Raw genomic sequence first — 113783 nt, 5'->3', positions numbered from 1 at the left:
GCGAAGACAAAGAGGCAGACAGGGAGAGAAAGTATGTATGTGTGCGCATGTGTGTGTGTGTGTGCGCGCGCGTGAGTGTGTGTGTGTGTGTGGGGGTTGAGCAGAGACAGACATACAGAGACCATAAGACAGACACACAAAGAGAGAGAGAGAGAGAGAGAGAGAGAGAGAGAGAGAGAGAGAGAAAGAGAGACAAAGAAAGAGAGACAAGGAGACAAATGCAAAGACAGAAACTGAGACACACAGAAGAGAGAACTAGCAAATGACCGGGTGTGGCTAGCACTGGATGCTTCTAGCTCACAAGGGGCCTGAGTTCCACTCCTAAAGCCATAAAAACAGAAAGAAATACACAAAGAGACAAAGAGGGAGGCAGATGGAAACAAAATAAAGACAGAACTAGGCAAAGAGATAAATCCGCAGACAGGAAGAAACAGCCAGAGACAGCAGGCCAAGCCGAGGAGGGTGATGGGGCAGCCCTGAGAAGTCTGAGTGATTCCTGGGCTACCTCACCATCACAGAGGGGCCGTGTCCGGATTGAGAGCAGCAGAGCTTCCAAGAGTAGAAAGCTGCTGACTGGGGGATGACCTCATTGAGAAGCTGCTGTCTGAGGCAGGCTGCTATTTATAGCTGAGCCTGAACCTTCCTGACAGGGAGACAAATCACAGCCTCTGTGTCACCAGGGAGGCAAAGCGTGCTTCCCAAGTCAGGGGCTAGAGACGCTGCCAATCTCTCTCTGATTGGCAAGCCACTCCTTTTCTCTGCCTGAGATGGTACCCAGGGGATGTAGTCATTACATGGTGATGAGAGACTACAGAACCCTCTGCATATCATCATAGCTACACACACACACACACACACACACACACACACACACACACACACACACAGCTCTAAGATGCACACCAACCTCGGTGCTCCTGTGTCAGACTGTGTCTTCTCCTTTAGAGATCACTTTCAACAACCTCCTATCCTCACTGAAACCAACCAAAACCATATCCACAGGAAAAGAGAAATTCTGAAGAGCCACTTGCAAATGTCAAAAGACAAGACCGAGCCTGATAGATGGTGCAGCCTCCGAGGGCTCTTGCAGGAAGCTTGACAACCTTAGTTCAATTGTAGGACCAACAAGGTTGAAGGGGAAAAGTAGCTCCCCTAAGTTGTCTTCTCACCTTAGCACCAGCATGTACAACATAGCACATACATGTTTACATAGCTGTGCGCACACAAGGGCACACAGTCATGCACATGCATGCACAGAAGCATACATGTACACCTATGTATGTGTATGCCCTTACACACCCACATAGCACATAAATGTGCATATGCATGTATTCTTACACATGTGCAAGCAAAGCTCTCATGCAAGAACATATGTGTACACACACATGTGCTCGCACATGAGCACTTGCACAAACGAGTGTGCACACACATGTACACATGCTACTACATACATACTGGCACATACATGTTTGCATATGTTCACACGCACACTCACACTCTTCCACACTCATGTACATTCATGCATGCACACAGCTAGCTTAGCACATTGAGCAGCACACACACCACCAGATTGTCTCCACTGCCTTTCCAAAGAAATCTCAGTTTTTTTAAGTTTTAAAGGTCTGATTTTCCCATCTGGGCATCCATCAACATGCTGCAGAATGCTAGCCAGCTTTGGCCCAGCATGGTGCCTGCCAGCCAGGCCCTGTCCTCCCTGCCTGGCGTCTCATGGGAATTTCTGTCACAATGGGACCTCAGGATCCAAAGGTCCCGCCAAAGGGTCACCAGTGCAGAGGAAAGAGCAGTGAGCAGGGGCTGCTGATCCTGGTGGGGAGACGGCAGCAGGTTCTGGTGAATGCCAAGAAGCCTGTCCCTTCTTTTATTCTTTGTGTCTTCTGTGAAGGTGTTCTTGGAGGATGGCTCTCTGGTATGAAACGTCCACCATTTCCCCCAGATCTGGGAGTCAGATGACCTGGCTGGGGACAGGAGTTTGGGAAATCATGTGATACTTTTAGCAACTTTATTTCTGTAGCAGTCCCCTCAGGATGAGGAAGAACCAGTGAGGAGTGGACCCATGTTTAGCTACAGCAAAGCAGTGTCCTTTGAAATTGTCCCAGGCTGGGGGTGTGGCTCCATGAAAGCCTGCCCGCCCACATGTTTGGAACCTTGGTTTTGATCTCTAGAACTGCACAAAAGTAAGCCACAGGGCTGGGGGTGGCTCCGTTGACAAAGAGCTTGTACGAGGGCACAAAGACCTGAGCGCAGCCCCTACTGATGAGGTACACTTGTTTTTTTTTTGTTTTTTTTGTTTTGTTTTGTTTTTCTTTTTTCTTTTTTTCAGAGCTGGGGACCAAACCCAGGGCCTAGTGCTTGCTAGGCAAGCACTCTACCACTGAGCTAAATCCCCAACCCCATGAGGTACACTTGTAATTCCAGCACGGAGAGGGATCATCCCAGGAGACAGGAGGGCCCCTGGGACTCCCAGACCATCCACTGTAATGCAATTGGCAAGTCCCAAGTCCTAGCAAAAGCCCCTGTGTGAACAGCTTGTGAGACATGAGTGAGAGAAGACATGAGCTTGATCTCCGGCTTCCACATGCATGTACACACACACACACACACACACACACACACACACACACACACAAGCATGCCCAGACAAAATAAAAATAAACTGACAAAAAAAATTCGTTGCTTTTCTATGCTATGTTACCTTTTTCACTATGAAGAGACGCCATGGCCACGGTCCCTTGGTATATGCTCCCAGCCCTTGAAATTTCCCGCAAAAGAAAATAAAAAACAAACAAATCTCATTATCGGCCACAGAGATGGCTCAGTGGTTAAGAGCACTGACAAGTCCTCTGGCTTTTGCCAGACTATCACTACTGGATCCTCACCAGAACTTCTCTTAGATATCTTGTTATTGCCCTGTGTCCTGTAGCTTTCACTTTTCAGGACCAGCCCCTTCATGTGTTCCAGCGGTCCATAAATGAGGTGAGCCAACTCAAAACCCTGGATCTGGGCCTGGGGTCTGCCAGCCAGCTTTCTCACATCCGCACAACCATGGAGGGCTCTCCAGCACTGCCCTGGCTAGCTCACCCAGTGCTGCAACCTGCAAGGGACAGGGCCAGCTCACACATGCCTTTGCCACCAGGGCAGGCTCTACTGTGCTACCCAGGTGATGTGCAGGACCTGTTCTCTCAAGTGCTGTCGCCAGTGAGGAGAACTGGGGCCACACTGGGGTCATCTCTCCTGCTCTCAGGACCCTGGGGTCATCTCTCCTGGCTGCTGTAGGCAGTGAGGGGGTGAGGGCATCTCTCTCTTGCTCACACCACCACCACACTGCAGACAAGGGGTGGGACCACCTCTCCCAAGCTCCTTCAGGGCTAGCTCACTCTCAACTTCAGCACCAGGGCCAGGTCTACTGGGCTGCCCAGGTGTAGCATAGAACCTGCTCTCCAGAGTGCTGCAGCCAGTGAGGGAAGGGGCCAGTTATGCACAGCCTTTGGACATCAACACCGTCCCAGGCAATAGCCCAGACCAGGGACGTCTTCATGGTCTAAGGTGGTAATATGAACATCGACACAGACCCCTACTGCTTCATGGCCACAGACCCAGACATAGCCCTCAGCAGCAGCACAGGTCAGGACCGCACCATGGCCCCGGGTAGCAAGGCCAGCTACTCACCACATCAGATATTCCTCTCAACCCCCATGTCTCCAGTCTGCCTCTCCACACAGTGCTCAAACCACTCTGCTTCTCTTCCTCTCCCATCTCTCTACCGGGCTCCCGCTGTGGGTGGGCCACGCTGGGGGCAGGCCTCTGGGTGTCTTCCTGGTGCGGACTTCTGAAACCTCCAAGCCCACTCCCAGTGACACACCTTCAAAATGGCCACACCTCCTAACCCTTCCCAACTGGGGACCAAGTATTTGAACACACGAGTTTATGGGGGCCCCTCTCATTCAAACCACCACAATGACACTGTCCTGTGTCATTGTCCTGTCTATAAGAGGATTTACTTAAGGCCCCTTTTCCGGGAGGTCACCGGGTATCTAGGCATTCTATTCCAGCTCTCTGGAGACACCCACATGTTCACCCGTAGAATGTGACTTAATTGCACCCCCCCTACAGGGAATCTGGGACTTTCTGAGCACTAGGCAAGTTCTCTACCACTGAACCCCACTGCAGCCTCTTTACCCTTTAAGAGTCACATTGAAAAAAAAATGAACTCCCTTTTGGGTCCAGGGAGATGCTCAGTGCTTAACAGTGTTTGCTGCTCTTGTAGAGGCTCGAGCTTGGTTCCCAGCACCCATGTTGCGTGGCTCTGACAGTCTGTAACTCTAGTTCCAAGGAAACCAATGGGGATAATTATCCCCCTGGTCATCCCTAAGTGCTACAGGTGATAGTTTTCAGAACTAAAAAATTAAGTATTTCCGACACTGTCTTACATTTGGAGGAAGCAGGGCAGAGAAGGACAAAAGCAAAGCCATAATGAGTTAACTCCTAGGTTCACAGAGCTACAGAGAGGACAGGATTCAACTGGCAGTCCCTACCCCTCCTCCCTCTCTGACTCTCTCTCTCTCTCTCTCTCTCTCTCTCTCTCTCTCTCTCTCTCTCTCACACACACACACACACACACACACACACACACACCATTCCTGCACACACTTGGACTTAACATGAAGCTCCTTTGCCATTCTAAATACCCCGGAGACACAGAGACACAGAGACATCTCAACCCCTCTCTCACTTTCCAAAGGAAAACCTTGGCTTTGCATCTGGGGACCCTGGGCTATGAATCTGTGGTGTGAGCACGGCAACCTCCTAAAATCCCAGCAGGGGGCGCCCACAAACACTCGCTTGAGCTCTAGGCAGCCAGCTGACCTCACTGAGTCCAACACAAAGATCGACCAACCTAAGGACCAACCTAAGGAAGGAGAAGCAAGGGCTTCCTCCATCTGACTAACTGCCAGCCACCCAGACTTCACGTGCATTGACCTGCAGACCTTGCCTGTCTGTTTCTCGCTGTGTGGCAGCAGCTGCTTTGCTCCTCTCCAGGGCCAATCTCCCTGGACTAAAGAAAACACCGCTGTCCAGCAGGGTGACTGGATACCCATCACAATCACCAGTGTCACTTTCAAATCCTAGAGGGAGAAGGGAGGGACGGAGCTAACCTCACTCTCCTGTGCCTGTGGGGCGTGTGGGGCTGCTTGGAAGATGCTTATGCCCAACTCTCTCTCCTACTGGCATGGACAAGTTTGCACTGTCCAGGGTCTTTCCTTGCTTGAGGCTCCTTCCACCCAGGGTGCTGAGGTCTCTGAACTCCCCACAGGTCTCTCCCTACTCTGTATAACCACTAAGTGCTGGGAAGCAGAGACAACAGCTGGTGTTTGGGAGAGCGCTGCCTGCCACGGTAAGTACAAAGTCCCAGAGGACTTGAGGGACTCAGTGCTTTTTTTTCTCCCATGTTGTGGAGTCTGGAGGTTGAATGTAGCTAGTGTTGCTTGGTGGCAAGTGCCTTTACCCACTGAGCAATCTCCAGGGAAAGGCTGGCTTCCTCACGCCCAGCAACAGAGGAGACTGAGCTGTGGTGTGGGTACAGCCATGGAGATGTTTGCAGAGAGCAATAATTGAGGTAGGAAGCTCCAGGTGTCATCGGGCTGGACTTCTGCAAGAGCAGCCATGGTCTTGTTCTCTGCACAGTAGCTGGCCAGGAGTCCTGTGGAGCTTGCCCTTTCATTTTGCACAGCCATTCCTCTGAGAGCTTGTGGCGGGCCATTCCTGGGAGCTTTTTGTCCACAACTGGTCCCTTTGCCTAGTTTCAATCCAAGCCCCCAAGAGTAGTGGTTCAGGAAATACTGGGAAAGGCCCACTGTAAGCAGAAGTTTGGTTCCAGCAGTCAGGTAAGGATGTTGGCCCAGATCAGAAGAGACAGATGGACCAGGGTTCTGGCTTGGTGGACAGTATGAACTGAAGTTCCCAGAAGAGAAAGGTAGGAAGGAGGGAGGGAAGGAAGGAGGGAGGGAGGAGAAGGAAAGGAGGGAGAGAGGGAGGAGGGCGGGAGGAGGAGAGAAGGAGGAAGAGCTGTACTCATGCCAAAGTTTCTATAAGGCCAAATGACTGAACTTAAGGATCCCAGGGATTAAAATGTTTCTAACCAGAGCCAAAACCTCTGGGGTTACTTTTAGTTCCTTTGAAAGCCATCGACTGCCCATCCCTGTGTCTGACTTAATATTGTTGTGCCTACTGTATTCATAACAGACCACAGCTCTCCAAAAATCCCAAGAAGGTGGCCACATAGAACCTGAAACCTAGAACAAGGCTGTCTTTGCTACTTTTCCATTACTGTGCTAAAGCACCAGGATGTGGGGGGGGGTGGAGGGGGCAGCTCCTAGAAGGAAGGGTTTATCTGGTCTTATGGCTCCCAGGGGATAAAAGTCCATCACCATCATAGCAGAGAAGCGGCAGGCAGGCTGGAAGCCAAAATGTCTGGATTATATAGGGAAGAGCCTCTGGGGGAAGGACAGCCTAGCCTCTGGGCTAGAAAGTTCAGGGATGGGGCAGGGTATGCCAGGTAGAGACTTAGGAGTGTTGGGAGAACCTGGAGGTCAGGTCTGCTTTGGTGTCTAAAATATGCACCAGGGGTCTGAAACCAGTCTGTTATCCTAGTATTCGGAAGGTGGAGGGCAGGAGGATCAGAAGTTCAAAGTCATTCTTGGCTACATAGTGAGTTTTGAGGCCAACCTGGGCTACCTGAGACCCCTATCAAAGGAAGAGGAAGAGAGAGTGAAGTGCCCCAGTGGCCAGAACCACAGAAAGATATACTTGACAAGTGTCCCTTGGTGGCCACCCCTTCCAGCATTCTTAGAATCTCAGGGCGCTGTATCAGTATGTGGGGACATTGGGTTAGTCAAGGGACAACATGCCAAGATTCTTTCTCACCAGGTCCAAGATGTTTTAGGGGCCCTATTTCTGGGCATGTGGAAATTAGCAGACAGAGCAGCAGGAAGCTGGGCTGGTGGCTTATTTCTCTGGATGGGAATGTTAAAATTGCCCAGAGGGAAAAGGAAGGGGGAAGGGGAGAAAGGGAGGAGATAGAAAAAGGAGAAAGAAAAATGAGTCCAAATTATGAACTATACAGAGGAGAAAATATGTTACATCCCAGACAACCACACCTGTGCAAGTCTTTTGAAATCAAAGCCCTGGGTTTTCCTCAAAAGACAGCAACAGTCAGAGCTCCTTCCGGCTTCCTAAAAGGCCTTAATCACACCAGTTGGAAGATGGACAGAGCCTTCTTTCAATAGAAACTGATTAGAGAAGCTGGATATTCCCTGCCTCCCCCCAGGCCAGGCAGACAAGGGAAGTATGTTGGCACTTGCCCACTGGCTACTTCATGCCCTCCCCTACTACTAGACACTGTTTATTTGAGTCTCAGACTCTGAGGTGACAGGTCGCCAAGCTTCCACTGAAGGAAATCCGAGAACTGGGGCAGGAGGAGAGGTGTACTGCAAACACAGCCACCTCTGTCCATGGCCTTTCCACAGATGACCACGCCTGCCTGCCCGTCCTTGAAGGCAGCTCTGTCTTTCTCCTGACCCAAGCAGTCACTTCCTGTGTCACAGAGGATGGAAGGCAGCCATCTCCAAGCTGGCTCCTCTTGAATAGATCACACTGTGAAAACATAGCCAGCTAGACCTCACCCCCACTCCAGCGGTTGGCTGGGATAGAATCCTTGTTACCTATTTTTCCTGTTACTGTTACCGAATAGTTGGCCGGAAGCAATGTAAGGGAAGAAAGGTTTGTATTTTTTCCAGCTCAGATTCTACCCGCACAATCCATCATGGCGGCTGAGGCATGAGACAGCTGGTTACATTATATCTTTAGTCAGGAAGGAGAGAGAGAGAGAGAGAGAGAGAGAGAGAGAGAGAGAGAGAGAGAGAGAGAGAGAGAGAGAGAAGCTGGGACTCAGCTCACTGTCTCCCTTTTATTCATTCAGAATAAATGGCTCAGGTCATGATGTTGCCTACATTCAGAATGCGTCTTCCCCAGCAAGCTTCTCTGGAGACACCCTGGCACACAGAGCCAGGAGGTTTGCTTCCGTGGTGATGCTTGCTGGTAGCACGCTCACTGTTTACACGGGGGTCTTCTCTCTGTAACATCCAAGTTCCTCTTCACAGAAGGACTCCAGTCCTAATGGATGATGTTCCCTTGGTGTGTACTTTCTTCATTTTGATAACCTCTTAGAAGATCCCGTCTCCAAACTGTTTTATGCTGAGGAGATGACGGATAACCGCAGCAAGGATTTGATGGGGGAGAAAGATTTCCAACCCTGACTTGAAAAACGTTTGAAATTTCTTTTGACCTTAGCCCTTTCTCTTTTTCCGGAGCTGAGGACTGAACCCAGGGCCTTGAGCTTGCTAGGCAAGCGCTCTACCACTGAGCTAAATCCCCAACCCTGACCTTAGCCCTTTCTAATGTGAAGAATGCCTTTAAGAGTTGAAATGGGGGCGGGGGGTTGGGAGGGGAACACCCATAAGGAAGAGGAGGGGGGAGGGGGATGTTTGCCCGGAAACCGGGAAAGGGAATAACACTCGAAATGTATATAAGAAATACTCAAGTTAAAAAAAAAAAAAAAAGAGTTGAAATCGGGGTTGGGGATTTAGCTCAGTGGTAGAGTGCTTGCCTAGGAAGCACAAGGCCCTGGGTTCGGTCCCCAGCTCCAAAAAAAAGAACCAAAAAAAAAAAAAAAAGAGTTGAAATCAAGGGCTGGAGGGATGGCTCAGCGGTTAACAGCACTGACTGCTCTTCCAGAGGTCCTGAGTTCAATTCCCAGCAACCACATGGTGGCTCACAACCATCTGTAAAGAGATCCGATGCCCTCTTCTGGCGTATCTGAAGACAGCTACAGTGTGCTTATATATAATAAATGAATAAGTCTTTTAAAAAAAAAGAGTTGAAATCAAAAGTCCATTTGAGCAGCTGAGGACCACCAGCTAGGGCGTCTTCCATCTGTTCGGTGGGAACCAGCTATCACAGGCATCAGATGAGTCCTGAGGAGACTGCTGAGAGACACGCTGTGAGTGTGGTTGGTAAAGTGCTTGCTTGGCAAATGTAAGAACTTGAATCCAAACCTCAGAATCTGTATAACAGGCTGGTCACGGCAGTGTGTATTCGAAATCCCTGTACAGGGAAACAGAGACAGGAGGAGGCCAGAGCTGTCCAGCCAGAGAGTTCAGGTTCAGAGAGGGGACCCGGAAGGTGGACAATGGCAGTAGAAGACAACTGACCTTGATCTCCACAGCGCGTTCGCGCGCGCGCGCGCACACACACACACACACACACACACACACACACACACACACACACACACACACACACTGCATGAGCCCTCTACCACGAAGCTGCATTCTGAGACTTCTTTTTGCACCAAGTTGGTAGTCCAGCCTTGAACTTGAAATTCTTTTCTCTCAGCCTCCCAAGCTTGCTGGGATGACAGGCCTTTACCCCAAGGTCAACTCTAATGTCCTTTTGTTGAGCAACCACAAATCCGGAATCTGTTTTGTTCTCAAAGATTTAAAGCTCCCTTCAGGGACTAGAACGATGGCTCAGGGGTTAAAAGCACTTGCTGTTCCTGCAGAGGACTTGGGTTCAGTTCCCAACGCCCACACCATGTGTAACTCCAGGTCCAGGGGATCCGGCATGCTCTCCTGACCTGTGAGAGACCAGACATGCATGTAGCACATGCCTTCAGGCAAGTATGTGTGTGTGTGTGTGTGTGTGTATGTGTGTGTGTATAAAATAAAAACATATAAATCTGAAACAAAACCAACCAACCAACCAACCAAACAAACAAACAAAAACCCTGTAATCTTCAGATCATTGCAAACCTTTAGCTCTGTGGACTCTCCTCCTCACTCACCACTAACAACTCCATGTTTTTTTGGCAAAATAAAGCTAAACAAAGCTATGTAGTTGGACTATCAGCTGAGCACAGGAGCTCGTGCCTACAACCCAGTGCTCAAAGGAACCCCTGAGTTAAAGGTCACCTGGGTTCCATGGTAAGACCCCATCTAAACTAAATGAATGAATGAATGAGTGAATGAATGAATGAGCCTGAACTAAGGTGAAGGAAGGTAACTCCAAAGGTCACAGGTTCAGAGACTCTGTTGCTGTGACAGGTCTAGGCAAAGGTAGAGGGATAGAGAGTGATTTGATGACCTGGGTTGAGGGAGGGGAGAGAAAGCACAGACGGATGAGAGACACAGCAATTGGAAGCCCACAGCCTATTAAAACCCACTCAGCTGTACCTACAATGGTGCACAGGCTATGCCCAATGTTATCCATTACCAAAGACCCAGTGGCTTCTGAATGGCAGAAAAGTGGTTCTTGTGGCTATAGGAAAAGAACCCTGACTCTAGCCTGCAGCTCCCTAAGAGGGCCCATCCAAGGTACAAGCTGGCAACATCTTGCTGTCTAGTCACGGGACAGTGAGAGAGTGGGGCTCTCTGCCATTTGCTCTTTGTGGCTCACTCTCTGCCCTCTTCTCCTAAAGGATCCAATCCAGCAGCGCTCAACCTTCCTAGCTCTGCAATCCTGTAATACAGTTCCTCACGTGTGGAGATCCCCAATCATAAAATTGTTTTACCTCTGGCTGGAGAGATGGCTCAGAGGTTAAGAGCACTGACTGCTCTTCCAGAGGTCCTGAGTCCAATTCCCAGAAACCACATGGTGGCTCACAACCATCTACAGGGAGATCTGGTGCCCTCTTCTGGCCTACAGGCATACGTGCAGTTTAGAACACTGTATATATAGTAAATAAGTAAATCTTTAAAAAATTTTTGTTGCCACTTTGTAACTGTAAATTTCCTGCTGTGATGAATCATAGTGCAAATATCTGTTTTCTTTTTTCTTTTTTTCGGAGCTGGGGACCGAACCCAGGGCCTTGCGTTTGCTAGGCAAGCGCTCTACCGCTGAGCTAAATCCCCAACCCCAAATATCTGTTTTCTGATGGCCTTAGGCAACCTGTGGTGAAAGGATCATAGGGCAACTGCCTCTGTTCCTTGAAACCCCTCATATGATTCATATTGCATTCTTATATTTTGCATAGTTGAGAAAAAATATATATATATACGCTTGAACTCATGCTTCCAGAGTTCTTTCCCACAGCCTTAAGGGCTGTCCTGAAGGTCACAGCATTTACCTTTTTGCTAAAACACACCCTTGCCTTCGTACTCTTGCTCCTTCTAATTATCGTGGGGTCATTCACCTTGGCAGATAGGGCATTCCCTGATAACCTCGGCAAAGAGAACGTCTCTCAAAGGAATAACAAAATAAATTACGTGCACAGTTATACAAACAAGCCTCACATCCAGCAATGGTCAGCACTCATGGAGGCCCACATCCTGCTGGCTCTGCCTCAGGGGCAGGGGCCAAGTCACACTTCCCTTCCGTGGCCAATCAGGATGGCAAGTCTGAGCCATCTCTCTAGTTCCACACGCCGAAATTCCTAAAGTAATGCTTTCGGCAGACAAGACTACTGGCGGTGGTTATGTATAAAGGTGTATTCACTAAGGGGTGAGAGAAAGGGCTCTCAACTTGTGGATCAAGACCCCTTGGGAATCAAATGACCCTTCCACAGGGGTTGCCCGAGACCATTGGAAAACGAATAATTACAATTCATAAAGGTAGCAAAATTACAAATATGAAGTAGCGAGATAATCTTATGGTTGGAGGTCACCTCAGCCTGGGGAACTATGTTAAAGGGACACAGTTTTAAGAAGGTCGCAAACTGCCGATCTAACGCTTCTGTTAAATCAGCAGCTAAAGAAAGACTAAAACCAGAAATTAAAAACCACACAACGAAAAATGCCCTTATCCATGGCCAGTTCCAAACCGTAACAAGAATTCCCATGGGCCAGCGATGGGGCTCACACCTGCAATCCCAGGGTTCCTTGGGAAGCAGAGGCATGCAGGCATACTTGTGTGTGTGTGTGTGTGTGGGTGTGTGTGTGTGTGTGTGTGTGTGACCACTTTTAATAAGGGTTCAAGCTCTCCTCTAGCCCACCACCCAGCAGAGGCAGTGGAGGAGAAAAGTTAGGATATGGGGGAAGTGGACCTGTTCCGCAATCATTCTTTGGGGGCAAGCTTGGTCTCCTCTGGCAGCAGTTCAGTCCCGTAGCAAACACCAAATACGACACAGCAGCTGCAGACCTGTCCTCTAGGCCGGCCAACACCACACATGAACCAGCAGCTGTAGTTCCGTCCTGAAGAAACCACAGGGCTCGCCAACTGGCCTTAGGCGAGGCCACTGAAACAGCAAGCGGCCGCAGGAACCTCATGAGCAGTTCTGGGGTGAGTTCCTCTCAAAGGCAGCGTTACCACAAGTTGAGCTCAACCATGCAATATAAGGCGAACCAATGCATGCATGTGGTTAGTGAAGAATACCAAGGTGGGGCAAGCCAAACCAAGGCTCAGTGCTGGTCGCCCACTGTCTGTGGGGTCATATTTATCCTTCTTCATCAAGCATTCTCTCACGTGCCTGCTATATGCAAACATGCTTTCACCTGTGTCTGCTTCAGCAAACCATCATTTGACATAACTGACTTTCCAAAGTTCAAAACCAGCCTGCCCTACAATAAATATCAAGGCAGAGAAATAAACCTACTTCCTGTATGTTGGCTCCAAGTGCTGTGCAATTGTGTTGCTTGATGGGAATTCATGGCAAGCATCGGCAAGCATCGGCAAGCATCGGCAAGCACTCTCTATCCCGTGGGAAGCTGTTGGTTCCTGCTCACACATGCCCTCCACCCTGTGACATCTTCTTGTTGTTTCAAGACAGGATTTCTCTGTGTCTTGGAACTCTGTAGACCAGGCTGACTTCAAACTCAGAGAACTTCCCACTTCTGCCTCCTGAGTGCTGGGATTAAAGGCATGGACGAACACTGCCTAGCAAGAAGGGGTGTGTGTGTGTGTGTGTGTGTGTGTGTGTGTATGCGCGCATGTGTAGCTGCATGAATGTATGCCATTCATTCAGTTGCACACGGAGGCCAGAACAGGGCATTTTAGACAAATGCTGGCAAACGGACTCTGGTACTTAACTACTGAACCGTTCTCCAGCTTCAAGGCTGTAGCCTCATCATTGCTTAAAGCCTAAAACATTTTCTCACTTTGTGAGGTAACACAGGCAGCCAGAGTAAGTCAAATTCACAAAAGCAGCAGAAGATTCAACTTTGGCTTCTCAGCAACCTTTTTTCAAATTTTCTGTCTCTTCTCCCCCTACCTCCATTTTTTTAAAAAGGCAAGGAACGATAAAAAAGCAATCTCATACCCAGGAGTTTTACATCAGGGCTGACTTCACGCATAAAGAGAGGCCTGTGGTGGAGAGTCAATGGGCTTCACGGTCTCCATGTTATCCCAAAGTCCTCTACCTCCCCTGTATGCTCACCGTTGTTAACCGGAGCTTCCGGACACGAGCTCTTCTCATTCCCAAAACCTTCTATAACCACAGACTAACCGGCATGCCTTCCACCCTTCCCACCATGTTAAACCTCACTCTGACTGAAGACAAAGCCCACCAATCACAGCCATTTTCAGTCTCGACTATGCTGTGTCAGGATTCAGGTAAATCTAAAGAGAAAGTAAATCTGTGACTGGGTAGCTTCCTGTTCTGGTCTTAAGACACAGCCTGCCATCAACAGGAGGACGTGTACACCCAGAAATATCTGTTCGTTGCATAGACAGTGTCTGGCTTGGGCTAGCCAGGGAGAGTTTAAGATACCACAGGCTATTCCAGGTGAGGCGGTCCATGCCTTTAATCCCAGCACTCAAGAGACAGAGGCAGGCAGATCTCTGAGTTTGAGGTCAGCCTAGTCTACAGAGCAAGTTCCAGGACAGCCAGGGCTACACAGAGAAACCTTGTCTTGAAGTAAATAAATTAACAAAAAGAAACAAATAAATCTTGTGTTGTTGTTACCCACATGCTGGGAAGGCATGTGATGTTCTGTGTTCCCCGTATTGTACACAAAGGTCATGAAGATCAAACTCCTACTTAAATACTGTTAAAAGAATGACTTGGAAAGCTTTAAAAAAAAACAGATTTGAGGACTGGAGAGGTTGCTCAGTGGTTAAGAGCACTGACTGCTCTTCCTAGAGGTCTGAATTCAAATCCCAACAACCACATGATGGCTCACAACCATCTGTAATGAAATCTGATGCCCTCTTCTGATGTGTCTGAAGACAGCTACAGTGTGTTTATGTATAATAAATAAATATATCTTTAAAAAAAAAAGGAAAGCAGATTTGAAAGCAGAAGTGAGACTGGGGAATAAAGGGACTAAGGGGGCAGGGGAGAAGGGGAGGGGAAGGGGGAGGGGGAGGGGATGGTAATGGAATGTGAGCGAATAGGCCCAGATTACATTACAGGGGCGCATGAAAATTGTTTTTAAGGTTTTTTTAAAATTTGAATTAGATTTCCAAAATTCATTTACATATCAGGAACCTTCTATCATTTAACTTGTTACAGCCCCCAAATTATCTCAGTGCGCTTTTGTGGGTGCTAGGGACCCAGCTCAGGGCTTCCTTGGTAGGCATTTTCCCCTGAGCTGCTACACCCAGGTCATCCTAGTGTAATTTTTAGGGTGTGGAGAGCCGTGATTTCTGCAGAAATCAGCTTTGTTGTGAGTGCTCTATAAGGTTCGTCATCCTCCAGCCTTTTTGGGCATCTCCCACACGGAATAGAGCGTCTCAGTCTCGGCTCGACTTGTAGAAAGATGGCTGCATCAGCTACCTTTGTATCATTGTGACCACAGCGCTTGACTGAAATAAGTTAATGGCGGGGACGTTGCTTCAGGCCCAGAACTTCGAGAGGCTTTAGTCTGTGGTCGAGGGGGTGGGATGGCACATCAGTTCAGTTCACAGTGTGGACCATGAGGGAGAGGTTAGTCACATCCTGGAGGATCGGGGCACAGAAAAATAGGCAGGAAGTGAGCAGGTCAGCCCTCCTCACTCACCTACCTCCGAGTCCAAGAGTTTCTACAACCTTCCCGAAAAGCACCATCAGCTGGAGACCAAGAATCAACACGAGCCTGTGGGTACATTTCCGACTCGAAGCCCAGCAGTGGCTCGCTGGCAATGCTCTCTCCTTCCTCGTTGTCCTGAGTTCTCGCTGAGCCCTTTAAGGCTTTCCTTGCTCTTCGTTAGGATGGAGAGGAGTTCTTGGCCTCTTTGTGCCTCGTGGGCGTGGCTAAATGAAGACAGTCTAGGCTACATTCCCCCCCCCCCCCCCCCGGGACTGTGCCTGCCAGAGGCTGGGAGCTTCTGTAGTCAGGGTGTCTGACCCCAGATCTGTTTTCCCAGCCATTAAATCTCGTGTCCTCAGACAGCCACAGAACTTCACTTACTGGATGTGGATAATAGCACGCTCTCCACCTTCTTAGTCATTACTGTGATTATTGGATGGGATAGCGTAGGGAAAGTGGCCCTTAGAGAGGGCATTGAGAAGGAGCCGCCATTTCCGTGCACACGGCGCCGGCCATGTTGGCTTTCATCTCTGTGCCCATCTATAATGGGCGCTTCGAAACGTTGTAATGTTTTAAAAATTTAAAATGGCATATATTTAAGAAGGAATGTATGTAATAACAATCACTTAGACACCATCTTAAAGAATCTTCTTCTAGCCGGGCATGGTGGCTCATACCTGTAATCTTGAGCAATAGAGACAGGAGAAAACTTCCACAAGGCTGAGGGCAGCCTGGTGCACATAGCAAGTTCTAGATCAGCCAGAGAAATATAGACCCTGTGAATGAATAAATAAATACATGTATGTATAAATGTTTTATTTTTATGTGAAGCCCAAATCTTATCAGTTTTTCTAACAAAATACAAAAAGATGCTAATTTTATATCTCTAGTTGATGTTGTCAGAATGTCTATCTGACCACAAAGAAAACAATCCATCTAGAGGCCGGGGATACAGCTCAATTGGTCAAGTGCTTGCCTAGCATGTAGGAAGCCTGGCTTCCACCCCTAGCATGATGCTCACCTGTAATCCCAACACTGGGAAGACAGTCTGGAAGATCAGAAGTTCAAAGTCATCTTTTGCTGTATAGTGAATACAATGCCATCCAGGACACAGGATACCTTTCAGGGGAGGAAAAAAAAGCAAGAAAAAAAATAGGAAGGGGAAGGGTGCTGCCACACTGTGAGCTCAGAGACAGGGAACATGGAATGGGGACTTGGTGTGGACGTAGAAAACAAGAAACTTCCTGGAAGCTTAGTTCACTTTTTGCAGCACAGGTCTTTAACAGGACCAGCCAGGGCCAGCTAAGTAGTGAGCCTGACTTCTACCAAGGTTCAGGGAGCATTTGCCCAGGTCTCCCCTTCTTCTATGTAAGATGGGAACAGTGCGGGCTGGAGAGATGGCTCAGCGGTTAAGAGCACCGACTGTTCTTCCAGAGGTCCTGAGTTCGATTCCCAGCAACCACATGGTGGCTCGCAACCATCTGTAAAGAGATCCGATGCCCTCTTCCCGTGTGTCTGAAGACAGAGATAAGTAAATAAATCTTAATTTAAAAAAAAAAAAGATGGGAACAGTGCTTACCCTGAGAGCTTTGGCAGCCCCTCAGCCATTCCTTGCCTGACACCCAGTGTGGGTCACATGGGTATCTGACTTCCCATGCTCTTCCAGGCCCTGGCTGGCAGCCCAGCAGATGACACTCTAAGCTTGTGCCACAAAGATCTCTGGATTCTGGGGGCGTCAGTGAGAAACCGTCAGCATAGATGGTGGGGTGGACTTTATCTGTTCTTATCCTGTCAGGAGTCCTAGCCACTTGTGATTTTTATCTCCCACAGGAAGGCTTTCATTTCCTATGTTTGGTCCAGTCTGAAGCACGGGTGGTCCAGTCATGGCCAAAGGCAAAAGATTTAAACCTGTTACAGCATAGTGTGTAAATGTTGTCACTCTCTATCTCTCTCTGTCTCTCTGTCTCCGTCTCTCTCTCTTTTTTCTTTTTTCTTTTTTTTTGGTTCTTTTTTTTTTCCGGAGCTGGGGACCGAACCCAGGGCCTTGCGCTTCCTAGGCAAGCGCTCTACCACTGAGCTAAATCCCCAACCCCTCCGTCTCTGTCTCTCTGTTTCTCTGTCTCTCTCTGTCCCTGTCTCTGTCTTTGTCTCTGTCTCTCTCTCTGTCTCTCTGTTTCTCTGTCTCTCTCTGTTCCTGTCTCTGTCTTTGTCTCTCTGTGTCTCTGTCCCTGTCTCTGTCATTGTCTCTCTCTGTCTCTTTCTCTCTGTGTGTCTCTCTGTCCTTGTCTCTCTCTGTCTCTTTTTCTCTCTGTGTCTCTCTGTTTCTCTGACTCCCTCTCTGTCTCTTTGTCTCTGTCTCTCTCTGTCCCTGTCTCTGTCTTTGTATCTCTATCTTTCTGTCTCTGTCTCTCTCTGTCCCTGTCTCTGTGTCTCTCTGTATCTGTTTCTCTTTCTTTCTCTCTTCGTCCCTCCCTCCTTCCCTCTATTCTGTGGAGAGAACACCAGGTCTTGCTCTCACTCTTTGGTACATCGTAGGTAAGCACTGTACCACTGAGCTACAGCAGCAGCCTCCATGAACGGATATGGAAGAAGGATGCTTTTGCTTTTTTGTCTCCTCCCCTTCCCGGCCTCCTGCTCTCGATGGCAAGTCCCTCCATCCTTTTGATGAGATATTCCTTGGATGAGGCATTCCCTTGCCCGGCATTAGCATTGACTCCAATGTGATTCCAACACAGACCGAAGATCAGCAGCTCTCTGTTCCCCCAGGACTTCAGCATTAGATTGGGATGGCTGAGACATCCAGCCTCGTGAACGGCTGCCAGATTCCTGGCCTTTCTGTCAGGAGGTTAGCTGTTGTTGGACTGCTCTGACAATAGCCGTAAGCTGCTCTAACGTAGCCATTCTATCCATTGTGTTCCTGTCCCGGTTTGGGATTTTCTGTGTCTGCCCCAGTTCCCGAATACACATAGGCTTATCTCTGTTTACAACGCTTATGGCCTTAGCTTAGGTTTGTTCCTAACTAACTAGCTCTTAACATACACCAACCTATTTATATGAATCTAAGGTTTGCCACGTAGCTGGTTACCTCTCCTCCGTTTCATACATCCGACTTTCACCACATCCTACGTCTGACTTGTCCCAAGAGTTCCTATCGCTCCCAGGGCTCCTGTCTTCTACTTCCTGCCTTGGCTATAGGCCATTAGCTTTTTTATTTTACCCAGTGACAGGGTGCCCTAGGCAGGCAAGGAGGGCCAGAGACACATCTTCACACAGTGCATATAAACATTACCCCTACGTGTTCCTTGAGAGAACCCTAACCATTACACTCCCTCTTATTTTCTCCCTGCTTTGGAGGATCAGAACAGACCCCTGCTGCCTGAACCAGGCTAGGTCTCACCTTTGACCTCTCCCTGTCACATCTCACAGTGGCTGCCAGTTCACAGTCTTAACGTCCGTTATGTTGAAACCCATGCTCTCAGCTCCACTTAGCAGTGAGCTCAGAACGGAGAGAGCCCTGTCTCCCAGCAGCCTGAGGTATCTCCTAAATCTGACAGCACCCCTGCGTCATACGTATACAGGTGGTGGTCACTGTCACCGCACACATGCACAGGTAGATTCTCATGCTGCAACCTTGGTCAGGACTGGTCATCACTCATGGAATGACCAATAGTTTACCTGGATTTCATGGCACCTGTCCTACCATCCAGTGACAGCAGCTCTGTCAAGTGGGCCTCTATATGACAACCAGAACACATTGTCTATAGCAGTCATGAGCTAAATTATAATCAGAGAAGATTTGGGGACATGGGGTGAAAGAGAAGACCGCGCCCGTGGAACACAATGGAAGCCTCTCACCAGTCGAGAAGCAAGAGTGCCAACGCAGTTAACACTTGCCGTGAAGGTTGCTGTCTTAGCCACCGTTCTATTACTGTGAGGAGACACCGTGACCAAGGCAACTTGTGTGAAAGAAGGCATTTAGTTGAAGGCTTGGTTAAAACTTCAGAGGGTTAGGTTAGTCCATGACCATCATGGCAGGCAGGCAGGCAGGCATGGGGCTGAGAGCTCACATCCTGATCTGCAGGAAGCAAGCAGAGAAGAGTGGGGGCCTGGGGCTGGGTATGACCTTTTGAAACCTAAAAGCCCACCCAGAGTGATACACCTCCTCCAACAAGGCCACACCTCCCAATCCTTCCCAAACAGTTCCACTAACTGGGAGCCAAGCATTCAAATGCATGAGCCTGTGAGGGTCATCCCCATTCAAACCACCAAAGCTGCTGATGTACATACAACATTCCTTTCCTACGTGGCTATTTTATGGTAGAGCAGCAATGAACTACTTTAAGGCCTGAATATATAAGACCTTGGGTAGAGCCTCGTCCTTCTCGTAGACATTTTCTGGAAGTCTCAGACCAGACCATTAGCTTTACTTACAGTGAGGATACCCGACCTGCCATCATCTCTGTCTAGACCGCATCCGTTGGAGTCCTGTCAGGTACTGCTCAGGCACCTTTGGTTTCATTTGGGTTCCTTAAGGACCGCTGGAAATGGAGCTGGTGAGATGGCTCAGAGGTTAAGAGCACTGACTGCTCTTCCAGAGGTCCTGAGTTCAAATCCCAGCAACCACATGGTGGCTCACAACCATCTGTAATGGGATCAGATGCCCTCTTCTGGTGTGTCTGAAGACAGCTACAGTGTACTCATATAAATAAAATAAATATTTTAAAAAAAAGGACCATTGGAAATAACAGTGTTAAGAGTGTCAATATCTCACCAAGATTCTCCGTCCAACTATTATAGAGACAATAAAGACCGACTCTTCTGTGAGGAAGCCTTTCTTCTGGAGCACCCTCCCTTCTTTTAACCCTTGCTCTGAACACCCGTGCTACGATCTCCTTTAGTAACTCCTAAACTCTGCGTTGCATTGGTTTGTTCGGAATTCTTTACAGCATTGAAGGCAAGGATCTGGTTTTATTGGAGCCGAGGTCCTGGGTGCAATTAGGAGAATGCCTCAGGCTACTGCATGTGACTGGGGAGCTGTGTCTCTGTCCCTGTCACCTCTGACAGTTCTGTTCCCTAGAGCTGCTGTGAACACTGAATTCGTGGATACAGAACCACTGCCGTAGGGAACCATCCTCAGGTCAGGCTCCCTCCCGTGAGACTCATGCAACAGCGCTTTTTTTTTTTTTTTTTTTTTTTTTTTTTTGGTTCTTTTTTTCGGAGCTGGGGATCGAACCCAGGGCCTTGCGCTTCCTAGACAAGCGCTCTACCACTGAGCTAAATCCCCAACCCCCACAACAGCGCTTTTTATGTGTGTAAACGTATCTTATTTAATACTGCTGATAGGATTATGTTTTTTTAAAGATTTATTTATTTGTTTTATTAATTAAATAAGTAACTTACTTTACATCTGACCACACTTTCCCTACCCTCCTCTCCTCCCAGTTAATTAATTAATTAATTAATTTTATTTGTTTGGAGCTGGGGACTGAACTCAGGGCCTTGCGCTTGCTAGGCAAGCGCTCTACCACTGAGCTAAATCCCCAACCCCCAGTTAATTTATTTTTATTTTATGTATTTGATTGTTTTTCTTAACATGTTTGTATACCTTGTGTATACAGTGCCCAAGGAGGCCAGACGAGGGCAGCAGATCTTTTTTTTTTTTTTTTTTTTTTTTTTTTTTTGGTTCTTTTTTCCCCCGGAGCTGGGGACCGAACCCAGGGCCTTGTGCTTCCTAGGTAAGTGCTCTACCACTGAGCTAAATCCCCAGCCCCGAGGGCAGCAGATCTTACAGCAACTGGGTTTACAGATGGTTGTCAGCTGCCATGGGAAAGCTAGAAGTTGATCTCAGGTCTTCTGGAAGACCAGTTAAATTCTCTTAATCTCCTAAACGTGTGTTTTGAGACAGTCTTTTTTTTTTCAAACCATTTATTTATTTATTTATTTCTTATATATAAGTACACTGTAGCTGTCTTCAGACACACCAGAAGAGGGCGTCAGATCCCATTACAGATGGTCGTGAGCCACCATGTGGTTGCTGGGATTTGAACTCAGGACCTCTGGGAGAGCAGTCAGTGCTCTAACCACTGAGCCATCCCTCCAGCCCTGAGGCATTTTTTTTTTCAGTTGACGTTCCCTCCTCTCTGATGACACCAGCAAGTATCTAGCTGACATAAAACTAGCCATGACACTGGTTAGAGAGACTTTTAAGGAGAAGGCAAAAAAATGGAGACCTGATTGCCGAGTCACACCAGTCTTTGTTGTGACCAGGGATTTACAGCCGAGTCCAGTCTGGCTAATCCCTGGAACTGCACAGGGCAGCTTCCTCAGCTTTGCCATGTGAGGCTCTGCTTACCCTGTCTGAATAAATTCTGCCCAGTCTTCCAGTTCTATTCAGAGCCCGGCTTGCTCTGTGTGCGATTCTCGAACAGATGGATGCTGGAAGCTTCGGTGTGCCTCCAGTGAGGACCGGAGCTGGGAACCTCGTCCTCACTCTGCCTTCTGTTAGGGGAGTTTTTCCCCCATAACCTGATTGAAACTGTGGTGATGCCAGCTGGGGAACTCCGAACTTTCAGTTTCTGCAAAACTGTTATCTGAACCCGTTATCTGAACAGGGTTGACCGCACGTCTGAAGCTTTTTTGGACACAGTGAATGAGTAGGCGAGGGGACTTTTCAAAGACTGGCCTGGTGTCAACCGACTGAGTGACTTTGACTTTGTATGGGACTCTCAACTCAACCCATTCCGGATCTCATTCTTTTTTTTCTTTAAAGTTTATTCAGTGCAACGTCACCTCCAACTTCACTGAGGCAGCTGACCGTGCCCACGACCAAAGCCAACTCTAAACTGAAATTCGGTTGCTGAGCCCCAGTCTCTGCCTTCTTGTGTCCAGAGGATGAGTGGCCTACAAGGTTCACAAGAGAGGAGGCAGACAGAGACACCTACAGAAGGAGTGCCCCCTGGAGCACTCAGGATTTTAAAAGGAGAACTTAAAAAGGGTGATTCTCACACCTCTGAATGCAAACCTGCTACAAAGCCCCTTCTCCTCCCCCCCTTCACAGCTTTGACGGCTAAGCAGACCCTTCCACTTACCAGCCTTCCCTAATAGAGACTGAACCCATTAAAAAAAGCACATGAGGGCTGGAGAGACGAACACCGACTGCTCTTCCAGAGGTCCTGAGTTCAATTCCCAGCAACCACATGGTGGCTCTCAACCATCTGTAATGGGATCCAATGCCCTCTTCTGGTGTGTCTGAAGATAGCGACAGGGTACTTATATATAAATAAGTAAATCTTTTTTTTTTTTCTTTTTTTTGAGCTGGGGACCGAACCCAGGGCCTTGCATTTGCTAGGCAAGCGCTCTACCACTGAGCTAAATCCCCAACCCCAAATAAATAAATCTTTAAAAAACAAAAAAAAAAAAAGGCACACGAGTACAGACCCATGGCTCCAGCTGCATGTGTAGCAGAGGATGGCCTTGTCTGGCATCAGTGGGAGGGGAGGCCTTTGGTCCTGTGGAGGCTCTATGCCCCAGCGTAGGGGGATGTTAGAGCTGTGAGGCACGAGTGGGTGGGTGGGGGAGCACCCTCTTAGAGGTAAAGGGAAGGAGGATGGGATCGGGGAGAGGGGGTTGAGGAGGGGAGACCAGGAAGAGGAACAACATTTGAAGTGTAAATAAATTTTTAAAAATGGGGAAAAAAGCAGACGAGATGGAAAAATGTTTTTTGAGAATATCTGACCATTTTTTTTGAACATGCCATCAATATTGAAAGGTGTGAGGCATCTTGCACTCTTTACTTGCTGACCAGTACGTGTTACGGACGGCACAGCCCTGCTGGGACCAGCCACATCTCAGGGCTCAGCTGCGTCTCCTGGTTAGTCACCGTCACTTCGGATGGTTCGTTCTCGGTACCTCAGCCCTTGTTGTCACAGTCAAGTGACAGTAAGAGTTGACAGTTTGCTGCCGCAGTACAGCGGAGGTTCTGGCACACAGTTCCACCCTTGTCCTGGTCCTGATCATTTCAATCAATGGCTTTGGAAGTGCTGTGGCCCCAAATACCTGCTCTCTCAATGGGATTCATCAAGGACAGACAGGAATCATTTTACAGCCCCCTAGGAGCACTGTGACGAGGGAATGAGAGTCCCTCTGCAGAGGCACAGCATGGCAAGCCTCGTGCATGCAGCTAGTGTTGCCGCCCTCACTGTCACCGTAGATGAGCAATTCCTTGATTCAGAGGGCGAGAATTCAAGAGAGGATAGGTGTGACAACAGGTTCAGAGTCAAATTCTAGCCGGGGTGGGTGGTGGTGGTGGTGGTGGTGGTGCACACCTTTAATCCTAGCTCTCGGGAGGCAGAGGTAGTTGATATCTGAGTTCAAGGCCATTCTGATCTACAGAGTGAGTTCTAGGACAGTCAGGGCTACACTGACACCCTGTCTCAAAAAAAGCCAAGTAAAATAAAATAGTCAAAGTTCAGGGTGGGATAGCGTCATGCCAGCACCATTTAGGGGCTGTTCAAGGCTATGGCAAGCTATAGTGAGTTCTAGATGGGCTTGGTTACAATGTAACATCTTGTCTCAAACAAAACAAAGCAAAGGATTCAAATATCTTTGTCGGGTTAGGACTTAACAGAGCAAAGGAAGATGTTGAAAATCAAATAGGAGAATGTCAATGCCATGTGCCTTCAGGGTATCTGGCCTTCATAGGGTCTAACACCCGGTGTATACTGACTGCTGTTCCTTTGTACAGTGCCCCTGGAAAAGGGTTAAACTCCAGCTGGATTAAAGCTCACCGTTGTTCAGAAGTGTGAAGGGTCGAACCAAACATGACTGGGGTTTAAGCTTTGAAAAGGAGCCAGTTCACAGCCAGGCACAGGAAGAAGCCTGGAACTGCTCAGAACCTGTCAAATACAGCTGGCGTCTTTCTTACACCTCAGCTCCCCAGCAAATAACTGTGAGCTGTCGGTGTGTGGAGAGTGAGAGGGCAAAGAGACAACAAACAGTGTCTTGTCAGACAGCTGAAAGGCTTAAGGTTATGTGACCTGGAGTGTGCGACTGAGAGGGGTGAGCTCTTCCTGCCCCAAGAGGAGAATGGCTACTTTGATGGCCCCGGGAGCAGATGGCTCCGGTACTTGGGCAACATAGACTGACTAGTGAGAGGGACCAAGCTCTGAGGGTGGGACCTCATGAATGGAATTAGTGTCCTCTCGAAAGAGGCTCCAGGGAGCGTCCCTCCACCCTCTGAGGACACACAGAAGGCCCTCTGTGTGACACTGTGTGAGGCATGGGCTCTTCAGATGCCTTGATCTTGGAATTCCCAGCCTCAGAACCAGGAGTGTAAACTTGGTTGTTAATAAATAACCAAGCCTGACTTATTTGGTTAGCGTAGCTCTGGCAGACTGAGATCATCTGTATCAGATGAAAGCCAAGACCGCATGTTCCAGGGTTCTCTGAAGTGGCCTGAACACCTTTTTCCTTTGATAAGCATGAACATTAAGAACAGGCCCTAGGAGGAGTCCTGGAAGAAGGCCCAGTCAGTAAAGTGCTTGTCGCATGAGCGTGAGAACCTGATTTTGGATTCCTCCAAACCATAAAAAAAATCTCTGTTTGGAAGGCACCCATAAACCATCAGTGGGGAGATAGAGACAGAGGAACCCCCGGAGCCTGCTGGCCAGTCAGTCTAGCTGATGTGTAAGCTCCGGGTGTATGGAGAGGCCTTGTCCCCAGAGATCATGGAGGTTAAAGTACTTTTGATAGCAAACCTGATGACCTCCTTTTGACCTCTAGGATCCACACAGAGGCTTGACCAAAAGCTGACCTCTGACCCCCGACACGTGCACCTATACAAAAATAAAATAGAACGCAGTGGAAGACACCTGACACACACTGTGTGATATTTGCGCGCGCGCGCGCGCACACACACACACACACACACACACACATCTGATGGCACAGCTCAGTGGTGGAGCCCTGAGTCTCCCAGCAGGTACGAGCGGTATTTAGTCCCCGACGTGGCTGAGTAAATAAATAAATGGAGCAAGCATTGGCACTCCCCATGGGTGTCAAAATATTTGATCAACTGTTGCATAATTGTGTCTGTTGGTTCATGTAGTCCTTGCCAGAACTGAATAAATTCTGTAGAGATTTCTATCCACCTTGGGGTGTTACTTGCTCGTTGTTTTTAAAATATATGTCCACTACCTTGCTTGCACACAGAAGGAAGGGCCTGCCTTGAAACCCTGTGACTAGAATTGAACAGGTTGTCCTGACACCCAGGGCCCCAGGCTGTCTCCAGCTAGCCCCATACTCTTTTTCCTTCAGTTTCTGCCTCCCTGGGCAGGGTGTAGACTTTAAGATGACTTCAGTGCCTCAGATGTGTTCAAATGCTTCCTGTTGCTCTGTCAGCTTACTTGACCATTCTGCTAGGTCTTCTAGAGAGGCTATGTGGTGAGGAAGCAAAGGATAAAGAATTCAGGCCAGGTTGTGAAAGGCAGGTCTGTTTGCTCCCCTCCCCTCCCTTCTTCCCTCCCTCCCACACAGACAGTCTCAGACTCCCCATTGCTTAACAGGTGCAGGATGAAGGGTGGCCTAGCGTTTGGGAAAATGGCTGGATAATTACTGAAGGTGAGACACTGGAAAACACTGGGCAGGTAGGTAGATAGTCTCCTAGGTGCCCTCAGATCTCACTGGCTGGCTGGCTGCAACATTAACCTCTCAGATTGATTTTGGGTGTCATGCACAGCAACAGAAAGCCCCCCCCCCCAAGAAGGCACTTTTATAGTGGGCATCCGATGCACCGGAAACACTGCAGCCCCGCTGAATTGATTCAGCCATTCAGTCTCTTTATATCTAAATCGAGTAGCCATGGGCATTGAGGTTCTCGATATCGACTCTCCAGGTTTCTCTGCTATTGACCAGAGCTCTGATTTCCTCATCTTGAATCTGAGCCCGTTATCTTTTGCTAAGGTTTGAGTCTACCTGGAAGGGCGGGAAGCCTCTCTCTCCCTGACACCATCTCTCTTCTCTTTAAGGTGTATTTTCTTTTACTTAGTTTTGCTGAAGTCGGTGAAGTCCCGAAATTCGACATCTTTTTCTAACTCCCTGACATTTCACTTTAAAAATTTCCACTTACTTATTTGTGTGTGTGTGTGCGTGTTTTCGCGTGTGCGCATGTGTGCACATGCCATGAATAAATAGAGCGTTTGAGTCACGACTTGCAGGAGATGGTTCTCTCCTTCCACCGGGTAGGGCAGGGTCATTATTCCCTGGTTTTGGTCGGGCTGAAAGACAAGTTAGTTCATTTCTGAAGAAGAGTGAGCAAAGGGAAGCTGGCATTCTCCTCGGCTGTTGAAGTTCCGGAAACCCTGCCGCCCACAGAGGAGGCAAGCGAGGCCTCGTGAATGAGCACTGTGTGTGGTTCTGGCTGCTGCCAGCACCTGCGTTCTTCATGCCCTCGCTAGGGCACAGGCAGCCCGGGGTGGGGTCGGTGCTGGCACTAGACCCCTTGGTAGATAGAAGTGGCTGGTCAGAGTGAAGCCAGAGAGACCAAACTATTCCCGCCAGGAGCGTAGACGCGGAGGGGAGCAGGAGGAACCCATCTGGAGCGAAGGAAGGAAGACCGCTGGGGCTAGGGGTGTAGAATGGGTGGGAGTGGGACTGGTAGGATGGGGCTCGGCCTGGAGGTGGAGTGCAGAGAGGGAAGAGGAGAGAAGGTGGGGTGCACAAGACTGGAGGTGGGAGACAGTGAGGTAGAGACCCGCTGGTGGTGTGGCGAAGAAGGGAGGGGACTGACTTCACGTAGGGTTCACAGAGCTAAGACTTAAGGTGACCCCGAGGGCTAGTCCGGAGCGCAGATGAGTGGAAGTAGAGCTGGAGGCCAGGGGGCCCTTGCAGGGCGTCGCCTCACTACAGCAACACTGAGCCAAGGAGGGGGGCGGGTCCTGAAGGGCGGAGACCAAGGGGCCGGGCAGCGGGCGGGACTGGGGCGGGCGGGAAGTGGGTGGGGACCCGCCGGGCTCCAAGGGACCTAAGCAGAGCTGCGCGCGCGGAGTCCGCGCCCTGGCGAGATGAGCGGGGCCGGGTCGGCGGGCATGGCTCGGGGGCTGCGCGTGGACGGGCTGCCACCGCTACCCAAAAGCCTGAGTGGGCTGCTGCACTCGGCAGCGGGCGGCGCGGCGGGCGGCTGGCGGCACCTGGAGCGGCTGTACGCACAGAAGTCGCGCATCCAGGACGAGCTGAACCGAGGGGGCGCGGGCGGCGGCGGGGCGCGAGCGGCGGGGATGCGGACCAAGCCCCCCAACCTGGACGCCGCGCTGGCGCTGTTGCGCAAGGAGATGGTAAGGACCAGGAGCCGTGGGTCCCGTCGGGGGACACTTTCCTCTGGTCCCTGGAAGCCCGGGCTCCACTCTCGGGCTTCCCATGGCTGGACATCCTCCACTCAGGGGAGCTTCGGATGCTGGGGTTCTCCTGGGCCAGACCAGGGCGCGGCAGGGTTCGCCTGCCGGGTCCCAGGAGAACAGGCTTCCTGTGCGCCTGCAGGTCGGTGTGGACAACAGATGGGTGGCCGGGCCCCTCCCCGCCCGCCCGCCAGGAATCCGATTACCGGCACGGAAGCGGTGCTCAGGCCGGGTGAAGTCAGTACGCCTGGCCACAAACAATGGATTTAGTTTTTCTCCGTCCTGCGAAGTGCAGTAGGTGTTCCTGAACCAGGATGCACGATTCAGGGTGATGCCAGGGCAAGGATTTGGGCTTCAGGGAGCCCTGTCCCAGTTTGCTTCCTGTGGCAGGCCAGGTGGGGAACGACCAACCCAACCCACCCATCCAAATTCTTTCCCCTAGATCTTCTACCCGGAGCCTAATGCATCTGATGAATTGCATTTGACTAGATAAATCCATACTTAGCGTGTTTACAGCCCTAACTTGTACATAGCTTGAATCGCTGGGTGAAATAAGGAGACTGTCCCCCACCCCCTTGGTGTTTGAGGTTTTTTTGTTTTTGTTTTTGTTTTTGTTTTTGTTTTTGTTTTTTCCTTGCATAAGACCCAAGGCAGCTGGTTGTGAAGCTTTGTGCTATAAACATACTAGGGAGGCTTGGGAGCCCAGCTACATTCCCGAAGGTATTTCCCAGGTCCCTCCTGCTATGACTAAAGTACAGAACCTTATAATTATGCCTTGGGCGGTAGCTCGGAAGCTCAGCTATAGGAAATGAGCTGCGGTCACTCTGCCTGAAAACAATGTTAAAGGTAAGGCTTGGTTACAGGCCCTGATAGGAGCTCTCAGAGAACCATCCCCGGGGATCTCAAGTCTGTCTTGTTGACCTGGGGGAATGGTGAGGTTTTCGAGACAGCTCGCAGCCCAGCTCGCATCTCTCAGCTCGCATCTCGCTTAAGAATGGTCGTTCAGGGGGTTGGGGATTTAGCTCAGTGGTAGAGCGCTTGCCTAGCAAGCGCAAGGCCCTGGGTTCGGTCCCCAGCTCCGAAAAAAAGAAAAAGGAAAAAAAAAAATCACAGTCCTAAGACTGGCCCTTCACTCAGTGGCAGAGGTCTGCCTAGCTTGCACCAGGCCTGTTTTAATTACCTTTCTCACTGCTTTGACAAAGGCTTCTTGGCTCACAGTGCCAGCTACAGTCCATCTTGGTGACGGGCATAGGAGGCAGCTGGTGATGTTCTATCTGCAGTCAGGATGCAGAGAGATGAATGCTGGGTGTTATTTTGATTTTCTCCTTTTTCTTCAGTCTGGGATCCCAGGCCAGGGCAAGATACTGCCCATGGGTGGGATGGGCCTTCCCACATCAACTAATCCAATCTAGAAATCCCCTCAGAAATGCCCCAGACACTATCTCCTTGGTGGTTCAGGACCCTGTCGACAGTCACTATTAATCATTCAGGGGCCTGTGTTCAGGTTCAATTCTGGGCACTCCATATCACAGGCTGGCACAGAGAGAGATGACCACTGCTAACAGTGTGAGGTATGCAAATATTCTGATCATATGCAAATATTCTGATCATATGCAAATGTTCTATATGCATATGGTGATGTGGTAGTATGCACCTGTGACCAGACCCCCATCTCAAAAAACAAACAAAAACCCAAGTGCTTTGTAAACATTGTCTAAATTCTTGTGTTTTAGTTGTATCTCTGTCGCTGGGATAACGTATCCTCAAAAAGCAACTCAGGGGAGAAAGAATTATTTACGTCATAATTCCAGGTTTCAGTCTATCACTGTAGGGAAGTCCAGGCCATAAGAACTTGAAAGTGGGGTTGGGGATTTAGCTCAGTGGTAGAGCGCTTGCCTAGGAAGTGCAAGGCCCTGGGTTTGGTCCCCAGCTCCGGAAAAAAACAAAAACAAAAACAAAAAAAAAAACTTGAAAGCAACTCCTCAGATCTACTGTTCCAAGCAGGGAGAAGGAAAGCCCGGTGTGTTTGTTATTCAGCTCCGCCCCTCCTCTGCAGTTCTGGGATCCTCAGCCTAAGGGATGGTACCACCCACAGTGGGCTGGGTCTTTGTGTGTTAATTCCTACATCCATTGACATTGGAGACAATTCTCCACAGATACTCCATCAGGCCAGCCTAACCTATACACTGTTTCAGACTCTCTTCTCAGGGGTCCTAGGCTGTGTCCAGTTGATAATTAAAACTAGCTATCGCATGTAGCCTCATGGGGGAGGTACTTCATCTTAATTTTCTTTTTCTTTTCCTTTTTTTTTTTTTTTTTTTTGTTTGTTTGTTTTTTGAGACAGGGTCTCACTGTGTAACCCCAGGCTGGCCTGGAACTCACAGAGATCCTCCTGCCTCTGCCTACTGGGATTAAAGACATTGCCGCTACTCCCAGCTTATTCTTTTTAAAATCATTTAGATTTATTTTTACTATTTTTAATTGCATGCATGAGTGTGTGTATGTGTGGGAGTATGTGCACATGTGTGCAAGTGCCCTCAGAGGCCAGAAGGATTGGAAGGAGAAGAATTTGAGGTGACTGTCAGCCATCTGACCTGGATGTTGTGAACCAAATTTGAGTTGTTAACCTCTGAGCCATCTCTCCAGATCCTAAATATATTTTCAAATATCAGCTGCTCATAGTTTAACTCTATTGAGGTTACAATATTTTTTGGTCGTTTTGGTTCCAAAGCCCTGTCTGATTATTGTACCCTATGATACACACGCACGCACACACACACACACACACACACACACACACACACACACACACACCTGGGTCGTCACAGTATATACTGCAGCTCAATTTTGGAGGGTACAGACTGCAGTCATGTTCCTGTCACCATTTATCGTTAGGTCGTTAGTGACTACAGAGTGTGGATGGTGTGGCAGTTCTGTGCCATTTTGAACCTTGAAAATGGGTGGAGAGAAAGTTTCCTGCAGTGTTGTGGGTGTTGGGAGAGTAGCCGTTGGGGGCTCACAGCGTTCCATTAGGAGAGGATGCTGGGCATTTCAGATGCAGAGTTGGAGACTAGAAGAGCGCTAGTTAGAGCTAGTTAGAACTGGTTAGATCTGGTTAGGGCTGGTTGGGGCTGGTTAGTGCTGGTTAGAGCTGGTTAGTGCTGGTTAGAGGTGGTTAGAGCTGGTTAGGGCTGGTTAGAACTGGTTAGAGGGGCTGGAGAGATGGCTGAGCGGTTAAGAGCACCCTACTGCTCTTCCAGAGGTCCTGAGTTCAATTCCCAGCAACCACATGGTGGCTCACAACCATCTGGAATGGGGTCTGATGCCCTCTTCTGGTGTGTCTGAAGACAGCTACAGTGTACTTATATATAATAAATGAATAAATCTTTTTAAAAAAAAAGAACTGGTTAGAGCTGGTTAGAGCTGGTTAGGGCTGGTTAGTGCTGGTTAGAGCTGAGGGTGCAGGTGTCACTTCTAAGGAGTGACAGTAAAGGTGAGTTAGGAGAGCTGCTCCGCTGAGCAGAATGGACGACCCCGTGTTGAAAGAGGCTCAGTCCATGGTTGGTTAACACCGCACTCAGCTCAGAGCCGCGGCTTGTTCATGTTACTTCCTGTTCTAGTAACCCCAGGCCTGTGAGATTTGTCACTCTGAGTCCTTGTAGCCTCAAGGAAAGAGTCCATTTAGAAAGATTCAAAGGTCTAGGTGGTGCTCACTGACTGTAAAGGTAACCACTTAGAAAATTTCATTTATTGAACGTGGTTTTTGGTTGTTTTGTTTTTGATATGTCTTACCATGTAGCCCTGGCCTACAACTCTCTTATTTGTTTGTTTGTTTATTTTGTTTATTTTTATTTTTTTGAGACAGGGTTGCTCTGTGTAGCCCTGGCTATACTGGAACTCAATCTATAGACCAGGCTGACTTCGAACTCACAGAGACCTGCCTTCCTCTGCTGGGATCAAAGGCCAATGCACCACAGCCTGGCTCCTAGAACTCTTTTAACTCTTTATTTACTTATATTCTTATTTTTGAGATAGGATCTCATCAAGTAGGCCAGGTTCACTTTGGCTTATGTTGTTCAGGCTGACTTTGACTTGTGATCCTCTTGGGGCTCTAGTGGTACCACCATATTTGATAGTTTGTCTTTCTTTTTGAGACAAAGTATCACTGTGGGCCAGCCTGACTGAGAACTTGCAGCCTCTGCCTCCCAAGTGCTGGGATTACAGGCATGCACCTCGGTGATAACCCAGACTTAGATATAGGGCTGGGGCGATGTGCTCGCTATGCAAGCACGAGGACCTGAGTTTGTATCCCCAGAACTCGCAGAAAAGCCAGGCATAGCAGTGTGAACCTGTAATTCTGGCTCCAGGGGATAGAGACAAAAATATCTCTGAAGCTCACTGGCCAGTCAGTTCCAGGTTCAATGGGAGGCTGTCTCGGAGAGTACGCTAGAGAAGCAACTGAAGAGACACTGATGCTTACTTCTGACCTCTGGCAAGCACATAGGCATGTCACACACCTACACACACACACACACACACACACACACACACACACACCACACACACAGACACACACACACACCACACAGACACACACACACCACATACACACACACACACACTACACACACATATACATGCTGCATACACACACAGACTCACACCACACACAAAGACACACACAGAGACACAGACATATACATACACACTGCACACACACAGACACACACACACACACAGACACACACACACAGACACACACACACACACCACACACACACAGACACACACACACACAGACACACACACACACCACACACACACAGACACACACAGACACACACACACAGACACACACACACACAGACACACACAGATACACAGACACACACACACACACACACACACTCAGAACGGAGGAGTCATACTCTGTACGCTCACAGGATGAGCATTTGTAAACTGCTGCAAGGGGCTGAGGGCAAACAGGAAGTCAGGAGATGCTGGTGGAGATGGATGTCTTTACAGCAATGTGAGACTTTGTCCCAGACTAATCTTTGACCCATTTACCTGCCTGTGGAGCTCCCGAGGCTCTGTTTACTGATTGGACTCCCAAGTGCCTAAGCAGTTTGCACAGGTTTCCTCAACCCCATTTGGTTAAAGCGCTTGTGTTGTGTGCAAACCTTGTGTTGTTGTGTGCAAACATCAGAGAGCCCCAGCTTTCAGCACACCGAGCATTTTTTTTCATTTGCTGAAGGAGGCGTCCGAGGAACAGCAGCCTAGGCAGTCACTGGGGTCTGGTGCTTCCCACACCCACCCGTGTGCTGGGGCCTTGGTCCCTGCATTACTGTGGCTCTCTAACGCTGAGTGTGGGTGGGAAGGGGGAGCAGCTCACTTCGGGTCACTCCCAAGGAGCAGCAGGTGGGAGCTTCGAGGTGTAGCTCTTGGAGAACAGCGGAAGCTCCCTGTGGATTCCAGACTTCCAAGGTCCTGTGGCAGAAACCACCCTGCAGACAGAGCAGGAAGTCAGATACATGCCTGGCTGGTGAGAACAGAGCCTTCACACGGTGCTGTCTCCTGCCCACTTGTTTCCACTCGTTGCTCATCCCTTTCCGTGCCGGTCCCTGTCCTGCAGTCATGTAACTCTGAGACAGTTTTCCTCAGTACTTGAGACAAAGGCCGAGGCCGGCCTTCCCGGGCAACAGAAGCTCCCTAAGGCTTGTTCATTTTAGAGGAAAGGACCCTGCAGGAGTCATTTCTCTACCCCTGTAATGTGGGTTGCAGGGACTAACTCAGGTCATCAGGCAAGAAGCTTACCCACTGACCCATCCTGCCAGCCCAACCCTAGCCATGATTTGCTCTCTTTACTTCTTACGTTGGCTCCAGGTGTGGCACGCAAGCTGCCTGGTCCTGCAGGCCTGTGTATTCTGAGGGATGGAGAGTGGTGTCCTTGGTCAGAGCAGCAGAACTCTGCCCTGTGACTGGCGCTCCATAGACAAGGTCATCTGTGGGAACCAGGCCTGTCCCAGTCAGAAGCAGGTAGATGGAAGGAGACTCAAGAACTACCCTTGAAGAGAAGGTGTGGAAGGAGTTTAGTTCCTAGGCAGGTAGGGCATTGATCTAGGTGTACATGGTGTGCGGTTTCTCAAGTTGACTGGTAGAAAACACACACACACACACACACACACACACACACACACACACACACACGAATGTTCCTTAGGACCCTCAGTTGTACTTACCATCAGAAATGGCTGGGTGTGGTGGCATACCCCTTTAATCCCAGCAGTAGGGAGGCAGAGGCACCCAGCTCTCTGAGTTCGAGGCCAGCCTGGCCTACAGGGTGAGCTCCAGGACAACCAGGGCTACACAGAGAAACCCTGTCTCAAAAAAAACCAAACCAAACCAAAACAACAACAACAAAAAAAAAAAAACAAAAAACAAAACAAACAAACCCCAAAACAATAAAAACAAAAGTAAGAAAAACTAGAAATAGGATATCCATGCTGTGACGCCATTAAGCCTCGCCTGGCATCACAACCTATAATCCCATCACCCTGGAAGTGGAGGCACAAGAATCGCTGTGGGTTTGAAGCTAGCCTGAGACATGCGGTGAGGCCTGGCCTCCAACAAACACATGAAAATGCTACTAATGATAAAAGTAAACAAACACCATCGAAAACAAACAACTGAGCTCAACACCCTTTGTAACCGCAGGTAGAAAATGATTGTGCTGGACCTAACAGACTAACAGACTTCACAGGAGGAGTGCGGTGGGGCCTCTCCCGCCCGACTGGCAGAGGCCTTGCCCTCGGTTTTAGAGGACAGTTTCACAGTATACATGAAATTGAATCTGCATCTGCCCTTTGGCCCTGTAACTGCACTTCCTTAAAAAACTCCACAGTGGAGGTTTACAAAATTCGGGGAAATCTGGTGGTCTTTTGTCAGATCTCCGAATGCTCTGTAGACGTGGGATCACCCCAGCCTCGGAAGTGACTGAGCTCTCATGGCTTGGTACGAGGCTCTCCTTCTAGGCCCATCTCACCTCTGCTTTACTCTCTCCTCAGGTTTGAGGCCTGGGCTTGGGGTGTGATTAAAGCTGGAGCTGTAGGCAGTTGTGACCAGCAACTCACCACTGTGGTGCTGGGAACCAAGCTCTGGTTTTCTGCAAGAGCAGCAAGTGATACGAACTGTAGATCCATCTCTCCAGCTCCACCTGACTGTCTGTCTGTCTGTCTATCTCACAATGTAGCTCTGGCTGTATTGGAATTCACTATGTAAACCAGGCTGGCCTTGAACTTATAGTTAATCCACCTGCCTCAGCCACCTGAGTGCTGCTGTCGTGCCTGGCTAGGAGTTGCTTTTATACATGTGTGATTTGGGAATGTACTGAGGCCATCCTGCTTGCAGGGCAAGCATCTCCCTCTTTAAAAGAGGTTCCTTTTAAAGGGTTAGCTCTGCAGAGGATGGAAGTCAGCACCTGTCCTTGCAGCACTTGGGAGGCAGAAACAGGAGGATTGGGAGTTCAAGGCCCTCTGCTGTATAGTGAGTTTTGGCCAGCCTGGGCTACATGTGAGCCTATCTAAAGAAAGAAACGCTTCTAGTTCTGTAAGCCCTGTCACCTAGTGATGAAACCATCCCCTACCACAACCTCAGTGAGTCTCCGGGACTTTAGTGACTCTTGATCCAGCAGGGAGCCACCATCTGTCTGAGACAATTCCTGCAACCTGAGCTTATTGTTAACCCTAGAGAAAGGAAGCAGACTCTGGAGGAAAGGGCATGCAGGGTCACAGGGTCCTCCTTGCAGCCGGATGGTGAGAAGGAAGAGCTCAAGGAAGAGAGAGAATGGCAGAGGAAGCAGGCAGCCTGAGTGGAGACAGGAAGGACAAGCAGCACCCAGGGACTGAGCTAGCCCTTGGCATTGTCCTGTAAGTCACAATAAAGGGTGGGAAACCTCAGGGCTGAGAGGATTGACTTGTGGAAAGAAGACTCAAGTTTTCACAAGGCCCCCAGAAGGAAGCTGTCAGTTCTGAATCCTGCTGTAGCCAGGAAGATCGGAGGTGTCCCTCGGGGACACGTGGGTGGGCCAAGAGATGGCAGGTGATGGGTGACTCAGGAATGGGGATGTTCCTTAACATTTTTTCCTAGAAGGATAAGCTGTTCTTGCTCATGGGGGAGTTCATTGTGTCCTGAAATTCAGTCCTAGGGCACACACCAGACCCCTTAGCAGACAGTCTTCTAGAGGAGCCTGGGCTGGCTGCCCTACTGTGTTCCCCTCAGGCAGATGGGTTCTGATGGCTCGGCAGGAGCCATGTAGATGTGCTGCAAGCACACAGCACTGCCTGTCCAGCCATGGCCTCTGGACTACCTGAGTGTTGTGCCTAGGGTTCCCACTCCTTTTTCCTTTTTTTTTTTTTTTTAAAGATTTATCTATTATACATAAGTACACTGTGGCTGTCCTCACCAGAAGAGGGTATCAGATCCCATTAGAGATGGTTGTGAGCCACTATGTGGTTGCTGGGATTTGAACTCAGGACTTCGGGAAGAGCGGTCAGTGCTCTTAACCGCTGAGCCATTTCTCCAGCCCTAGGGTTCCCACTCTTGACATGACCCTACACCAGGACAAGGACGGACCTGTGTGTTCAGTCAGTCATCTGGAAGCAGCCATGCTGAAGGCTACCTGTCAGTGATGCCCACGCTCACTTCTGGTAGTTCAGGGAAATTCTGTCGAGTGGGAGGGAGTTAGTCCAGTGCCTGGAGCGGTTGCTCCCAGGCGCTGAGGCCCGTGTGATCATGTGCTGCTGTACTTAGGTGAAATCTGCCCATGTAGTGGACACGTGTTTGGCCATGTAACAGGTGTATTGGGACCATGCTGTGTCTCTAAGAGGGCCAGTGTCACATGTGATGACAGGGCAGCTCTGTGAGTCATCCTTGTGCTGGGCATGTCCCTGGGTATCCAGGGAGACTTCACTCTGAAACACCTGGCACTGTGAGTCGTGGGTGACACAGGGTCATGCATGTCACCAGCAGTTTAAGAACCATGGAGCTGCGGCTTTTGTCTCACCATGGGCCGACCCCATGAGACCCTAGAAGCTGAACATTGGCATCTGCTCACAGCTCCTTTGGTCTTTCTGTGGTCCGTTCTTGACACGAGAAGCAGAGTATTAAGGTCTTTCACCCGATGGTGACAGAGTGACAGGACAGGAGACACATGTCATATGAGCATCTTCTTAGACAATTTAAGCAGACACAGGTATGAGTCTCGGAAGGTGTGGTTTTATCGAAGTTGAGTCTGGGAGCAGGCAGGTGCATAGGAATTACTTAGACTCTCAGGCTGGGCTGGAGAGATGGCTCAGTGGTTAAGAGCACTGACTGCTCTTCCAGAGGTTCTGAGTTCAATTCCCAGCAACCACATGGTGGCTCACAACCGTCTGTAATGGGATCCGATACCCTCTTCTGGTGTGTCTGAAGACAGCCGTGTACTCATATATAAAATAAATCTTTAAAAAGAATCTCAGGCTGTGGAAGTTGTGTTCACATCTGCAATAGAATCTGGGAGCACAGGAGGCATGCAGGGGGGAGGATTTGACCAGAACATCTTGATGAAACAGCCTACATGCTGTTTTGCCTTCTGATGCTATTGCTTTGTGGTTTTGGCTGATCTCAAACTCATAGTCCTCCTGCCTCAGCTTCCCAGGTACAGGGATGTCGGCCATGCTGTGCCCTGTCTGCATTGACTGCTTGCCTTTCTTAGGGTGTCTAAGGCTGCCTTCAGGTCTCTAAGGCATGTTTGGGAAAGTGTGACATTAGGTCTGTCTGTACGTGGGGTAGTCACACCTAGTGTAAAGGGCTCTGCAGGATGGACACTGGGAGGTTGGGACTGTGTAGTAAGTTTGTCTCTGATTGAAATCCCATAGATAACATTGGTAGGCTGCCCTCCTAAAGCCTGAGGTTAGCACCCTAGGTCTGGCCTTACTGAGGTCTCTCTTTCCCCTGGCTGGCTTTGGTGGTAGCTTTCATCTTGTCTGACTAGACTCCCCAGCTGCTGTGCAGGAAGGAGGCAGCACTTTCTCAAGCTCTCAGTGTGACTCTTGGCCTGTTAAGAGTTCAGGGGTGCGGGTTCCCCTCTGAGTCCGTGCATTGTCCCTTCCCTTGGGATTGATGGGACCCATGCTTTTCTAGATCTGTCTCACATACACACACATACACACGCACACACACACACACACTCACACACACATACACACGCACACACACACATACACTCACACACACATACACACGCACACACACGCATGCACACACTCACATACACACACACTCACACACACGCACACACACACGCATGCACACACTCACATACACACACTCACACACACACATACACGCACACACATGCATGCACACACTCACATACACACACATATACACGCACACACACATACACACGCACGCACACGCATGCACACACTCACATACACACTCACACACACATATACACGCACACACACATACACACTCACACACACATATACACGCACACACACATACACACGCATGCACACATGCACACTCACACACACATATACACGCACACACACATACACACGCATGCACACATGCACACACATACACACACGCTCCTTGTCCCTGACACTTGTTTTTGTGACCTATCCAGAAGGTGTTGTGAGGTTCCATCATCAGTTTCTTCATGGTTCATTGTCTTGGGGAGCAATCACACTAGCCCTTTGTCGAAGAGAGTGTCTGATTCTGCCGTGCCTGGATATCCCTAAGGCAGGCAGATGGGGTTGCTACAGTGGGGTAGCTCGCCACACTGACTGTGAGATCCTGTCTCTGGTCAGGGGTAGTCTGCCACCTAGGAATGACAGGATGTGGGGTCTTGCCAGGGTTACCAGGGGGTCTTCTCTGAGTCTGGGCCTGGGGACCACCGATGTCTCTGGGACTTGAGTTCCACAAAGTATGCAGCTGAGGCGCTCAGGACGTGCACTGCTGTGCGTCACTGGGTGTGTCTTCGGAGCACCAGAACAAATTCAGGCTGGGCTTGCTGCCCTGCAGGTGTGGACTCACCCACTCATGTCTGAGGTATTGAATGACACGGTGGAGGTATGTGCTACCTGAGCATCCTGCTGGTACCGCCTTAAGCCTTTCCGAGGGAAGGAGTGTGCAAGCCCGGGTGGAACTCTGGGTGTTCAACTGAGATGAAACTCCAGCACTGACTTGGTTTCTGCCTCCCCTCCCTTCCCTCGAGGTTGGTCTCCGGCAGCTGGACATGACCTTGCTCTGCCAACTGTACGGCCTCTACGAGTCCATTCAGGAGTACAAGGGCGCGTGCCAGGCAGCCTCCAGCCTGGACTGCAACTATGCACTGGAGAATGGCTTCTTCGATGATGACGAGGACTTCCAGGAGCAGGGCTCTCTCCGAGACGGGCAGGGCCGAGGCTCACCCGGGGACCCGTCGCTACCCCTCACCCACCTCTCCAGCAGCGACTGGATCCTGGAGTCCATCTAGCGCCTCTGGAGGGGGTCTATCAACACAGACTGGCAGCTTCTGTTTCTCTTCTCGCAAGGAAGCTCTTCAGCCTCTTCATGGTGGACAGTCCCAGGGCAAACGGGGATGTGAGCCGCTTGTTTAACTTGTGGGTATGGAGTTCACTGACACGGGGGATGGACTGCTTAGTTGGCTGCAGGGTCTTACGGGTGACCTAGAGGCGTGCTAGAACACCCTCAATGTCGTTAGTAGCACCTGCTGGAAGCTCTGACAGAAGGGTCCCGTGTGGAAAGCCGCCACGGGCATTTGGGTGAGGCTGCTCTCAGCAGGCTTTGTGGGTGGCAGATGTGTCTCGCCCTCTTTGGTTGAGGAACGCCACTCTGACATGTGGACTACGAAGAGCAGCATTTGCCTGCCTGGAACCCGCAGGGCAGTCGGCGTCTCCTCAGGGCAGTCGGCCTCTCTTCTTGCCGTTCCTTGGCTGTTAGGCCCTTTGCTCATTCATTTGACAGCGGCATCGCTGATTTTCCAGGGCTCTCCTGAGAGCTTTCTAGGGGGAGGAAATATTCTGCCACACTGCTCAACTGCTTTTCTGCAGCCACCAAAATTGACATCAGGTAAAGGTAGAGAGCAAGGAACGTGACTATACACTGAATGGGGTTGGGGTGGGGAGAAACCCTGGGACGAGCTGGTGTTTGTGTCAGTCGACATGAGATGGTAACTGGTTGTAAACTTCAGTCCTGGAAAACAATGTCTCTAAGCGGAACTTACCCGAAGCCTTAATATATTTATTAAAACACTTTGTGAGAACTCCACCCTCTGTGGGTTAAAGGTGTGTAAAGTGCTCAACTGTCTCTTGGCATAAATCACTTTGTTTGGAGGTCTGGGGATGAGGCTCAGTGGGAACAGTAGGTCCCTAGCATGTCAGGGGCCTGGGGTTTGACCTTGGCATCACATCAGCTGGGCATGGAGGGATAACGCCTGAAATCCCAGGATAGAGGTGGACGAAGGAGGATCAGAAGTTCAGGGCCATCTTGAGCTAACCTTTCTAAAACAATTTTTTTTTTCTGAGTTCACACTTATTCAGAACCCAGTGTGAGTCCAATGCAACACACACTGAAAGAAGGTTAGGGGTTGGTTTTATTTTTATTTTTTGGCCACTAAACTAATCTTAAGACATTTATTTCTCCGTTAGGGTCGGACAGTGATTTCATTGGTACCAGACCACATTCATAGCAAGATTTCACCTTGTCTTGGAACACGCCAAGTTGCTACTCTCTTTAGTGAGTTGTCTGCTCATCAGTGCCCTCTTGAGGCCAGCCGTTGGAAATACAACTTAACTATTGGAACTGACATGAACTTTCACGTCCGGGAAGCTACACAAAAGTCTAGCCTGGCAGACCAATAAGCTTACTCATGCTACTTACTGGGGTACGAGTGACCCCCAAACGTCTGCCTTGTCAGAGAGCCCCTCTCTGGGATGGCTGACGGCCTCCCATGGTCGTGCAGATGAAGGTCCTAAACCCACCTCCTCCACCCCTAAAGCTAACCGCTCACACTCTACTTCCAAGGCCAGATTGTCAGATGCAGCTGCAACAGCACCCCGCAGAGCTGGGACAGCTTTATAGGGAGGGATGAATGTCTCTCTGGGGAGGGCATTAGCTGATCAACTCAGTACAAGCTTGAGGCATCCTGGGAGAGAATGTCAGTTGAGGAGCTGCCTCCATCAGACTGACCCAACTGCCTCCATCAGACTGACCTGCCAGCACATCTGGGGTTGCTCCTTGATTGATGATTGGTGTGGGAGGGCCCAGCCTACTGTGAGCAGTGCTACCCCTGGGCAGGTGGTCCTGAATAGTAAGAGGAAGGTAGTTGATTAAGTCAGGGATCAAGGCAGCCAGCAGCCGTCTACCAGGGTCCTTGCTTCCCCTGACGATGGAATGGACAGTGTTGGAAGAAATAAACACTTTTCTCCTCCAGGTTGTTTTTGGTCAGTGTCTTATCACAGTGACAGAAAGCAAACTAGGGCAGGGTGCATTCAGTTACACAACAGCCAGACGGTTAACATGTCTATGCTACAAGGAACTAGGTTAGACAGTGGAGAGGTAAGGGAAGGGGGTCGGTGCCTTGCCACCAGCAGGTGACAGGATGGTTCAGACAGGACAAGAAATAGAAAGCAGAAAATCTAGTCAGCCAAAGGGCCCTGCTTCGAGGCTAAGTCTTGCTTCACTCAGGTAAACCCTGGGTCTGCTGCTCTTAGCTCTGACTGCATTAAGGTCACTTGGGGAGCTTCGGGGAAAGCTCCGGCAGAAGCGCCTCACCCCAAATCTGGATTCTTTTTAAAATAAACTTTATGTGCATTGGTGTTTACCCACAATTATGTTTGTGTGAGGGCATCAGATCCCTTGGAAGTGGAGTTACAGCCAGCCGTGAGCTGCCATGTGGGTGCTGGGAATCTTACCCGGGTTCTCTGGAAGAGCAGCCAGTGCTCTTAGCTGCCATCTCTCCACCCCTGCCCCCACCCCCCAAACCTGGATATTATTAGTAGGTGATGCAACCTACTGCTGGAGGGGAGAGAGTGCTTGCAGACGGAGGTACAGGTCAGTAAGAGCATTCCCACCATGCACCTGTTTATCAGTCCAGTACAATCTATAACCACCTTTATTCCTCCAACACTACACAGAAACTCACATGACACAATAAAACGGCTTTTAATGCGATTTTTTAAGAGGGTGGGTTCACACATCTGGACAAAGGCTGGGCAAAACCAGACTTTGGAAAGCAGCCACAGTGGGGAGGGAAGAGGTTACTCAAGGCAGCTCTGACCTTGACCCCAAAGCCCAGAGAGCAGGCTGCAGAGTTGCCTGTTCCCTGCCAAGTGTGTCCTCTCGGGGTGACTCCTGGGAGTGCGGGAGCAGTCGGCAATGCAAACCTTCTCTCTTGTTTTCATGTTTGGGATTTTGAGCCAGGTCTCACTTTGTAGCCCTGGCTAGCCTTAGACTCATGGAAGTCCTCCTGCCTCAGCTGCCCAGATGTGGAGATTTTATGACTTGTATCCATCATTGCTGGCCTCAGCTGGCCACGAGGCTCAGTTGAGGTCTTAGAGAGCTTCCTGCATTGCTCTTGCACCCAGTTGAGAGCCCCGATGGCCTGGTGGGTGGGCACAGCTCCCCAACGCTACCTGGAACAGGAACTACAGCTCGCCTAGGTGGGTAATGCCACCGGTGGTGGTCCTCAGGCGGGGGGGGGGGGGGGGGAGGGACACTTGATTGGATAGAGGAATGTGCGCAGCAGCAGTCCCTACCACACACTTTCGGGAGCACAGCTTGGGGGACACAGGAACCTGCTTTCAGGCTCCCCACCTGCCTTCCCCGCAGGACTGAGCACACTCTAGCTGAGGCACCTGGTGTAGACTTCCATGCTTTTTCTGAGAGCTCATCACTCGAGCCACGCCCGACAGGACATGGGGGCAGGTAGGTGCGATCCCATTTCATACCTGAGGCTTTGGCTTTGGCGCTCCTTCTCTGGTGATGCTCCAGGAGCTAGGGGTACTTTGGCTTTAAGCTAGGAGGGCTTCTCTTCACTGTAGGTCTCTTGCTTTATAAGGAGGGTTGTGGGTAGGCAGCAGCCAGACTTACCACTGTCAAGGGTCCTGGGGATCTTCCCTTCCCTTCACCTATGCTTCCCTCAGAGAGACTCGGACGGCAGCCTGGTTCCAGTCACCAGCATGCTCTACCTAACAAACTTCCAGTCTCCCTTCCCTGCAGTGTATTTGAAGAGCAGTAAACCATCCTTTCTTTCTTTTTTTTTTTTTTTTTTTTTGGTTCTTTTTTTGAAGCTGGGGACCGAACCCAGGGCCTTGTGCTTCCTAGGTAAGCGCTCTACCACTGAGCTAAATCCCCAGCCCCAAAACCACCCTTTCTTAACAATGAAACCGAGACGTGCCACTAGACTACAGATACAGAGGCCGAGGAGGAGGAGGACTCAATCCCATCACTTCCTTGTGTGATTCCCAAGCACTACCCATTAGCCATTTTGGGTTTCGACCTTATTGTTAAGCTTTCTGATTAACTTGACCTTGCAAACAAATACAAATATCCTTTCTTGGCTCCCATGTACTATGCTCTCTCCCCAGTTTGGTCCAAAGGGCTCAGATACTTCTAACAAAGAGAACTCTTCCCCTCTCACTGGGAGGGCGCTGTCCGCAGCATGGTCTCTCCACATTGAAAACAAGAGTGGGCAGTCAGCTGTCAGCACTAAAGGCTTCTTCCTTTGAGAAGGTCATTCTATATGGCCAGGGTGACGTCACACTCTCATCCTCCTGCCTCACTCACTCGCTTGCCTCCTGGGTGCTGGGACTAGAGTGCCACACCTGGCTTTAGCCTGTCTGTCAGCGTGGTCACGAGGCAGGTTTTCCACCATGGCCGGAGTGCTGCACATTTCCTTTTTGTCAATAATACTGTGTGTGTGTGAGTGTGTGAGTGTGTGTGAGTGAGAGTGTGTGTAGTATATGTGTGTGAGTATGTATGTGTGTGTGTGGTGTATGTGTGTGAGTATGTATGTGTGTGAGTGTGTGTGTATGTATGTGAGTATGTATGTGTGTGAGTGTGTGTGTGTGAGTGTGTGTCTGGGGACAACCTGCAAAAGCTGGTTCTCTCCTTCTAACACGTGGGTCTTGACCAAATGCAGGGTCAGGCTCTGCATCATGGGCCTTTACCCTCTGAGCCATCTCACCAAATGTAAGTCCATGTGCTTAACCCAGGAATGCAAACACACACACACACACACACACACACACACACACACACACACACACACAAAACCAGCCAAGAAATTCAAACCAACCACACAAATGAAAAGTCAGAGTGAAATGAAATTAACAACCGTATCACAGTGACAGGTGTGTACTTCACTGGGGTTTCCCAACATTGTCTTCAAGGTTTTCATTAAAGATGCTGGGGACTGTTGGGGACACACAGTACTCGTCCCCTCTCTCTGCTCACTGGTAGCTGGCGAGCCTAACCATTTTTCGCTCTTATGCCACAGACAATCCTGAGACGACTGCTCTCACCATTTCTCAGGTTGGCCTGATGGACCTCACACACGACAGAAAGAGCCCAGCAGTAAGCTACAACCCCTTATCAAGCATTCTGGCCTCTTTAACAGCACAGCACTTTATGTGAATGTTTTAATCCCAGGTGTGGGCTACAGGGGTCGCTTCGGATTGTCCACAGCAGCTGACTGTGATGTGTCTCGTGCTCTGGCAGGGGCGTGACTATGTCAGCTGAAGATCGTTTAAGAGCCTGCTGTTGCCACTTGAGAGATATCCTGACTGCAAAGATCAGACTTGCCCCAAGGAACCTGAGGTCCCTAATCAGCAGGAAGTAGTCTAATGACATCAACACTCCCTTTCCCCTCTAACCTTTCTTTCCTACTTAGTATTGGGGGGAAGTGTAAGGATGAAGAAGGGTGATGGAGAGATGGCTCAGCGGTTAAGAGCACTGACTGCATGGGTTGGGGATTTAGCTCAGTGGTAGAGCGCTTGCCTAGCGAGCACAAGGCCCTGGGTTCGGTCCCCAGCTCCGAAAAAAAGAAAAAAGAAAAAAAAAAGAGCACTGACTGCTCTTCCAGCGGTCCTGAGTTCAAATCCCAGCAACCACATGGTGGCTCACAACCATGTGTAATAGGATCTGATGCTCTCTTCTGGTGTGTCTGATGACAGCGACATGTACTCACATCCATAAAATAAATAACTCTTTTTTTTTTTTTTTCCTTCGGAGCTGGGGACTGAACCCAGGGCCTTGTGCTCACTAGGCAAGCGCTCTACCACTGAGCTAAATCCCCAACCCCAAAATAAATAACTGTTTAAAAAAAAAAAAAAAAAGAATGAATAAGGGTGGTGAGTAAAGGGCCCAGCCTTTTAGTTTTGCTAAGCTGAGCAGACTGACCCTGACCTCACTGCTGTCCAGACGGCTTCTGCCTGGAGAAGCCTGGATTACAGTGTGCTGCACCACAGCTGGTCTGATGTCTTGTTTGGCGTGGAGCACTACTCTCAGCTAGGTAGGGATGAGGCGGTGAAACCTCGTCTACCGTGGGTGTGAGGATGGGGGTACCAGATGTTACAGCAGCATCCACCTCCAGCAGCCCCACTGGGACAGGAGTCACCTCTAGGTTGTGGCCTCTATTCAGGGATTTTGTGGGTTTGGTGGCTGGAATAAGAATGGCTCCTTTGGAAATACATGTATACAGGGTTTTCAAGATAGGGTTTCTCTGTGTAGACTGCCCTGAATTTAGCTTTGTGGACCAGGTTGGCCTTGAACTCACTAAGCTCCTTCTGTGTCTGCCTGCAGATGTGGAGGCTCAGACACTTCTGTGGTTCCCAGTTCCTGTGCTTGTGGATCAAGGTGTGAGCTCTCAGCTGTTCCTTCTCGCTGCTGCCACATGGGCTCTAACCCTCTGACACCAGGCTCTGAATTAAACACTTCCTTTATAAAAAAGAAGTTTTGCTTTGTTTTTTAATAAAACTTCTAGTTGTGGTGATTTATCGTACCATTACAGAAATAACTGTGATGCTTATCTTGGTTATTTCTGGCTGAGAGAACTCAAAAGACAATCTTAGCCACTGAACCAGAAATATATAAAAAGTCTGATTTATTCTGAAAGACGACTCAAAAGTGCTTCTGCAGAAAACACAAAACACAGGTTTAAAGCCACCAGTGAATATTTCAACTTAAAAGACATAAAGGAACCGAGCTGTGGAACCTTGGTGCCCGCCTGGGTGCTCAGCCTTGCCTACAGGTGGTTCAGATCTTCCTGGGGGATTCTGGGCTCAGGAATCCCCAGTCTTGGCTTCACTCACAGAAAGCAGAGGCTTTGGGATCTCTTGCGCCTTCTCTTTTGAGGTAGCTGGTCCCGCCACAGAGAGGATAAAGCTGCAAACAACAGAGCAAGACGACTTTGTAGGCCCTGTCCTCATCACCATGGAAGCCTTGTTTCCAAGGCTGGGACCACGGAGGACACAGGGAGCCCGAGGCAGGGCCCCTCCCCGGCGTAACTTAAGGAGACAGAACAAAGAGCAAGACAACACGGCAGGCCACTGGCCCTGTGGTGGGTTCTAGAGACTCACGAGCTCATTTTCCTGCCTATGAATTACAGCAGACAGTCGATACAGAAGCACAGAGGGAACACAGCCCTGGTGGCCTAGGGTAGGAATTTGGAAGGCGGTTGCAGTGAAGCAGAGCTGCTGTGGGGAGAAGTGCCAGGGCGGGGTGTGGAGAGACGCCCTCCTCAGGAGTGAATGTGGTGGCTTCTACAGAAGGGAGCCAGTAGCAGCTGAGTGTGGGCATTTCAAACGGAGGGCCACACTCTTGCATTCATTGACAGCCAGGCAGCGGACAGGACCCAGCACTGGTCAGGAGAGGGGTCTGGGAGGAACAGGCTCACCCACCTCTTTGCATGAAGGAAGGAAGGGGTGGGGCTAGAATCCCGGCACCAAGTGGCCCGTTTTGTCAGAAACTGAGCATGAGGCTCATAGCTGCAGCAGCTCCATGAAGTTTAGACTGTGGACCTAGGCTCGGAAAGGGAGGCTCACAAAGGGGACGGCAGGGAAAGCAGCGGCTCAGACGGAATGTCCAGGATGAGCTACACATGTACATGGAGGAGGAGAGCAGGCTCAGCAGCCACACCTCCAAGACCCGGGAGGAAGGAAGATGGGCTGGCTCAAAGCACAGCATGACATAGGGCTACACCACAGGGCACGTGAGGAGTGCAGAGCTCCACCTCCAAGGAGTCACACAGAAGAGGGAATGAGCCCGAGTGTGGCTCCCTTTCCTGCTGTGGGTCCTCCTGCACTTCCTCATCCCAGGATCCTGCTCCCTGGGGTGGAAGGGGGCCCACAGGTCACAGAGAGGGAGGTGTAGGAGGGAGCTGCACAGCAGAAGACGAGAGAAGGAAGGAACACTATGAATGACAGCTGAAGAACAAACTGGGTGACGAGGTAGGGGGAGGGGAGTGAGCAGCAGCCATGGATGATGGGCAGAGTCAGACCCTTAGTCCAGTAAGGGCCAGAGAGGGTGGAGCCCAGCACCCTGTCTGTCCTCCTGGAGAAAGAGGCCTGAAGGAGAGGACTGCGAGGGGAGGGGCCATAGGCAGTGCCAGGCCAGACACACTGTATGATGGAATGCTGACCCAGCACGGCATGACGAGGACACAGTCCTCAACTCTCGGCAGCTGTGATTACCCGTGTGGGGATAGGCCTGCTAACATCCAGTACGGCCCCACGGCTCCCCAGGATACACAGGCAGTTAACAGAGGCTGAGGAGGCCTTCCTCGGTGCGACAGCTGCCCAGGAAAGTGCCGTGTTCTGACAGTCCTCCCCACCACAGAACTAGTCATGGGTGGGATGATGACATGATTGTGTCCCCCAGGAAGCGTTAACTCAAGAGACGGTCGACGTTTCCGGTACCTTCAGAAGTCCTGAGACTTGTACACCGCACAGTCGCTGCCCACATTCCACTCCATCCTCTGGAAGAAGAAGACCATGATGCTCTCCAGCAGCAGGCCGCTCAGCACGGCCAACAGGGACAGCCTCCGGTTGGTGTTCAGGGTCACTAGAAAACAAAGCAGCAACTATACTAGGAACTCTCGTGACGAGACAGGCCTACGAGCTGCATGGCAGTGAGAACCAGCATTGTTACAAGAGCTGACCCGAGGAAACCCACCCTGCCCTTAATCTACACTGTCCTGGACCAAAGTCTGCTCTAATAAAGCACCAAGCTCTTCCCAAGCAAAGAGGAGAAACCCAGAAACGAGGAAAATAAAGTGGGTGGCTCCTGCTGTAACCCAGCTCTTGGAAGCTTCATACAGGAGGATGGCCGTGAGTTTAAGGGTGGCCTGGGCTACACAGGGAGACTGTCTTAGAACCACCACCACCATCCAACTTGAAAGTATGAGGAGACGAGTGTCACAATTCAGTCAGGGCCCAACAAGAAAGAAGGTCAGGTATTGGCTTCATTCACAGCAGTGCTTTTCAGAGTGCCTAAAACCTGAAGACTCATCTGGAGACAGGAACCGTGGGAGGCAGGCACCTGGCATTTGCTCTTGGCCAGACAGGAGAGATGGTGTGGACACTCATAGCACCACATGGCCAAACCGAATGACCCTAAGTGTCTGCTGTGTACAGAGCGCCACCAACACGTGCAGGACAACACAGGTCTGTGGAGGGGCCCCAGGGCCAGGACGCAGCCTTCCAGAAGGCTGGAGGCAGATACGTCAAATAAGAAAGGTGCACATTCACCTCTGATCGCCTGGAAGTTTGAGGTGAGAACGAACACCTTGATGAGCCTGAGACACAGAGGCGTGTGGTCGTGCTCCCAGATGACGGCGGGGATCAGCAGCAGCTTCCCGTAGCTGGACAGCAGCAGCGCCTTCAGCAGCAAAACAAAGTCTGGCGCCCCTCTTGCTGTCATGTGTTGCTGTACCCACAGGAAAGCAAACATGCCAGTGAAAAAGGCAGCTTGTTCTACGGAGCAAATGAGAGAATACAGACGTCTCACTCAACCTAACCCTGAAAACTGTGGGAATCCCACTCCACACAGAACTCGGCTGATGTCCTAAGAAACACCTTAACAAAACAACATTTTCTCTCACACACAAGCACATGCCCACCCACGGGCTTCGTGTCAAATCCTGCAGGCATGGCTTTGAGAAATATTTCTCAATAGGTCTTAGAGGTTTTTTTCCTTTTATCTTTTTGGGCAGGGGTGGGGGCTGGTGCCTTACTACAATGCCCACGTTGGTCTCGAACATCTGACTTTGCCGTACCTCGAAGCTCTGGGACCACATCTGAAATTATAGATGTGAGCCACCAATCCTGAGAAAGATCTGCTTTAAGGCCTGAGATGAGGTCTTAGCTCTTGGGTTGGGCGACGTGCTTGAAGTTTTTTGTTCTAAGTTTTCTGAGACAGGGTTTCTCTGTGTAGCCCTAGCTGTCCTAGAACTCAGAGATCTGCTTGTCTCTGTGCTGGGATCACAGGTGTGCGCCACCATCACCAGCCAAGTATTTTTTTTAATGTTTATTTTACTCTTAATTCTCTGTGCCTGTCTGTGTGTGGGTTTGTACACGTGACTGCCAGTGTCTGTGGAGGCCAGAAGCAGCCCTTGAAGCTGGCGTCACAGGTGTTGTGAGATACTGGTGTGGGTGCTGGGAACCAAACTTGGGGCCACTGCCGGATCAGGACATGCCCTTAACCACCGAGCTAATCCTCCAGTCTCCTTGAGAATTTTCTTACTATTAGTGTCTGTAAGATGTAAACAGCAATAAATCCCGTACATTTCTTTCTTTCTTTTTTTTTTTTTTTTTTCGGAGCTGGGGACCGAACCCAGGGCCTTGCGCTCGCTAGGCAAGTGCTCTACCGCTGAGCTAAATCCCCAACCAATCCCGTACATTTCGAACTGATGTGTATCATGGTTATTAGAACAGTCATAAGCCCAAGTGCACAGGTCACACCCTCTGCATTCAGAAGAGAGAACATCAGGGCTTTCCCCTGATGCATGTCCAGTTCTACTCCACGAACACTCAGGAGTCTTGAGGTTAGTCAGCACCGCTGCCGAGAGAATGGGTAACTGACAGGACAGGCTCAGGTCGGAGGTATGTCCATCTGTATGGAACCCTTCAGCCACCCAGATGAAGGCCTACTGAGCAGCCATGGTGGGCCCAACCCCCAGGGGTTTCAAGTAAGAGGGAGAAGGCAGATAGGCGAGAAGTTAGTAATAACCACTGCACTGTATTAGGTGAGACTGTAGAGGTGGTGTCAGGGTAAGTGTCACGAAGATGAGATTGAGCTAAGACCCAGGGACATGAAGTCAGATACGGTGCCATCGTGGACAAGCACCAGAGCAAAGGGAAAGCCAGTTCTAAGGCCATCAGATGGAGGCTTATTGTGCAAAACGCAGCTGGGCCAGAGCAGGCTAAAGTGGGGCAGGAGGTGCACTGAGACAGGAAGGAGCCCGCCCCACTCCAAAGATCCCTCTGTCACTGTACAGAAAGATCCATATGGCACTGGGCTCATCAGAAAGGGAACACTTTGTGTGAAGAGGCCTGGGGACAGTGCCAGCCCCCAGTCAGGCTACTCTAGCTTGGATAAAGCCCCAGGCGGACACAGAGGCAATGGGGAGCAGGGGCAGAACCTTCCTGAAGATGAGTGACCAAGGAATTCAGTAACTGAACAGGGGGCTCTGAGGAGGCTCCAGCTGGGACACCGAGGCCTTGGGTCTGAGCAACTGCAGCGGGAGGCCGTGTGCAGAGGCAGAGCACGGCCAGGCTTGGAGCCGCACCTCACTAACTGTCCAGTGGAGCTGGTAAGCAGCAGGCAGACAAAGGGTCCAGAGGTCAGGAGAAAGGTCTGGGTCAGACACTTGGGAGTTCAGAGAAGATGGATGATGCCAGGGAGGGGAGGGATGGTGGCAGAGAGGGGACAAAAGAGCCCGTGATCCAGAATATATTGTGGAAGGCATCACACGTGGAGAATTCCTGAAACAGTGCTGTGTAGTTAACGCAAGGGCTGTTTTTATTTTTGAGATGGAGAATGTTTTGCTAAGACTGGCCCCAAAGCCTGTTGGACTCCAACAATCCCGCTTCAGCCTCCAGAGCCGCTGGAGTACGGCTTGTGCCTGCCACAGCCTGGCTTAAGTCAAAAGCTTCTGAAGCAGAAAAGGTTGGAAATTAGAAATAAACTGTCACAGACGTTAACTCACTGCGGTTCAGATCCCAGAGAGAAAGCCCTGGGCTTTAATTTCTATGAAAGGTGCTTCCAAACACAGGTCGGTCTGGGGAGTGCCATCAGACACCTATCTGCCCCACACAGTCAACACAGCGCACTGGGAGACCCAAGACAACTGTTAATGTTTCCTACGAGAGGACGCATGACACCTTCAAGGTGGAGATTAAAACGTAAACAGAATGGCCTAGTCTGGTAAGTGTTCTCTACCCTTACAAGACAAAGCAGGCAGGCGATGATTGGTTTCACACCCAGGACAGGGGACTGAGGTGCATATTTTACCTATCATTGCAGACCTGGCCTACAGCTCTTCCCAGCATCCCTCTGTCCCTATCTGGTATTACCCTGCCTCAACCTTGAACTTCACAGCTCCCCATATAATCTAGACATTTTGCTTGCTCTCCTCTTTCTTCTTCTCTGTGTCCAAGCACCCTTTCTCTCTCCCTCCCTCCCTGCCTTGCTCCACCACCAGACTCCCGATCCATGACAACACCCCTGGCCTCAATCCTTTGGAGCTGGTGAAATCCCCTGAGAGCAGCTTCCCAATAAACCTACCTTTAATGTTATCTAATCTGGCTTGAATTGGCTCATTTCACAGGTGGAGAAATCACCAGGCAGGTTAGTGGTAGAGTTGAAATACGGTCCCTCCCTGTAGTACAGCTGTCTCACCACGTCTTAGCTTTGATCAGAACGGTGAGGTGCTAATTAGCTAATGCAGACCCCTCAGCTCTGCTTACCGAAAGACGCGATCACGAACATCCTGTAGAAGTCCCACTCCTTGGCATAGCGGATCACGTCATCGGGGGCTGGACTCTGGCTTGAGTCCTGCAGCTGCCACCAACGCAGGTATGCTTCACAAAGCAAACAAAACATGCAGAGTTTCCCATGGATCTGACAGTCAAAGACAGTGTCACTGGATCAGGTAAAGAAGTGGCGAGCTGAAGGCATGCCAAGGGGCACGACACAGCTAAGCAGGCGTAGGGGTTACTGGTTTTTGTTGTTTTGTTTTGTTTTGAGATAAGGCCCTGCGATGTAGATGAGGCTGGTCTGGAACTCCGGATAGGCGTCCTGCCTCAGCCTTCCAGGTATTTTAAATGTGCACCACAGTCTACTTGGTAGTTGTGCTGAGAACATATAGGTCATATGGATTTCCAATGTTATTAACTGGCTAATTACATTCTTCACGTAAGTTACAAGTTCTTAACTAGCAGTGCTTATTGGAAACTCATGGGGGATTTCCAAGCTTGGACCATCAGAGAACAGAGTCCAGAGTAAAACCTGGGTAGGTGTATTTTGTAGCAATTCCTTGATAGATATGCACACACGCATGCATGCCAAGAATCATGTTTTCAACACCCCCACCCCCTTAACTAAATACAGTGTTTACATGACTTACATAGGTGGAAAAGGTCAGAAGAGAATGAATTTAATCTGAAGGTTGTGTGTGTGATTGGTTTTTCCAGGACAGGGTTTCTCTCTGTAACCCTGACTGTCTTGGAACTAACTAACTCTGTAGACCAGGCTGGCCTGTCTTAGCGTTGGAATTAAAGGTGTGTACCACCACACCCAGCTAATCTGGAGATTTTAGCACACCACATAAACTATCAGTCTGAACAGGAATTAAAAAAAAAAAAAAAAAGCCGCCTCAGGGCAGAAGAGAAAAGACTGTCACAGGGAAGATCTGCACAAGCTCCTGTGACTCTGAATGTTTATTTACCAATCTCCCCGGCTGGACTACCTTTCCCACAAACTGAGCTTCCTCGGGTAACTAACAGTGGAGATGTACGTTTGGGATGTCTGTGAACCCAATCCAACCTGACCCAGTCTCAGGTTCTGAAGTCCCCAAGCTGGCTGGCACAGGTCCTCTGGCTGTACTCTGGAAACATCTGGAAAGGACGTCCCCAGTGTCATCCACAAAGCTGCTACCTGAGCTGCTCTGGGCAGGTCTCCCTTACTCCACCGGAAATTTTCAGTGTGTAAGCAAGCTTGAAAAGTCAACACTCTGTTCACTTAAAAGGCCTTGATTATTTGAGGGGCAGACCAGTACACTCACTGTCTAGTTCTGCCAAAATTTAGGAGAGTCAAATTAAGCAAATAAAAACATATATCCAGTCAAATTTGAATTTTAGATCCACAACAACTAGTTTGTTTTAAGTATATACCATGCAATAATCCCAGACTGAATGCTGGAAAAACTTCAATGCTTATCCAAGTTTCAGATTTAACTGATGTCTTGCATTTACCTGTCAATTTAACCTAAACTACTAAGCCACCTACCAGTATGAAAAGTGCAAATTTTGAAAACCCAACCTTAAATGTTAGTACCTTTCTGACTTCTTTTTCATTTCCTGCATTCTCTTAACAGCAGAGTGCAAAATGAATTTAATGGTGGTTTAAAAAAAATAGTTTTCTTTTAAGGTTTGTTTCCTAGGTCTAGGTATAATTGTTTCCTATTCTGTGTTGGATTTTGATTGTCAAGCTAATTAGATTAAAAAACACCTAGGGTGACATTCTGCTGGTGGTTTGGAGAGACAGACCTTCCTTCCACCTTAGACCATGGCCAAGACTGTCCATAACTTTGTACAGGGCCTTGCCACTGGCAACTGATGCCTTACTTACTGGAATCCTTGACTGGCCACATGTTGAGCTGGTTCTCCTAACTCCCTACAGCTATTCAGGGTGTGAAAAAAGTAATTCAAAGTCCTAAAGCTGGTAGCTCAAACAGCTTACATTTGAGGAGGCTGTGTTTGATGGGTTGGTGACCACTGAGGTGAGGATGTAGTTTCATATCAGGGAGATCGTAGATGAACGTGGCACCGTTCACTGGCTATGATTTTTTTTTTTTTTTGGTTCTTTTTTTTGGAGCTGGGGACCGAACCCAGGGCCTTGCGCTTCCTAGGCAAGCGCTCTACCACTGAGCTAAATCCCCAACCCCTGGCTATGATGTTTTATGACCAATCTTTAACATCTGATTTTACTTGAGCTCTTATTTGAATGTTCTTAGATCTCTTGTAACGAGACTACTTATCTGAATAGAATACTAGCTATTGGAAAAATAGAACAAACAATAAAACCACCTATTGCATTGATAAGGTGCAGATCCACAGCACTGGTCCTTTGGCTGGGACCCTGGCTGGGAAAGGAGGGGAAAACAAAGCCAGCATGGCCCTGGCACTTCTCCGTTAAGCAGTCTCACCCTCTCATCAACATGCCACAGGCCTCCCTGCAGCGGAATGGACTCAAACTGTGAGCCAAAAGGAAGCTGCTTCTTCTCAGGTATTAGGTCACAGCAGTGAGGAAGCCCCTAAACACCTGGCTAACCTGGTTAGCTTTACTCTGCTCAAAGTCAACATTCTAAGAGGTAGTACATTAGCAGCATCCGGACTATATGCCCCCCACCCAGTCTCTCTGTGACCACATCTTCAGGCAGTTACTAAGCTCTGCATACTCTTTTAAATTTGTATCCATCACTTCTAGAAAACCTGCAGACATGAGAGGGAAAAATCCCGTTAGAATCATACTCTCTAATTCTGTTTGAAACTGTCATTTCTTTTAAATGCAAAAGCATTGGGTAACATTAAAAAGTTTTAAAGCCAAGGTTTGGAAAGTGGGTGTGGCAGTTAGGAGGACAGATTGCTTTTACAGAGGACAGGAGCTGTGTTCACAGAACCCAGGATAGGAGGCACACAGCTGCCTGTAACTCCAGCTGTCACGATCACAGGCGCCTGCAACAGGGAATGCAAATCCTTCCTCACACACCAACTCGTGTGTGTGCGCACGCTCACACATGCACGCACACACACACACCTGCAACAGGGTCCACATATCCTTACACACGCACGCACAATTTTAAAAAATTTTAAATTCCAGAACTTACATTTATTTGAGTGTTGAAGAGAATATGCCTATAAGCCTGTGTTTTACATAAAATGGCATTAATCAGGATAATAACAGGATCATATTCAATATATTTGTCTACTGGTTTCTGGCAGGATTTCTGGGGGAAAAAACAAAATAATATTAGAGCAAACAATTAACAGGTTCTGAAATTTTAAAGGACTTAAAAATTGAAGTCTGTTTTGGACTTTCCCAGCAATAGCGTGTCTAGGCATCAATTTAAAATCCTCCCATTAAAAATGTCCACCCATGTAAGAAGAAGACACTAAATAAAAGCTGCTAACTAGAAAGACCCATATTTAAAATAATAAGCAACTAAGCCCTCGGCATTGAAGACATGGAGGTGGGAGGATGCTGAGTGGGCAGGGGCTGAATAAGGAGACCCTGTCTGAAATCACACAACAAAACAGACAGGAGTCAGACAGGAATATGATGTAAGGAGCCACTCCAGGCACAAAAGCTTTCAATGCCACTTTCAGTTGTACGATTTCTTAACAGCTAATCTTTCTAACACACTGGCTGACAAGCTGTGGTGTAGGCTGTGACTCCGGATCTGGAGATGGGTGTTCAACAAAGTTCCTATCTTTTAGCTCCCGAGAGACCAGGGTAGTGGCAGCAATCCCAAGCCTGGTCTTTTTCCAATGAAAAAGAACTTGGAAAGAAAACGTTCTTTCTTTGCTACCACAGACACAGCAGAGGGTAATGTGTTGTGTGCAGAGACTTGGGCTTACAGTCTGGGTCTTTGTCACCTAAATCAGACTCCCTCAGATCCCAAACGGCTTCCTCTCATACTCTAATACTGTGAGAAGAATTAGAACTGGTTGTTATACAACATAGGGACATTGAAACAGTGTCAGTTTCAAACTTGCCCAGATGGTATCACTCAGTGAAAAAAAGAATGGCTGCGAGTCCAAGTGACTCTGAAAGGCTGACAGGATAACACACAAACAGAAACCACAGGCCGACCACGATCACCTTTTAATTGACTTTAGAAAAAAGTCAAGTGCATCGGAGAACTGTAACCCTGGACGTCAACACAACAAAACAGATTCACTGTCCCCTGGAAGAGCTGCCCTACTTCAGTCACACCACTGTAAGAAACACCAGGCCTCTCCAGTTACCAGGTGAACCCGCAGTTGTGCTTGGCTTCTGTCAAAATGGAGGCATAGAGATTCACGTCTTTCAATTGCCTGAAATCCCCTGTGAGGTGAAAGCAACTACACTCAGATATCAAGCTCAGGACAGAGGTTCTTTCCAGATCCCCTTCCTTTGCGCTGACATGGAGCCTCTCTCTTCCCCTCAGGCCTGAGGTTCAGGCCCAGAGACTGAAGACTATTGCTGAGAGAAACTGTTAAGTTGGCAAATCCCTCTCTCTATCTTTGAAAAGCTATCTACGTCCCACTTTTTGGACATTACCCCAAATGTAAGAACAGGGAGGCAGAGCAATTTGGAGGCAGGAGGGGAAAGACCAGCCTCTGGAAACACAAAACTCCTATTCCTTCTGTATCATTTGTTAGCCAGATGCTGTGCTGTGGGAACAAAATAGCAAGAGCTCTCCTTCTCTGGAGCTGCATGGGCTCCAATAAGCTCATCACCTGGAGCCACTGTCCTCTAACCTCAGGGACCTTATAGTTTAGAAGGCTAAGAGAGCATGCCATCTTGCCTTGACTGTTACAATGAGATGCCGAAGAGGCTACTTCTACTATCAGGCTTCATGCCCTGTGTTGTCCAGCCTTTTCGTGGCACCCGACACATAGGGAGCTCGCTGACTTTCTCCATCTGTGGAACTGATGGATCAGTGAGTGCTCTTCCACCAGCAGCCTCTCCACTGCTTCCTCCTGCCTTCACTTTGAGTATAAGGAGGAAACACACAGGGAGACATTCATTCTATCTCCTCCTCTCTTTCTCTTCTGGACCTCCCGCCTCCATCTCCTAACTGCAGGGATTACAGGCGTGGAGCTGGAGCCGGAGTATAAGGCTTCCTGCGTGTCAGGCAAGCACTCTACGGACCCGAGCAACATCCTTGGGCGTGATAAATGTTTTCTACTTTGGTTAAATTGTTGTGTTATTTACTATTTAATTGACAAGTATCCTGAAAAGATACCGTTTTCTTCTAAGAAATCCCTACAGTACCGGACCTCAAATATTGCTTCCATGTCCTCAGCCTCAACAAGAGAACGACACACTTCCTGCTACCATTTCTATTTCCTCAGTGAATCGCATCTCTCTCCATCATTCGTTTATTCGTTTCAGACAGTCTCTCTCTAGGTAACCGAGGCTGGCCTCCAACTCGTGATCCTCCTCCTGCCTGGCCTGCGAGTGGAGTGCTGGAGTCACAGAAATGCGCCAGCACTCCTGGATGCCGTAAGTCTTATAACATTCATGGCCTAGGCAGTCTTCAAGAACATCCTTGCTTTCTCTTTCACACCAATATATGGACCACTCCTCCCCCACGTGCTCAAGCTCCCAGGCCCTCGCCCCGGACCACAGCACGTTCCGATCCGCCTTCCTAGACGCGCCCCGCCCCGCCCCGCCCCCCGGCGCGCTCACGCAGATGGTTATCTTGAGCACTCCGTGGTTGTAGTCCCGGTACAGTTCCCGGGCCTCCCGGTTGCACTCGATACAACGATACAAGAAAGAGGATGAAGCCGCCGCCGCCGCACCTTCCGTGCCTTTCCCGGACCGCATCCCCCTACGCCCGCCCGTCCCCATGGCCACTCTAGGGCTTCTACTTCCGGCTGCTGACGGAAGACGCTTGGACTGGCCTTGGAGAGGACACTCAGGGGCTTCCTGGGACTTGTAGTCCAAGTGCTGAATGAGCGCTTGAGGCTAACGAGGTGCGGACTACGACTCCCAGCGGGTACTGCGGCTGCGCGCCGCGCCCACCTGCCCGCGGCGGGCAGAGCAGGGCCGCGCCTGCGCCGTGCGGGAAGATGGCACCTGCCGGTCGCGGCTGCGGCTGCTCCGGCAGCTTGGGTGCCACGGTGGTGCGGCTGCTGCTCCTGCTGCTGGGGGCGCTGGCCTGCGCGCGGGCCACCGAGCACTACTCTCCGCTGTCCTTGCTGAAGCAGGAACTTCAGCACCGGCAGCAGCAGGAGGCCCCGGCGGGCGGCGGCTGCCCGCAGTCGGGGGACTGGGCGGACCAGTACCCGGAGTGCGGTGAGTGGGCCGAGCCGCCCTCTCCCTGCGGCCGCCCCTGCCCAGCGTGGAAGCACCTGGGAGGTGGGGGCACCGGGGATGGGCTCAGGCGGGCGGCGGGGACGTGGACCCGCCTGGAGGATGCCTGCTGTCGTGCACGGGCCAGGAAGTCAGACTTCTTTCTGCCTGCCCCGGTGGGTGACTTGCTCAGTCCCTACCCCAGGAATCCAATCCTGAGAGATGCAAGCAGGTTGGATTTGCGGGATGCCTTCAGCACTGACTCTGCTCCTCAGGTGCACCCCTGACCGTAGTAGAGGGAGAGCTTCAGGCCTGATTTCCTGCGTGCATTCCAGTCGCTCGGGCTCATTCATTGAAGTCAGACGTTGTAGGCTTGTAGAATAAGTCTTGGAAGATCACTCTGGGCGGGATGCACATTCTCTTTCTGTTTTGAGTTGCACAATGGGCATTTTTACCTATCAGTACCCTCTCCACCGTCCCTTCCCCTCTGTGGGTGACCCTCCATTTTGCCGTGGGAAAGAAAGGCCTGGGTCTTCTGTACCTAGTAGCAGCTAGCTTATGATGCCTTTTTAGTCATCCCACTGATGTCCAGCACCTTATGCATGCCCAGACACTACTTAGTTTCTTAGCTGAGATGCAATCTCAAGATTAGTGCAATCTGACTTCCTTTGAGCACCATCTGGCTTCTTGGAATGGCTTTTGGACTTATTTTGCGCCTCTGGCCTGCCAACAGTGTCCTGTGGCCAGCATTCCTTAGTAAGTTGTTAATGTCACCTGATTCAGGGCAGGGGATTACCTGTCGTGAACTTGTCTTGTCTAAATAGGAGACTCCGTTTACTTGAATGTGAGGTTTTATTTCCTCATTTAGCCTTGTTAGTTTGGCGGCTTAATTTACCCTGTTGGATGGCAGCCCTTTGCCTTGGAAGGGAAAAGTGAGACACAATGAAAAGGCTAGGTCCCAATGCCCCAGCTATAGACGCAGGAACAGAGAGCAGGCAATAGTTGCTTTGCATTCTTCATTTTTTGAGAAAGGGTCTCCCAGAGCCCAGGCTGGCTTTGAACTTGCATTTACCATGGTCCATCTCCTTAACCCCCAAATGCTGGGATCACAAGTATGAGCATCCGTGCTCAACTTTTAACCTCCAAGGAAGGGCTCTTGGTAGGAAACGCCTCTCCTCTGTTTCTCCCAACCCTGGCCTATTATATGGAAATTGGACTCTGTGAAGCTTTCCTCAGGCACTTGTCCTAGACTGTGGGGACAGATTCAGGATCTGCAAGTAAGCATGCCATAGACGGAGGGGCTATTACAGCACCAACACAATGGTCTACTTTTGATATCCAGAACCTACCAGGTCTCCCAAATCATACAGGTCTGACCTCACTATGAGGGCATCTTTGGAATACCATTGCTTGCCCACATCAAGCCAGACTCTAGACTTGGGGCAAAGAGCTGCATAACTGTCCTCCAGGTCATTCTCAGGCGATAATAGTTGCCGGTTTGGGTCTCAGTGTGCAGCTGATTAGCCTTGCTCACACTTACTCTCTTAACTGCAGCGCCCTCTGTGGTGGAGGAGCAAATGGTTACAGTTGGAGCAAGGAGATGGGGCTGGAGGCCTCTGTGTGAACTGGATGCTGTGTATCTCTGCCGTGGGCTTACATGTTCCCCAGCCCATGGTGATATTCTGAACTCTAGTATATTTTTATGTTTCCTACTGAAAATAGTTTATAATGTTTTTTATCTTATTTTCCCATGAGAAGATAGTATTTAAAAGAAAATGATTTACTTATAATTATGTCTTTGTGGAGGACAGTAGGTGTGCGTGGGAGGTCATAGAGGCCAAAGGGGGATCCAGTCACCTGAAGCTGGAGTTACAGGTGATTGTGAGTGCTAGGAACCAACCTTGGGTCTTAACCGCTGCTTCAGACCTGAGAAATTAATTCCACCCTTTCAAAGGAGAGGAAACCATCTGCTAGGTTATTTGTTCTTGCTTTTTTTTTTCTTTATTTTTGTTTGAGATTGGCTTACACTAATTTAAGCTAGCCTGGGCTGGAACTCACTATGTAGCCCAGGCTGCCCTTGAGTTTGTGACAGTCCTCCTGCCTCAGTCTCCTGGGTGCTGAGAATAAACACATGTGCCTCAAAACCTGAACATTTTTATTTTCAAAATAAAAATAAAAATAAAAGTAATTTTTTTCTTATTCCTGTGGTCCTATTTTTTTTTTTTTTGGCTTAAAAAAAAAACCCATATACATTCTTTTTTTTTTCTTCCTTTTTTTTTTTTTTTTTTTTTGGATATTTTTTAAAATTTTCATTTCAAATGTTATTCCCTTTCCTGGTTTCCCGGCCATAAGCCCCCTATCCTATCCCCCTCCCCGTCTGTTCTAAGTTCAGTGGTTGGCCCTATTTTTAATTTGGAACTGTGGGAGGAAATACTGATAAGAGTCTTTTCCAAATTCCCTTCCCCAGCCCCATTACACAATATGAGACGTCCTGTGTCTTTTGTTGGTGCTGAGTGAGTTAGTGTTCATTACCGTTTTCCCAGGAGGAAACTGAAGTCAAGAGAAGCTAGGCAAGGTTACCCTGGAAGAGCCCGGATTTAGGATTGGTTTGATTTTGGTTTATGTTCTAATAGTCTTTTTGCGTATCGGCATAATTTCATTAAGCGTTAGTAAGCCCTACACCTTAAACTTGTGGAAAATTGTATTTATTTTTGTTATTATTTTTTTTCAAGTTAGGGTTTTCTGCATATCCTGGACTGTCCTAAGACTGTAGACCAGGCTGGCCTCAAACTCAGAGATCCACCTGCCTCTGCCTTCTGAGTGCTGGAACTAATAGGCTTGAAACTTGTTAGTTTTACTTATTTATTTTTAATTAGTTTTATTGATCCTTTAATGCACGGGTGCTCTGTCTGCAAGTACACCTGTATGCCAAAAGAGGGCATCAGGTTCCATTTTATAGACGGAACTAACCACCTCTTGCTTGGTTGCTGGACCTCTGTAAGAGCAGCCAGTGCTCCTAACCACTAAGCCATCTCACCAGCCCCCAGACTTGTGTTTTTGAATAATACTTAGGGTTTCAGACTTTACATGTGTATTAAAGTGAATCACCGATCCTAGTGTTTCGGACTGCGTAGCCACAGGAAAGCTGTGTGTGCGCCAGGCGTTGATGAATGTGCTGTACCTTAATGACCTGACTGAGTCCCTTGTGGGGACCTGAGTTTGCTGTAGGTCGAGTTGACCTGGCTAGAGTAGTGATGCTGGGCAGTGAGGGGGGTGTGGAAGTGGGGGGAGTGTGGAGTCCCATGTCACTGCTGTTGTGCAAGGCTGTGAGAGAAGACTCCCTGTGCTGACAGCAGCGCTCCGGAGAGAGTGACCTTGGATAGATCCCAGATACATCTCTGACCCCTCCCTTTCATGCATCTAGCAAGCTAAGGACTGTATCAGTTGGAACTTGCCCACTGACTAAAGAATTCAGGTTTTCTGTCCATGTACAAACCCACATGGTGTGTCATTGGAACAGAACCCTGGCTGGTTCTTTACAGACATCGGAAGCCACACCTTAGTAATCCAGTCACGTGTATCTCTATTAATTCCCAAAACGCCTTTGCTTTCTCCTTCTTTGCAGTAAGGAATGATGAGCTAAGGTGAGGCTTTTTTTTTTTCCTTTTGAGATACTGCGCCGTGTATCCCAGACTGGTCTCCAGCTCTCTTCACAGCAGACTGTGACTTCAAACTTCTAATCTTTCTGCCTTTACTTCCCCCGAAATGCTAGGATCACAGGTGTGTGCTACCACACCTGGTTTTATTTCGGTGCTGAAGCTTCGTGCTTGCTGTGCAAGGTCTTTACCCACTGAGCCACATTTCAGCCCTCAGGCAAAGTTTTTAAGTGACAGACTTGTTTGCTCCTGGGTGACAGTCCTGTCCTTGTTTCTTTGAGGTGCCTCCATCCATTTGGTGACTGTAGCACAATCCATGTGTGACGGAGAACTGCGCTCCGTCAGAATAATAACGTAGAGTTAAAGTTGTTGGGATGGATAATCCCAGGATCGAGCCAGTGGGTAAAGACGCCCTCCAGCCTCTGAGGGTTCCAGACACACAAGTGGTGCACATAAGCAAATTTAAGCAAAACACTTGAACACATACATCTTTAAAAATCAAAAAGAAAAGAAAACAAAAAAATCCCCTCAATCTGAAAGACTTCTAGTCCAAACACTTCAGATAAGAGATATACAACCTAGGCCAATGAGATGGCTCAGTGTGTAAAGGCAGTTTCCACAGCCTGATGACCTGTGTTAGAACCCTGGGACCACGTGGTAGAGAGAAGTGGTTCCTACAAGTCGTTCTTTGACGTCTACTTGCACACTGGCATGTCCATCCATGTATAGTAGTAAATGTTATATATGTATACATATATATACATATATTAAAAATAACACTCCACATACACACACCAGTAAATGGTTGGGTTTTTGGTTTGGTTTTTTTTTTTAATACCACTCAATGTGTGCCAGGGAACTGCTGTTTCCTGCAAGCCGAGCTGTGTCCTTAGCTGCAATTGGCTGTGGCTCCTCCCATCATAAAGATCGGGGCACAGAAGTAAGGGCACTAAAGGCAGCCGCTGAGGTGCCCGAGCTCTGAGCCAGCAGGACACTGACTGCCTCCAAAGCAGCCGGTTTAGTTGGGGGAATAGCGCAGTGAGATGAGATGCAGACTGAGTCCGCAAGTGGGCAATTGTTAAATTCAGCCTTTCTCCCTCACCTGCGTCCGTTCTTGATCTCAGTAAGTAAAGCTGTCCAGTCCTTCCTGGCAGCTCATCTAATGGTCTCCATCACAGTGACAGGACTCCTGAACTTGTCCACACCGCCACTGTGTCCACTTGGCCCTTCCTCATGCATCTGACATAAAAGCAGAGTTGTCACTCTCCTCTGACTTCTCTTTCCCCGCTGTCACTGGTGACTTCCTCCCTAGGTCACAGGCAGACACTTGTCCTCTCCTTCAGGTCTGTAGCAGAAAGGACCTGCTTTTCCCTCTCAGGTCTGGCTTTTCATTTCTGCCTACAGCCTGGGCTACGAGGTCACCTCAAGCAAACAAAACCCTAACCTAGTACCATGTCCTCTTGCTGAGAACCAATCATAGCAGCAGCACGTGCCCAGTCTCTCCCTGCTGTACACAGCTCCTTGCTCATGCGCGGGCACTCCTGGAAAGCTCTCGTGAGCAGAAGCAGCAGACGCAAAATCCACAGTAGTTCTTAGGCTATTCCAAATGCCAGAGAGAGAGAGAGAGAGAGAGAGTGTGTTTTAAATTCCCAATTAATAAGAATTAATATGTGTTCTTAGAAATAATGCGCCCGTGCAGAGATTAGACTGCTACTTGTCATGGTTCTTACAGAAGTTGAAGAGATTTTTGTTGTTTTTGTTTGCTGAGATGGAGTCTTCTCATGTGACCCAGGCAGACTTTGAACTTGTGGCAGTCCTCCTGCCTCAGCTGTCTGAGCACTGGGATCACAGGGATTTGCCACCTTGCCTGGCTGTAGTCGAACTGAAGTAATCTTAAGGATCTCTTGGATCCAGGATGGATCGTGACAATGGCAGACAAGTTGATGATCTAGTCACCAGGGCTTGGACAGCAGACCAGCTATTAGGAAAATAAGTGGGCGGGAACTTTTCTGTGTGCTATGCTGCATAGACTCCAGTGGTCAGAAAGCGAGCAAAAGCTGGGTGTGTCAGAGAACCCCTGTGACTCTAGCCCTCTGCAGGCAAAGCAGGAGGATCAGCAAAGCAGGTAGACAAAGAGACTCAGGACTGTCCACACCCTGTGGCTCAGCACTTATATTAGTCGGGCTCTATCCTAGTCTGGTAAGTTTGTGCAGGTGGGGGCCATGACAGCTTAGTAAAGTACTACTGCATCAGTGCAGAAGCAGGGACGGGACAGTGTCCACCATGTGCCGTGTCCACAGCATGCCGTGTCCATTCGGAAGCCATTTAAAACTGGGAGAAGTGCAAATTGCAGTTGGAGTCTGCAAGGCCAAGCCATTAGGGCAAAGGCAGTGAGGTGGGCATGGGACGCTCTGTCTTGGCTCCCTCCTTACTGCCAGGCCTCCTATTTATCTCTGTGTGTGTTTGTTTTTGGCTCTTTGAGACAGTCTTATGTAGCTCTGGCTGGTCTGGAACTCACAGACAGTCCCCAGCTTTGTCTGGCAAGTCCTGGGATTAAAGGTCTGCTTCCCCATGCCTGGTCTTCCAAGCCTCCTTAAAAAAGTATTTTTTTACACTTATTTGTCTGCTTGTTGTTTGTCTACCCTGTGTTCACTCACATACTTGCACAGGCGGACGTGCATACACACACACACATGCATACACACACATACACACACACATATACACACGTGCCTGTGTCACAGCGCACGTGGGGACGTCAAAGGCCAACTTGCAGCAATCAGTTCTCCCTCCACCAGGTGGATTTCAGGGACTGAACTCGTGTCCTGGGACTTGGTGACAAGTGCCCTTACCCCTAGCCCGCTGATATCCCTGCCCCCTATTGGTTATGATGCAGCGCAGCCAGCGCTCCTGTAGCACCAAGGTCTGCTGCTGTCCTTGGCGTATCCTTGCCTTTGTTTCTCTGGGTGTGGCTCTCGGGGACCTAGATATTGCCCAGCGCTCTGTTCTTTGCCTCTGATGGTTCCTAGGGCAAAGCTGGGTGCCCTTTAGTCACTGTGGCACTTTTAAAACAGCTGCCAGGGTGAGGGTCTCACAACACAAAACCCTAGCAGGTGTACATTTCCCGTGTTCCACAGCTACTTTGAACATTTCTGTCCCTCTCCGGGAGGGTCCTTACCCCATGTGCCAGTGGTCCTCAACCATCCCAATGCTGTGACCCTTTATTACAGTTCCCCATGATGCGGTGCCCCCCCAACCATAAAATTATCTTGATACCTCATAACTGCAATTTATGCTACGAATCACAACGTGAATTTCTGTGTTTCCAGGCCTCCTAGGCGACCCCTGTGAAAGGATATTTGACCCCCAAAGGGTTTTTAACCACTGATGTGGGGCATTTCCGGTCTACTCAGTCCCTTAGCCCTGGAGAAGCCACTTCTCCTTCTGTCCCTATTGTTATCAAAGTGGCCCTTTTGGGCATTGTGTACTCTGTTTCTGTAGCTGAGCTTCACGCATGAGATACTTTAACATGTTGTGTGTATGGGCACTTCATTGCTGTGGCGGGATGATCAGTCCATCCTGTGTATGCATCCCAGTTCATCTGCTTATGTGCTTGGGCTACTCGGGCTGTTAACCTCCTTTCAGATGCCATGAGACTGTTCCCACGAACCCAGGCACAGCATTCGATTGAGTTCCCACATTCAGTTCTTATGTCTTCACAAATGGAGCTGCTGGGTCGCGTCGGTGGTCCTGTGAGTGACCTGAGGGATTGCCAACACGTTTTCTATGGTGGCTAAATCACTGTGCAGTCCTTCCACCAGTGCCCGTTTCCAGTTTCTCACAGCCGCCCTGTGGGCTGGGCGGAGGCCCTTATTGTGCTTCAGATTAGGTTCCTCTAATAACATTGGTGGCCTTTTCCTGTGTTCAGTAGCTCCTGTGTATCTCAAGGAAGTTGCCCATCGGAGGCCCTTTGCTTGTTTGTAATCTGACTGTCTTTTTCCCTTTGAGTCTTACAGGTCTTGTGGTGTTAGGTCTCCTGGTTAGGCTTTGCTCTTGTGTGTGTGTGTGTGTGGGGGTATGTGCACACATGTGAGAGCGTTTATGTTGTTCTTGTGTATGTGTGATGTGCACACATGTGAGATTGGTATATGTTAAGTTGTTCTTGTGTATGTGTGATGTGCACACATGTGAGATTGGTATATGTTAAGTTGTTCTTGTGTATGTGTGATGTGCACACATGTGAGATTGGTATATGTTAAGTTGTTCTTGTGTATGTGTGATGTGCACACATGTGAGATTGGTATATGTTAAGTTGTTCTTGTGTATGTGTGATGTGCACACATGTGAGATGGTATATGTTGAGCCTAAGGTGGATAGATGCTGCCTTACAGAGAGGTGTTTAGCTCAGCCACTGGCATCTGGGTTGTAGACCGTGTGGGCTCCACCCACTCTTTTAGAATGGTCACCACTCTTGACCCCAGTCTCCAGTCAGAAGCTCTGCTGCTACTTGTGACAGGCAGTGGGGCACTCACTGTACCCTGTAGAACCCCACGCAGCTGGAGTGGAGAAAGCCTCTGAACTTTAGCTTGCCTTTAGTTTGGTTCCGTGGCGTCTGAAGATTTCAGCTTACTACCCTCAAATTCTCTGAAGTGAGCGAGTGACACTGAATGCTTGCTTTGCAGAGTCGTCATTTTTGAACTTCCATGAATCTGACTGCGAACTGAGAGGCTCGGCCCCCTGTGACTCGCTGCTCTCTCTCAACACTGAGAAGATTCTGGTAAGTGTTGCTCCACTCTGTTGAACATCGACCAGGTCCCCCTGTGGACTTTCTACTGCGAGTTCCTCTGTGACCGTGGTTTGACTAAGAGCTAGAATGTGAAGCATTCCCATGACACTGCGATGACCTCAGGGGCGGCACTCTGTGCGATGACCTCAGGGCGGCACTCTGTCCTGTGTGTGTTCGGGTCTGAGCTAGCTTGCTCTTGGCTTCACAGGCAAGCAGAGCTCTGTGGTTTATGACAAGAAGGTCCTCTAACCATGTTGGACACAGTGGTCCAGTCACTGTGGTTGGCAGTGTGGCCCATTGGTCACCACTTAGTTCTGTGTTCCAGCAGGCTCTGTGCTGTAAGAAAAGACAAGCTTAGGAGTGGAGCTGTCTCTCCATCCCGTCCTCCAGGTTTGCCTGGGTAACAGATCATTTGTCCTTTCTGGCGTAGATTTTCCTATGTATGTGCCTAGGAGTTTGAATTGTGTCTGTGGCAACTCCAGCCTGGAACTGATTGTTTTAATAATATTTTTACATTTATTTACTTACCTGTATGTGTATATGTGTGCACATATGTGCACATGTGCCGAGGTGCGTGTGTAGGAGGAGTCAAAGGACAACTTGCGGGAATTGGTTTTCCTTTTGTGTTGTTCTGTGACTCGAACTCAGGAAGCCAGCCCTGGCACCTTTGCCCACTGAGTCATCTTGCCAGCCCCCATGGTTTTAATTCAGGTGCTGTAGGCCATGTGCATCACCATTCGGTGTGCTGGCAGAGCCTCTGGAGAAGTGGCAGCTGTTTGTAGACCAAAATGTGATTTCTCTAGAACCCGGTAGCGCCATCTGCGTGGTGGTGGAAGATGGCCTGTAAGAGTACTCAGTCAAGTGTGGCAGCGTTCAAGGCCAGCCTGGGCTCCACAGAGTTCTGGGTCATCCAGGGCTATATAACAAGATACCGCCTTTAAGAAAACCCTTGCTTCCAAGGCAGCATATTTCCTGTTCCTGTCCTGACATTCTGGTCACACATGGTCTCTGTGTCTGCCTTGACACACACCAGCCGTATGCCTCGTACTACACGGCTGCAAGCATTACTGGGGGAGCACTCAGCACCACGCCTTGTTTCTTGGCCAGATTCCTTTATGTCCAGCTTGTAGCTGTGGATTCTAGAATACTCGTATACTTTACCTGGTATTCTGTGTTCAAGCCATGCTGGAGGACTGATCTTCTCAACATAACTGAAGGCACAAAAGAGCCTGCCCAACACAGGGGCCCCAGAGTAGCCAGAAGGACTGATCCCCACAGGAGAGAGACGTTGCTCTGGGAGACAGAGGTGTTTTCACCCACAAACCGTGTTCTCCAAGTTCAGTCAGCAGACGGTGGCACGTGTGTTCTGTTTCCGTAGAGCGCAAGTGCAGCTCTAGCTTCGTCACAGGCTTCTCGTGCAGGGCTTGCATTGTTTGTTAGAAACCAAAAGATGTTTGCTTGTTTGTTTTCAGAGCCAGGCCAAGTCTATTGCCGAGCAGAAGAGATTCCCGTTTGCTACTGACAATGACAGCACCAATGAAGAATTAGGTGAGATCCCAGTCTTGGAGCACCCCATAACACCCGCCCAGACCCATGGGAGCACCCCGTGACACCCGCCCAGACCCATGGGAGTACCCCGTGACACCCACCCAGACCCATAGGAGCACTCGTAACACCCGCCCAGAGCCGTGGGAGCACCCCGTAACACCCGCCCAGAGCCTTGGGAGCACCTCGTAACACCCGCCCAGACCCATGGGAGCACCCGTAACACCCGCCCAGAGCCGTGGGAGCACCCCGTAACACCCGCCCAGAGCCTTGGGAGCACCCCGTAACACCCAGAGCCATGGGAGCACCCCGTAACACCCAGAGCCTTGGGAGCACCCTGTAACACCCGCCCAGACCTATGGGAGTACCCCGTGACACCTGCCCAGAGTCATGATCAGATACAGATAGGAAGCCAGGTGGGAGGGACAGGTAGGAGACTGGCACTGCCAGTCAGACTTACCAGACCTTCTGTGTGGTGTGCATCATGACCAAAGATTTGGGTGGGGGTTGGGAATGTGTGTCAACTGGTGGAATGTTTGACTCGTCTGTAAACTAGATGTGGTGTAATCCCAGCACTTGGGAGGTGGAAAGAGGAGGATCAAAAGTTCATGGTCATCCTTGGCTAAATAGGAGACAACCTGGGACACAGGAGGCCCTGGCTCAAACAAGGGAAAGGAAGGCAGGCAGGCAGGAAGCAGGCAGGAAGGAAGAAAAGACTTTTGTACAGTGTTCGGTAAGGACTATTCTAGCCCTGGGTTTGTTTCTATGGAAATTAGCAATGATGTTAGTAAGATCAGCCACTCTGTGCTAGAGGAGTCGTGTATGTCATGAACAGCGGGGAAGTGAAAGGAAGGAGACCCAGAACAGCATCGTAGGTGGAACCAATCACATTCATTCGGGCCTCCAGAGGAGCTTCATGGTTTGGCCATTCCTGGCATGCGTTAAGACAGGCGGGGTCCCCACATCTAATGACTGCTGAGGTACTCATTGCCCAGGGAGCTCACGCCTGGAGAGTGGAGCCACAGCGAGCACAGTGCCACACAGGGACAGACGGACCCAGGATCCAAGCTCCTGCATGTACCTATAGGAGGCACCCGACGGCATCTGACTGCCGTGGTTGTTTCATCCCCAGTGTGGCTGGCCGGCCCCTCGTCATGGTAGCTCAGTCCTCCTGTGCTGAATCCTTCCCTCAGCTTTGTCACCGTGGAACACTGCGACCTCTGTCCCCCTTGTGCTGTTCTCTGGGGGTAGCTTTGAGAACACACTGTCCCTAAGGCTCAGTCAGGCGGATTTTGTGGGCTGGTGGCTTCTTTCAGCTGAATCAGGCTTGGGTACAAGGCTGCAGAGGAGCTCAGAGAACCGGCTGCTCTTCCGGAGGACTAGATCCTAGTCCCAGCACCTCCAGTCCAGTGGGTCTGGCTCCCTCTTCTGGCCTCCATGAGCACCAGGCATGCATGTGCTGCAGATGTGCCTGCAGCCAGAATAAAAATAAACTCAAAACAACAGCAAAAGCACAGCTTGGGACGAGCCTGCCTTGTGCATCCTAAGGGACAGCCCAGGAAGCTCGAGCTGAGTTAGGCCCTTCTGGGACAGAGATTCTTCTTGGAAATAAAACAGCTATTGGCAGAGTCCGTGTCCAGAGACAGCTGCTGGCAGTAGAGATCTCTGCTGGAATTGTAGCTATTCCGGGTTTGTCGCTGTCATTTTGTTTATCTCTGGGTCCCCACAGTAAAATTTATACCCCGATAACTACTTACGTTTGAGGGAGATGCAGATTAGTATTTTTGAAGTTGTGGGTAGGTGTGGCAAAATCGGGGTCTTATTTGTTCTCTTTTGAGGGGAGTCAGGGTCCAGACAGATCTATGTTCCAAACCAAGGGTTTCCCTGAATTTCTGTTCCATTTTAGTGTGTGTGTGTGTGTGTGTGTGTGTGTGTGTGTGTGTGTGTGTGTGTGTGTGACTGTATTTTATATATATATAGATAGATATACCTATCTATCTATATATAATATACATATTATATATATATATTTCTTTTATGAGAATATGTGTTTTTGCCCATATGCATGTATGTGCACTGTGTATGTGACCTTGGAGGTCAGAAGAGGGTGTTGGATCCCCTGGAATTAAGAGTTACAGACAGTTGTGAGCCATCATGTGGGTGCTGGGACCTGCGTCCATGTCCATCCTGTGCAAGAGCAGTCAGTACTCTTACTCTGAGCCACCGCTCAGTACCTCGGTTCTATTTTATAACTCATTTTTTTGTATAGCAGATAAGACCAGTTATGGGAAAATACGGAATTCTAAAAATGTATCTGAGAGGGATCTTTAAGAAAATTTACCACTGGCTTATTAAGCAAGAACCAGGGAGTTTGGAGAGGTTTCTAGGGTCCCCCTCCTCACACAGCCAGGAACTGAACCTGCTTTAGCCATCAAGCAGGTTCAGAAAGCTGGCCTTGTGTCTTGTGTGGCAGTCTGGGAAGCGTGGCTCTGGAAGCTGGACCTGCTCTCAGGGATGCACTTGGTGGCACTCTTGTCAGGCAGCCCCTCAGCCACCGGCACTTCATCTGCTTGTCTGCAAGTGAAGGGGATAATTGTACTGTCCTGTACTAACCGCTCAGAGAGTAAGAACCCTCCATTCCTAAAGGTCTGGAGTTCTTCCAGGGCCTAAGAAGGACTGTGAGGTATGCCCCGGTGCCAGCATCCTAGTCTCTGTGCTGCCTGTAGGCCGCACAGCCAGCACTGGAAAGTAAATGTGGGAGGTACCCATGGCACCCTGTGTGCTTGCTTCTAGGTTCTTTAAGAGCACCCCTTTCGGGGCTGGAGATTTAGCTCAGTGGTAGAGCGCTTACCTAGGAAGCGCAAGGCCCTGGGTTCGGTCCCCAGCTCCGAAGGAAAAAAAAAAAAAAAAAAAAGCACCCCTTTCTCAGCTGCATTTTGAGACAAGGCAGCGTGGATTTACTGACTGCAGAGCCTGCCTGCCTTTCTTCCTTTCTCCAATGTTTTTCTCTTTCGTCTCACAGCTATTGCTTACGTGCTGGTCGGCAGCGGTCTCTACGATGAAGCTATAAGACACTTTTCAACCATGCTCCAGGTAATGTTCTCCTTGGCTATGTGATTGTGAGTGCTTAGTGTGATTCGAGGTGAGGCCCACACATCTGCAGGGCCGCAGCAAAGCATGGCATAGGGCTGCAGGGAGTGGAAGAAGAGAGCACTGACCATTGCTTCTTGGTGCCAGGCCTGGAAGGATTGCTCCACTCTACTGAGATAAAGGAAATAAGTGCTGCTTCAGTCGCTGCCCACACCGTCTGCACCATCGTGCAGCAGAGGTGGCCTTTCTCTGCACGGTTGACGTAGCTGCAGGTCACATCCTCTGCCACAAAACCCCTGCGGGACATGGACCCTCTCTGAGATACAGGCCCTCTGTGGGAGGCTGACACTGAGGGTGTGAAATTCTAACTGCTAGGACAGGACTTGAGGGTAACTTGGTCCCTGCTTTTGGATCTGCCTCTCACTTTAGCAGGGACCTGTGAGACTGCCTGATGGCAGACTGTAGTTGAAGACTAGTTCAGAGAAGAGCCTGCGTGGTGGTGTATGCCTGTAATCCCAGCACTTGGGAGGCTGAGAGAGGAGGATTGTGAGTTCCAGGCCAGCCCTGGTTACAGATGTATAGCCTGCACACACATGCACACAGAGAGGATGGTGTGTAAGTCATCTGTGCATGTGCGGGGGAGTCCTGCGCAGTGCTGACCTCTCACAACCTTGTTCCCTTGCGCTGTTTGTAGGAATTTGTCAGTGGTTGATGGGTCTGGCCAGGGCTCCACAGGAGAAAGGCCTGCACTCGGCAGTTAGAGATGCCCATGTCCACACCTGTTCTGTGCTTCCCCGGTTCTTCAGCATCCTGACATGTGTGAATCAGAGTAACCGCCTCTAGAGTGAAACATCCCGCAAAGAACCTTGTATCTAGCCCCTGGTACATAGAGTACTCAGCACTCAAATGTCATTGTTGCTTGGAGCCCAACAAGTGGCTCAGACTCTAGCAGGTAGACTTCATTTTGTAAACATTTTATTTATTTATGTGGTTTTGTTTGCTTTTTAATGAGTGCTCTATCTGCATGGCAGAAGAGGGCATCGGATCCCTTTTTAAATGGTTGTGAGCTACTGTGTGGTTGCTGGGAATTGAAAACTCCAACAAAACCCTGCAACTGTATGATGTTGATAAGTGTGTATTCTCAGAAAATTGATGAGAAAATTTTTGCTCATTCCTTTCCCATCCTTAAGTCAACAGCTCTGTATGGGGGTGGTCATACAGACTTTGTTCTTCAGTGGAATTTGAAATGCAAAGGTAAATATTTAAATAGGTTTCAAATTGCAGTTCTATGTAGAAATGGAGAGTAAAACTGACAATGAGCACAAGCCCCTGTATAGACGGGACCCGAGGTGTTGCTGGGATTTGAACTCAGGACCTCTGGAAGAGCAGTCAGCGCTCTTAACTGCTGAGCCATCTCTTCAGCCCGAGGGAGAGATTCTTGAGCCTGTTCTTTCTGACTTCTTCCTTTCCAGTGGCCTGGTTCACTTTTGACCCCAACTCTGGCCACCAAGACATCATCTTATCTAATGATAACCCATCAGCAGTTATGTTGACTGAGTAGTGCTGGCATTAAAGGCATGTAACTTCACTCCAGTGACTTCAGGCATTTATGTGAGCAGAAATCATTTCTCTTGTGGTACCAACAACCTGCAGATGTATAATCATTTAGTTCAGCTTTTTCTTTTTAATTATTATGGTAGTTGATATAGTACTAGAACATTAAAATAAAAAATGTCCTTCTCTACCACTCTAAAGTTATTAATTCCTAAATCTATTATTCTTTGTGTGTTATAATCTAAATACGCATGCTACAGAGTTTGTGTTGGTGTTTAAATTAGTCTTTTGGCCAGTCTGCAGAGATGTAGAACACTGGTGTTCCATCATTGGAATTTTCTCTCTGCAAGGACGCTTTCTGTTAGATTCAGGTTAGCTAGTGAGATGCTGAAATAATGATACAGTGTTTCCATTAGTCTGAAACAACTGAGACATTGAAGTAGTGATACAATGTTTCCATTAGTCTGAGACAACTAGTGAGGCTTTGAAGTAGTGATACAATGTTTCCATTACTCTGAGACAACTAGTGAAGTGTTGAAGTAGCGATACAATGTTTCCATGAGTCTGAGACACTAGTGAGGCTTTGAAGTAGTGATACAATGTTTCCATTACTCTGAGACAACTAGTGAAGTGTTGAAGTAGCGATACAATGTTTCCATGAGTCTGAGACACTAGTGAGGCTTTGAAGTAGTGATACAATGTTTCCATGAGTCTGAGACATAGCCAGTTAGACACTGTAGTAGTGATACAGTGTTCCCATTAGGTTGAGATGCAGCCAGTGTAGACTACAAGTCAGCTCAAGTATGGAAGGGAGGACCAGGAGGTCCTTTGTAGTATATTTTGTATCAGGGCAGAAGAGCACAGCTGCCCCTGTCAGTCTCTTGCTGACTTCCCTCATGCTTTCAGCCTTCTCCACAGTGAGAAATGTAGGATCTGTGCACATTTCGGTGGGGACAGAACGGAGGGTCCAGGTTGGGCTTGTGACTTTTTGTCACTTTTCTTCTTAGCATATGGTTGGTTTTTCTAAGTAGAAAATTCAAAGATTCAATAACAAATGCTACCATCTTCCCAGAAGATGTAATGAAAACCTTGGTCTTCTTTTCTGTCAGAGTGTTCCCATATTAAGCTTGTGTTTAAGAGTTCCTTGTTGCTTCCTTCTGATGCTCTGCAGCTCTGGACAAGTAGGCAGCAGCAGATGTAGAGTACGTGGCCAACTCCACTTAACCAAACTTTCTTACCCGAGTGGTTTTTTGCATAAATCAGTCTCTTCAGGTTGAGTGTTGACAGCGTATTTGCTCATTAAATCAGTTTACCCTTGCTTTCTTTATATTGGCAAATGCAGTGGTCAGATTTCTTGGTGTAACTGATTTTTAGCCCATGATCCCTTTTCCTATCCAGACTTTCAGAACCTTGAACTTCTCAGGAACTCCTGTTGCTGCTTGGGCTCTTTGCCCTCTCTAAATTGTGACTGGCTAAGCGTCTCTAAGGATCTGTTAATGGTGGCACTGACCAGTTCTCCCTGTTACCCATAGGACCCTCGTATGGAATCAGTTGTGCAGCAGTTGTTTTAAAGCCGGTGAGCATCCTAGTCAATCACGCTCTGATAGCTCTCCTCACACAGATTTGGGCCATTCTTGAGTTCATTAACACTCAACAGACCTATTAGACAGCTGTGCACTACAGCCTGGAGCAGCAACATCTGATTCCACTCATGGGAGGTGACCAGGGTCCTCGCAGGGATTTGGATGTGGTAAAGTTGCTGTATGGATGAGATGCTATGAAGGTTGAGTTCCAGAGAGCTTGGTTGTTGTCATAGGGTTTCTGCTGCTGTGAAGAGACTCCATGACTATGGCAACTCTTATAAAGGAAAGCATCCCATTGAGGCCGGCATACTGGTTCAGAGGTTTAATCCATTGTTGTCGTGGTGAGAAACATGGTAGTGTGCAGACAGGCATGGTGCTAGAGAGTAACTAAGGGTTGTCCATCTTGACCCATAGGCAGCAGAAGGAGAGACATTGTGCTACACTAGGTCTGGCTTGAGCATCTGAGACCTCAAAGCCCACCCCACAGTGACACACTTCCTCCAACAAGGCCACACCTCCTAATAGTGCCACTCCCCACGGGCCAAGCATTTAAACACAGGAGTCTAAGGGAGCCAAACCTAGGCAAATCTCCACAGTTGTAAAACTCCATCTTCTCATTCATTCTGTGCCATCAGTGTGTGACCCTGATGTGCTCCCAGGATTCCACCAGTGTGTGACCCTGATGTGCTCCCAGGGCTCTCATTTGTATCTTTCTCCCATTGTTTGTCAAGGAAGTGTCCTCTTTGTGTCTTGTGACTCTAACTGAGCAGTTACCTGTTTTTATTTTCTTTCATCTTTTCTGTTTTCTTTTTTCCTTGTCTCAAGTTTATTTGTAAAAACAGCATAGGACGCTGGTCATCTGCAAATAGTGTGTAGGTGGGTGTGTCACAGCAGTCCGTCTGTCTTCACACTGGCAGGAGCCTCTTCTACAGGGCCTTCACAGGGGCCTGGGCACCTTTGGGAGCCTGGGCTGGAGCTGAAGCCGGGGCCTGAAGCTTTGGCCTCATGCAGCCCGGCCCTTCAGCATCTTGGGCTTGGTGGCCTGAGGCTTCACAAGGGCCTTAATGAAGCCTCGAGCACTCACTGCCTTTGCATTGTTGGTCTGCATCTTCTTCAGGCCTCTCTTCTTGTGCTTCTTGGCAAAGTGCATGTTTCTCAGGAACTTGGGGTCAACCCCCTTAAGAGATTTGTATCTTTGTGACAGGGATTTCTTGGTGCCATTTCTATGCCATTTGCAGGACTGATTATGTGTGATGTGGTTCTTGTACTTGGGCATGTCTGCACGGTAACCGGAGACTCTGGCGGTGCTTGGGACAGGAAGAACTCTTCTTTTTTTAAAGAAGATGTCTCACTATGTGGTTTCGAGTAGCCTCAGATTCTCGATTCTGCTTCAGCTTCCTGAATACTGGAATTACAGATGTGGGCCACGATGTCCAACCAACCTCAGTAAGCAGGCTCTGGAAATGTCAGTCTGCACTGTGAATTGCTGATTTATCTGCTCATTCATTTGAAGCAATGTCTTACTTGGTAACCTGCACTGGCCTAGAACTTGTGGCAGTCCTCCTGTCTCAGTGTCCATAGTACTGGAATTCTGTGTGAACCCCCACCATGGACTGAAATGCTAACTTTACCTTGAGCTGGGCTGACCGGCATCCCTTCCACGTGTAGCCGTGCACTGCAGTGGAGCTCTCGGATGCTGAGCCTTTGCCCACATCCTGTGCCCCTCTGGCCCTGGGAGGGCCAGCAGGGCAGGTACTATGACAGTTTCCTGTGGTAATTTAATCTCTGTGTGGATCTGATCTGATTGTGTGGACCTATGTAGCTCAGCTTTGCTTACCTTCCATCCACTGAAGATAGCCTATGGTGTCGGCACCATTTTATAAACAGTTAGCCCACATTGCATCGCTCACGGACTGAGTCTCTGTGCACTCTGAACATAGTGACTTTCAGGTCTAGAAGCCAGCCTCCTGGTAGAAAAAAGAGTCACCTCTACTTTTAAGAATATTATTTCATTTTATGTGTCTATGTGAGGACTTCCTTGCACGTGCCTGTACCTGAGGGCAGTACGTGCCTGGTGCCCCCGAGAAGGCCAGAATAGTGTGGTAGATAGTTGTGACTCATGTAGGTGCTAGGAACCAAAGCCAGGTCCTCTGTAAGAACTGCCAGAGCCCTCAACTCTGGGCTGGGTCTCCAGCCTTTCATGTGAAAGATTGAAAGTCATTCTGTCTGTCACTATAGCATGGGAGTAACGCGTGGACTGCCTTGTCTGAGCTGTTGTTCCCTTTTGCCATGGCCAGACCCCAAGATGCTGCAGCTGCAGAGACTAAGGGATGTCGGGGACTGTGCTTGGTTGTCACTGGGCTCACTTCAGATGCTGAAGAGCCATGGGGAAACAGGACTAAGCTGGTCATATTGTTCAGTAGTTTCAAACTCTGATGCTCTGATCTCAACTCCTTTTTAGAGATAATGTATCTTTTGTTGTTTTTTATTTAACTTACTTTTTACTTATTTGTTGTTTTTGTTTTAAGAAAAGTTACTACTATATTACATAATAAAAACTTCATCTTGTTAACATTTAAAGCTAAAGATCGATAAAGTTTTACCTATTTTTAAAATTAATAAAATCTGTACTTAAAATTAGGAGTTGCAGCACTAGACTCCAAATACAGCAGTACAATTATCATCGTCCTTCTGTGTTGATACAAAGTATCAATTATCACCATCCTTCTGTGTTGATACAAAGTATTTTCTAAAAGGCAGACTCAGTGGACCAGAGGAGCCCTAAGTGCTACACAGATGCTCACAGGGATGGGTGCAGTGTGGAGGAGAGAATTAGACCAGGGGGTGGGAGTGGTGAGGGGGACTGAATGGGGCTGCATGTGGGCACCCCTGACATCCCAGAGCCCAGCTGAAGGTGACTGAAGTTGTTGGTGTGCCTGTATTTCAATTTCTCCTCCTCCTCCTCCTCCTCCTCCTCCTCCTCCTCCCCTCCTCCCCCTCCTCCCCTCCTCCCCCCTCCCCCTCCTCCCCCTCCTCCCCCTCCTCCCCCTCCTCCCCCTCCTCCTTTTCTTCTTCCTCCCCTTCCTCCTCCTCCCCCTCCTCCTTCTCCTCCTCCTCCTCCCCCTCCTCTTCCTCCTCCCCCTCCTCCTGTTTTTTTTTTCTTGTTTTATTTTTTTTATTTTTTTTTTTTTTGGTTCTTTTTTTTCGGAGCTGGGGACCGAACCCAGGGCCTTGCGCTTCCTAGGCAAGCGCTCTACCACTGAGCTAAATCCCCAACCCCGTTTTTTCTTGTTTTAATTAGCACTTACATACTACAACTTTCACCGGTTTTGAGCAGCATTTTTTTTTTTTTTTTTTTAGGTTTAAAGCATTTTATCACTACAAAAATGTTTGTCGTGTGGTAACGGAGGCCCCCATGAGCCATTTCTTGAGAGGCATCCACAGCAGAGCTCTGTGCACTTTATGCCCAGCTGGCCCTGTTTCTCTCACCGGCACCCCGCACTAGCTAGCACATTCCAGGCAGAGCAAACCTCAGCCTGATGTCTCACCCGCTCTGAGGTTTCTCTAGCTGTCCAGCACACACCCTGGGTTTATTGTTAATACATCTGACCTGTAGTTAAGACTCTATCAGGTTCTGTGCATGTATGAGAAGACATTCTTTGAAGACACTGGGTCCCCCTGGGTGGCAGGTATCCGAGTGGAAAGTATGACGAGAAAATGAAGCCAGACCCTCTGGACCCCTTTTGTTTTCCTGCTTCGTTTTTGAGACAGATTCTCACTGTTAGTCCAGGCTGGGCATGGAAGTCTCTTGCCTCAGCCACCTCAGTGCCAGGGTTGCAGGCTGGAGCACCATGCCCAGCTAAAATATGTTAGACTTATGACTTAATGTTAGTAGGCTATGCGACACTATCACGGCACCGACACTTTATAAAGTCTTATCTTCCGTGTGACTTTCAGGCAGTCGAGTGTTCTGAAGACAGCAAAGTGCCAGGGATGGGCACCATTCCTCACTACAGTTGCAGACCCGCCAAACCCCGCCAAACTCCTCTTTCCATTTTCTTCCCCTTTCTCTTTTTTTCTTTAGTTCTTATTTATTTATTTGGTTCTTTTTTTCGGAGCTGGGGACCGAACCCAGGGCCTTGCGCTTCCTAGGTAAGCGCTCTACCACTGAGCTAAATCCCCAGCCCCGTTCTTTTTTATTTTTATCTCCTCCCCCCCAGCCCCCGGAAGCAAGTCTCCAGCTTGGAGAAATCCCCCTGCCTCAGCTTCCCACATTCTGGGAATACAGACAGAAGCCACCATGCTGGGTCCCGCCTCTGCTTGGCTTTACTTATTTCCTCTTCAAGGAGTTTAGGTAGTGTGGGGCTTTGCAACAGGGTCTCAGGTATTCCAGGCTGCCCTTGAATTTGTCATGTAGCTGAGATTGGCCTTCAACTCCTGATCCTTTTCTCTCCACCTCCAAGTGCCCCACCCCGCCTGACTTCCAAGGGGTACCTTACTCAGAATCTGCATCTTCCTTCCAAACCCCATCTTTGCCAGTCACCCAGCTCTGCGTGCCCTTCCAGGTTAGTTCCTGAGTTCACACTCCACACACCCGCTCCCTACCCACACCATCACCAGCTCTGAGGTCCGGATCCCTCCGCCTGTGGGCTGTTCTGTCCATGTGCGAGGATTCCCCTTTGCCAGGGATCACAGGGTTGGTTTCTGGCTGGACAGGCAGCTCTCTCCTCCTCAGGGAGTCCGTCCGTACTTCTGTCTGCTCACTCACCTTGCTCCTATGCGTGCGATCCTTTGGCTGTGCTCCCGGAAGGCAGGAATCCGTCTCCCTCTGTCGGCTTTGCTTGCTCTTCTGACACACAGCAGGCGTGCCGGGCTGTGCATGGTCTCCTGGCAGGGAGCCTGAGTCACCAACAACAACAGGCTCCAAGTTAGCTGGGTGGCTGAAGCCCACACAGCACGCTGTGGTGGTGGAAGAGAAATCATGCTTCACTGCAAGGTTCCAGAGAGTCAGGAAAGTCTGGGCTGAATGACTTCCTGGGGACAGGGCTGCGGTGTGTCTGGGGGACTGGGAGCAGACACTGTCACTCTCTGCCAGGCTAGGTGCTGGGAAATGACTGGGAAGTAGTTCTGAGCTGCCGATCAGGAAGTGGGGGTGTGGAAGGGAGAAGGGACAGGATGAACAAGGGGATCAGAGACAGCACAGTTTCTGTGGGGCTCCACAGGGTGGCCTCCATGCTGCAGCTCTCAGTGACTGAGCATGTGTGTCTGACACACTGATTCTTCCCTGGTCCCCACGTGCGATGTGCACACACATGTCTGCATGTGCATACATGTGTTACATACTGTGGTGGGCCCTCATGCATCCTGGGTGGCAGCGTGAAATATAATATAGTTGGGGTTGAGAGGGACACATCTGGTCATAGAAAAGAATCCAGAAGACAGGGAGGCAGGCGTAGAAACCTGGTGAACAAAGCTTAAAGGAGAACCGGGTGGATTAGGTTTCTTCAGGAGGAGGCATGGTGGTCATTGTGATGTGAGAGGATGTGTGTGTGTGTGTGTGTGTGTCACTGAGAGCCAGCTACAGCTTCAGGTGAAGCCGGTCACATCTGCAGGGTAACTGCATGTGTTTCTGATTCAGTTTGTGGTCACCGACAGTGAATGTTCATTGCTCGTTTGGTACACTTGAGCCACCCTGAACCTGAGCCTCGGCCTGTCGTCCACTGACATGTTGTCTTCGGTTTGAGTCCACGTGCAAGGAACCCAGGGCTCCTGTGAGAGCTCAGTGAACAGTGTCCACACCCTCTCCAGGCCAAACGTCCGTTCTGCTCTCAGTGTTGCCTCTGCACAGAAACCTCTGCCGGAGCAGGCAGGCAGTTTTCCTTCTGGTCCTCTGGCCTTTTTCCTACTCCTCCATCACGGCAGTTCCCTTCCACACCCGTCCGCACCCAGCAGCACCTGCTCTGACTTCCGGTTTGCACGTGGGCTTCATTTGTCACAGGAAAGGCGTGGTTCTTGGTTTCCCGCAGTATGTCTTGCTTACAGTGTTTTCTGTTTGTGGATGACGACCCACGTTTGTTTTAAATAACAAAGGAACACATGCTCTCAGGAACATGGGATCATGTATGACTTTCACCCCTGTCAGAAGGTCTTTGCTGTTCTGGAGTTTCTCCTGTGCACACAATGCCTGTGGTCACCTGCTAGGGACATTGATTGCTCTAAGCTGTCATTTCCATCCGCACTCCCCTGTGACCCTGTGACTTGGCCTTCTTCCTCCTTAGAGGTACACAGACAACCCTCATGCAGGACACAGTGATTACAGACAACAGGGCTAAGACCCGCCTGGGAGCCAGGAGGGACGAAGCAGGCTCCTCCGCGGGAGAGCACCAGAGTGTGGCCTGTTCTTGTTGCCTCTCTCTTCAGGTCTTTTGGGTTGCCACTGTTTTGGGGTAGGACCTTACTACAAAGCCTCAAACTCACTAATCTCCTGCCTGTCCTCTCCGCTGCTTGGATCACAGGCCTGGCTTTGTTGTCTGTCTAGCGGTCCCAGGACAAACCAGCGGGACAGTTATGGGGTTGAGTTTCTGTGACTTTTTGCGTAGTGTACCAGATTGCTGTCTGGGCCACTGGACCACAGGTCCTCATCCTGTGTAAGCAGCTCTAAGAATTGAGTGCCTGGTGTCTTCCTCTTCTGTCTGCTTTTACCAGCACGGATGTAGACGTACTCTCTGTCAGTGGTGTGGGCAGACGTAGGCCTCGCTCGCTCACTCGCTTCAGAAGCTGAGCAGCACTTTCCCCTCTGGCAGGCCCAGCCCAGGCTGGTTCTGTGCATCCGGAAAGGAGATGACTGAGGCAAAGGCTCAGCTTAAGCAGTCATTCCTCCCACCCACCCAGAGAGGTTGCGCCTCCAGTGTGGCAGCAGGGCCTCTGTGGGGCGAGTGCAGGCAGTAGTGGAGGAGTGGGAGAGAGGGCCACCGAGTCAGACGTCTTTTCCCATGCTTCCTTCACATTCTGGGGTGTGTCGCTGCCTCCCTGTGGCTGAGGTGACTGCCTCATCAGGTTAAGCCATGGGTTTATGCAAGGCAACATGGATGGACATGAGGATATCGCCTGTTCACACCTCCCTAGTTCCTGAGCTCCCAGGTCCCTTGTGAGAGGCAGTTGCTGCTGCGCCAGTCAGAGAGAGGCCGAGGAGGCCGTGTGTGCAGTGAGGTAGCTCACAATGCTAGGTCCCCTCCCTCCTTCCCTCCCGTGCAGCTAGTCCTCCTCAGCGAGCTTTTGTGGTGACAGATCTGGGACTGCAGCATCACCTAGGGTCACAGTAGTACAAAGATACAGAGCTGTCTCTCAAGTATTAATTAGCTTTAAGCAGAAACTGACTCTTGTTTTGTTTGTTTCTAGTTTTTGACGTGTTTCTGTTTTGGTCTGACTAGGAGGAGCCTGATCTGGTTAGTGCAATTTATGGCCGAGGGATAGCCTATGGAAAGAAGGGACTACATGTGAGTATGTATGTGCTAGTCACGCTCGCCACCGCGCCCACACGGCTTGCCGCACCCAAGCCCTGTCTGAACTGCTTCTCATTCAGTCAGCTCTGCCAGGACAGATGAGAAAGAAGGGTGGTTGGTCACCCCAGGTGCATGGCTAGAAGGTGGGGACCAGGCTCCCCTGTGTCTTCCAAGTCAGCGGTGAGCTGGCCACAGGAAAACCAGAGATCTGTGTTCCCAGGACTTTCCCTGACCATGCTGAGACAAAGGTTGCCTGGGGTCCTTTTACTGTTGTGACAGGTTGGATGGAAGAATTTTTTTAACCATGTGACATTTATTATTATTTACTCCTTTCTTTTCTTTTTTTTTTTTTTTTTTTGAGACGGGTTTTCCGTGTATCCCTGGCTGTCCTGAAATTCACTATGTAGACCAGGCTGACCTCAAAATCACAGAGATCCGCCTGCCTCTGCCTCCCGAGTGCTGTGATCAAAGACGTGCCCATGCTTAGCTGTGACATTTATTTTTATTTTAGGCAGATAGGGAGAAGTCTTTGTAACCATGGTTAAGTCATCCCCTTTATTTCCCTAAGAAAGGTGGTGGAGGCGATGTTGAGCCCTGTTCATTAGAATGCAGTAAGACCGCTTGCCCAAGATTGTTCAGTGAGTCGGGCGTGCCCTTAAGGTCAGCACATGTAGAGTGCTCTACACAAACCTGTGCTTCTCAGCTAAAGACAGTCATGTGAGATAGTACTCAGAGGGAGAACTATCATTTTTGTAACATTTACTTTGAAATCATCAAGTCTTTAATATTATATTAAATATTTTAATAAAAATTTATTAAAGTATAAAAATCCTACCAAGCTGGTACTGGCTTGGAGAAAATTGATATGACGGTTATAATTGTACCCTTCTGAGACACAGGGGACCCAGTTGAACTCAGCCTTGGTAACCATGGTGTTGAGGGTACAAGACCATTTGAGTCTTGAGTCTGATAACTGGTGCTTACTGTGCCCGTCTGTCTGAACTTTACAGCCCAACACATAGCCTGTCTTTGCTTTCAGTGGAGACTTAAAGAGCCTTTTTAAGCATAAAGTCAGCCTATGCATGCTGAAGAGAACTTAGCTAGACTAGGGTTATGTCTGGATACCATCTGCCCTCTGTGAACTGGTGGTAAGCATCGAGGTCCAGCTTGTCACCCTGTAGGGTGGGGAGACTTGGGTATAACCCCCTGAGCAGACCTGGCGGAACGCTGGTGCAGACCCCAAGTTTGTGTTCATCTCCAAGCAGCGGCTTCTCTGACGACTACAACGCTAGTGTCTCAGAAGATCTTGCCGCTGTCCGAGCCACAGTGTGTCTCACACTAAGCTAATACCTTTTCAAGGACATTAAGAACGCTGAGCTTGCTTTGTTTGAACTGAGCCGAGTAATTGCCTTGGAACCTGACCGTCCAGAGGTATTTGAGCAGCGAGCTGAAGTGAGTGTGGTTTTCTTTTTCCCCTCTCTTATTGAATTAGCTGAAATTCAGAAGCTACTATTATACTATTACCACTGTAACTTTTAATGTTCCTTTATGCTGGATTATGTCCCTGAGGCCTGTGAGCATGGTGGCAGTTACCAGACAGCTGTGGGGCTGTGAAGTGACGAGGGAGAATGGTGTTTGGTGTGAGAGCGTGGCTATGTCGTCTGCTGCTTCTGTGGACGCTCATCAGAGATACCGTGCACCGTACCGCAGATATAAGTGACACAGTCTAACAGTACAGCATTTCAGGGGAACCTGAAATCTATAGCTCTTGGAAGCAGTGGTCTGGAAGGGAGGGGGAGAATGAGCGAAGGAAAGGAGGGGGCTCGTGTGCAGGTCCTGGGTGGTGGACCTGCCTCCGTAGGCATCTGGAGCAGGTAGGTTTGTTTGCTGCAGATCTCAAGGTGGAGACAGCACCTGCTAAGTAGACACCAATAGGCGTCCTGCACAGAAGCTGGGCGAGCATGCCAGGCTACATGGGGGCGAGGCTTGAGAACAGCAGGAGCAGGAGAGTGGCAGGACGCCCTTCGTGGTTTTAAATCCGTGTTCTCACATTAGCGCTGGGCTGTAGGGGTCACATGTGCTCGTGTGGTCGGTGTGGATGTAGTCAGTTGTTTGTTTCAGGTTGACTTCTCCCCTCTCCCCCAGGAATTACAGCAAGTACAGGACCATAGTGCTCAGTCGCTCCAGGACTACATCTAGAGGTCTTGTCCTTAGGTTGTAGCGTTTGAGATCTCGATCTCTAAGGATTTTATGTTATGTTGGGGACGTGGTTTTAATCTGATCTTTCTCGGTAGTTTTGTTCCTCACCTGACCATTCTGGGTCTTTCCCTTGGGCTAGGTGGCCGTAGTACTGTCCCCACAGCAAGAGGCTCTTGAATAGTGGTTGGGATGACCACGATGTCCCACCAGCTCTGGGCGGGCTTACCGCTGTTTCTCTCAGGACCCTGGGATGCCTGAAGTGATTCTGATAAACTAGGAATCCAGCTAAGACTGGCAGGTTTTAAACATTTGCACATCTAAGAAAAAGCTAATTGTTCATCTAGACTGAGGCTGGCGATTAGAACAGTAGTTTTCTGTCATCTAAGTGACATGTAGCGACATTTATGACAGTTACAGCAGTCACTGTCATCTAAGTGACATGTAGCGACATTTATGACAGTTACAGCAGTCACTGACATCTAAGTGACATGTAGCGACATTTATGACAGTTACAGCAGTCACTGTCATCTAAGTGACATGTAGCGACATTTATGACAGTTACAGCAGTCACTGTCATCTAAGTGACATGTAGCGACATTTATGACAGTTACAGCAGTCACTGTCATCTAAGTGACATGTAGTGACATTTATGACAGTTACAGCAGTCAGTGCAGCCTGATCCTCACAGCTAAACTCCTGCCTTCTCTGCCTTAGAGTTCACTTGAAGGACGCTTTGCTCTTAGAAATAACGGAAATAATCTGTATTTTATGAGTGCATTAACTCATTACTTCAGACCCTGGCAATTGTGCCAAGATGTGGTAGTTTTTACCTAGGGGTCAACAAGCAGAGAAGGGTGCTTTTCATTCCACGTGGTAGCCCTGGCCCATCCTGAGGTGACCATGTGTCCATCTCTTTCTGCTTTGGAGGCCACTGCCAATGTTTGGAGTGGGCCCATCTGAGGCTGTGTAGAGCAGGGGACCAGTTAGTCACACAGGGTGAGCATGCCCTCCCCTAGAGCACGCTGGACACAGACCTAATGGAAGGATGGTAGCTTGGGGGGGTCAGGTGCATGGACACAGGGACCCACTGGAGGTTTCCTCTATCTCGGTGACTTCCTTCTGGGTGCTGGGCTTTCATCAGTGTTGTCATGCTGCCCGGACCACAGTGACCCTGTGATGGCTCTAGGGGGCTTCTCAAACAGGCAGGCAATTTCCCTGTGAAGATGCTGAGTGTGGTTGAGGAGCTTGGGGCTGACAAGGTGCCTGAGATCCTGGGGAGTACCCTTCAGCTCTCTCTCCTACAGGGAGAAGAGCCAGAGACCATGAAGGACTGTAACTGCCAGGGACTAGTGTGTCTGTCCTAGAGGTTGAATGTGCCTGTGCCAGTGTTCTACTTAAAAAGTGAATATGGCATAAACAGAGGGTTCTTATTTCAAGAATCTGGTATGGCCAGGGTGGAATCAGTAGCAAGGCGGCTGCTTGAGCCACATCCCCGTCTCCCCTTGCTCAACAGAGGTAGCATCCACCCGTGCGTGCATGAGGCCATGGCTCGCAGCCTGCTACAGGGAGCTTTGTGAGTGGCGTGCGGTGCAGTGGAGCAGAAAGATAAAATGCTGACAGTGTAGGGCTGGTCCTGGGAATTTTTCCTGATTGCATGTTTTGGATTTCTAGATTCTGTCCCCTCTGGGACGAATTAATGAAGCCGTAAACGATCTCACTAAAGCTATTCAACTTCAGCCCTCAGCACGGCTGTACCGACACCGGGGGACCTTGTACTTCATATCCGAGGTGATTGCCCCGTAAAGATTGGTCCACACCTCACTTCTCTCGTCCTCTCAGAAGCCACTCCTTACTGGATGGGGCTCAGTTTAATGTCAGCGCTACAGGGCAGCCGCCAGAGCACTGTCTGTGGCAGAAATCCAATGCAGTGAGCCTGTAAGAGCCAGCTGTGGCCCACGTCTGCGCTGTCAGCAGCATCAGGTTCTAGAAGGCCCGAAAAGGTTGCAGTTTGGTTTGTAGCTTCTGCTTGAATTCATCTGGTTCTCGGTCTGAGAGCTGCAGTCCAAACCCGTCAGGCCTCCAGGCCCAGGTTCTGTTTAGGTGGCTTGAATCCAGCACCAGTCTGTTTCTGTGACCGTGGCTCCTACACCACCGGTGTCCGTGAGCTCTCCATGCTTTGACAGTGCCTCAGAGTAGAGACCAGAGCCTCAGCGTAAGCCGGGTGAGGTGGAACCGTAGCCCGTTCATCTCAGAGGTGTCCAGTGTGAGGAAGGTGGTCTGGTTGGTTCTGGAAAGGTTGAGATGAAGTCCTAGCATTAAGCCTCTGTGAGCACCCATTAGCGGTTAGCAGGGAGGACTAGTTTGGCTCACCCCTTCGCTGTGGCATTTCCTTCAAGGCCGAGAAAGGTACAGGGTCCACTGAGGCTTTTCCGTCTGCCCATCCAAGCAGAGAACATTCCAGATTCTAACAAACACCATCTTATCTCTCCTCCTCCTTTCTATAGGACTACGCGACAGCCCACGAGGACTTTCAGCAGTCCTTGGAGCTGAACAGAAACCAGCCCACAGCCATGCTGTACAAAGGCCTAACTTTCTTTCACAGAGGACTTCTGAAGGTGAAGCTGCCTGCGCCTGCGCTGCTGGGCCCGCTTCGCTCGTGGGGAGGGGGCTTAGAGGAAGTGTGCTTGTGTGTGTGCGTGTGCGTGTGCATGTGCGTGTGCGTGTGTGTGTGTGTGTTGCTTCCTCCTGGACACTCCATACCACATCCTCGTGTCTCTGTGCGGACCTGCTGTGCTGCAGGCTGTGCTGGTAGCCAGGGATCACAGAGTTGCTACCTCCCCTGCCTGAGCCACAGAGCCAACAAGGCCACAGGGAATGCTGCCACCCTAGTACAGGGTAATCCAAGCCACAAGATGAAAGGTAGGCTGGCCCGAGAATTATGCATGAGCCAGATTCTTGTTGGAGACCACACTGTATGATCAAGCCGTCCTGTGCAGAGATGGAGGCCTTGATCCCAGTGTTGAAGATCGACTTATGTTAGCAGCCCAGGGTGGGGAGTGTCTTAAGCAAGAAGAATGAGCATCTCCCCACACAGTTATTCTGCCTTGCACACTGTCCTGCGCACAAAGTTCTGCCTTGCACACTGTCCTGCGCACACATGCTCTGCCTTGCACATTGTCCTGTGCACACATGCTCTGCCTTGCACACTCTCCTGCCACACATATACTGCCTTGCACACTGTCCTGTGCACACATGCTCTGCCTTGCACACTGTCCTGCGCACAAAGTTCTGCCTTGCACACTGTCCTGCGCACACATGCTCTGCCCACTAGCTGCTCACCTTCACATGTGGCCAGTCACAGCTCTGAAGCACTCAGGGTTTATTACCAGTTTCTACACAGCGTGCCATAGTGACAGCACCTGTGACAGCCGCCTGTGTTGGCTACTGTAGGCCATCCAGAGAAGCCTGAGGGAGCCTGTGCCCTTGCTCTGAGCCCTAACCACCTGCTAGACATGTAGCTAAGCTCTTTCAGCTTCTTGCCTATCCGTAAAGTCGGCACAACCTTCTGTCTCCTCCCAAAGTTCCCCCCAGAGTTTGGTAGCATTCCATGAGAAAAGTATTACAGTTATTTTATCAGGAAAGATTTAATCTGTTTTACAGATGCTTTTTAAGAACTCCCATCGAAGTGAAAGCCAAAAGATAATTTGCCAGTTCTCTGTGTATTCCTCACATCCTATGTGCTAGTGCCCAGGGTGTCTGAGAGAAAGACATCCTCACATCCTCATAGGCGGGGCTGCGCCCACCCACCCGGCACCTCCCTTCTATTCTGTATCTTTTCTCACAGCCTCTGGAGGTGAAAAGGTTCGGGCCGCCATGATGCACAGAGGCAGCCTTGGGGCCCATGGAAAAGGCAATCATCCAGTCCATAGTCTGAGCACTTCTTAAAGGAAAGCTTGTACCAGCAAACACCCTCTCTGTGAGATAGAGCTGGGCGTAGGCACACTGCACAGGGCAGTCTTCTGAAACAGGCTCAGAGTGAGCCTTGATTTGCTTGATCTCCACGACAAGAGCCTGGCCACTGCTTTAACTGGGCATTCGAAGTCCCCCAGTAAGTGGGTCTTCCCAGGTCACTGGGTCTCTCCTGCCATACATGTCCTGAGTCAGCATACATGGGACAGCCGGCCAAGTGGAGGCTTATGTGGTTTACCTGTCCAAGCAGGTCATAGGGTCACATTTAATCCCTCTTGTCCCATCTGCATCCTCGTGAGGTGTAGACTCGGGCTATGTGAATTATGGACCGAAAGAATGACCCCTGTTTATCTGCGGACATACAGCGTTAGACTCAGCAGTGGGCTTGAGCTCACATTATGCCATAAAGTGGATCTGTTCAGGCCAATGACAGTCTAGAAATTAATTAAGTAGGTGGCTTTATCTTCAGTTACCTCTCATGGAAAGATATTAAACATCTTAACACCTTTTATTTATGTAATTTGTCAAAGAAAGGGTTTGAAGCTCAAGCCAGTCCTCAGTCTGTAACTCTTGCCTCAGCTCTCTCATATGCCGACTTCACATGAGTGCCACCATCCCTGGTCAGGCACGTCCCACAGCTGTGCAGTGTGGTGACTGTAGCCCTTGGTGTATGATGGCAAGAACTTTCCATTCACTTAGTCCATGTCTTAAGTAACATGTTAAGCTCTTCACCTTGCTGTTGGGGACAGCCAAATGATGGCCGCCCAGTGACCATGAGGACAGTGGTGGTGGTGGTGGAGTGGATGTGGTGGCATCGACCAAGACGATGGCTCTGAAGCAGTTTACGTATTTAGAGGTCACCTCGCGTGAGCTAGTCTCTGTTCCCTATGGCTTAAAATCTTGATTCTGCTATGTCCCTCTTTGGCAGAGTGAGGTAGAGAGCTGAGCAGAGCTTAGGCAGGAACCTGAAACCAAAGACTCTTAAAAGCTGAAGAGAATCAGACTGAAGAACTGTGGCGTCCACGCATGCTGTAAGTGGAGCGGGCAGCAGGCGCCTGCTGGGCATCTTCCCTGGATGTCCACAGACCCTGCAGGCTTAACATGCCCCAGCCCCCTCCCTGCTGCCCTCCTGTCCTTCCTGGGGTGGCCACTACACTAGCCTCTCCCAGCCTGTGGCCCAGAAGCTCCCTGCCTTGCCTTCCTCACCCGCTGCCACCAGATCCTGTCCCTGCCTCCAGAAGTGTCTCTGAATCTGACCCATCTTTTTCTCCTCAGGGACGCTCACCTTGACTTTCTATTATCTCCTGCCCGGATGCCCACTGACCCAGCCTGGGGCCCACCTCCCTGCTCAGCTCCCCACTGCTGTGCTGCCATAGTCACCATCCTTTCCCCAAGGCCCCGGGATGCCTGGGCAGGCAGCCCCTAGGTTCTTTGTCTCTCTCCACTCACACGTTTGTGTGCTGCTGTTCTGATTTCCCAGCATTCCTGGCTCTGAGCTGTGCACAGTACAGCACTGTGTTGTCCCCCTACACCGCTGCTCCATCCCTAGACCACGCGTCGCTGTCACTTCCTATTCCCAGAGCCTCACTCCTACCTCTGCGTTAGCTTATGACCCATTACACAATCAGCTTCCTATTCTAACTAGACAGTGTTCTTAGAGGACAGAGATAATGATTTGCTCATCTTGTACCCACCCCTCAATACCTCATACTGGCTCTGGTACACAGTAGGTGCTCAATATGTGTTTGTTGACTTCAAGTATCATAAAAGCTCTAAAGATTACGTCTAGGCCGCTTGAGTAGACACATTCAGTGTTGTAAGAGCCCTTCAGCTGTTCTTCTTCACCATTGCTTCAAAGCAGTCTGATCCAGCCTTCTGGCCACACCACCCCTCTGTCTAGAGGGAGCCTGGATGCACAGGCAGGTGACAGCAGCAGCTCTCTCCACCAACACCTAGGTGGACAAATGTGGTGACGTGGTGGTGTCTCAAGTCAGGTCTTTTCCTTCAAGTTGCAGTGGCTGCTTAATGCTGTGCTTGGGAAGTGTGATGTGTTTATACTAATTACAGTGACAGTGGTGTCATGCAAAAGTGTAGGGGCAGTGGGTCCATGTGTGCAGGGGCAGTCAGGTGCAGTGGGTCCACGTGTGCAGGTGCAGTCAGGTGTAGTGGGTCCACATGTGCAGGGGCAGTCAGGTGCAGTAGGTCCACGTGTGCAGGTGCAGTGGGTCCACGTGTGCAGGTGCAGTCAGGTGCAGTAGGTCCACGTGTGCAGGTGTAGTGGGTCCACGTGTGCAGCTGCAGTGTCTAGCCGTGAACAGAGTGGTACCCTCCAAGGCACTTCTCACATGAGGATTTGGGTGGGCACAGTGTACCCTAAATTCCTCTCAGAGTCCATAGCTCAGGGCCTCAGCCATGAGTTGCTGCGGACTGTGCCGGCCGTGCCCAGTGCTCCAGCCTTGTGTGGGTTGTTTCTTGTTCGATCCAAGGAATGTCCACCAAGCCAGGAGCCTTTTTTCCTTTCTATGTGCAATTTATATCATCTGTCTTGTTGACTCAGTTTGAGTGCAGCCAGCTGTCATTCTGAGTAATCTCACAGAGCTGTTGAGTTTCCTTGGTTCTTTAGACTGTTAAGGATTGAAGAAATGGTGTTCCTACGATGGTGAATCATTAGTCCTCCAGGTCCTGCTGCATTAGGTGAGACAGCAGCTCTGTCACATTCGAAAAGGGAAACCGAGCTGTCTCACAGACACACATCTGTCTACTGTCAGGGTCAGAGCCTCCCACGGTTCACTGCCCGCCTCCTCCTCGGTCTTAGCTAAAGCGTAGCACATGTGTAGCCCTTAGTAATGCAGGTGGAGTCAGGCGGATGGGCTCATTTTCTGCATACCTCCCACAGGAAGCCATCGAGGCCTTCAAAGAAGCTCTGAAACAGAAAGTCGACTTTATCGATGCCTATAAAAGTCTGGGACAGGCCTACAGGTGAGTGACAGTGGTCTGAGACAGGGGAGCACCTCAGGAAAGATGTCCACTTTGGGATTTGAAGGCATCGCCACACCTGCTGGCATCGCTTTGGGATGTGAGGGAGCCCCGGGTCAGGACCCCTGGCCTGTGTCACCGTATGTGCCCTGTCAGTGTGCACAGCTCTCAGAGGGCGTCAGACCCTGTAGATTGGTGTTGTGCCTGGCACTCAGGGGTGTGGGTGGTTGACACCCTCACCATATGCCAGGCTGTGTGGTGGTGAATTCCCATCATGGGAAAGTCAGCTCGGATCCAGAAGTTCTTGGTTCTGACTGTTGCCCCACTGTTAGAGCATCTCAACTCTTAAAGCAGCCTCACTCTGATAGAAAGGCAGGTGACACAGTTATCAGTGGGAGCCCCTGAGACTTGAACTCTGCAGGGTGCCAGGGTAGGCTCTCTGGGCTTCTGGCCGTGAAGGAGCCATTGTGGCTACAGGGGAAAGAAAGGCTGTTAGAGAACTAACAGGATCCACCCTCATGTGGAGCGCTTTCTTGTGTGATGGGATGGTTGGCGAAGGCTCCTCTCGCACTAGCTGAGCGGAGATGCGCCTGGGCTCATCCGAGGTTTACTTATCCTCCCGCTCTACAGAATTGTTAGAAACACACATTGAAAGTAGGTTGAAAACAGTGGTATAAGATGATCGTGTAGATGGGTGTATGCATGTGTCTTTGAAAGGTATTTCCGTAAGTTGGCGTATGGACTGTCCATCCTTGGGGCAAAGCCTTATATGTAAAAAATAAACGGGTTGGTCGCAATCATTTCCATTCTGGAAGAATTTAATGTCTGAAGTATACTCAGTTATTTTTTCCTTCAAAATTTCAAATTACATGATGATTGACTGGATGTTCTCTGAAGTGACTTCAGAGACCAAAGGGATACAGTCTTAATCTATGGGTCGGACATTTTCTGTGATTGTGAGCCGCCTGCTTCTCCCTAGAACGGGAAGGGTATGTTTACCCAGTACCTTTCTTCGGGCTGGCACTTGTCATGAGCTAGGGGAGGGGTTTGAACATGCCGTTTGGTTTCAGAAATCAGTAAGTTCATTTTTCCAGGAGAAATCAAAGCCTGTGGGAATCCCGTGATGTGTTAGGTTACTTAGTGGTGTGAAGACTGCGGCTGTGGGTGAGGTGTTTGGTAGCGAGAGACAGGCTCTCCCTCACACCTCACGAGCTCCCAGCACGACACTCCAGTGCTGCTGTTACTGACGGGCCTGCGCAGTGCTCACTACGGTTGTTCAATCCTTAGAGAACTGGGCAATTTTGAAGCCGCTACCGAGAGCTTCCAGAAGGCCCTGCTGCTCAACCAGAACCATGTGCAGACCCTGCAGCTCCGGGGCATGATGCTCTACCACCATGGCAGCCTGCAGGAGGCCCTGAAGAACTTCAAGGTGAGCGTCAGCAGCCGCAGCGCTGTCCCCGGATTCTTGTTGTTCCTCAGAGAATTCAGTGGTGCTCACTGCCTGCCTAACTCACCTGGAAGGGAGACGTCAGGTAGAAGGCACAGCAGTCCTGACCCATGTGACACTAACTCCGCCTTTTGTCCTAAACCACAGCGCTGCCTGCAACTGGAACCGTACAACGAAGTGTGCCAGTACATGAAGGGGCTCAGCCATGTGGCAACGGGGCAGTTCTATGAAGGAATTAAAGCACAGACAAAAGTTATGCTGAACGACCCCCTTCCTGGCCAGAAGGCCAGCCCAGAGTACCTGCGGGTGAAGTATCTCCGAGGTAAGCAGAGAATGGTGGGGTGTTCCCCAATGGTGGGCGCTCAGCTGTGGGTAGCCGGCTGCTTCTGGAGATGGTAGAGCTGGAGGTGGGCAGCCTCCCCTAGCATCTCCTGCTGCGGGAGGTTTCAGGACCAGGGGCCTCAGTGTCTTCCGAGACAGGCCTGGCGTTCTTTCTACCTTATCTACAGGACTTGTAAAACTCAGAGAAGCTTGGCCTGAGCAAACACATTTCTAGCTGGATGTACGATTCCTTGTGGAAAGCGTGTCTTCTGCCCTCCCATCTCACTCCAGGGCAGGAAAGGGCCTTGCATGGAGGTTTCATTGTTTAGCATTAGTGACCTGGCATCTCTGGCCCCTCATTCCCTTATGTCACGTCCTCCTGTATCAGAAAGACCCAGTGTGGTAAGAAAGGAAGCGATTCTTGAATTAGTCACAGGCTTGCTTTTTCTCCATATACATCTTCAGGTGTACACATATATGTACCTTCCAAAACATCTACCCCCATCTTCCTATATACACACTCAGACACACACGTCTTCAGAGGTACACATGCACACCTTATGTATACATACACATCTTATGTATGCATACAACTCTTATGACACACTCTTTTTATATGTGCACACACATCTGTACACACACATCTTCTTCCTTTGTACACATGCACACACACTCTTCATATGTATACACACATCTTCCTATATACACACATACCTTCCTATACACACACACATCTTATATACACACACCCACATGTACACACATGTTCTGGCCTATGGGAACATCAATGGAGACCCTGAAGAGGGGGGTGGAATAGATGGGACAATAGGCTCGAGAAATGGAGACAAGACAGTATTCTGATCAAGTCTCATTTAATCAAGCAAAAAGCACTTGCTTATAAGCAGAAAAATCACACAACACAAACTTGTTGTCAGGGTAACGCTAAACATATGTCACATCAGAAGCCCATGGCATAAGTTTTGATTTCCCAAAAACTTCTTACCTACAATAAGTTCCAATTTCCTGAAGTTTCTAACTAACAATAGAGTGAAACTCATTCTTGTGCAGAAGCAAATTACCAGGAAGTCTCCAGTATTCTTGCCCGGTGGTAACCCCCACGTATGCTACTTGGAAACCAGGGCCCATGAATCGGAAAACAATGAACTCAGGCAAAGAAAGGCATAAGCAGGCGGGGTGGCTCTGGACACAACACACACTTTCCTATGCACACACACATCTTCCTATACACAGGCCATTATCTCTCTATACATGTAAACACATTTTCTATACACACATACACAAACAATTCCTATTTACACACACACACACACACACAGATATATATATATATATATATATATATATACACACACACAGGCACACACACACAGATATATATACACACACAGACACACACACACTCACAGACACACACACAGACACATACTCTCACACAGACACACACTCTCACACAGACACACACACTCACAGACACACACTCTCACACAGACACACACACTCTCACACAGACACACACTCTCACACAGACACACACACTCACAGACACACAAGACACACTCTCAGACACACACACAGACAGACACACACAGATATATACACACACACAGACACACTCTCACACAGACACACATACACGATGGCACACACATACACACACAGATATATATATATATACACACACAGACACACACACACAGAGATATATATATATACACACACAGACATACACACACACACAGACACACACACGATGGCACACAAACACAGCCACACACCACACACACACACAGACACACTCACGATGGCACACATACGCAATTCTCCAAATAAGAAAAGTGGTGAAAACATTTAAAGGAAATGTAAAAACAAGCAGGTGGAATTAATTCTAATGGTACATTTTATGTAATCTGATAAAAATAAATATTTTTTACCTAATTTAATAACAATTTAACATTTTAATTCAGCAAACTATTCACTAGGGTTTTTGTTTTGTTTTCTTGTCTTTTTGGGATAGCATCACATCTTGTAGCCCATGATGGCCTAGAGCTCACCCTACGGAGGGTCCTCTTATCTCAGGCTTCCCAGTGCTGAGACTGCATGCGTGAGGCACCATGACTGTTCTCCTGAGAAATGCTATGGTTTAGGTCTAGGGGAAAACTGCTCTTCCAGAGGGCCTGAGTATGGTTCCCAGCACCACACGTGGTGGCAGCTTAGAGCCACCTGTAACCAGCTTTAGGAGGATCCAACATCTGTTTTCCAAAGTCACCTACACTCTTATGCATATAGCCACACTTAGATACACACACACACACACACACACTTTTTAAAGTAGTGAAACTCTTTTTAAAAATGTTTGACTCCGGGGCTGGAGAGATGGCTCAGCGGTTAAGAGCACTGACTGCTCTTCCAGAGGTCCTGAGTTCAATTCCCAGCAACCACATGGTGGCTTACAACCATCTGGGATCCAGTGGGATCTGATGCCCTCTTCTGGTGTGTCTGAAGACAGCTACAGTGTGCTCACATACATGAAATAAATAAAATCTTTAAAAAAAAAAAAATGTTTGACTCCATGCTGTTTTGCTCTGACCCCTGGGGTGTATTTTTGCAGTCACCAGACACCTCGGTTTGACTGCTCATCTTTTATTAGTCAGTCTCGATCAGAATTTGGACTTCATCGACTTTATAGTTAGAAATAGACTTGTATGCACATGCTATTCCAGACATACCGATGTTCCTAATGACTGAATCAAGTATTGATCCCAGAGGGCCATCTTCCAGACAGCTGTCACTGGGCATGACAGCCTGAGGTGGCAAGCACGCCTGTCAGTCAGGCCCTGGTGAGCTTGCACACCTGTTTTCTCTGTCAGAGCTGACTGACCCCGGTCTCAGTCTGATGCTTCCATGGGTTTCAGGCTCTGACACAGAAAGACAGTCTGTCTGGCTTGATTCATGGAGAAGTTAACCTGTAATCAAAGCAGACCCAAGCTGGCTGCTATTCACTTGATTCTTGTCACTAGCAGGCGTCTGTAGTCCTGAAGCTGTCTCTCAGAATTCTCGCAGTTAAGGACAGATCAGCTCCTGGACTTCAGGCTTGTAGCCCTCGAAATTCTGATGTAACACATCCCTGCAGGAAACACCAGGAATAAGATAAGGACTTGTGCTGCACACCTGCATGGCAGCACACCTGCAGGGCAGCACAGCTGCAGTGCAACACACCTGAAGAGTAGCACACCTGCAGGGGAGCTCACCTGCACCACTTCTCCCCTGGAGGGTGGACAATGTGGTTCAAAGCATCCGTGTGGTGACACACTGTAGCAATGGCTCCTTTCCTATCTACAGAGTATTCTCGGTATCTGCATGCACACCTCGATACTCCCCTGACGGAATATAACATTGACACGGACCTACCGGGCAGCTTCAAGGACCACTGGGCCAAGAACCTACCTTTTCTCATAGACGGCTATGAAGAGCAGCCTGGCCTGCAGCCTCACATCAGGTAAGTGCTGTGCAGGGGTTAGGGTGGGCAGCATGGCCGCTACAACCAACTGGAGACTCACTTTGCTCTTCCGTGTGTTTGATGGGATTGGGCCTCAGTATGCATTCATTTCAAGGTGACTTGAACTCATAATCCCACTACCTCAGCCTCCTGAGTGCTGGCATTTCTTGATCAATAAAATTCTTCTTGCCCGTGTTCCTCCTGCAGTTTGTATGCCACCAGCTGTCTCTTGCAGTCCAAACGGCTCCTTGAGACTTCCTTACCGGTGTCACTTCTGCACACACACATCAGGCAGCCTTCATGCCTCAGATACACGGAGGCTGATGGGCTCCCTTCAGAAGCACCATTTCTTTGTTTGCTGCTTGTAAAATACATTGTTCAGTGATTTGAAAGTTTAGCCAAACGTGACAGTACACAAGCCCAGCACTAGGGAGGTAGAGGCAGGAAGATCAGGAGTTCAGAGCCAGCCAAGGTACATAAGTTAAATCACACCGTCGGGTAGCCATTGCTGTCGTGGGCAAAAGCATCTGTGCTTAAGGGCAGTCAGGCTACAAAACGGATCCAGGTAGAGATTAACTCCCAGAAGCACACAGTTCCTTAAAATGGAGAAATAGCTACAGCTTAGCATTTCTGTCCTCCTGAAGTGAAGAGAAGGTGAGTTCTCACGGGAGAGAAGCACCAAGAGTGTGCCCGCCAGGCCCTGCAGTAGAATCCCAACCTCAGGGTTCCACACACCACACGAACAAGTCAGGGAAAGAGATCTGGGCTCTGAGGACTTCACCAAAGTTGCTGAATGCTGAGAAAATGACTCAATGCTCAGAGGCTGTGACTACATTGACCGCATGAACAAGAGACCGTCTGACATGGCCGGGTAGACTTTCAGATGAGTGGCAAGTTCTAGGAATAGCAGATGTATGTCTTCACTGAAGTAAAGACTTTTATAATAGGCCAAGCAGCAGCAAGATGTGGCTGCCCAGAGACAGCACAGTTGAAAGGAAGGTCGCAGGGACTCAGAGCAGGACCTAAGGGAGGAGACCCTGGGGCGGGCCCCGAGAGGAGCAGAGTGGATAAGCAGCAGCAGGTGAATCGTCCAAAGCTAATGGGTCAGATCAGTGCACGGTTGCACTTCTTAGTGTAATTCTATCACTGTGTGTACAGGCACGTCTTAGTTTGGTTAGTATTGCCGTGGTGAAACACCACGACCAAAACAACTTCTGGAGGAAGGGTTCATCTGGCTCACACTTCCACAGCACTGCTTGTCACTGAGAGAAGTCAGGGCAGGTCATGGAGGCAGGAGCGGAGGCAGGGGCCATGGAGGGCGCTGCTTACTGGCTTGCTTCCCCTGGCTTGCTCAGCCTGCTTTCTTATAGAACCCAAGACCACTAGCCCAGGAGTGGCCCCACCCACAATGGGTGGGGCCCTCTCCCATCATTCACCAAATAAGAAAATATCTTATAGGCTTGCATACAGTGTGATCTTATGGAGGTTTCCTCCTCTCAGATGACTTTATGTCCAGTTGACATAAAACTGTCCAGCACAGGAGGGGGAAAAAGGAAGAAAAAAGAAAAAAACCAGACTGAAGTCAATTCAGATCTCTGATAACTACGACCTTTGTCAGCAGATTGAGTATCAGTTAAGAGACATGGTCAGGCACTGCACACAGTGTGTGTATGGAGAGGTTTACAGAACAAATGCTGATGAGGGCTGTGGACCCCTACATATGCTGTGTAATGGTGCACTGGCTCGCATGTGGTAGCAGACGGTGCACACAGCTAGTAAAGAGAGACTGCTTCTTTAACTGTGTGGTGGAATGAGAAAGTGACTGTGCCTGGTCCTGTGTGTCTCTTGGTTGAGCTCCAGGAGAGCAGTGGTGCAGGTGAGCTGCCCTGCAGGTGTGCTACTCTGGAGGTGAGCTGCCCTGCAGCTGTGCTGCCCTGCAGGTGTGTTGCCCTGCAGCTGTGCTGCCCTGCAGCTGTGCTGACCTGCAGGTGTGCGGCACAAGTCCTTATCTTATTCCTGGTGTTTCCTGCAGGGATGTGTTACATCAGAATTTCGAGGGCTACAAGCCTGAAGTCCAGGAGCTGATCTGTGTAGCTGACCGCCTGGGTTCACTGATGCAGTACGAAACACCTGGGTTCCTGCCCAACAAGAGGATACACAGAGGTATTCTGGAAACTTGAAATGGAGCTGTTACCGCCCAGGAAGTGTCTCTCGTCTTTCCTGCCATCTTCCTTTAGAAATTGTTATTTATTGCACTCATCTTCCCACAGGGACGAGGCAGGGCTGTGTAGGTAGGATAGTTCAGTGAATTCTTCCACCTTGGCTCTCGCCATTGCGCAGATAGGGAGCACGGCTCCAGTCAGGCCAGGGCAGCTCTCCCCTCCTTACAGGAGGCAGGAGGGACTGGAGACTTCAGTAGGGAACAGTGTTGGGTGGCGGCGGCTCGCCTTAATGTGAATCATGTCATCGAAAGCCCAGTCTGACCAGCTCCTTCCTGTCCTTTATGTGGTCACCCAGGCTTGAGAGGAAAGGTGAGAGTTGGCCCTGGAAGGGTTCTGACGCGCTGTCCTGCTATGTCCTCCCTTAGCCATGGGTCTGGCAGCGCTAGAAGTCATGCAGGCTGTACAGCGAACCTGGACCAACTCAAAGGTCCGCATGAACGGGAAGACGAGGCTGATGCAGTGGAGGGACATGTTTGACATTGCTGTGAAGTGGAGAAGGTAAACCATGGGCCGTGCAGCAGTGGGCAAGCACCGCTCTCAGACCCTGTCTGTCTGTCTGTCTGTCTGTCTCTCTCTCTCTCTCTCTCTGCGAGAGGTTTCAATCCCACTTTGCTTACAAAACCAAGCCTTATAAGTGAAGATACTGAGTGGTCGTCCCCCCCACCCCACCCCACCCCCCGGCTCATCACAAATCACTGTTGCCTTAATTAATTCTGCAGAACACACTCAGCTCCTTCTCAGGAGATAGAAGCGAGGGCTTGCCAGGTTTCTAAGCCCTTGTGTGATCACAGTGTTTTAGATGAGGTCTTAGACGTTTCCTTCCTTTTGGTTTTTTCTTGTTTTTTTTTTTTTTGTTTTTGTTTTTTTGTTTTTGTTTTGTTTTATTTTTCAAGACAGGGTTTGTGTAACTCTGGCTGTTTTGGAATTCACTATGTAGACCAGGCTGCCTCAGACTCAGAGACCTGCTCGCCTCTGCCTCCAGAGTGCTGGGATTAAAGGTGTACACTGCCACCACCACCACCACCACCCCACCCCCGGCTCAAAGTATCCATCCTTACCTGCAGCCCGTCCCCTAGGGTGCAGACCACCTCTGTATTTCTCTAATATGCCTGCCTGCCCAGTGTATCCGTTACTGCTCCCATTGCTGTGAAAAAAGGCAACAGAAGAGAGGAAGGGTTTGCTCACCTCCAGTCCAATCAGGAAGCAGAGATGAATGCTGGCGCTCAGCTCACTCCTCATTACGGAATGTGGGCCCCTAGCCTACAGAACGGTGCCAATTACATGTACGGAGGGCCTTCCCCCACCAGCCAGCCCTCTCTGGAGTCACCATTATGGGTGTATTTCCTCGGTTGATTCTAACTTCCACCAAGTTGACAGTTTAGAAGAACGGTTACAGCTCACCAGCCTCTGCTGGCCTCTCACCTGGTGTGGCCAGACCGTGCCCTGGGATCTGGTGGTCCATGATCATGGCCCAGTATTCGGTGGCCTGTAACCATGGCCCGGGATCTGGTAGCCTATGACCATGGCCCGGGATCCGGTTGCCTCTGACCGTGCCCTGGGATTCGATGGCTTGTGTGCCCCTTTCAGAAGTCAGAGCCAGGCGGCTCCTCCCTCACTTTTGCAGAGACCCATGCTTGCTTTGTCCTGGAAGCTGTGGTAAGGCCACACTCCTCATGGGCTCTGCTTCACAGGATCGCGGATCCAGACCAGCCGGTGCTGTGGCTGGATCAGATGCCGGCACCCAGTCTCAGCAGAGGTTTCAACAACCACATCAACCTAATCAGGTGGGAGCCTCTGTGCTTTGTTCCTGTTTGTGTAGGGGTGCAGCACTATGAGGGGCCCTGGTGGCCTGGTGGGGAGCACACCCAGAGGAGCCCTGTACCCACAAGTGTCTTTCTTGCTGGTCCACCTGCACACAAACAATGCTTGCCGTGCACCTGCACAGGTAGAGCCTCGCCTGCTGAAGGGTGGACTCGCAAGTTAAGTACTAGTGCATCAGTTTTCAAGTAGTCATCAAACAGCAGAGGAAGTGATCAGTTGGGGAATTCCACAGTCACCATAGTTTGCTCATGGGACTGCTGTGACCAGGACCCCCATCTCCACTAAGGGTGGGTCAGTGAGGTTGCTGTGTGATGGGAGTTAGGCAAGATGGGAGCTTCTGTATTATCCTGAGCTCTGCAGTCAGGCACTGAGTGAATGCTGGGATCCAGGAGTGGTGTTTCCTAGAGCAGAGGTACTCAGGCTCAGCTGTTGCTAGACATGAATGCCTTGGAGAGAGATTAAAGGGGAAGAAAAAAACCCCAAAAAAGCGGAGTGGGAATGTGAGGAGTATAGTGCCTCCAAAGGGTAGAGGGAAGGAAGACTGCTGAAGAGCTGGAGAGGCTCCCTCAGATAGGCAGACGTGCACACAGACAGCCAGGCGGGTCTAATACATAAGCTCACACAGACAGCCAGGCATGACCAGTACACAGGCTCACACACAGAGAGCCAGGCATGTCTAACACACAGGCACATACTAAGAACCAGGCATGTCCAATACACAGGCTCACACACACAGTCAGGCATGTCCTATACACAGGCATACACAGAGAGCCAGGCATGACCAGTACACAGACACGCACGCACGCACGCGCGCGCGCGCGCACGCACACACACACACACACACACACACACACACACACACACACACACACACACACACACACAGACAGAGCCAGGCATGTCCAACACGCAGGCACACATAGCAAGAGCTTGGAGCACCCACTCACAGTAGTATTCATCAGGTCTGAACTCCACTGAAGCTGAGGGTTTTCCTTCCCCTGTGGCCTGTCAGGAGCTAAGTCTTTTCTGGACACTTTCTGCAGGACAGACTCCCAGAGCCTAAGCTTTCTGCCGATACGGGACTCGCTTCTCCCACAGTGACAGAGCAAGCAGCTCTCTTACACTGTGTCATATTTGTCTCAGCTCTCTGATTTTGGAATTAACCGATGTTCACATTCCTTTGTAAAATGATGGTTAACATTTTATCACTTTTACCTTACAGGGGTCAAGTGATTAATATGAGATACCTGGAATATTTTGAGAAAATACTTCATTTTATTAAAGACAGGATTCTTGTTTATCATGGGTAAGCCTTCCACCTTCCCCTTTGCTGTGAAGCATTGATTCCGTGCATTCCATGTGTGGTAGATCTGAGATTTGAAAACTGAACCACTGGCAGACCAAATGAGATGCAGACGCTTAATTAAAGCCGGCTCCGGGCACTGGCTTCCCAGAGTCTTGGCCTCGCAGTGCTTCTGCCTGACACTCAGCCCAGTGACATTCTCGATTGCCTGTGGAGCTTTTCGCCTGGCGGGGACTTCAGTTTTGTGGTGGGCTCACCAGCTAAGCATGAGAACCGTGTGGACACCCCAGCCGGGTACTTTGATTGTTCAGCTTTAGAAGTAAAACCACATACGCTTCTCTGCGCGCACACAGATTTGTCGGAACAAGGTGGCCAAGGTTTTGCTAAGACGCCTGCGCCTGCGTGTTGCCTTGCTGCATTTCCTGACTGACCTCACGCTCCTCTGTAGCCCCGTAGCTTGCACTGACTCCTGCAGTTACCCAGTTTGGGACACTGTTTATCCTGTGTCTGCCATGGTCTCTTCATGCTTAGGTCCTTTGTGTTAGACAGCCTGGCATTTACACAGAAGCCACACCCGGGCCTCCACGTGCTTTAGTTCATCTTGATGGACTCCTGTAGCATCTACCCCAGGCCAATGCCATGTTGCTTAGGGCGTGTGGAGCAGGAGGGCCAGAACAGTCGATAACGTGATTGTCTCCCGTGTCTTATTGGTTTGGGTGGATGACCCTGTCAGTGAAAAGCCTGGGAATATACGGGCCTACAGCGCTGGGCTGCTTGCCCTTAGGAGCAGTTTTTTGAAATGTAACAGCTCAGTTTATTCTGCATTAACCTCCCTTGCCTCCTCCTTCTGCTCTTCCCTCTCTCTTCAAGAGCAAATAATCCAAAGGGCTTACTGGAAGTCAGAGAAGCTCTGGAAAAGGTACATAAAGTGGAAGACCTTCTTCCAATTATGAAGGTAAGTTTGCCATCAGCCTCTCAGGCGGGACTGGAGCAATGACTTGGCAATGACAAGCACTGCCTTCATTGTCCCAAGGACCTGGGTTCGATTCCCAGAACTCACATGGTGATCTCACATGGTGAACCAAAACCATCTGTAAGTCCAGTGCCAAAGGATCTGACTTCTGACTTCTGCAGGCACTGGGCGTGTAGGATGCGCAGACATCCATGTAGACAAAGCACACATACACATACATTTTTTTTAAAAAAAAAAAAATTAAGAATATATCTCAGGAGGAATTGTGTAAGAGAAATCCAGCAACATGTCAAGAAAGAAACCAAAGCACGTGTTTGAATGTTGTGCCATCTTAAAAGTTATGAGGAGTGGCATCGGAGATCCCCATAGCAACACACTGTGAGGAGTAGCCGAGATCAAGTACAGTGCTGGAACTAGACTCAACCAGAACCGACCTCCAGGAAGCAGTCAATTCAGGAAACAAAGGACTTGAAAATGAGTACAGTCAGATGGACCTGTGGCCAGTCCAGTTCTCCTCGGTTGCCCTTGCACAGTGAGAGAGAACCCACAGCAGCTGAAGCCGTGGATTCCTGGAAGAAGAGAAGAGTTGGGGATCCCCAATCCCCCAGCTTCCTCTGGGCGTTGTTCATTGAACCATAGGACAGGTGTGGAGGCCGGAGGCCTGCAGATGCAGAAGAGGAGGGAGTGCCTGAGGCAGGGGCGGACGAGTCCTTGTGTGGCCGCACCTGCAGCGAAAGCCTGTGCCTTAGCCTGTGCGTTAGCCTTAGCCTGTGCGTTAGCCTTAGCCTGTGCCTTAGCCTTAGCCTGTGCCTTAGCCTTAGCCTGTGCCTTAGCCTTAGCCTTAGCCTTAGCCTTAGCCTGTGCCTTAGCCTTAGCCTGTGCCTTAGCCTTAGCCTGTGCCTTAGCCTTAGCCTGTGCCTTAGCCTTAGCCTTAGCCTGTGCCTTAGCCTTAGCCTGTGCCTTAGCCTTAGCCTGTGCCTTAGCCGGAGCTGCTCAGAGTCAGCCGTGAGCCGAGGTCTGCAGGGCTGAGGCTGAGGTGTGGCCTTGAAGGTGGGCAGCTCCTCAGAGCACCTCCAGCCCCATTCGCTCCCCGAGGAACCTCACTGGAGTCGTGGAAGAACACTTTCCTGGTACGTACTAGGCCCGCGTTTGAGCCCCAACACTGTGCAGCAGCAACAGCATGAGTTTGGACGTCCGTTTTAATCTGGAATGCGCTCTGAAGGAATGGAACTGAGGTGCAGCTTTCACGAGGAAAGTCAGAACCACAGGAAAGGTCACAGGAGACACAAATAGCCGTGGTGAGTCTCAAGCAACACGGCAGTGACAGATTTGTTGGAAGAAGGGGTCTCAGACGGCTTTTCAAGTCCCTCGTGTGGGGCTGACATTGCTGCAGCTCCTCCATGACTGGTAGCAGGGCACCACGGACAGGAGACAGGCACGGCAGTGGGGCAGCCTCTCGGTTGCTTTCCTGTGGAAATCTAGGAAGACCTCAGGTGGAAGACAGATAGTGGGAAGGCAAGCAGTGCACTGAGGTGAGTCCAGCACCCAGCCAGCGGGTGGCAGCACTGCCCGGCTGTGTCGGCTGAAGGAGCTGTCCTTTGTGTGGGAGCATTTCCAGTTTCAGACTGGCTTCAGCCGGATTATGGATGTGTTGGTCTGTGTGCGCTCAGAGTGTATGGGAAACACGTACCTGGCTTTTCCTCCGAAGAACATGGAGATTTAGAAAAGCGCTGGGGCCCCAGCAGATAGCTCATTAGCCAGGAGCATGGACCAGAGCCAGAGGCCTGCACTCACCCCTCCGCTCTGCCCCTTCCTGGCCCAGCACTGGGCCAGACTTGTTTCCTGACCTGCAACTGTTGATACCTGGTCAGTTTGCCGTGAGGCTTCAGCTGGCATTCAGGAAGCAGCTGCACTTGTCTTCCGAGAGCCCTTTCCTGATTGGAAGGCGCTTCTCTCCTCAGTTCAGTGGAAAGCCCTGGTAGCCAGCCCTGCCTGGCTGCACCTTGCTCTGGGCCTCCAGCCAGTCTCCTGTGGCCTGCTGTTGGAGACGCCCTCCCACCAGAGCCCAGAGACGGCCTTTGTCACTGCCTGCCTTGTTCCAGCTCCATGCATCCTAGCCAGAGTCAGAAGGCATTGTCCTAGATTAAAGGCAGAACCTGTTTACTGCTACTTCAGAACGCCACAGGTTTTGACTCACGGCTGGCATCTGAAGCTGTGTTCATAAGAGACACCCTGGCTGGCTCTGAGGAGCTCCACTCACGACCTGTGGCCTGCAAGGTTAGAGTCTGTGACCGGAAGGCACAGCTGGAGAGGAACCACTGAGAACTTCTTGGGCCCGCAGCTCTGGGGAGCACTTGCAGGAGCTGGCATTGCTGCTCCTGGCAGGCCAGGCTACTGCCTGCTGCGCTGGGAGCAGAGTCAACCCCGGAGCAGCTGCCGCACTGAGCCAGGTCTTGGCTGTAGGGCGCCTGCAGCTTTCTGCTGGGGCCTCTACTGCCCTGTCGGCTTGTGGGAAGTGAGGCTTTTGAGGCCTGCGTTGCATCTAAAGAGAGGAGGGGTGTTCTTAGCCACTGCCTACCAAGAGAGCACACGGTCTCTTAGTTTGAATGCCTCACACAGACCCAGGGCTGAGTCAGGGTTCAGGATGGATCAGAAGTAGATATGTCTGGCCTGTAGCATGCGGGCTATACACAGCCCAGGAAAGCTGAGAACGCAGCGCAACATGTGTGTAGGTGACAGTGCCGTGCTGCAGCGTGAGAACCGCAACTAACATGGATTTCTATTTCCCCTCGAAAGCAGTTCAATACCAAAACAAAGGACGGGTTCACCGTGAACACCAAAGTCCCCAGCCTCAAAGATCAAGGGAAGGAGTATGACGGCTTCACCATCACCATCACAGGAGACAAGTATGTGTGCTCCAGTGTGGTACGGGCTGGTGGTGGCCAGTGGAGGGGTGTCCTGACCCGAGCTGTGTCTGGGCCATGTGTGCACTCAGTATGTGTCGGGGCGGCGTCCTTCTTGGCCATCACACAGCCCATTTGCGTCCCTGCAGCACCTCTGCCTGGTCTCAGAGGCTCTGGAAGACAAGGGTCCCTGCTCAGGGCCCAGGGCCACCGTGCACACATTGCTGATTGTGGGGCCTTGCAAGGGTGGCAATGTCCCCTGGAGAATTCAGACACAGACAACCAAAGTCAAGAACTCAGAAGTGAAGCTTCGAGTCTGAGGCCCTGGTGTCGCTCCCAGCTCCCTCTGCCCTTGCTCTCACAGCCACTGATTGAGAATTTAAAACATTATTTTTTCTTTGATAGTTTCATACATGTATGTAATGACTTTTAGTCCTTGTGCTTCAATTATTCCCACTAAAACCCTTCTTCCCAGCAAGTTTCCTTTCTACTTCGCGTGTGTGTGTGTTGTGTGTGTGCGTGTGTGTGTGTGTGTGTGTGTGTGTGTCTGCCTGCATATCTGTGTGTTGTCCTGCTGAATTTAAATAGAGTAGACCCACATTCAGGCCACCTCTCCCATGAAGCTCTTTTTGTCCCCAAGCCTGGTGCCACGTCTCCCTCCCTCCAGCTGAAGGCTCTGGGAACTAGGAGGTTCTGTAGATGGCATCATGATAAGTCCGTGCTGTGTGAGTTTATCCTCACAGCACCACAGCGCTGCTGCATGCAGAAGCTTAAGCACAAGACATGGTAGTAGCAGTGTTCGTGAGCTTCCCACACCTCCTGCTCCTGACCAAGCAGAGTGGCTGGGAAAGTGATGGCAGAGCCTGGAGCACACCGGGCAGCCACTGTGAGCACACGAACGCACGCAGGTCACACTCACCACTTCTTCGGTTATCTGTTTGCACTATTTAACGTGTGCCACTGACAGCACTGCTTGTATTTCCAGGGTCGGCAATATCCTATTTTCTGTGGAAACTCAAACCACAGAAGAGAGGACACAGCTGTATCACGCTGAAATAGATGCACTTTATAAGGACCTGACAGCAAAGGGCAAAGTACTGACCCTCTCGGCAGAATTCGGGGTAGGTTTGGCTTTGTTTCCTTTTCTATTCCTGGTGTGTGTGTGTGTGTGTGTGTGTGTGTGTGTGTGTGTGTGTGTGTAGAGGGGGTGTGTGTGTATGAGGGTATGTGAGAGAGAGAGAGAGTGTGTGTGTGTGTAGAGGGTGTGTGTGTGTGTGTGTATGAGGGTATGTGAGAGAGAGAGAGTGTGTGTGTGTGTGTGTGTGTGAGAGAGAGAGAGAGAGAGAGAGAGAGAGAGTGCGTGTGTGTTTCTGAGGATGGAACTTGGTGTGAGTGTGTTTGTGGGTGAGTGTGTGTGCATGTGTGCTGCTGAGGATGGGACCCAGAACTCCACATGTGCCAAGCAAATGCTTCACTGCTGAGCCACACCCCAGTCCTGCAATTTCTTTTGGCAAAAGCCCAACTCCTTGTCACACACACACACACACACACACACACACACACACACACACACTTCTCCTTTCACCGAGGTTGTGTGTCTTATGCCTGAAGTCAATTTTAATCGTCTCAGTCTTCTTTCTGATAATAAATGGAGCAGAGACATTTCCCGGGTGTAACAGCCACAGCGGTGGGGTGGTGAATGTACCGTCCATATTGTCAGCCCTGCGCTGCCTCAGTGCAGGTTTGGGGTCAAAAGAGCTTCGTCCAGGTTGGCCACAGTGAGCCTGGTCTGTATGTTAGAGCTCACTGTAAAACTGCCTTTGAAGGGACTTAGAGTCGCCTAGGGGGTGCCTCTGGTCATTTCTGAAAGATTTAACTGAGGAAGGGAGGCCTACGAGTGTGGGCAGTGCCCTCCATGGACTGGTTGTCCTGGACTGAATCAGAAGTGGGAAAGAAAGTGAACTTAGCACCAGCGGGCGCTCTGCCTCCTGCCTGCAGCCACATGTGACCAGTCACATCGTGTGCATTCCCAGCAAGCTCTCCTTCCAACCAGCGGCTGCTCGCTGGCTGGGCTGGCCGTGAGAGAAGTCAGAAGCTGGGAGTTCCCCGGTCTCTGACTTCTCTCCCCTTGCCCTCGGAGGCTCCTAAGAGGAGGACAGGTTCCTCTCAGACAATGGAGGTGCTACCCTTCCTTGACATTTAGTCAGTTATTCCAGCCTCTAGAGCACTAAGCCCGTCAGCTTCAAAGCCTCAGGCCTGAGGGAGGGGAGCGGTTTGTCAGAGTTTGTGATATGGGGTTGAAGTTCATGAATCTCTGTTCTTTTTCCTAGGAGGCTGATGCTGTCTGCAACTTAATCTTATCCTTAGTTTATTACTTTTATAATTTAATGCCCCTGTCTCGAGGATCTAGGTAAGTGATGTCCTGTACTGTGACAGTCTCAAGTTGGGACTGCTGCTACAGCTTACGTTTGTGTCACAGAGACGGGCTCTAAAGCCCAGTACAGATCACATGAAGTCCCCATTGCTTCCTCTAAAATCCACACCCTCCCCCCCAAAATTCCCACTTTTGTTGGGTATAGTGGCATGTGCCTTTAATGCTAACCCTGAGGAGACAGAGGCAGGTGGGTCTCTGATGATGCCAGCCTGGTCTACACAGTGAGGCCATTTCAGGGGGGGAAAAAATGAAAAGCAGAAAGATCACATGCTTGATCAACCATCAAGGGAATTTAAGGTAAAGAAGAGAGGGCTCATGTGCTCCTCTCACAAGCAGAGAAAAAAGCAGGAAACAAACTCATGGAAATACGCCTTTCCTCAGAAAGCAGATGCTCCTGTCGACAGCCCTCAAGTTCCTTAGGCTTTTTACGTAGGAAAGAGAAATTTTCAAAACAGGCGCAACACAGCTCTTCTGTTAACTAAACATTTAAGGTTTTAGTCCAAAGAATTCCTATGTAAGGTTCCGTTTCATGATGGATGCCCCCAGGGAGGTTAGTGAGATAGCCGTAGGCCAGGGCTGGCTGAAATCTGTCCTGTCTTGGCAGTGTCATTGCATATTCAGTCATTGTGGGAGCGCTGATGGCCAGTGGCAAAGAAGTGGCTGGGAAGATCCCCAAAGGGAAGGTAGGCTGGGCTGGCGGAGGGAGGAGCTCGGACTGGCAGGGGTGATCCATAACTCTGGTTATGGATCACACGTGAGCTAGACCTCACACCCCTTTCCTTCCTTTCCTCTCGCTCTGGTTCTCCTCTTTTCCAGTTAGTCGACTTTGAAGCCATGACAGCCCCTGGCTCAGAGGCCTTCAGCAAAATAGCGAAAAGCTGGATGAACTTGAAAAGGTAACTGGCCGTGGTTGGAGTGGGCTTGCTGGGGAAGACACAGGCTCCTTGCTCCGTGCTGGGCAGAGGCCCTGGCGAGGCGCTCATTTCATGGGCTCGTCTGTACAGTTGTTCAGCACGCTGGATTTTTTGTTTTTTTGTTTTGTTCATTTTTTTTCCACGTGGGAAGATTTAATAAGAGAAGAATAGAAGAGGAGAGGAGTAGAGGCCGGCCATGAGCACATGGAGGGAAGTGGGGAAGGGAGGGGGGAGAGAAGGGACAGAGGAGAAGAGGGGAAAAGGGAAAGAAAAGGAGCAAGAGCCAGTCTGGTTTAAGGCAGAGACATTTACTACAGGTAATGAGGGGTAAGAGATGGAGAGAGCTCAGTGCATAGAGCTCGTCCTGAGGACCCAAGTTCAGACCCCCAGAGTCCAAATGAAATGCTGGGTGGGTGTGGTAGGTCTCAGGTTGGAATGCAGACAAGATCCTAAGACGAAGGTAGCCAGCTCAGCTAGCCTGTGCCTGTGAGCTCTGAGTTCAGCAATAAATACACTACAGAGGGCTAAGGAAGAGAACTGACGTCAGCCCAGGGCCACCACACGCACATGCACACACACACAAAAACACACTCAAACACACTCGCGTGCAAACCTTTCCACAAACCACACAGCCACATGTTGCACAGTCATGGTTCGTGGCAAACCTGGTATGTAATGTTTCTCAAGGATCATGGGGATTCTAAGGATTTACTCTACTGCTGCAGATGGGAAAATAACTGACAGGTGACAGAACCAGGAGGGGTGGGGCCAGGCCTGAGCCAGCATCCTCAGAGTCAGGCCCAGCGTCCTCAGAGTCAGGCTCAGCGTCCTCAGAGTCAGGCCCAGCGTCCTCAGTCGGGCTCAGCGTCCTCAGAGTCGGGCTCAGCGTCCTCAGAGTCAGGCCCAGCATCCTCAGAGTCAGGCCCAGCGTCCTCAGAGTCGGGCCCAGCGTCCTCAGAGTCAGGCTCAGCGTCCTCAGAGTCAGGCTCAGCGTCCTCGGAGTCGGGCTCAGCATCCTCGGAGTCAGCTCAGTGTCCTCAGAGTCAGGCCCAGCGTCCTCAGAGTCAGGCTCAGCGTCCTCAGAGTCGGGCTCAGCGTCCTCAGAGTCAGGCCCAGCGTCCTCAGAGTCGGGCTCAGCGTCCTCAGAGTCCGGCCCAGCGTCCTCAGAGTCGGGCTCAGCGTCCTCAGAGTCCGGCCCAGCGTCCTCAGAGTCGGGCTCAGCATCCTCAGAGTCGGGCCCAGCGTCCTCAGAGTCAGGCCCAGCGTCCTCAGAGTCGGGCTCAGCATCCTCAGTCGGGCTCCGCAGGTGAGGTGGCCACAGCAGGATATGAGTTGTGCGACATGGGGCCCTGTGCACATCAAAGTATTTCTTTCCCCAAGTCATATCTGAGCTTCCAAGCAGCTCAGGGCATGAGGTCACTACTATGGAAGGGTCTGCTGTGCCTTCTGCCTTTCTGGTTGTGTATACCCAGGCTTTGGCCCTCCCTATAAAGCACTGCTAATAGTCAACAATTTCCCTGTGTTTCTCTTCCAGTATCTCCCCTTCCTACAAGACCCTGCCATCAGTATCAGAGACGTTCCCGACTCTGAGGTCCATGATCGAGGTGCTCAACACGGATTCCACCCCACGGTGTCTAAAGAAACTCTAGCCGGATCAGAGGATTTATACACGTGAAGGGCCAGGCCTCTCGCTTCTTAAGTTATTTTTTAAGACATGAAATTATTACAGAATTAGGTCCTTTGTTACTTTTGATACCAATTTTTGATAGGAATTGAATACTTGAAAACATTTTCTTTACTTTTTCTGAACCGTAACAGAAATCATGAAAACGGGTTTTTGGGGAAAAACTACTTGAGCAGGAAGGGAAGTATGTGTATTAGCGGCAGCCGCTCGGTTCCCATGTGTTGAGGTATACTGTTCCTTCCTCACAGCAAAAACATGTTTACTTCAGAAACCAAAAATTAATAATTAAGATGAAGAAAGCCAATACCAGCAGGGCTTGTCTTCACTGTCAGAGGTGTGGGCGTCCTCAGACCTCCTTCCTGTGCACCTCTGTGGGGTGCCTCGCTACTGCCATGCCCTCACACGTGGGCCCTCCAGCCCCCCAGAACTGTGGAAGGGCCCCAGCATGGCTTGTGGGAAGAAGCACTGGCCAGATGACGACAGTATTTGCCAATCACTGAACCATGTTGTTCTTTTCTTTGTTGGAAAAAGCAAGCAGAGGTGATTCCCGAAAGTTGCCGAGTTGGGCACTGGATTATGTTGTGTTCACGTGTGAGCTGGTTTTGCTTTCGGGTGTCAGAGCGTTTAGAATGTTTCTTATTTCCTCAGTCAGGGCGGAAGATGGAGGAACAAGGTCCAGTAAAGGCTGCAGTTTCAAACCGTGGTCAGTTCTGTAGTTTTGCTCTCGATGTTGTGGCCTTTCGCCTTTCTGTTTTATTTATGTTCCTGTTCGGATGCTGTAGGTGGAAGCCAGGCTTCTTGCATCCTGGGAAACACTCAGTCACCCAGCCTCTCAAACTGGCTTCTGCTCTGAACTTCACGTGGTGAGAGCAGAGCAGCATCAGCACCTGCTGTGAGTCTCATGACCCCCGAGTCACTGCGGGAGGAGTCAGTGGGACCCAGAGTCCACACCTGGTCTGTCTCTTTCACTGCGGCTGCACCGAGACAGGTAGCCCACACTGTTGCCCAAGCAGAAGCTTGCACCCTAAGAGGGCTCTGACTCCCTACCATGGCCAACAGGATATAGGATGGTGCTGAGGGATTCTGGGATTCCTACCAGGGGACTCTCTGGGAGCTGAGGAGAGGACTCACAAGCTCCCACTTCCGTCAGCTCAGTGCTTAGCACAGTTGTGAACAGTATCTCCACGTGCTGCTTGGATTCCTTCACACTCTTGGCCTCACCTCCCTGGCAAATTGTTCAGAAGCCAGAAGCAGGGCCTAGACAAACCGCTGAAGCCAGTGGGAACAAGCTGGGCCTGAAGTCAGGGTCCTCTGGTGATGCTGGCACAAGGGTGCCACAGACCCACACCCAGGGTCCAACCTGTGTTTGTGAGACAGCCCCAGAGTACACTCAGAGCGATGCCTGCTCTCTGATCCATCCCCACGGTGTGTGTGTGTGTGTGTGTGTGTGTGTGTGTGTGTGTGTGTGTGTGTGTGTGTGTGTGCGCGCGCGCGCGCTCGAGCATCCTGACAGCGGAAGGGAGGGTAGGATGGGAACCTCAGATGGAAACAGACAGTGTGGGCCTTTTAAACTTCCCTTTCACTTAACTCACAGTCCTTGGGTTTCATCAGAGACCTCCCCCCCCCCACCGCTCCCCCCCTACCCCCCCTGCCATCATGGATGGAAGCTCAGGTGTCAGGCGGGAGTGAGGACTGCTCACCAGTCTGCTGACTCCAGGTTACCGTTTCACTTTCTGCGGTTACTATCCCAGTTTCAGCCCGTGCAGGTGACGTGGCTTTATGAGCAAAGCACTTGCACCCCTATCATGAGGACCTCAATTCAGGCCCTCACAACACATGAGAAACATGGCTGTAACCACCTCTAAACCCAGTCTTTGGGGCAAGAAGGTGAAGATTGCTGGCGTTTGCTGGCTGCCAGGCAGCAGGAAGCTATCTGCTCCAGGTTTGGTGAGAAACACTATCTCAGGTATGAGGCACGGAGCCAGAGCAGACCTGACGACTTCTCCGGTCTCCATGTGTACTCAGAAGTACACACGCCCCACAGGAGTAAAAACAGTTTCTATTTTAGAAGTCAGACTAACACAGGGTGGCAGTCGTCTCAGTAGGCAGGAGGATCAGGATTTCAGGGTCACCCTCAGCTCTGTAGTGAGTTTGAGGCCACTGTGGAATAAACCCTGCCGGGAAGAAAGGAAAGGAGGGATACCAAGCCAGTCGTGGTTAGCACATGCCTGTATCCTGGTCATCAGAAGGCCAAAGCAAGGGGACTGCTCCAAGTTTGGGACAGCATGAGTTTGGGTATCTATAGTTCTAGGTCAGTTTTGGCACCACTATGAGATCCTGTCTCAAGAACATGATATATATGCATGTATACACATGCATACACACATGGTTTCTGTGTTTCAACTTTAAGAGCTGCCTCCAGAGAAAACCAGCACGTTGAGTGGGTGCAGGAAGACAGAGTCCCTCAGGGAGGTGTGTGGTGTGGGCTGGTAAGACCACTGGGTGAGGGATGACTCTCCCAGCTCACGGCCCTGAGCAGCCCTGCCTAAGCCCATCTAAACTTGGACTCGTTAGTTCTGAGGCCTGGGGAAGGTATCTCCCTAGTCTCTGAGCTGTAGAGGCTACCCAGATGTCACTTGGCAGCAACCTGAAAAGCTCACAGCTGCCTGGAAATGTCCACTTTGACCACCACTGAGGAGGGCGGCCTGTGCCCAGTGAACCAGTCAGATTTGATCACTTAATTATGCTTCATTGTCAGGCCAGAATGTCCAGGTGTTACGCTAACAGCTGACCGGAACTCATGCATCAGATGACAGGTAAGTGAATCTGTCTGAGTCTGAAGATACTCAGACACAGTGTCTGTGGCCCTCAAAGAAAGTGTGAACTAGGAGCCATCGGAAGATCTTCTCTGCCACCTCCCTTCCAGGGAAGAGCTGGTCCGGAGAGGAGGGACCCAACATCTGCTTCCAAAATGCATCTGGATGAGAGCAGCAGGGCCGTGTGCTTGCTGCCTCCCTGCAAGCTGCCTTAGATGCCTGCAGCCCAGAGCACAGCCCTACTCCACATTAGCACAATTACTCAGGCCTCAGACTCCAGAGGAAAAAGCCGCAACCTTGGGCTAAGCCCACACACCCCAGCCTTGGTGGCAGAACGCCTTGACCTGGAAGATGTAGGTTTGGCTCAGGGAACACTTTATACATGGCTGCCACACCTACCATGTGGGCAGCAAGATGGGATAGTCCAGGTCCTGCCTCTCCCCATGGACCTTCCCAGCAGTGAAGGGCACACGGGCATCACTGGCGGGGCAGGTCGCCTTAGTCCGGGCTGCCAAGAATGGCCTGACTTGATGATGGAGAAGCTAAGATAGATGGTAAGAGGCAGGTTGTCAGCCCTTCCGCCACTTAGGTGAGGGCTAGATTCGAGAGGTGAGGTACCTACCCTGTGCCATTCCCACCGACGCAGTTCCTGGGCCACGAGGCTGGTGATACACCTCAGGTGCAGGGCAGAGATCGACATTAAGTATCCTTGAAGGCTGTGAGCATGAGTGCTGTTGCCAACAGTTGGTGTCCCCCAGGTTAATCATGGCGGGCACCCAGAAAACGGGAGCAAACGGCCCTAAGACACCTCATTTGTCTTCCTGGA

The 113783-nt window shown here is 49.9% G+C and overlaps 3 protein-coding genes and 2 long non-coding RNA genes across 24 annotated transcripts in view; 4 read left to right on the top strand and 1 right to left on the bottom strand.

The window, feature by feature from the left end:
• The window catches only part of LOC147999610 (uncharacterized), a 2305-nt gene extending 2235 nt beyond the window's left edge, over window positions 1-70 (top strand). The window contains exon 3 of the long non-coding RNA XR_015644243.1: window positions 1-70. This exon is cut by the window's left edge and continues 690 nt beyond it. This is a non-coding gene — a long non-coding RNA (uncharacterized LOC147999610).
• Window positions 71-27015: 26945 nt separating this feature from the next.
• Window positions 27016-39727, top strand: Fam89a (family with sequence similarity 89, member A). Its single transcript, NM_001011711.2, is given in 2 exon segments — window positions 27016-27346; window positions 38673-39727. Coding segments are annotated over 2 exon segments (531 nt in total). The 5' UTR covers window positions 27016-27076; the 3' UTR covers window positions 38934-39727.
• Window positions 39728-41851: 2124 nt separating this feature from the next.
• LOC147999609 (uncharacterized) lies at window positions 41852-44038 on the top strand. The gene is made up of 3 exons (XR_015644241.1): window positions 41852-42120; window positions 42290-42385; window positions 43959-44038. It is a non-coding gene; the product is annotated as an uncharacterized LOC147999609 (long non-coding RNA).
• A 1508-nt stretch (window positions 44039-45546) lies between these two features.
• Arv1 (ARV1 fatty acid homeostasis modulator) lies at window positions 45547-57318 on the bottom strand. 10 transcript variants are annotated; one of them, XM_087594318.1, is made up of 8 exons: window positions 57137-57318; window positions 56250-56433; window positions 55562-55735; window positions 54567-54686; window positions 51427-51580; window positions 48208-48432; window positions 47377-47521; window positions 45547-45844 (listed from the first exon to the last, which is right to left on the bottom strand). In XM_087594318.1, exons 5-7 carry the CDS (start codon window positions 51560-51562, stop codon window positions 47379-47381), a joined length of 504 nt encoding a protein of 167 aa, XP_087450444.1. In that variant the 5' UTR covers window positions 51563-51580; window positions 54567-54686; window positions 55562-55735; window positions 56250-56433; window positions 57137-57318; the 3' UTR covers window positions 45547-45844; window positions 47377-47378.
• A 191-nt stretch (window positions 57319-57509) lies between these two features.
• Ttc13 (tetratricopeptide repeat domain 13) lies at window positions 57510-110844 on the top strand. Of its 11 annotated transcripts, none has more exons than XM_087594305.1 (23): window positions 57510-57745; window positions 66081-66175; window positions 67657-67732; window positions 70752-70822; window positions 81387-81452; window positions 82818-82910; window positions 85329-85445; window positions 86162-86272; window positions 90523-90605; window positions 91890-92031; window positions 92197-92371; window positions 95731-95887; window positions 97920-98050; window positions 98475-98607; window positions 99801-99893; window positions 101153-101236; window positions 102104-102188; window positions 105006-105112; window positions 106095-106230; window positions 107440-107519; window positions 108148-108226; window positions 108360-108439; window positions 109992-110844. In XM_087594305.1, the coding sequence occupies exons 1-23, from the start codon at window positions 57520-57522 to the stop codon at window positions 110104-110106; spliced, it is 2535 nt and encodes an 844-aa protein (XP_087450431.1). In that variant the 5' UTR covers window positions 57510-57519; the 3' UTR covers window positions 110107-110844.
• The last annotated feature ends 2939 nt before the right edge of the window (window positions 110845-113783 follow it).

This window comes from Rattus norvegicus, chromosome 19, assembly GCF_021556685.1.
Source record: "Rattus norvegicus strain SHRSP/BbbUtx chromosome 19, alternate assembly SHRSP_T2T, whole genome shotgun sequence".
In the NCBI taxonomy this organism is placed as follows: Eukaryota; Metazoa; Chordata; class Mammalia; order Rodentia; family Muridae; genus Rattus; species Rattus norvegicus.
Note: the sequence above shows the minus strand (reverse complement) of the source record. Positions and strands in the feature narration are given on the sequence as shown.

Excerpts from the sequence above, each read along its gene's own strand:
- Ttc13 (XM_087594305.1), top strand. The coding sequence starts at position 57,520 with ATGGCACCTGCCGGTCGCGGCTGCGGCTGCTCCGGCAGCTTGGGTGCC. Across the intron at positions 70,823-81,386 it reads ACTTTTCAACCATGCTCCAG|GAGGAGCCTGATCTGGTTAG; the intron begins GTAATGTTCTCC and ends TGGTCTGACTAG. Across the intron at positions 81,453-82,817 it reads ATGGAAAGAAGGGACTACAT|GACATTAAGAACGCTGAGCT; the intron begins GTGAGTATGTAT and ends TACCTTTTCAAG.
- Arv1 (XM_087594315.1), bottom strand. The coding sequence starts at position 51,562 with ATGTTTTGTTTGCTTTGTGAAGCATACCTGCGTTGGTGGCAGCTGCAG. Across the intron at positions 48,386-51,426 it reads GTTCGTGATCGCGTCTTTCG|CAACACATGACAGCAAGAGG; the intron begins GTAAGCAGAGCT and ends CTGTGGGTACAG. Across the intron at positions 47,522-48,207 it reads AAACTTCCAGGCGATCAGAG|TGACCCTGAACACCAACCGG; the intron begins GTGAATGTGCAC and ends TTTGTTTTCTAG.